This window comes from Lissotriton helveticus, chromosome 7, assembly GCF_964261635.1.
Source record: "Lissotriton helveticus chromosome 7, aLisHel1.1, whole genome shotgun sequence".
In the NCBI taxonomy this organism is placed as follows: Eukaryota; Metazoa; Chordata; class Amphibia; order Caudata; family Salamandridae; genus Lissotriton; species Lissotriton helveticus.
This window is the reverse complement of record NC_136068.1, coordinates 20,619,699-20,763,877: the sequence shown is the minus strand read 5'-3', so window position 1 is coordinate 20,763,877 and position 144,179 is coordinate 20,619,699. Positions and strand designations below refer to the sequence as shown.

The window sequence follows — 144,179 nt, the reverse complement described above, 5'->3', positions numbered from 1 at the left end:
TCGATGCATACAAAGTACTGTCAACTGGTCTGTGTGACTCCTGTCTCCGGCCCACGCTCCATCGCAGTCGAAGAGAATGTTTGCTTTTGTACCAGCCAAGAGTGACTTGATAGCCTCAGTTGGAGTTGCCCCGGTTACTTACCGGTAATTTTCATTACTCCGAGTATAGTCTTTCTCGCCACATGAGTTAGAAAGTGAGTTTCAGCTCCACAGCAGAAACCTCCAAGTAATTTTACTTTCCAATCCTCTCATTCCTCCCCAACATGGATGACCATCTTCACCCTTGACCCAGTACAAGAGGAGGCACGACTCACCCCTTTTCCTGTACAACTACCATGAAGCTGATAGTCAAATAGGGAGGGAGGGACAGGAACTCATGTGGCGAGGAAGACTATACTCAGAGTAATAAAGATTACTGGTAACGGGGGCATTACCGCCTCGTTAGTCTTCCTAGCCGCCTGAGTTACACAGTGAGCATATACCAAAGCCAAGCAGCTTCATGGTCACCAACAAGAAACCGCATACCAAAGGTTAAGGCAAACATCAAGTTTTTAATCCAAACAACAAAACAGAGGGAAAAAACCAAACAGACACCCAACAGAAGGAGCTCCAATCAAGAGCAAAGCAAAGCCAGCCTATAGAACCGCCTCAGCAAAACCCCAAGTAGCAGGACCACCCAACACCAGACAATAGTGGTCCATGAACATGTGTGGAGAGGCCCATGTAGAGGCCCTACATATATCCCTAATCAAGACTCCCTAGAAAGAGGCCCAGGATACAGAAATACCCTGGGTAGGCCGACCATGGATCCGAGCCGACACCTCAGACCTCTGGGAACCATAGATCAGAAGGATTTTCTGCTTAATCCACCAACTCATGGTAGAAAGAGAAGGCCTATGACCCGATCTTACTGGGCCAGGCACCGGGGAGAATGTCGGCAGAACGATCTCCCTGGAATGGTAGCAACTAAGGGGACCTTGTGCAAGAACTTAGTATCGGAGCAAAGGACAACATGATGTGGCAAGACACGCAAAAAAGGAGGAGAACCTAAAAACGACCTCAATTTTCCAATCCAACCAGTGGATACAATGGCCCTTAGAGGATAAGGAAGATTGGGAATCGCCCAACACTCCTAAATGGCCAGCTAGCTCAGAAGAGGATACCATGGGCAGTGAGGCCAGGTCAACACAATCAACAGAACAAATGCCTTGTCCAGGCAAATCTTGCACAGAACCCGGGCAATTAAAGGGATCGGAGGAAATGGTAAAGCAGAGTGTCCGGCCCCCTGATTGACATTGCATCTACCCTCCATGCCTCCGGACAGGGAATAATTATTCAGAAGCAGGACAGCTGAGTAATGTCCTTGACCGCAAGCAAGCCCACTGTCCGGCACTTAAACTTCGTTTTCAACACATGGAACACCTCCCCCGACATTGAAATCGAACACTTGGGGGAAAATCCCTGCCCAGTTGATGGGCCGTCCAATTTTCTCTCCCTTGGAGATACACCACCTGCAAAGACAACACAGTGCCTTCCCAGGTCAGAATCTCCTGAGCCATGAGCCACAGGGAAAGAACTGTGCAGCCACCATGGGGATTGAGGTAACCCATCACCACCTGAGTGTCCTTCCGGACCAGAACATGATGCCCCCAAAGGTCTGATGCAAACTCCAGACAAGCCATCTGAACAGCCTTCAGCTCCCGAGAGTTGGACGAGCAACCAGCCTGCAGGCGATCCTAGAGACCCTGCATAGACCAGGAATCTAACATCACCCCCCAGCACATCCGGCTGGCATATGTTGTCACCACCGGGAAGGGGACACCTGAAAAGGAAGACCCCATGATCGGATTAGGCTCCACCAACCACCAACCCAGAGCGATCCGAATCTGAGGGGACACTACCACTGGCAGATCGTCAGCAGTGGAACAAGGAGACGAATGGGACAGTAGATGGTTTACCAATCGGTACAAATGCAAATGAGCCCATCAAGCCCTGCAACCTCAACCACTGATGCACCAGGGGAGAATGCAAGGCCAGCAGGCAACCCAGGTCCCTCCTCAAGATTGCCCTCCTCACGGCCAGCAAAAACCACAGTCCCTTGACCATGTCCAGGTGGCCCCCAATAAACACTAGCTCCTAGGTGGGAACCAGATGCAACTCTTTGTGGTTGATCAGGAAGCTGTGCCTCTCCAGAATCTCACAGACCCTCTGGACGTGAAGAGTCCCCTTAGAAAAAAAAGAGGCAGAAATCAGCCAGTCATCAAGGTACATGAACATCCGAAATCCGTCCCTATGGATGAGCCCAACGAAGGGAGCCAGGACCTTAGTGAAGACCCTCAGGGCTTAATACAAACCAAATGGCAGTACCTACAAATGTTTGGGTCCCACACAAAACCTGAGGAACCGCTGGGACACAGGATGAATGGGCACATGGAGGTAGGCATCAAGCAGATCTAAGGAAGCTACTACATCCCCCTGGACCAGTAAGGGAAGAATCTACTGCAAAGACAGCATTCTAAACTTAACATGAGGGACAAAAAAAGTTCCCCCTTTTCAAATCCAGTACAGGATGGAAGTCCCTGGAAACCTTCCCTACCAGAAAAAGAATGGAATAAACCCCTTAACCCCTTTGGCAGGCCAAAACAGGATGAATGGCCCCTTTCTCAAGTAGATCCTGATCCAGCTGAAAAATTCTGGGGGTTGGTGAGTTGAAGAAAATCGAGTAACCCTCGCTTGCAATTCACAGAACCCACTGTTTCGATATCAACCTTTCCAAAGACTCCATGAAAGTCAACAATCAACGACCCATATGGGGCCGACCCGCAGGGCCCCACAGATAGTCCGTACTTTCCGTGAAAAAAAGGGGGAGGCATAGGGGCAGAGCTGCAACTAGCACCCGTGATGCACGGCCCTCATGTCCCACAATGTTCCCACTGAAGCAGGGCTTCCAACCTCCACAAGGAGCTCGCTCTGCCTCGGCTGACCCAAAAGCCCCGTAGAATAAGTAAAAAATTGCTTAGAGGGTTCTGTTGTGAGGCTGAATCTCACTGTGTAACTCAGGTGGCGAGGAAGGCATATGAGGAGTAAATGACTTCTAAGCACTGCATTTTGAGTTAATCTTGAAAAATTCATATTTTGACTTGTGAATGTTGGATGTTTGTTGTTTTGGTCTTGTTTTACTCAGAGAAATGTTGGCTATTCGTCTAAAGTGGCGCGGAGGACTATTGCAATGTTTTCGCTGTGTTACTGTGTGTATGCACGAATACTTTACACATTGCCTCTTTAGTTTTGCCTGACTGCTCTGTGCCAAGCTTCCAGAGGGTGAGCAATGGTAAAATTTAAGTATGTACTACCCTTACCCTGCCTGGGACAGTGTTTCCTGCTTGGACAGGGTGCATACCCATGCCAACCAGAAAACCCATTTATAACAGACTGAAAGAAGCATGTTGGCTTCAAGCTGTAATGAAGAACATTTTTAGTGTAAGAATATGGATTGGTCATCGCCCTGCTTCTTTAGAAGCAGCAGTAGAATGTCGTTTTAAAATACTGAGACATTGTACTGTAAGAAATAGGGTTATTGTTTGAGTGGGATGAAATGCTCCTCAAGCAACGACCAGAATCCTTGTCAGCATGAACCACAAATGTCACTGAAATAACATGTGCATAGCCGTCTGGTAACTTGGCACAAAAGCTTTCAGGCTTAACTTAGAGTCACTGTGTACATTTTTTATGCAGCGAACAGTAATAAAGTTGGTGAAAACACAACACAATAAAAATCCCAACCCAATTTTGAAAAATAAGATACATTTTAATAAATAAAATAACACCAAAACAAAATTAAATCCTATCAGTACAACCAGATTCTTTTAAAGTTTTCAGTGAAATCTAGTACCTAAAAGACAAACATGCCAACCGCACGTATCTGGTTGTGTGAGATCGAGACAAAGTCCAAGGTTAAGATTGACCACGATGGAGCACAAGTCAGATACACAGGTGGATTGGGCCTGGTCTTGGCTGAACTTCGGACTGAGATTACATTTTGAAGAAAAAGTCCAGGAGATGGTAGAGTATACCAGGGTAAGGAAGGAGGCTGCATCCAAGGAGGAGTCGTCATCACCCGGGAGCGCTGCACGAAGTCTCGGGGAAGCCAATCACAATGGCAGGAAAAAGCCATGAGCAGAAGAGGCAGAATGTTCAGACTGAGGAGTTTGTCGTCATCAATGGGGAGCGGGTCACTATCCAGCAATGCAAAAATTTTATCCTTTGGACTTGGACAACATTTTGTAACCCAGAAACCTCCAGTGTGACAGAGCTACAATCTGTAGCAGAAGAGGGCTCCATGAGGCCAGACACTGTCACTGAGACGTCCTGGTAAACAGTATTTCGTCCTGTGTGGGATAACCTAGCAGGAGCTACTGCAAAGGCGGACCAATTGGCAATTCTCCTTGGGCAGATCAACTGTCAGGTAGCTCCTTGTCTTCTGTTAGTTCTTCTAGTACTTTTGGTGAAACTTTTTCAAAGTCCCACCTTTTAGAGCTAGGCAGGTGCAGGACCTTTAACACCACTTCCTAGAGTGCAAAGCCTGGGAGGCACCATTTAGTGGGTAGGAGGATTAACACTCACTCCAGCAAAGATGAGGTGTAGATTGCAAGGTCTCTGGAGCTGGTTATGCTCCCAACTATTCCTTAGACTCATGTCTGGTGGTCCTGCTTTCATGGAGATGGCCCAGCTCTCCTTCAAGCATCGAGACAGGCCTCAGGCAGCAGGGAAGTCCTCTGGGAAGCAAGGCATTCCTCAAGCATCAGATCAGTCCTTTGGTAGTAGCAGGGCAGTGCAGACCTCCGGGAACCAAGGCAGGCCTCAAGCAGCAGGGTGGTCCTCTAGGGCACCAGGAAGTCATTCTGAAGAAGTCCACAAGTTCAGAAATGTACTGCAGAGGTTTTCTTGGTTGCAATATTTGTACCTTGTGCCAGCCTTTGAATTGGGGGACTTCCCATGCTACCCCCACATCTGTTCTGGAATTGTCTTCTCTTGGCCTACAAATACTCCAATAAGTCTGGGGTGAAAAAGGAACAGTGCCAGGTTCCTTAGTGTGTGTTCTGGAGACAGCCCTTTCAACTGTAGTTGGGCAGGGAACAGCTCTGCCCCAGCCATCCTGGCAGGGTGGCCAAGTCTGCCAACACCTAATCCCCTGTTGTGTCACTGGGAGGAATACACAAACGCCAACAGCTAAGTAAATCACAGTAATGTGACCAGCCAGCCAAGTACCACGTATCGGGCATTAGACTAAAGCATGTCAACGTGGCGGTCCGCATCTCTGCACTGAAATGCATTGTCATGCATTTACAGTGCCTCCTTAGGAAACTAGAGCTGAACGCTGCAAATTAAACCATACTGACAGAATAAAGCCTGTCCGCTGGCAGCAGCGCATCTGTACTGCTTGGGGCAGGCTTGGGGGATGAGTCAACTTACTCAGCTGCCTGCAAAGTATAACATGATATTCACCAGACACTTTGGCGCAGGATTCATGAGCGCCATTGCCCAATTGCTGCTGCAGAGAAAGCCTTGAAGGACATACTGTGTGAGGCCCACACCTGTAGGCTGCAGGCGCAGCATAGTTTAACTTTGGAAGACTGCCATCGCAGCTGGGAGCCTGCTGCCAGTGCTGCAACTCCCAACGCATTGTACCTCTGGAGCCGGACCGGATTCAGCAGCGTAATGATCACCCGTACAGAGTCCCAGCTTACTCGTGGCCATCGCCGACGGAGTGGTGGTCTGGTGCCTTAGCACTGCAACCTGGCCCCCAGGTATGTGATTTTCACAGCTTCAGAGCCTGGCAGCTTTCTGTAATGTAATTCCTTTTGTAAATCACATATTAGGTCCTGTGTCTTTCATAAAGCTGCCTATTCCTTTGGGCAAGACTTCCTTTTTTTTTTTTTTTTTATAATTTTGTATCCGTTTTATTTTTTACATCAAAACCAGTCCACCCCAGCCCACCACCCCCTGCCTCAGATAGGTAAAAAGTTCAATACATCAAACAAAATTGATCAAGTGTAGTGCATTACATCAGTAAGAATAATATCTCCCAGAGAAAATATCAAATCAAAACAACCCCATTAAAACACAGCCTATGGGACGTTGCTAACATCTTAACCGCATCGCTGCGGCGGCTTTCCCGCTGTACGCGATGGTTTTAAAAAACCCGCGGTTCATGACGAGCTCAGCTCGTCATGAGCGCACGGCAGGTAACGCTCATGACGAGCTGAGCTCGTCATCAGCCTGGAAGGGGTTAAAGTGACATGTGCAAACTCCCTCTAACAAAATAACGCCATTTTTGACTACCAACCACAAAGGAGAATACAAAAATATGTACCCTACTTTGACCTTGACTCCATATACACAGGGGATCCCAAATGTTCATGCCTTTATGGCTTAAGTGGTTCTCTTTCCGCTAATATATCGCTGATTCCAGATTATACATTCCTAGTAACCTGGCTAACCATTGCTGAAATACGAGTGATCGAGAGTCCAGCCAGGCGCAGACGATACACAGCCTTAAAAACGTCATAGAAATCCCTAACAAAATTACATCATTTGCCAATATTATTTAAGATTTTAAAACCTCTGATAACATTTTTTATATATCCTTAATTGCATTTTGCGAAACATTACATGACGCAGAGATGTGAATGATATCTGCATTATAGAGAGCACAGCGTGGGCATGGAGCTCCCTTTCCAGCCCCCCATTTTGCTATCTTGTTGGGCGTATAATACAGGAAAAAACAGGTCTTATAAAACTGTGCTTGTAACCTAGAGGACATTAAAGTAGATTGTGACATCTCATACGCATACCTAAAGGTCTCTGCTGAAATCCTCACTTTAAACTGCCATCTTTAAAAACATTTATCCAAATCATCCGGCATCTCAGCATTTATAAGGCCATAGATCTCCCCGATAGAACTTACTTTAGCTTTTACTATTCTGTCAATGGTTTCGAATCTCTCAAACTTGGCCCATCCACCTCCTTTTTGTAAGAGAAAATCTCTGATCTGGAGAAACTTTTAAAAAAAACTATAATTGAGAGTATATTCCTTTTACATCAAAGGACCAAAGTCCTGAGGGAGAGAAAATAACAGTCAATCTGATCCATGCCCGCCCAATCCACTTTCCCAAACAGAAATCTCCAAAAACCTCCGGAAGATTGTGATTATTAAATATGGGTGTATAAAAAGATAAGGCTTCCTGGTGTGATTTTGGTCACTCTGGTGCCCCAGTACACTGCAGAGGCCTCAGGGTGAGCCCAGAAGAAGAAGGAGCCAGTGACAGGTGAACCTTGGGAGGGGACGCAGTGCATGCAGCCTCTGCTTCCACTGCAGTGGTTAATTTGTCAAATAAAAAGTGCCGGGCTCTCCTCAGGAGGCACCGCTAACAGGAGAAATATGCTGGTGCAAACTGCCTCCTGACTAGAGCCCCGGGACTTATTATTCCGGCGAGAACGTGGCCTAATGGCTAGAGCTGCCGATTTCGGCGCTGGGGAATGGGGTTTAAGTTTCGGCATGGCTCAACATCCTGTGATTCCGTGGAAAATCATGTGCCTTCCAAATGAGTGTGTCCTTAACTGGTGCGATAAGCACCGGTGCTGAGGATTATGTGCCCGTGCTGAGCACCAGAAAGCACCTGCTCAAATTAAGCACTGTTCCACTGTCAGCCATTTTGTCAAAGTAGGTGCTGCGGGAGCAGAGTGCATGATCCTGTGATCTAGGTCGGTGCTATTCGATGGTCTAGAGGAGCCCTTGCTCACCTCTGAGTGGCGAGAACCTCCACTGTGGAGGACAGGGTCTCCCGCAACCTAGCTCCACCTGACTAAAGCGGTCAGTAGAACTCTGGGCCAGTCCGTATGCATGTGTAGCCCCCCAACAGCAGGATTCCTCTTCAACCCCCAGAAAGGTGAGAGATGGCACAGATGTAGCAAGGGTTGCAAGCAGTAGCACTTGTATATAAGGGCACTGACCGGTCTGTGATGTTATATGTGCAAGAAGGGAGAACGGCGTACTCCAATTAATAACACAGAGACCTAGCGGGAGATAATTGGGTAATAAGGGTCTTTGCATGAGCAATAAGAACATGCTGGGTAAATTCTTCCTCAGAATTAGGGATACGCATGCTTTAAAGAACCGTAGATTTAGCTACAATGCACGGTGGCAGCAACATGTACAAATAGGCTCTCTCGTGAGTACACAACGTGCGGAGCATCAGGATTCAAATAACGGAATACATTACACGTCTTCTTGTCTTTAAAGCAACTTTTATTTATCATTGCGTAATGTGTCATTTTAAACATCTTCAGTAAGGTCTGGCTTTTTAGTCAACAGTACAAAGAAAAGTTAAACTATATGTCTCAGAATGCAACTTTATATTGGATAAGAAATGTCGTACATGCCGAACATGTAACACATTATAAGGGCAACATTTGGAAAGTAGTTTACCTGCCTTGGCACAACTTAATGTTGCTCTATAGCCATAAGCTCTTTGCCCTTCACATGTGTGCACCCGAACGTATTCAAAATCAGCAATGCAGCTTTTGTACTTTATGCGACAGTTCATATTTGCATTTTTTAGAAGATTTTTTTTCTTTCTGCTTGCACTCACATCACCAATCCTGCAGTCTATTAATATCATGGTAATACATTTGTTTAACTACAATGAAGTTGCAAGGTCACTCATTTCTGGTACTTTAAAGCAGTTTTAAAATCTTTTTAGAGTTTCTTTTGCTCAAATGGCCCATGGGTGTAATTTTCTGATATGTATATATGTTTCCCTAGTTTTCATTGTTTCATTGTGCTTGCAAAAAACTGACACTCATAGTCATCGAATGTCATTCATAATTACACTGAAATTATGAAAATGCCACAGATGAGTTATCTGAAACTTTGGCAGCTATGTATGACCCAGGACACAGGCAGCAGGCACCAAATGTTCTACCCTTCTGCTCATCTCTGCTCTTCCCTTCTGCTTGTCTCTGCTCTCCCCTTCTGCTCATCTCTGCTCTTCCCTTCTGCTCGTCTCTGCTCTCCCCTTCTGCTCGTCTCTGCTATCCCCTTCTGCTCGTCTCTGCTCTCCTCTTCTGCTCATCTCTGCTCTCCCCTTCTGCTCGTCTCTGCTCTCCCCTTCTGCTCGTCTATGCTCTCCCCTTCTGCTTGTCTCTGCTCTCCCCTTCTGCTCATCTCTGCTTTCCCCTTCTGCTCGTCTCTGCTCTCCCCTTCTGCTCGTCTATGCTCTCCCCTTCTGCTCGTCTCTGCTATCCCCTTCTGCTCGTCTATGCTCTCCCCTTCTGCTCGTCTCTGCTCTCCCCTTCTGCTCGTCTCTGCTCTACCCTTCTGCTCATCTCTGCTCTACCCTTCTGCTCATCTCTGCTCTTCCCTTCTGCTTGTCTCTGCTCTCCCCTTCTGCTCATCTCTGCTCTTCCCTTCTGCTCGTCTCTGCTCTCCCCTTCTGCTCATCTCTGCTCTTCCCTTCTGCTTGTCTCTGCTCTCCCCTTCTGCTCATCTCTGCTCTTCCCTTCTGCTCGTCTCTGCTCTCCCCTTCTGCTTGTCTCTGCTATCCCCTTCTGCTCGTCTCTGCTCTCCTCTTCTGCTCATCTCTGCTCTCCCCTTCTGCTCGTCTCTGCTCTCCCCTTCTGCTCGTCTATGCTCTCCCCTTCTGCTTGTCTCTGCTCTCCCCTTCTGCTCATCTCTGCTCTTCCCTTCTGCTCGTCTATGCTCTCCCCTTCTGCTCGTCTCTGCTCTCCCCTTCTGCTTGTCTCTGCTCTCCCCTTCTGCTCATCTCTGCTCTTCCCTTCTGCTCGTCTCTGCTCTCCCCTTCTGCTTGTCTCTGCTCTTCCCTTCTGCTTGTCTATGCTCTCCCCTTCTGCTCGTCTCTGCTCTCCCCTTCTGCTTGTCTCTGCTCTCCCCTTCTGCTCATCTCTGCTCTTCCCTTCTGCTCGTCTCTGCTCTCCCCTTCTGCTTGTCTCTGCTCTCCCCTTCTGCTCATCTCTGCTCTTCCCTTCTGCTCGTCTATGCTCTCCCCTTCTGCTCGTCTCTGCTCTCCCCTTCTGCTTGTCTCTGCTCTACCCTTCTGCTCATCTCTGCTCTTCCCTTCTGCTCGTCTCTGCTCTCCCCTACTGCTTGTCTCTGCTCTCCCCTTCTGCTCATCTCTGCTCTTCCCTTCTGCTCGTCTCTGCTATCCCCTTCTGCTTGTCTCTGCTCTCCCCTTCTGCTCATCTCTGCTCTTCCCTTCTGCTCGTCTATGCTCTCCCCTTCTGCTCGTCTCTGCTCTCCTCTTCTGCTCATCTCTGCTCTTCCCTTCTGCTCGTCTCTGCTCTCCCCTTCTGCTCGTCTCTGCTCTCCCCTTCTGCTCGTCTCTGCTCTCCCCTTCTGCTTCTTTCTGGTCTACCCTTCTACTCGTCTCTGCTCTCTCCTTCTGCTCGTCTCTGCTCTCCCCTTCTACTCGTCTCTGCTCTCACCTTCTGCTCGTCTCTGCTCTCCCCTTTTGCTCGCCTCTACTCTACCCTTCTGCTCGTCTCTGCTCTACCCTTCTGCTCGTCTCTGCTCTACCCTTCTGCACCTCTCTGCTCTACCCTTCTGCTCGTCTCTGCTCTACCCTTCTGCTCCTCTCTGCTCTACCCTTCTGCTCGTCTCTGCTCTACCCTTCTGCACCTCTCTGCTCTACCCTTCTGCTCGTCTCTGCTCTCCTCTTCTGCTCATCTCTGCTCTCCCCTTCTGCTCGTCTCTGCTCTCCCCTTCTGCTCGTCTCTGCTCTCCCCTTCTGCTCGTCTCTGCTCTCCCCTTCTGTTTCTTTCTGGTCTACCCTTCTACTCGTCTCTGCTCTCTCCTTCTGCTCGTCTCTGCTCTCCCCTTCTACTCGTCTCTGCTCTCACCTTCTGCTCGTCTCTGCTCTACCCTTCTGCTCGTCTCTGCTCTACCCTTCTGCTCGTCTCTGCTCTACCCTTCTGCACCTCTCTGCTCTACCCTTCTGCTCGTCTCTGCTCTACCCTTCTGCTCCTCTCTGCTCTACCCTTCTGCTCGTCTCTGCTCTACCCTTCTGCACCTCTCTGCTCTACCCTTCTGCTCGTCTCAGCTCTACCCTTCTGCTCATCTCTGCTCTACCCTTCTGCTCGTCTCTGCTCTACCCTTCTGCTCTTCTCTGTTCTATCCTTCTGCTCGTCTCTGCTCTACCCTTCTGCACCTCTCTGCTCTACCCTTCTGCTCGTCTCAGCTCTACCCTTCTGCTCATCTCTGCTCTACCCTTCTGCTCGTCTCTGCTCTACCCTTCTGCTCTTCTCTGTTCTACCCTTCTGCTTGTCTCTGCCCTACCCTTCAGCTTGTCTCTGCTCTCCCCTTCTGCTCGTCTCTGTTCTACCCTTCTGCTTATCTCTGCTCTACCCTTCTGCTCGTCGGTGCTCTCCGCTTCTGCTCGTCTCTGCTCAACCCTCCTGCTCGTATCTGCTCTACCCTTCTGCTCGTCCCAGCTCTCCCCTTCTGCTCGTCTCTGCTCTCACCTTCTGCTCGTCTCTGCTCTACCCTTCTGCTCCTCTCTGCTCTACCCTTCTGCTCGTCTCTGCTCTACCCTTCTGCACCTCTCTGCTCTACCCTTCTGCTCGTCTCTGCTCTCCTCTTCTGCTCATCTCTGCTCTCCCCTTCTGCTCGTCTCTGCTCTCCCCTTCTGCTCGTCTCTGCTCTCCCCTTCTGCTCGTCTCTGCTCTCCCCTTCTGCTTCTTTCTGGTCTACCCTTCTACTCGTCTCTGCTCTCTCCTTCTGCTCGTCTCTGCTCTCCCCTTCTACTCGTCTCTGCTCTCACCTTCTGCTCGTCTCTGCTCTACCCTTCTGCTCGTCTCTGCTCTACCCTTCTGCTCGTCTCTGCTCTACCCTTCTGCACCTCTCTGCTCTACCCTTCTGCTCGTCTCTGCTCTACCCTTCTGCTCCTCTCTGCTCTACCCTTCTGCTCGTCTCTGCTCTACCCTTCTGCACCTCTCTGCTCTACCCTTCTGCTCGTCTCAGCTCTACCCTTCTGCTCATCTCTGCTCTACCCTTCTGCTCGTCTCTGCTCTACCCTTCTGCTCTTCTCTGTTCTATCCTTCTGCTCGTCTCTGCTCTACCCTTCTGCACCTCTCTGCTCTACCCTTCTGCTCGTCTCAGCTCTACCCTTCTGCTCATCTCTGCTCTACCCTTCTGCTCGTCTCTGCTCTACCCTTCTGCTCTTCTCTGTTCTACCCTTCTGCTTGTCTCTGCCCTACCCTTCAGCTTGTCTCTGCTCTCCCCTTCTGCTCGTCTCTGTTCTACCCTTCTGCTTATCTCTGCTCTACCCTTCTGCTCGTCGGTGCTCTCCGCTTCTGCTCGTCTCTGCTCAACCCTCCTGCTCGTATCTGCTCTACCCTTCTGCTCGTCCCAGCTCTCCCCTTCTGCTTGTCTCTGCTCTACCCTTCTGCTCGTCTCTGATCTACCCTTCTGCTTGTGTCTGATCTATCCTTCTGCTCGTCTCTGCTCTAACCTTCTGCTCGTCTCTGCCCTATCCTTCTGCTCTTCTCTGCTCTACCCTTCAACTCGTCTCTGCTCTACCCTTCTGCACCTCTCTGCTCTACCCTTCTGCTCGTCTCTGCTCTACCCTTCTGCTCCTCTCTGCTCTACCCTTCTGCTCGTCTCTGCTCTACCCTTCTGCACCTCTCTGCTCTACCCTTCTGCTCGTCTCAGCTCTACCCTTCTGCTCATCTCTGCTCTACCCTTCTGCTCGTCTCTGCTCTACCCTTCTGCTCTTCTCTGTTCTATCCTTCTGCTCGTCTCTGCTCTACCCTTCTGCACCTCTCTGCTCTACCCTTCTGCTCGTCTCAGCTCTACCCTTCTGCTCATCTCTGCTCTACCCTTCTGCTCGTCTCTGCTCTACCCTTCTGCTCTTCTCTGTTCTACCCTTCTGCTTGTCTCTGCCCTACCCTTCAGCTTGTCTCTGCTCTCCCCTTCTGCTCGTCTCTGTTCTACCCTTCTGCTTATCTCTGCTCTACCCTTCTGCTCGTCGGTGCTCTCCGCTTCTGCTCGTCTCTGCTCAACCCTCCTGCTCGTATCTGCTCTACCCTTCTGCTCGTCCCAGCTCTCCCCTTCTGCTCGTCTCTGCTCTCACCTTCTGCTCGTCTCTGCTCTACCCTTCTGCTCCTCTCTGCTCTACCCTTCTGCTCGTCTCTGCTCTACCCTTCTGCACCTCTCTGCTCTACCCTTCTGCTCGTCTCTGCTCTCCTCTTCTGCTCATCTCTGCTCTCCCCTTCTGCTCGTCTCTGCTCTCCCCTTCTGCTCGTCTCTGCTCTCCCCTTCTGCTCGTCTCTGCTCTCCCCTTCTGCTTCTTTCTGGTCTACCCTTCTACTCGTCTCTGCTCTCTCCTTCTGCTCGTCTCTGCTCTCCCCTTCTACTCGTCTCTGCTCTCACCTTCTGCTCGTCTCTGCTCTACCCTTCTGCTCGTCTCTGCTCTACCCTTCTGCTCGTCTCTGCTCTACCCTTCTGCACCTCTCTGCTCTACCCTTCTGCTCGTCTCTGCTCTACCCTTCTCCTCCTCTCTGCTCTACCCTTCTGCTCGTCTCTGCTCTACCCTTCTGCACCTCTCTGCTCTACCCTTCTGCTCGTCTCAGCTCTACCCTTCTGCTCATCTCTGCTCTACCCTTCTGCTTGTCTCTGCTCTACCCTTCTGCTCTTCTCTGTTCTATCCTTCTGCTCGTCTCTGCTCTACCCTTCTGCACCTCTCTGCTCTACCCTTCTGCTCGTCTCAGCTCTACCCTTCTGCTCATCTCTGCTCTACCCTTCTGCTCGTCTCTGCTCTACCCTTCTGCTCTTCTCTGTTCTACCCTTCTGCTTGTCTCTGCCCTACCCTTCAGCTTGTCTCTGCTCTCCCCTTCTGCTCGTCTCTGTTCTACCCTTCTGCTTATCTCTGCTCTACCCTTCTGCTCGTCGGTGCTCTCCGCTTCTGCTCGTCTCTGCTCAACCCTCCTGCTCGTATCTGCTCTACCCTTCTGCTCGTCCCAGCTCTCCCCTTCTGCTTGTCTCTGCTCTACCCTTCTGCTCGTCTCTGATCTACCCTTCTGCTTGTGTCTGATCTATCCTTCTGCTCGTCTCTGCTCTAACCTTCTGCTCGTCTCTGCCCTATCCTTCTGCTCTTCTCTGCTCTACCCTTCAACTCGTCTCTGCTCTACCCTTCTGCTCGTATCTGCTCTCCTTTTCTGATAGTCTCTGCTCTACCCTTCTGCTCGTTTGTGCTCTCCTCTTCTGCTCGTCTCTTCTCTCCACTTCTGCTGTTCCTGCTCTCCCCTTCTGCTCGTCTCTGCTCTCCACTTCTGCTCGTCCCTGCTCTCCCCTTCTGCTCGTCTCTGCTCTCACCTTCTGCTCGTCTCTGCTCTCACCTTCTGCTCGTCACTGATCTCCCCTTCTGCTCGTGTCTGCTCTCCTCTTCTGCTCGTCTCTGCTCTCACCTTCTGCTCGTCTCTGCTCTCACCTTCTGCTTGTCTCTGCTCTCAACTTCTGCTCGTATCTGCTCTCACCTTCTGTTTGTCTCTGCTCGTCCCTTCTGCTCATCTCTGTTCTTCTCTGCTCTCACCTTCTGCTCATCTGTGCTTTGCCCTACTGCTCGTCTGTGCTCTCCCCTTCTGCTTGTTTCTGCTCTCCCCTTCTGCTCGTCTGTGCTCTCCCCTTCTGCTTGTCTCTGCTTTCACCTTCTGCTCATCTCTGCTCTTCCCTTCTGCTCGTCTCTGTTCTTCCCTTCTGCTCGTCTCTGCTCTCACCTTCTGCTTGTCTCTGCTCTCCCCTTCTGCTTGTTTCTTCTCTACCCTTCGCCTCGTCTCTGCTCTCCCCTTACTGCTCGTCTCTGCTCTCACCTTCTGCTCGTCTCTGCTCTCACCTTCTGCTCGTCTCTGCTGTTCCCTTCTGCTCTTCTCTGCTCTCACCTTCTGCTCATCTGTGCTCTCCCCTTCTGCTCGTCTCTGCTCTACCCTTCTGCTTGTTTCTGCTCTCCCCTTCTGCTCGTCTGTGCTCTCACCTTCTGCTCATCTCTGCTCTCACCTTCTGCTCGTCTCTGCTGTTCCCTTCTGCTCTTCTCTGCTCTCACCTTCTGCTCATCTGTGCTCTCCCCTCCTGCTCGTCTCTGTTCTTCCCTTCTGCTCGTCTCTGCTCTCACCTTCTGCTTGTCTCTGCTCTCCCCTTCTGCTTGTTTCTTCTCTACCCTTCGCCTCGTCTCTGCTCTCCCCTTACTGCTCGTCTCTGCTCTCACCTTCTGCTCGTCTCTGCTCTCACCTTCTGCTCGTCTCTGCTGTTCCCTTCTGCTCTTCTCTGCTCTCACCTTCTGCTCATCTGTGCTCTCCCCTTCTGCTCGTCTCTGCTCTACCCTTCTGCTTGTTTCTGCTCTCACCTTCTGCTCATCTGTGCTCTCCCCTTCTGCTCGTCTGTGCTCTCCCCTTCTGCTTGTTTCTGCTGTCCCCTTCTGCTCGTCTGTGCTCTCCCCTTCTGCTTGTCTCTGCTTTCACCTTCTGCTCATCTCTGCTCTTCCCTTCTGCTCGTCTCTGTTCTTCCCTTCTGCTCCTCTCTTCTCTACCCTTCTGCTCCTCTCTGCTCTCCCCTTCTGCTCGTCTCTGCTCTACCCTTCTGCTGGTCTCTGCTCTACCCTTCTGCTCGTCTCTGCTCTACCCTTCTGCTCGTCTCTGCTCTACCCTTCCGCTCGTCTCTTCTCTACCCTTCTGCTCGTCTCTGCTCTACCCTTCTGCTCCTCTCTTCTCTACCCTTCTGCTCGTCTCTGCTCTACCCTTCTGCTCGTCTCTGCTCTACCCTTCTGCTCGTCTCTGCTCTACCCTTCTGCTCGTCTATGCTCTACCCTTCTGCTCGTCTCTGCTCTACCCTACTGCTCGTCTCTGCTCTCCCCTTCTGCTCGTCTCTGCTCTACCCTTCCGCTCGTCTCTTCTCTACCCTTGTGCTCCTCTCTTCTCTACCCTTCTGCTCGTCTCTGCTCTACCCTTCTGCTCGTCTCTGCTCTACCCTTCTGCTCGTCTCTTCTCTACCCTTCTGCTCGTCTCTGCTCTACCCTACTGCTCATCTCTGCTCTACCCTTCTGCTCGTCTCTGCTCGACCCTTCTGCTCCTCTCTGCTCTACCCTTCTGCTCGTCTCTGCTCTACCCTTCTGCACCTCTCTGCTCTACCCTTCTGCTTGTCTCTTCTCTACCCTTCTGCTCATCTCTGCTCTACCCTTCTGCTCGTCTCTGCTCTACCCTTCTGCTCCTCTCTTCTCTACCCTTCTGCTCGTCTCAGCTCTACCCTTCTGCTCGTCTCTGCTCTACCCTTCTGCTCGTCTCTGCTCTACCCTTCTGCTCGTCTATGCTCTACCCTTCTGCTCGTCTCTGCTCTCCCCTTCCGCTCGTCTCTGCTCTACCCTTCTGCTCGTCTCTGCTCTCCCCTTCTGCTCGTCTCTGCTCTACCCTTCTGCTCGTCTCTGCTCTACCCTTCTGCACCTCTCTGCTCTACCCTTCTGCTCGTCTCAGCTCTACCCTTCTGCTCATCTCTGCTCTCCCCTTCTGCTCGTCTCTGCTCTACCCTTCTGCTCGTCTCTGCTCTACCCTTCTGCTCGTCTCTGCTCTACCCTTCTGCACCTCTCTGCTCTCCCCTTCTGCTCGTCTCTGCTCTACCCTTCTGCTCGTCTCTGCTCTACCCTTCTGCACCTCTCTGCTCTACCCTTCTGCTCGTCTCAGCTCTACCCTTCTGCTCGTCTCTGCTCTACCCTTCTGCTCGTCTCTGCTCTCCCCTTCTGCTCGTCTCTGCTCTACCCTTCTGCTCGTCTCTGCTCTACCCTTCTGCACCTCTCTGCTCTCCCCTTCTGCTCGTCTCTGCTCTACCCTTCTGCTCGTCTCTGCTCTACCCTTCTGCACCTCTCTGCTCTACCCTTCTGCTCGTCTCTGCTCTACCCTTCTGCTCGTCTCTGCTCTCCCCTTCTGCTCGTCTCTGCTCTACCCTTCTGCTCGTCTCAGCTCTACCCTTCTGCACCTTTCTGCTCTACCCTTTCTGCTCGTCTCAGCTCTACCCTTCTGCTCGTCTCTGCTCTACCCTTCTGCTCCTCTCTTCTCTACCCTTCTGCTCGTCTCAGCTCTACCCTTCTGCTCGTCTCTGCTCTACCCTTCTGCTCGTCTCTGCTCTACCCTTCTGCTCGTCTATGCTCTACCCTTCTGCTCGTCTCTGCTCTCCCCTTCTGCTCGTCTCTGCTCTACCCTTCTGCTCGTCTCTGCTCTACCCTTCTGCTCCTCTCTTCTCTACCCTTCTGCTCGTCTCTGCTCTACCCTTCTGCACCTCTCTGCTCTACCCTTCTGCTCGTCTCTGCTCTACCCTTCTGCTCGTCTCTGCTCTCCCCTTCTGCTCGTCTCTGCTCTCCCCTTCTGCTCGTCTCTGCTCTACCCTTCTGCTCGTCTCTGCTCTACCCTTCTGCACCTCTCTGCTCTACCCTTCTGCTCGTCTCTGCTCTACCCTTCTGCTCCTCTCTGCTCTACCCTTCTGCTCGTCTCTGCTCTACCCTTCTGCACCTCTCTGCTCTACCCTTCTGCTTGTCTCTTCTCTACCCTTCTGCTCGTCTCAGCTCTACCCTTCTGCACCTCTCTTCTCTACCCTTCTGCTCGTCTCTGCTCTACCCTTCTGCTCCTCTCTTCTCTACCCTTCTGCTCGTCTCTGCTCTACCCTTCTGCTCGTCTCTGCTCTACCCTTCTGCTCGTCTCTGCTCTACCCTTCTGCTCATCTCTGCTCTCCCCTTCCGCTCGTCTCTGCTCTACCCTTCTGCTCCTCTCTTCTCTACCCTTCTGCTCCTCTCTTCTCTACCCTTCTGCTCGTCTCTGCTCTACCCTTCTGCTCGTCTCTGCTCTCCCCTTCTGCTCGTCTCTGCTCTACCCTTCTGCTCGTCTCTGCTCTACCCTTCTGCACCTCTCTGCTCTCCCCTTCTGCTCGTCTCTGCTCTACCCTTCTGCTCGTCTCTGCTCTACCCTTCTGCACCTCTCTGCTCTACCCTTCTGTTCGTCTCTGCTCTACCCTTCTGCTCGTCTCTGCTCTCCCCTTCTGCTCGTCTCTGCTCTACCCTTCTGCTCGTCTCAGCTCTACCCTTCTGCACCTTTCTGCTCTACCCTTTCTGCTCGTCTCAGCTCTACCCTTCTGCTCATCTCTGCTCTACCCTTCTGCTCCTCTCTTCTCTACCCTTCTGCTCGTCTCAGCTCTACCCTTCTGCTCGTCTCTGCTCTACCCTTCTGCTCGTCTATGCTCTACCCTTCTGCTCGTCTATGCTCTACCCTTCTGCTCGTCTCTGCTCTCCCCTTCTGCTCGTCTCTGCTCTACCCTTCTGCTCGTCTCTGCTCTACCCTTCTGCTCCTCTCTTCTCTACCCTTCTGCTCGTCTCTGCTCTACCCTTCTGCACCTCTCTGCTCTACCCTTCTGCTCGTCTCTGCTCTACCCTTCTGCTCGTCTCTGCTCTCCCCTTCTGCTCGTCTCTGCTCTCCCCTTCTGCTCGTCTCTGCTCTACCCTTCTGCTCGTCTCTGCTCTACCCTTCTGCACCTCTCTGCTCTACCCTTCTGCTCGTCTCTGCTCTACCCTTCTGCTCCTCTCTGCTCTACCCTTCTGCTCGTCTCTGCTCTACCCTTCTGCACCTCTCTGCTCTACCCTTCTGCTTGTCTCTTCTCTACCCTTCTGCTCGTCTCAGCTCTACCCTTCTGCACCTCTCTTCTCTACCCTTCTGCTCGTCTCTGCTCTACCCTTCTGCTCCTCTCTTCTCTACCCTTCTGCTCGTCTCTGCTCTACCCTTCTGCTCGTCTCTGCTCTACCCTTCTGCTCGTCTCTGCTCTACCCTTCTGCTCATCTCTGCTCTCCCCTTCCGCTCGTCTCTGCTCTACCCTTCTGCTCCTCTCTTCTCTACCCTTCTGCTCCTCTCTTCTCTACCCTTCTGCTCGTCTCTGCTCTACCCTTCTGCTCGTCTCTGCTCTCCCCTTCTGCTCGTCTCTGCTCTACCCTTCTGCTCGTCTCTGCTCTACCCTTCTGCACCTCTCTGCTCTACCCTTCTGCTCGTCTCTGCTCTACCCTTCTGCTCGTCTCTGCTCTCCCCTTCTGCTCGTCTCTGCTCTACCCTTCTGCTCGTCTCAGCTCTACCCTTCTGCACCTTTCTGCTCTACCCTTTCTGCTCGTCTCAGCTCTACCCTTCTGCACCTCTCTGCTCTACCCTTCTGCTCGTCTCAGATCTACCCTTCTGCTCATCTCTGCTCTCCCCTTCTGCTCGTCTCTGCTCTACCATTCTGCTCGTCTCTGCTCTACCCTTCTGCTCGTCTCTGCTCTACCCTTCTGCACCTCTCTGCTCTCCCCTTCTGCTCGTCTCTGCTCTACCCTTCTGCTCGTCTCTGCTCTACCCTTCTGCACCTCTCTGCTCTACCCTTCTGCTCGTCTCAGCTCTACCCTTCTGCTCGTCTCTGCTCTACCCTTCTGCTCGTCTCTGCTCTCCCCTTCTGCTCGTCTCTGCTCTACCCTTCTGCTCGTCTCTGCTCTACCCTTCTGCACCTCTCTGCTCTCCCCTTCTGCTCGTCTCTGCTCTACCCTTCTGCTCGTCTCTGCTCTACCCTTCTGCACCTCTCTGCTCTACCCTTCTGCTCGTCTCTGCTCTACCCTTCTGCTCGTCTCTGCTCTCCCCTTCTGCTCGTCTCTGCTCTACCCTTCTGCTCGTCTCAGCTCTACCCTTCTGCACCTTTCTGCTCTTCCCTTTCTGCTCGTCTCAGCTCTACCCTTCTGCTCGTCTCTGCTCTACCCTTCTGCTCCTCTCTTCTCTACCCTTCTGCTCGTCTCAGCTCTACCCTTCTGCTCGTCTCAACTCTACCCTTCTGCTCGTCTCTGCTCTACCCTACTGCTCATCTATGCTCTACCCTTCTGCTCGTCTCTGCTCTCCCCTTCTGCTCGTCTCTGCTCTACCCTTCTGCTCGTCTCTGCTCTACCCTTCTGCTCCTCTCTTCTCTACCCTTCTGCTCGTCTCTGCTCTACCCTTCTGCACCTCTCTGCTCTACCCTTCTGCTCATCTCTGCTCTACCCTTCTGCTCGTCTCTGCTCTCCCCTTCTGCTCGTCTCTGCTCTCCCCTTCTGCTCGTCTCTGCTCTACCCTTCTGCTCGTCTCTGCTCTACCCTTCTGCACCTCTCTGCTCTACCCTTCTGCTCGTCTCTGCTCTACCCTTCTGCTCCTCTCTGCTCTACCCTTCTGCTCGTCTCTGCTCTACCCTTCTGCACCTCTCTGCTCTACCCTTCTGCTTGTCTCTTCTCTACCCTTCTGCTCGTCTCAGCTCTACCCTTCTGCACCTCTCTTCTCTACCCTTCTGCTCGTCTCTGCTCTACCCTTCTGCTCCTCTCTTCTCTACCCTTCTGCTCGTCTCTGCTCTACCCTTCTGCTCGTCTCTGCTCTACCCTTCTGCTCGTCTCTGCTCTACCCTTCTGCTCATCTCTGCTCTCCCCTTCCGCTCGTCTCTGCTCTACCCTTCTGCTCCTCTCTTCTCTACCCTTCTGCTCCTCTCTTCTCTACCCTTCTGCTCGTCTCTGCTCTACCCTTCTGCTCGTCTCTGCTCTACCCTTCTGCTCATCTCTGCTCTCCCCTTCCGCTCGTCTCTGCTCTACCCTTCTGCTCCTCTCTTCTCTACCCTTCTGCTCGTCTCTGCTCTACCCTTCTGCTCGTCTCTGCTCTACCCTTCTGCTCGTCTCTGCTCTACCCTTCTGCTCATCTCTGCTCTCCCCTTCCGCTCGTCTCTGCTCTACCCTTCTGCTCCTCTCTTCTCTACCCTTCTGCTCGTCTCTGCTCTACCCTACTGCTCATCTCTGCTCTACCCTTCTGCTCGTCTCTGCTCTACCCTTCTACTCGTCTCTGCCCTACCCTTCTGCTCATCTCTGCTCTCCCCTTCTGCTCGTCTCTGTTCTACCCTTCTGCTCGTCTCTGCTCTCTCCTTCTGCTCGTCTCTGCTCTACCCTTCTGCTCGTCTCTGCTCTAGCCTTCTGCTCGTCTCTGCTCTACCCTCCTGCTCGTCTCTGCTCTCCCCTTCTGCTCGTCTCTGCTCTACCCTTCTGCACGTCTCTGCTCTACCCTTCTTCTCGTCTCTGCTCTACCCTTCTGCTCGTCTCTGCTCTCCCCTCTGCTCGTCTCTGCTCTACCCTTCTGCTCGTCTCTGCTCTACCCTTCTGCTCGTCTCTGCTCTACCCTTCTGCTCCTCTCTGCTCTACCCTTCTGCTCATCTCTGCTCTCCCCTTCCGCTCGTCTCTGCTCTACCCTTCTGCTCCTCTCTTCTCTACCCTTCTGCTCGTCTCTGCTCTACCCTACTGCTCATCTCTGCTCTACCCTTCTGCTCGTCTCTGCTCTACCCTTCTACTCGTCTCTGCCCTACCCTTCTGCTCATCTCTGCTCTCCCCTTCTGCTCGTCTCTGTTCTACCCTTCTGCTCGTCTCTGCTCTCCCCTTCTGCTCGTCTCTGCTCTACCCTTCTGCTCGTCTCTGCTCTAGCCTTCTGCTCGTCTCTGCTCTACCCTCCTGCTCGTCTCTGCTCTCCCCTTCTGCTCGTCTCTGCTCTACCCTTCTGCACGTCTCTGCTCTACCCTTCTTCTCGTCTCTGCTCTACCCTTCTGCTCGTCTCTGCTCTCCCCTCTGCTCGTCTCTGCTCTACCCTTCTGCTCGTCTCTGCTCTACCCTTCTGCTCGTCTCTGCTCTACCCTTCTGCTCCTCTCTGCTCTACACTTTTGCTCATCTCTGCTCTACCCTTCTGCTCCTCTCTGCTCTACACTTTTGCTCATCTCTGCTCTACCCTGACATTTGCTGCCAGAGCTGTTGACATTGGAACTGAGTATCCAGGTTCAAGCCTCAACATCTGCTCAACATTGTGGGATTCTGGGCAGATCCCTTAACGTCCCCATGCCAAAGGAAATGTGACCATGTTTAATGTAAATATTGCTGATATAAACCACCCCAAGGTCTTAGTGTTAATTTTGCGAGATATATAGAAATTGCAGAAAAAATGCACAAGGAGGAACAAACAAAACCATAACATAATAAGGAGACAAAATCATACCCATTTACTGACTGATTTTCACGAAGTGAAACCAAAAAGCCTGGCTAAATCATGGCTCCCCTGCTTAAATTGTGTGATCCCAGGCATATATTTTATTTCTCGAGTACTTTCAAATAAGTGAATTCAGAATACCAGCTGCACAAAAGCCTTCTGTGTTTGATTTAATAGACCATAATGTTGCTTGATAGCGATCTGCGACGCAGACAGGGTTCACATACAAACTGTCCTGCCTCTTATTTTACTGATGGGACCGTCACCAGTGTAGGGGCAGCCAGGGAGAAATGGTTTTAAATCCATGTTTAAGAAACTATCACTTTTAATAAGCACTTTTACGTGCAGCGCTATCACGAGACCTATTAATATCAAAGCTTCCAAATGGTAATACAAACAATTTCATGGTCTGACTAAGTGCCAAGGCTGACCCTCGGCCCGGCTGTCCATGTTAATTGGTTTTATACTCAATTCTGGGTTGATTAGAGAGTCAGAGATGTGTCATATGAGATATCACCACCAGACACATGTCTACACGCAAATAAGGAAGGCTTTCGCTGTTTCTGTCCATGTACTATCTTTACCCCCTTACATGCGGGGCTAATTCCCCCGCGGTGGGGGAGGGGGGGTGCTGCGCGCTGCGGTGCTTGTGACGAGTCCAGCTCGTCACGACTCCGCCCACTCCTGTAGAATGCCCGCACATTAGCAGCGCGTGGGCCGGCCGCGGCGGTTATGACGAGCTCAGCACGTCACGAGCACAGCTCCACTGTTCCTCACGACGAGCTGAGCTCGTCATAAGCATGCAAGGGCTTTAAACGTGTTTTTTTTTGTTCCAAAAAGCCAAATTATTTTCTTTCTGAATTTTGCTGTCAGGCACTCTCTCGTCCTTTTGTGGTCCTGAAATTATTCATTGTTCCCTCTTTAATGTTTGCATTATTCTCTTGCTTTTTCCATTACTGTGATACTTTCACCTCCCTTTTAATTATATTTAGCTCGTGGTGATTTCATTCCAATGTTTTCGTTCCGTTTTGTGTTCCAGCTATCCCTTTATTGTTCTCTTTTCTTTTACATGAGGTTGATATCTCGAGGCTGTCCCTTCTGATGGTCAAGGTCAGGGCAAAGTAAACAAATGAGGAGTAAAGGTAGTTGTTGAGCCTCTTTCTGTAAAGCAGACAGATGCGCGCATCAGTGACAGCTGCTGCTCGTGTCTGCTAGGGCGCGGCTCGCCTCTGCTCCCCGGGGTGGGCGGGGCTGCCGTGGGCTCCTCCCAGGTGTCCAATAGGCGGATGTCCGGAGTCTGCCGAAGACCGGGGGGTACACGATCCCGAGGGGATACAACAGCGGCATAGGACCACTGCCCCTCGCCAGGCGCGCAACGTCCATTGGCCTCAAAGGGCTTCAGCCCCCCCCACCCCCTTCGTGCGTGGCAGCCCGCTCACAGCCGCCCGAGCACTTCACAGGTCTTTAAAAGACCTTGTGCATGTTGATGGCGATGTGTTGTTGTTTCACCCCTTCTAAGAGCCCCCCGAAATTTTTTCTTAGCCCCCCCCCCCCCCCCGAAATTCGACTACTTGCGCCTCTGCCCCTCGCTGCTAACATGCAGCAGAGAAGTCCGGCCTGCTCTACCGCAGCGCGCTAGTCGTTTAAAGCGCTGCGACGCCCTCGGGCCAAGTTGGCGCTACATTTAAATGATGTCTCCCCCCCAGGAGGGCGAGAGGGCGCACCCCGGCCTCGAGGCGCTGTGGACCAGCAGGGTACCCGAGCTCGGTGATGGATGGACGGGCCTCACCCCACGGCTCGGTGCACCCCGGGCGAGATGCCGTTTCTAGGAGCTCTGAGCTTTCAAAGGGTCCCGGGGGGGCAGTATGCTTCGTGTGCAGCCCAGTCGAGGCTTGTGGTGTCATCACATGCGTTAGGGGCGGAGCGCATCACTGTAGGAGGGGGAGGCTGCTTTGTTCAGGCAGGAAAGGCGGCGGATTCTCTCTGTCATGGCGGTCCTGGGCCCCCGCAGGGAGCGGGGGGCCCCCTCCGTGCTGCTGCTGCTCACAGGTGAGGCTGGTCAGGGGGCGGTGATAACCTGTGCCGCCCCGGGTCCTCGCCCAGGGCGCCCCCTTCTCTCGAGAGCGGGCAGGAAGGGGCCTGTAACACTGCAAGACCAGGTCACCCCGGAGGCCCCCGCCCTGCTCCGGGGCAGGGACAGGGTGTGCCACCCCGTGCCCCCGCCCAGGGCGCCCACGGCAGCTGTGCACGGCGCGCCCCTCCCCCGGGGGCAGGGCAGGGAGGGGCTCTATTGAAACACTGCAAGATCCGGACACCCCCAGAGACCCCTGCCCTGCGCCTCACTCCCCGCAGTCTGCAGGGGTGGGGGTCACAGGAGAGGCAGGGTCGCCCCCGTCCAAGTGGTGGCGCTGTCACGGAGCGCTGGAGGAGGTCTGTGCATCAAAGAAATGCCACCGGCGGCGCCCTTCATCCTTGCTTCAGCCTCGTGCTGGTCTCTGTCCTTCATTATCATGTGGCCGGTGATGTTCTGAACACCACATTGACCCTCTCCGTTGCCTCCCTTTGCCCTCTGACCCCTGCTGACATCACCATCATCAGCGCGAGGCAGCTCAGCTCTGGGGGCTTGAGGTCAGCTGGGTGGGGGGGTCCGGGATGCTGGTGTCCAGGGGCCGCCCCTGCCTGTATCCAAACCTCTCCACATGCTGAGTCTGCAATGATGGCTTGAAGTGGGATGAACAAGCTAGGCGTGGTCTGTGGAATTAAAGGCTTGACGTAAAGGATGTAAAGTAAACCCCTGCTCTTTCCACAGTGTGCACCGGCCAGTGCCCTGGCACCCCTCTGTGGTGATTGCATCCACAGAGCGCACAGTAACGCGCATGCACCTAATGAAAGCCTGACCTATTGGCTTTGCCAATGCTTTGTTAGGAGTATCAGATAAATTAGAAACCAAAAATATCTTGTTGTTAATAATTATCTTTGAAAATCTTTCAATGCTGACGATATGATGTCATTTAGTTGCTACTAATCCGTAGGACCTGCGAGTTCGTTGAACAACATAAACTGGGTGTGGCGCCTAGACTGATTCGGGGCACCCCTGTAGTATATGGTGGCCAGGGGGCCAGCAAGCTCACAGTGCCACCATAAACCCCCTAACCATAGGAGAAAGCACTTGGTTTCTAGCAACCACTGAACATGACACCCCGACCCCTCCGGGATCATGGAAACACATCAGGACCTTTCGCTCAGGCACCCGGGCTTAGTTGAGCTCAGAGAAATATGCGGAGAACACACAGTGGGACCTTTTCAATATATGAATTGAACCCACGTTATTCTTGTATTGAATACATGTGCTGTGATAATCAGCAGCCAGATGCAGACGAAAGTGATTACAAGCGCCAAAAGAGTAAACAGTCGACACAGTTCTACCAGGGCCGTTTCTAGGTGTTTTGCTGCCCTAGGCGAGAATTGAAAAATGCCACCCCCTCCCTTTTACTACCATCACTCTCAGGTCTGATCACTCTCTCCCCCTGTCATCCAAGCTAGAAGAATTAATGTATTCAGCCCTGTCAAGAATCACGCATCAGGCGTTCGACGAATGCATTTCAGTGCAATGTCACGCCTTATAGTGCCTCAGCTGTCAAGCAAAGCTGCCTAGGTTTCAGATTGCCATGTGTGACATTTTCATAATTTCTGGCTAATTATGAGTGACATTTTAACGACTGTGTGTGACACATTCTCGCGAGCAAAATCAAGCAATAAAGACGAGTGAAACATAAATATCAGAAATGAAACCCATATGAGCAACGAGAAACTCTAAGAGGATCTTAAAACTGTTGCAAAGTACCCGAAATTTAAGGGCATTGACGTAGCGCCCTTGTAACTTGATCATACTGTTTAGCTGGGCAGGATGGCCCAGTGCTGGAGATATGGTTGTTTTGCCTAGCGTGTGGCGCCTCCCGCGGCGCTATAACTAGGCGAATTGCAAGCAGCACTAGTCAACCTGCACAGGCACCCTACAGAGGCTCAGCAGGCAGCTCAGAACGTACTCCATTTTATAGCACCCATTACAAGTAGCAAGTGTAACTAGATACTGGCTCTGAGGGCACACTTACTTCTTTCTGAAGCAAAGCAAAGCAAACCTGCACCACGGCAATTAGCGGGCCTCGTGGTGCAACTAGAGCCAAATTTCGGGATGGGGGGCTAAGAAAACATTTGGGGGAAGGGGGCTAATTCTTCCAGCAATAGGGAAAGTGGAGCTGCAGGGGCTCTAAGAAGGGGTGAATAAACAACAAAGCCTTGTTAGCCAGCAAATGGTCTTTTAAAGACCTGTGAAGTGCTCGGGTGCGCCTCTTGTGTGTGCCCAGGAAGCTGTCTCAGCCCTGGCTGCCACACACAATGGGGGGGCTGAGCTCTTTGAGCCCAATGGGCGTTGCGCACCGGAGTCACAGCGTGGCAATTCTGGCTCGGCACTGAGCTCTCGGCTGGGCAGCACACTACTAGACACACTGTTTCAGCCAGGTCCTTCCGTGGTAGTATATCGGATGTTGGCATTCGGTGCTCCCAGTGCCATATTCATTGCCAGGCAGCAGGCTAGTGTGCGCTGCCAGTAGCATTGAGCCAGGTGGGTTGAAGTAGGTCGAGTCCATCACAGGAATTATTATTATTATTATTATTATATTTAAGTTTATAGAGCGCACAGCTACCCGGAGGTTTCCCGGCGCTAAACCAAATAAGGAGAAAAGAGACTGAGGAATAATGAGGTTGACTATTGGTTAAATAACCAGGTTTTTATCTCTTTGCGGAACTTAAGATAACAAGATTCAGTACGCAGGGCCAGGGCCAGGGGAAGAGAGTTCCAGAGGGAGGGGGCCAGATAGAAAAACGAGCGGCCACTCATTCTTGCTCTTTTTTCTCTGGGGACCTGAAACCTATTCTGGTTGGAAGAACGAAGGGTACGGGCAGGGCAATAGTGATGAACCAACGCACTGAGATTAGGTGGGGCCCGTCCTGCATTGATTCTGTGCATAAGGCAAAGTGCCTTGAATTTCGTTCGGCTTTCAATGCGGAGCCAGTGCAAGTTACGAAGGGAGTTAGAAGTGGGGGATTTATTGGGAAGATTACAGAGCAGCCGAACCGCCATATTCTGCACTGTCTGAAGTTTCCGGGTTACCTCTTTACTTGCCCCCAGGAGAAGAATATTCCCGTAGTCCAGTCTAGAGGTAATTAAAGCATGGACTACGGTTTTCTGTGTCTCTAGGGGAAGCATCCAGATGATCTTTCGGAGCCATTTGATGATAGTGATGCAAGTGGAGGAGGTTTTGACCACGTGATGTCTCATAGAGAGCTGGTCATCAAAGGTGATGCCAAGGTTACAAGCTGTTTTTGAGGGAACAGAGGGGGTGCCCAATCACCAGTATTGGACCCTGATATCGCGGAGGGGCAAGGTGCGTTGCATTGCTCACTCTCTCGACTTTGCAATCCAGGCACGCAGGTTATCGGTCCCGAGACCAAGCAGTGTGTGGCCGCCACTCTCCACCTTATCCCCGTGGACCAGTTGCTTTGCCCCTTAGTCCCCCTCACAGTCAGGGCAGCAGCACCTTCTCCAGTCCAGGCGTCGATGAGCGTCTCAGCCAATCCTTGCAAGCGCAGTGCAATATAATCAACCCGCTGCCCTAGTCGCCACCACCCGGGCCTTCTCCCGGCCATCTCACCTCCTATGCAGCGCAGGGATGCGATCTGGGGCCGCTGGCAGCGATATCATCTGCTTCCCCGCGGGTATCCGTTCTGGGGAGTGACGGCCGGGCTGGGTGGGTGCCTTTACGGTCTTGCGGCCTTTGTTCCGATCGTAGTGTGGGACAGGCTCTGGCTGGTACTCTCCGTTTGGGAGGCCTGAGATCTGCCCCTGAGCTGCACTACGCAGCAGCCCAGAACTTCTGAAGAACTGCCACGGCGACCCGCCTATTGTTTCTGAAACAACACTGACTGTGACATCTAGTAATTACTTTGTACCACTTTGCAGGCCGAGCTCTAGCAGCTGAGCCAGAGTCCCCAAGCCTGGCGGGAGGACCGCACTGCCACTGGTGCATGATAGCAGCCCCTCTTTAGATATAAAATAACTTGTATTTTGCCGCCCTGGGCGGCCGCCTAGTCCTGCCTAATGGCAGAAATGGCTCTGATGGTGATAACAGTGTATATATGCAGGCAAATAAAACCAGGCAGTAATCAGGCATACTCCTACTATGTAAACCCTACTCTGTGTGTTCCTAAAGTATCTTTAGGTGGAAAGCCAAGAATTCCCCCCCCCCCCGCCCCCCCCCAGGGATGTTCCAACCTCATTACCTGGTGGGAGAGAATGTAGGACCCCGCCTTGGTCACAAACTGGACACCCCTCACCGAGATGTCAGACCACAGGGACCCTTTGTGTCCGCTGAAGAGCCTCCTCTGCTAATCTTTCGGGACGCTCATGAATTAAAATAGAATCATCCTTGTGATGTACGTATAGATTAGCGAGGTTATGGGTATGTAGATAGCCCTGGCGCCCGTGGATGAAGATAGAACGACATTTGTACATTGTCTATATGTTCGAGGCATCACGATAATATTATGCGAAGGTAGATGTGTAAACAGAAGTAGTTTCAGAGAAAAGAATACACATTGTCACGCACGCTAAAATGTGCAAACGGACACCGCAGAAATGTTATGGTGCAAAATTAGGACAATGTAAGAAAAATGGCCTGCGTCGTTACTCGGACTAACGTAACATAACACTTGTATTTGTAAAGCGCACTTATCACCCTTGGGTCGCAAGGCACGGAATAACAGATGTTTATTGTTACCCAACTCAATGGTACTCATTTTATCGACCTCAGATGGATGAAAGGCTGAATGGACCCACTGGGATTTGAAACTGTGACCATGAGGTCGAACACAGGCCACTGAGCCACCAGACCCGGCACCTGGACGCATAACACTGAGACCGTGAATTCAACACCACTAAAGTCTGTGGAAGGGGTTCTGATCTTCCGAGTGTCTCAGTCACTTCCGTTCTTCTCCGACACCAATTCCTGTGCCGACTCCTCACTCTGCTAAGCAGTTCACACTCCATTTCACCCACACAGGTTTCTGAAATCCTCTCTCTGTATAACTCACACCTCCTCTCTTTCCTGTTCAGCAGCCTCAGTTCACCTTCTCCTGCATGTACTGCGTTTTTTCCCCTTCAGTTCACCACCCCCTCACTCAACACACACACTCGCCTTTAAGCACAGTTGCCATTGACTGATGACTTGTATTATTGCACAAAGAACAGATGATGGGCGTAATGCTCCCATCACAGATATGGGTTAAATCCATAGTTTTTTGCTCACCACGCCACTCTATTTTGGTCACATCCATATGCAAATCAGTCTTGACCCTGCTCCTATAAGTGGGCCGGGTATGCCCAGACGTGTGTCCCTTGTTCACTCTGCCACTGGAGTCAAGCTATCCAGGCTGATGACGACTGATAGCCAGAAATCGGTCCTAGGATGCTTGATTCCGGTCCAGGGAAGACATGACTTGGCAGTTCGGGCTGGACTGTTCCCATGAGGCACAGGGTCGAGGCTGATTTGCATATGGCCATGTCTGACCTGGGGTGGTGTGGAGTGCAAACAAACGATGAATTTAGGCCAAGATCTCTGTACTGGGGTGAATGTATGACATTGGTCTGCATTCTGTCCATCAATTGTTGTTTTTACATTTGTCACCCCGAGTGGGATGGGTATGCTCAGACGTGAGTCCCTTGCTCACTTTGCCACTGGAGTCAAGCTATCCTGGCTGAAGACGGCTGAGAGCCAGAAACCGGTCCTCAGAAGCTTGTTTCCGGTCCAGGGAAGGCATGGCTTGGCAGTTCGGGCTGGACTGTTCCCATGAGGCACAGGGTCAAGACTGATTTGCATATGGCTGGGTTCAAACTAGGGTGACGTGTTTTACATGGATTTAAACCCAGATCTATGACGGGTGTGAATGTTTGATTTGTTTTGCATTCCGTCCAGCATCTGTCTTTGCTTCTGTACAGTATTGCAGTATTTATATAGCACCTACTACCCCTATGTGGGGAACCGCGAACTTGCCTGCATGAGCAGCAAACTATGCCATGAAGGGTGTGTGGTTGGAGGGATATTTTCTGTTTTTTGATCCTATCTGGGAAGAGTTTCCATGTCTTCAGTGATGGCCACCGAGGTGCAGTTAGCATGTTGTGGGATGTAGCGCTTCGCAGGATGGTGGATGAGCAGGTGTCAGAAGGAGGCACTCGGTTTAGGGTTGTCAGTGAGCCAGCCGCTCTGCAGGTCCCATTATGGTATTTCTCATGATCTGATTGGCTGGTTACTGCACTGGATTGTCCACCCTGATATTTTGTTTCAAGCTGATGGTCCTGAGCAGGGATTGGTTGGAGGAAGGAGCGGCGCGGAGTTCTGCTGGGTTGGGTTTGTTACGCTCATCCCATGTGTGATTGTCATTGTGAGATGTATAGAAGCGGTCATGGTGTGTGGCTTGTTCAGACCTATAGAGGTGATGAAGATTACAGCCCTCTGATTGGCCAGTAGGATGCAGGATCTCTTTAGTCACTCTTTGGCTGCTCCGTTAGTGACGGCTGGCACAGTCCTGGGTGATGGGCAAGGCCCGTCGCAGCTGTCACACGCGACTGTAAGAGGATTAAGCTACAGTTGGCTGCTTACTACTGAGTATTATGGTATTAGCATTAATGTCGGCCAGGAGGGTTATATATAATTTGAATGACTGAATAATGCCCAAGCTGACCATAGGTGAGCCCTTCTTAGCTTGTCATTATTGTGACAACTCTGTATTTGCTTCACACACCATCGCATAGAATCACAATTCTAATTGCCGCTCGTGACAATTGCTATGTGCACTCTGCAAAGAGGCCAATGATGGGATGAGCATTTATTCTGAACACCTTTATCACCCAGTGACAGGCACTTTGAGAAACTTGTACAACCTTCGGCCCCAAGGCCTGAGATCTGTTGTGACCCTTTGTAAACAGCTGCTCACACCTGAACTCAGCTGGAGGGACTCGGTGGACAGGGCTAGTGCACAAGAGCAACGGTGCACGAGAAACATGAGGAGTGTTCACAGGAGCTACATTTCGGACAGATTAACTAACTACTTTGTTGAGACATTGATCAGTGTTTTCGTGTAAAGCTCTGGACTTGTCTACGAGGGTTGATACACACTTGAGATCCGGAGGGACCCGCACCACTTAAAGCCCCACATGAGTGTGAAAAGGAGCACTTTTGAGGGTGAGTCTGTCAATGGGTACAATGGACGTGGAGGAAGGGTTTCAAGGCGGGTCATCCATCCTAGTGAAGGCTCTCCCTTCTTAGGAAGGTGAGTCCAAGGAGGGGTCACCCCCAGAATGAGGGTGAGTTGGGAGGTGTGTGCTGAAGAGGGTCCTTTGAGGAGGGGGAGGGGAGGGCTGTAGGGTGAATGCCGCATGGGGGGTACACACAGGCCCAGACTGGCCGTTGCGGGTACCGAGCAATCCCCCGGTGCGCTGCAAGGGTGGGGGCCGGTTTTGGGACCCTGGGGGCCGGCTTTGTTACAGGGCTGTTTATGCAGCATAGCTGCAAAATTGGCCGAAAACCGGCCAGGGCAAAGAGCTCAGATCTCCCCCCCCCCCCCCCCCCCCCCGGGCCGGCCGAGCACTTTGCCGGGGCCGGTTTTGGTTCCCAGTCCGGCCCTGGGTACATACACACATCATTGAAGGCAGACTATAAAGCCTGCCCGCGTGACGTGTTGCTGACAGTTCTTAACATCACACCCAGAGTGTGCTTTGGCTCCGCCCACCAGCATTGCCCTCTCACCCTGTCCCACTGGCCCCCTGGTGTATCACTCCGCCTTCCAGACAGAGCTTCCTTTGGAGGCAGGTTATGTGTGTAGCGCTCTAATCACCGAGAGGGTATCCAGGCGCAGGTGTGGAGGTGTCTGGTCCTAAGGCGCTTATCATCATTATCATCACTTTATTTCGATCTCCATGAATGGGCCGTCTCCTTTCAGCGACAGGCTCTCGTTCGTAGGATTTGAAAAGCCCTACCCCTTCCTAGACTGCTTGTATATGCACCCTGTGCCAAATCCAAACTGATTTGAATGATTTGATTTGATTTATATACAGGGGCGGCTGGTGACATTTGACAGTGGTAGGGCGTAAGCTAATTTGCCATTACAACGCATGCCAACTTTCGAAAGTGCAGGAAAGAAAGAGGAATAACATAACGCATACTTGGAAGTGCTGTACCAGAGCAAATCCCGGTATTAATTGGTATGGGTGAAACTGCACTTTTAAAGTTATCTTGTAGAGCACGATGATGTGTTCCATTCCTGCCGGCACCGCCTCTCATCAGAGGTAGAGGCTGACTTTTTATCGACCGACTGGGTACACTCAGATCTTTGCAGCAGGCACTCGGCCCACTGATGTAGCCCACAGAATTGCCAACAGAAAAAGGAAAATAATAACGTACGATTATGTTGAACATTTGCTTCAACCATAGGGTTCCAATGTCCTGCAGAACACGGTTTGCTGTCAAGTAAGCAGACGTAGTGTTTCTGCATTGAACCCTGTCTTGTATGTTCTAACGAATAACTCAACATTTACTGCAGATGTATGAAGACAGAGTATCAAGAGCGAATACCTCTCATTCCTAATTTGAAGAGTTCTGCGTTTTTAAAGTAAAGATGTTTCTAACACAAAAGACACCGAAAATAAATAAAACATAGAAAGCAACATATGCTCTTGTGACAGTTTCAGAAAAGAATGCGCCTGCAATGATACTAATTTTGACTGTGTTGGGGTCGACGGGCTAATAGATAAGATAGTTACAACATTAATTTTATCACGCATCAAAAGTTGAAGTCCAGGCCCAGCTCTGCAGCCAAACATCTCTGCAGCAGGAGCTCAACCCGGCGATCTACCTCACTGGAACCACAAGTCTTCAGTTCACCATTCATTGATCGCTACAGAAAGCAGTCCATTGAGCAGCCCTCGTAGGCTACGCACATTTCACTGGAAGAGGAGGCTGCGCCGACTGAGGTAAAGCCGCAATGTATATTTTAAACCAGGCAATTGCATTGAAAAAAATACACTCACGCGTTATCATCATTTTGCTCCGTCCTCAGCCGCTTGGAGAAACTCTCAGAAGAATCATTTATTTCGAACAAGATCCTTGCAGGATTGGCTTGGGGGGCACCATGACTACTCACCCAGTTGCCCTGTGCAACCCCGGGGGCTGCGGCCCGCCCCCTGGTCCTCTCTCTAAGGGGAAATTAACAGGGAAACAATCTGCGCATGCGCGGGCTTGTTTCTGCCCAAAAATCCACTTGCGCACCTGCAGCAGGCCCATCCGGCCCATCCGACCCCCCCCCTGCGCACTCCGGAAAAGTCGGGTGTCTCCCAGATTCCCGGCCGGCATATATTTGTATTTGTATTTTAGTGACGACGCGGTGGGTCCATGGGGCTTAGTGGGGCTACGCCCCTACGCCCCAATGGACGCACCGCGCCTGATATTTATAAAGCGTGCGAATGCCCGGAGGCGCCTTGGCGCTAGAGTCAGATGGGCAGAGGATTAGTGGTAGGGTGGTATGCTGACTTTATAGGTGAAGAGCCAAGTTTTTAAGGCTTTTCCAAAAGACCGTAGCGAAGTGCTGCTGTTTATCGTGATAGGGAGAAGGTTCCAGGTTTTGGCTGTCCAAAACAGAAAGCTTCCCCCCCACCTAACCTGCTTAAGCCTAGGAACTTGTAAAAGTTTTGAGTGAGCTGATCTCAAGCTTCTTGCCGAAAACTGCGGTCCTGTACCATGACAAGCTTTAAAGGCTAAACCTAATGATTTGAACATGATTCTTTTTTCCATCGGTAACCAATAGAGGGCTCTCAATCTCTGGCCGACTGGCTCAGATCTCGGATTATCCAGCACTAACCTTGCTGCTTCATTCTGCAGACGCTGGAGTTTTGTTAAATGCTGAGCTTGGATCCCCGCAGACAGAGTGTTAGATTTGGGGGTCTCTGGTTGGCAGAGGTAGATACTTCCACCTGTGACCCACCTCCTCTAGGGTGGGTAGATAGTTAGCACTTAGACTGTACCTCGGATAAGAGGGTCACGCATTTATGGCTATGCACAGTAAGATCTCACCACACTACAAACGGACACCACAGCAGATGTATATAAAAATAGGGGGTCCTTTATATAGTATTTATCAGAAGGCCAATAAGGGGAAGGGAAACACTCAACAATAAGGCTGGGGACAGAGGCGACCCGATGCGCGTTGTCGCGAGGAACAGTTCGGTCTGGTTTCGAGTCGTAGTAGGCGACTCAGGTACTCACAGTCAACCAGGGGATGGGATCGAATCCACTGGTACGAGGCGTACGGCAGTCCGGGTCGGTTCTGGGGAACCGCGATGAGTACCTGCTGGACAGTGGAGGGAGGTACGAGGCCTACCTGACGTCCGGCTCGCTGTTCACGAGCCGCGTTGTGATTCTGCTGGGATGTTGGCTACGAGGCGTACCTGACATCCGGCTTGCTGTCCACGAGCCGCATTGCAATTCTGCTGGGGTGTTGGGTACGAGGCGTACCAGACGTCCGGCTCACTGTCCACGAGCCGTGTTGCAATTCTGCTGGGCTGTTGGGTACCTGGCCTACCTGACGTCCGGCTCACTCTCCACGAGCCGCATTGAAATTCTGCTGGGCGGTTTGGTACGAGGCTTACCTGACGTCCGGCTCGCTGTCCACGAGCGCTTTGCAATTCTGCTGGGCTGTTGGGTACGAGGCGTACCTGACGTCCGGCTCGCCCTCCAAGAGCCGCGTTGCAATTCTGCTGGGCTGTTGGGTACAAGGCGTACCTGGCGTCCGGCTCGCTCTCCACGAGCCGCGTTTCAATTCTGCTGGGATGTTGGGGACAAGGCGTACCTGACGTCTGGCTCGCTCTCCACGAGCCGCGTTGGTCTCAGCTGGGCTCACGATGCAGGATACGATGCGTACTTGCGTACGGGTCGAGCCGTGACAGTCAGCTGGGCTCGAGATGCAGGATACGTTGCGTACTGGAGGTACGGGTCGAACGAGCCGCGACAAAGTCAGCTGGGCTCGAGGTGCATGATACGTTGCGTGCTGGAGGTATGGGTCGAACGAGCCGCGACAAAGTCAGCTGGGCTCGAGATGCAGGATTCGTTGCGTACTGAAGGTACGGGTCGAAGGAGCCGCGACAAAGTCAGCAGGGCTCTCGGGTTCCAAAAGTCATCTAATCTGTAGCAGAAAAGGGACCTCTAGTAATAGTGCCTTATGTCTTTGATCCGGCAGGGGGTTCCCTGGTGCCCCTGTCCTGATTGTGGGGGCTTCCTGCCAGATGGCACCTTGTTCCTTTGAAAGTTGGCGCCAGGGTCGTCAGACGGCCAGCGGGGAGTGGGGCCGGCGCCGTGGGAGGCAGGATGCTCGACAGAAACTACTCCCCCCCTCTCACTTAGAAGCTGCCGGCTAACACGAGGCTGGGGAGACAACCTGGCATGGTGTTTTAGGCCACAAAGTTTCTCATGGCCCGAAGGACGGTTTGAGGATAAGGAGTCAGTGGTCTTAAAAAGGGCTATTTCTAAACTGGGGATTTCTACAGTTCTTCTCCACAAGGATGTCTCATGAACCCTGGAGATCGGGGGCGCTACTCTGGAGTTTCTACTACTTCCCCGGGGTCATATATGATTCTGCGAAGTCAGAGGTTAGCTTATTATTAGGAAGCCTCACACGGGGTTACTGCTTTGAGCATAAACGAGTCCAGCCTGAAGAATGGGTCATACACGTGGGATGCTTAAGGAAGAGATGGCCGGGAGACCCACGCCAAAGGTGCCAGGTCTAACACAGAGCATTGCCATAATCCAATCTGGACATGGCCAATGCCGTAACTTGTATTTTACGTGAGTCAAGGGGGATAAAAGGGCGTTGTAGGAGAGTAGGATCTGCCTAGTATGGTTACCCCCACTTTTTGCTGGTGTTTCACTGTTTTGCGACATTAGTCTGGTTGGGGCACTGATATCCAGGACCCCAGCCCAGCTTCTTCCTCTTTAAAATGATTCCATGTACTTTAGGTACACTCCAGATTGGTTACTAGGTTACCATTATGAGTCCCTAGTATATGGTACCCCAGAGGCCTACCAGGAGCTAAAGCATGTTATGCCACCCCTGGGAAGCCTTCCAAAATGACACCACAGGTCTGCAATTGAAGGCCTGGGTAAGGTGGTGAATGCACCCCTTACTTAGATATAGGTTCCCTATATCTACCTTCTAACACTACACATATAAACCTATCGGTCACCCCTTTGGCAGGCCTTACCAATCCTGAAGGCAGGGTGCTGGGTCTTGTGTGAGAGGGTGCCCATGCATGAGCAGGACCCCTCTGTAGCCTTTGGAATCTATTCTCCGGTGTTGTTCTGTGATGCAGCCAGACCATATTGTCTTTAGTGCATTATAACCTCGTGATAAATGCTAACTTTGGAATGACTGCAAGGATACATGTTGTGTTTGGTGTCAAACAATTTAGAATCATACCCCCGCCAGTACTGGCGGCGGGGGTATGATTCCACCCATCTAGAGGAAGAGACATGTACATACAGGTACACCTGGAACCAGTTTTAAAGAACCCTGGCATCACAAAATGGATGCCACGGACACGAGTCTGGCCTCCTGCTGCTGGATTAAAATCCGGCAGGAGAGGACTGGACAATAGGTTTCCTGTCACAGGGAGGTGTCACCACCTCGCAGACAGGCTCTAGTGCATTGGGGCTGGGTGGGTGCAGTCCAAGAGTGCTTTTGAAGTCAGCACTGGGGGCACATTTGGTGTCCCTGTGCATAGCACCATTCAAACCGGTTGCAGGGGCTACCAGCCCCTTCTCTGGCACGAAACTGGACAAAGGAAATGGGTGTAGCCACCCCTCTTTCCAAACCCTCCCATAGGTGGGTCCCTAGAGTAAGTCCAACCCCTTCCTTGGGTATAAGAAAGGAACCCCTGGCAAAAGGACTTTAGATTACACCTGGATGAAACCCTGATACTGAATCCTGGAACTTCGACAATCTGCACAACACTGGATGACTGAAGAATCTCCCTTGGAGTTAAGGAGTTACTCCCCTGCATGGCAGGCACCAAAGACGCATCTGACTGGTTTGCATCTCCAAAGCTTCCGCCGGACTCTGAAGTATTTGGAACACAGGAAGTGGATTTCCAGACTTCCCAGAGGCCGACCTGAGTCCCCAGCAAAGCTGAGACCTGCAGCCCTCGTGGGTACCATGGAACCGGAATCCCTGTACACCGTGCACATTTGCAAGTGCATCAGCTTCTCAATGTTCCTTGAGGCTGTGCATTGGGTTTCTTGTAGCCAGACCCGAGCCCCTTTTCGACTGGCCTACACTCCACGAGTGTTCCGTGAGCCGGCCCTTTGTGTTTTCGCTCGAGGTACCTTTGCGATCCCTGGTCCATCGACTGGTAGGTCCCTGAGAAGGAAACTTTGACTTTCCTTGGGCTTCCCTGGTTGCTCCAGATGTGCCCTGACTCTTCGCCACTTGGTGAGTCCCCCGGACTTTGCTGGTCCGCACCAGAGCATCTTTTCTCTTCCTGCGTGGGTTGATGTTGCCCGGATTGGACCCAACAAGTCTTGGCAATGACACTGCAGTGCTCGATGTCCTTCATGGGACAGCCTGAATCCAGCTCCTCGTAGTTGTTGTTGCCTCGATTCCTCGTGGCTGCAGAGTCAAGCTTCACCTCATCGCACCTGAATCACCCGACATCGGTGGGCATTCGTCTATCGTGCTCCTGGTCACTGACCAGTGACCCAGACTCGGTCCCCTCTGCTTTCAGGTTCCTCACATCTTCGATTCAGGTTTGGATGACACCGGACACTTTCCTTCTCGACGGCAGCAGCCCTTTGCAGCAGATCGCCATTGAAATCAACGAGGATTCCCGACACCAAAAGACACGTATGCACCCAGCTTCCCTGGGTGAGGTAACGAGTACTATGGTGCTCCCCGTGGGTATTTGCCCTAGAACCCCTTAAGTTTAAGGGGGTTTGCTCAAAGTCCTCTCCTAAGTGTCCTTAATCTTTAAATTTCCAACCACAACTTGCCCCATAGAAGATAACAGCAATTTGCTGCTGTGTTCTCACACTGCACGCATCCCTTGTGGGTCCCCAGTTTCATTACCTTGGGTGGTTCCTTGTGGTCCCAGCAATTCTACAGGCTCTAGTCCTTTTTTCTAGTCAAGTGGTGTTTCCTATACCACTTTCTTAATATATGGTTTGGTCCCATCCTGGGGCCCAGTGTATATTGTGCTATTTACTGAAGTTCTATTGCATTTAAAGTGTGTACTTTGCTCTGTAATCTCAAAAAGAGATTACTAGAGAGTGTTTAGAAATAAATACATATATATTTTATATGAACCTTGTGTGGTTCTCTTTTCATTTAGACATTCAAGAGGTTGTAATCTGGTAAACCAAGCTGCTTGACACTCCTCCAAGACTTAGCTTGAAGGCTGCTCTCAACAGCTACCACTAGGATAGCTTTCAATAAAGGTTGTCTTAAACCTATCTTCAATAAGGGTCGTTTGGACTGGTGCAAGGTGCCCACTAGAATAGTGGACAGCATATGCCAAGCCAACTTCTCACATTGGTGTGCAGCGGTTGGATTCAAGCTTGCTATTGCTTTACCAGATAATCTCTTTGAGTGACTAAATGAAAACCACTAAAGGTACATATAAATCAAGTTTAGAATTAAGTAAGTTCTACTGAACGTAGAGTTTTGTGTCAAGGATCTAGCACACCCTTTCCACAACTCAAGAGTGAGTTTAGTAGTCCCACTAGAGTAGGTAGGTGCAGACCCCACACCACACGAGTATGTCTTCAAGGGCTGAAGCCAGTGGCTCCAGATTAACTAAGTATGACCATGTCCCCTTTCCAGAGTTGAGGACCCTGTGTACAGCTAGGAAACTGAAGACAGGAAGACACCCAGATACCCAAAGCCTCATGGATGTATTACTTTTAGATGATCTTATAAAGACCCCTGGGTCTGATGAGGCAGGCAGGTTGGGTGGGGAAGCAGAAGAGGAAAGATCAGGAGGTGAAAACCGCCAAGAGCTAGACTCTGCAGCTGGCCAGGGGGATCAGGATGATTCTAACCCGGACAACAAAGTTCTTCCTGTGGATGAAGAAGGGATCCCCAGGGGTTCCCTATTCCCCCTTCCTCAGTGGAATCTAATCATTCTCGTTCATCTGTAAGGACCTCTGTTTCTCATAGGACCTCATCCTCCTACAAGAGAGAGCCCTCCGCACAGTTGGATCTAGACAGGGAAGCCCTGGAGCTCCAGAGAGCGTTTTAAAAGTTGGAGTCCCATAGCGGCAGCATCAGTGTCCCTAGAGTTAGAGAACATACTCGTGACCATAGAAACCTGAACAAGATTGTCCCTCCCTATCAGAGTGGGGATGACATCCACAAATGGATAACTGTGCTTGAGAGGGCCTGAAAGTTCAGAGGGTCCCCCAGGAGAAGTGGGCAGGAATATTGTGGCTCTCCTTTGCAGACAAAGGTAGGGACAAGCTCCTCACTGTCAGAGAAGAGGATGCTGATGATTACACTGTCCTGAAGAGTGCTCTGATTGAAGGGTTTGGCCTAAACACTGAACAATACAGGATAAAGTTCAGAGATACCCAAAAGGCACAGACTCAGGACTGGGCTGACTTTGTTGATTGTGCTACTAAGGCTCGGGAGGGCTGGTTACTTGGCAGTAAGGTGTGTGATTTTAAAGGATTGTACAACTTAATTATGAGGGAGCAGATCCTTAATAATTGTCAAAATCCGCTTTTGCATCAGCACCTGGTTGACTCTGAGCTGACCTCTCCCCAAGAATTGGGAAAGAAGGCAGACAAATTGGACGGAACCAGGGTGAAGCAGAAAGTTCAGAATCAAGGTGGTGACCAGAAGAAACTCTGATAAGGGTGGGGAAAAGGGTAAAGACCAGAAGTCTTCTCAAGGTCCCCAAACATCTGCATCTGGTGGGGAGTCTCAAGCTAATAAATGAAAAGGCCAAAAGAAACCATGGTGTAAAATCTGTAAACAGAAAACCCATTGGACTAGTGATTGTAATAAGCCCGAAGACTCCACTCCAGTCACCATTGCCTTTAAGGCAACTGTTCCCCCTAGTTCAGTACTCAGAATAAGGGGAGAGGAGTTGGCCTAACTGCTCGGGCGCTCGAGCTCGGACCTGGGATCTGGGTTCGAGTTTCGGTAACGACGCTAAACATCCTGTGATTCTGGGCAAGTCACTTAATCTCCCCGTGCCTAAAAAAATTAATGTGTGTCCTCATGTAACATAACTGGTGCTATGTAAAGCGCTCTGATACCCGATTCGGGTCCAGTTCGCGCCATATAAAACTCTGTAAAAAAAGGGTGTGGTAGGGTTAACCCTGGGTTCTGAGATGGACTCTGGCCTAGTCAGAGTTCCAACTCAAGCTGTTCTGATCTCTAATGGAGGCATGGGTATGTCCTCCTTTGTGAGTCCCAGTAATCTGGGCAAATACAGACAGCAGCCTTTGATTAATGGAAAAGAGCCCTTGGCATTCAGGGATAAAGGGGCATTTGTCACAATGGTGACACAAGACCTTGTGACACCTGAGAAGATCATACTTGGTGAAATGTACCAACTGACCAATGCTAGCAATGCCAGGACTGACCATGCCCTGGCAGTTGTTAATTTCTCCTGGGGAGGGGTAACTGGCCTGAAGAAGGTTGTGGTAAGTGCAGACCTCCCTGTTGAATGCTTGTTGGGCAATGATTTAGAGACTTCAGCCTGGTCTGAAGTGGAGCTCAGGACCCATGCAGAAATGATAGGAATCCCTGCACATGTATTTGCTGTGACTAGGTCACAGGCCAAAATGTCTAAAACTTAACAGGCCGTGGATTCTGGAAGAATGAACCAGGTGCCTTCCAAGAAGAGGAGCAGTAGGGGCAAGGCAGTGCCTCCCCCCGGACTCGGAATACAGATCAGTCTCTTGAGGGAGATGATCCTAGTCCTGAAGAAGGAACTGTCCCAGAGGAGCTTGAGCCTGATCAGGTTGAGTTCTTGGGGGCAGGGGGCCCTTCCAGGGCAGATCTGAGCCAGGAGCAATTGAGCTGCCCCTCTTGAACCCCTCATACAGCAAGCTGCTGCTGAGGCTGCTGGGAATGCTAGTGGTACCCATAGGATCCATTGGGATGATGGACTCCTATCCTCAGAGAGTAGAGACCCCAAGCCTGGTGCAGCCAGGAGGTTGGTTATACCTCTGAAGTTCAGGGGCTTCCTACTGGCACTAGCCCGTGATATTCCTTTAGCAGGTCACCTGGGCCACAACAAGACTTGGGACAGGCTTGTCCCTCGCTTTTATTGGCCCCATATGTCTGAAGACACCAAAGAGTTTTGTCGCTCCTGTGTCACCTGTCGAGCCAGTGGTAAGGCAGGTGGCACCACAAATGCCCACCCTTATACCACTACCTGTGGTGGGAGTTCTCTTTGAGAGGGTTGGATTGATATAGTTGGTCCCATGGATCCTCAGACAGCACCTGGGCACAGATTTATCCTGGTGGTGGTGGGCCATGCTACTAGGTACCCAGAAGCTATTCCGCTTAGGACCAGCACAGCTCCTGTGGTGGCAAGAGCCCTCCTGGGAGTATTTTCTAGAGTGTGTTTCCCTAAGGATGTTGTATCAGACAGAGATGCAAACTTCATGTCTAGTTACTTGACTGCTCTGTGGAAGGAGTGTGGAGTAAATTACAAATTCACCACACCCTATCACCCACAATGCAATGGTTTAGCTGAGAGATTCAACAAAACCCTAAAGGGCTAGATCAAGGGTCTCCCAGAAAAGCGTAGGCGGAGATTGGACATCCCACTGCCCTGCCTTCTATTTACATAGGGAGGTTCCTCAGATGCGCCGGGCACAACCAGGGAAAGTGCACCCTGTTACATAGAATGTGCTGCACCCAGGGCAGCCGCCAACTCTTGTTGTCCTAGGGGCAGCGCATTCAACTGAAACACGGAGCAGCTTTATAGCAGCCGATGTGTGGTATACTGTGCAGGTGGCAGCCCGCTTACACTTTTAACCCCTTCCATGCTTGTGATGGAACCATTCTGTCATGAGTCATGGTTTGGCTATGCTGATGACGGAATGGTTCTGTCACGACCACACCCGCAATTAGAACTTCCAGCACAGGGCTGGAGTTCCTGCCGCACGTAAGCGGTTAAAGGGGATTGGAGTGACTGCACCCGCCTGCCCGGGGATGTCTGGGGGCATAGGACCTCCTTTTACCACTCCTGAGGGCTGCTCTCACCTTTTAGGTGACGCATTGTCAGTGCACCTTCTGAGGGCTTCCTTGTCTCTGTCCCCGCATGTGTAATACGGTGCTGGCACAGACGCAAAGGGATTGCCTCGTTTGCATGGGAGCGCCCCCATGCAAATGAGAGAACGCCCCCTGCAGGTAGTGCTGGTGCTTTGTGTGCCCCAGCGCTACCTGTATTACAGAAGGGGCTGCACAAGCGTCTGCAGCCCCGTCTCCAATATCAAAGTGCCCCGGGGGCATGCAAAGCATGCAATAATGCCTGTTGCACCCCCGGGGCACTTTATGTAATATGACCCCAGATGCTGGGGCCCTGGTTGGCAGGACCCCAGCACACTGGAAGTCACATCAACATCTGGCAGAAGGTGCGGGCTAACCATGCAAAAAGCTGCCCTTTCCTACACAGCAGTCATGTAAAAAAGGTTTTGTCAGTTTGCAGTGCATTTACATAAAGAATCCATAATAGCCATAGCTTGAATGTCCCTGGCACCCAGGTCATGCTAGTGACTTTAAAGATATTTAGGGAAGTCAACCATTTGTCACCAAACATCAGCTCATGAGTTCTGAAAATCCATTTTTTGTCTTGAATGCACACTTTTCAATGCTGATATAAATATATTAATTCAGCCAGTCAAAAGCTTCTATTTTAGTAGATTGGGCTGGACACAGGAGAGCTACTTGCAGGTACCTGGAGCTGCCAGTGGGTTCGGAGCTGCTCGTTGGAGACGCCTGGTTGCATTAGAACTCAAGGTGCAGTATGTAGACTCTTATAGGGGTCACCGTCTTTAATGTGCTTTGATCCCAGCGCACAAGTCCTAAAAAAAGAAGTTGGGGGACGCTGTCACCTTTCGTGACGTCACGACAGGAAATGACGTCACGAAAGGTGGCTTGCACCAGCGGGCTCATTGCCTCCCCTCGCTCACCCCTTAGATGCGATTGTTCCACGCTCGGTGGCTCATGCTGCCTCTCAGCCCCAGGGTCACAGGGTCAGATTCCACTGCCTGTTTTCTGTTGCGTTAGCTTACTCTGAAATCACTTTTAAAGCGCTTGGCCTCTGTGGGACGAGATCCGATCTCGTCCCAGAGAGGCCAAAGAGTGAAGTCCAGCTGTTTGGCAGGGAGGACGGCGTCCACCCGGTAAAATAAGTGGGGGGACGCCGTCCACCCCCGTGGTACCCAGACTCGAGCCCTGTTTGGTCCATCAACAAACACTGGGCAGAGCGTGGAGTGGAGTGGAGTGGAGTGGAGTGGAGTGGAGTGGAGTGGAGTGGAGTGGAGTGGAGTCAGTGCTTTAAATGGAAGAAAAATAGTGCAGGTACTCATTTAAATGGGGTGAGTGGGCGGGGCTTGGGGCGGGGCTTAGGAAAAGTCATGCCGATACTTATTGACTTCTATACTACTTGCCAGCACATACCAAAACACAAGAAATGTCTTTCAATAAACAAAGAAGGTTTGTTTACTCCTTACACAACGTAGCCAAACGCGGTGATATTTTAACAATTCCTTGTTTTTTAATATTTGCAACGTCTATATTGTTAATTGCTGTTGCTTGGCACAATACTACATATTCTCGAGGGACACAGAAAAAAGCAGACCTGCACACACAACCATTCAACGCATTTCCTTTAAGATACCTTCCAAGATGTGTCTCTACTCTCTCCCCCTTTCTCTCGTATTTATCTCACACAAATCAATCACAGGCAAGCAGACAATCAAAAGCAGACACTTACACAAAAGAATGAGGTGGGATTAAAGCCATTTGAACTTGGTTACCTCCCACGGCTTTCTTAATAGCACTGTCACTGGGTTGCCTCAATTTCTTTGTTTTCAACACAGCATGATGGTGAACACCCCAACGGTGTGCAGATGAGCCCAAGCTGAATAGTTCAGCAGGGGCTCGGTTTAGGTCTACAGAAATGCCGTGGCCGTCAGAGACAGGCCGCCGGCACCAGCGTTTAATGAGTACCGGTACTCTCCTCGGCAGTAAGAGAAGTTCCGGTACTCTGAGAGATAAAACGAAGAAGTGCCGGTACTCAGTACTTGTGAGTACCGGCCCATTTAAAGCATGGAGTGGAGTGGAGTGGAGTGGAGTGGAGTGGAAACCAGCATTGAATCACACCCATGAATAGTTGTATCTTGCTCCGTACACTTTAGGTTTTGTACATCTTCATTTGCGAAATCTAAACCTGGAAATAATGATAACGAGTGGGCCGTACCCTTTTTCCTGCATTAACAAATCTTTAATGTCCGCCACAGCTGCTGGAACGTCGGACCGAGCGTGGACACCCAGCTACAGGAGGGGCCCCCCCTAATACAGTATGATCTGTGTTTATCATGAAGGATGAGCCTCCAGCCCTGCCCTGCCCCTCAGGGGCTGAGCACTGCACAGCTGTGTGCTCGGCTCTGATGGGCGTGCCCCCCCCCCACCCCCCCGGATCCAGTCCAGGAGATGGCGGGTGCAGAGAGCCCCCCTTCCCTATGCGGCTCGCCCTGCTGGTGCTTTGCATCCTATTAACAAGGAGTAGAGTAAACAGGCTCTTGAATAAACAGACACGCGCAGAGCCAGACTCCCTGGCACGGTGAGCGCGCGCTGCACCCTGGGCGGGAGCTGAGGCGCGAGGGGTGCTGAGTTGTACACTTGCCACCAGTTGTGAGCTCTTGTAATCCAAAGTGAGTGGCGTGGTGAGTATTTATCTCACGTGACTGTGGAGCAACCACAAGCATGCAGACATGCACAATATCCCACTGCCTTTGCCAGAATAAAGGGCGGGGGGGTGTTGGCCCTTCCAGGCCCTGACTTGTCCAAACACAGAAACAACTGTGAGCTAGTTACGCCCATAAACATTGCCAGGTGCACATGTCCAATAATGTGACACTGTTGCTAGCACCCCAAAACAACAAGCAGTGGCAAACAAGCACTGGCACCAACAAATACAATAAAAAGAAATAAACATTGGCAGTGGCAAGAAAAGGAAAAAAGCAAACAACTTAGTGGACATAAACATGAGAAAGCAGGGACCCCTGAGGGTGCCGACATAACAGACAGGATGGGAGCTCCTGACACCCACGTATACACACAACACACATCCACCTACGCATGCATACAACCCAGAAGCATCCACACATATACAAATCACACATACACACACGCATGCACACAACACAGGCACAAATGCATACACTCAACACACATACACCTACGCATACACACAACACGTACACCAATGCATAAACACAACACACATACACCCATGCATACACACAACACATACACCAATGCATACACACAACACACATACACCCACGCATACACACAACACATACACCAATGCATACACACAACACACATACACCCACGCATACACACAACACATACACCTATGCATACACACAACACAGAAGCACCCACACATATACAGATCACACATACACACATGCATGCACACAACATAGACACCAATGCATACACACAACACACATACACCCACGCATACACACAACACATACACCTACGCATGCATACAACACAGACACCTATGCATGCACACTTACACCCACTCATACATGCACACAACACACAGGCGGAAAAACAACAATGGGGGGGAGAGAGAGAGAAGTGGATTCAGTCTCCCTAGGCGTCATGAATAAACAAAATAGAATCCACAGAGTGGTTGTTCAGTGGTCCCTAAGGGATGGGGAGCACACCGTGTTTTTTAAATGCCCCTCACACACCAACAGGCCCCTTGGTGTCATGCTTCATCATTGGGGCCTTCGCACCCCTCTACGGGATGCGGCGTGCTACGACAGAACGACTACGCAGGAGCACTTGGCAGTGAACTATGTGAGGGAGTGTATTTACGTGATGTGAGTGAGGTGAGGTGAAAGAGTGATTAAAAAATACCTGGCACTAAGGAAAAGAGAAAATTTTATTCAGTCCCTGGCTGGTATTAGTAAAAAGTGCAAAGACTGGTTGAAAAAATACGTGCTAGGGTATATCAACCAACAACAGTGTCAACATGTTTCGGAGTGCAAGACTCCTTCTTCAGGACGAGGATATGCACTATGATCCCCACCTTACTCACATGGAATGTGAAAGTGTTCAAAATTTTTTTTATAAAAACAATGTGTAATGTACCTATCAATGTTTTAAGTGATGGTATGCTCGTTGCGCCCAATTGGCGTTTGAAATATCTGAAAAGGAAAGACAAAGTAAATATACTAGTCGGATGTCCAGGAACATAATAGACTTGCTAGTCGGATGTCCAGGAAACAAGAAAAAAGAAAAAAGGGGGGATTCCTTTTATAACAATGGTAAGTATGCAGAACTCCACTGTGGATCTGGTACCTTGCGAGAGAAAGACATTTAAGGGGGACATACAATTCTAAACACAATCATACATACATACACGCAATCTCCCTGGTATACATGGGAATGAAAAGATGGTATTTTGTAGTGGTACAAGCTTACTTAAGTTCAAAATGCGGATGGCCCCATGAGCCTTAGCGTGGTATTGGGGGTATCACTCCTCATTGCCCAGTCAGCAACCTATAAGATAGTAAATAGCGGTATTCAGGGAGGTGAAAATGGAGATTAAAAAAGCCAGGTTACTAGTGAGTGAAAATACACCCTCAGTCTCAACCGGCTTTTACTCACGATGACTGCCAGGACCGAATGCCTGCCTTCCCCTCAACGCTGCTCCGCTGGAAGTGAGCTGTGAAGGCGGAGGTTCGTATTTTATACCCTCAGGTGCTGTTAATTGGTTAGGGAAAATTGGATAATTGTAAGCGGAAGAGGCCCATATACGGGTAAATGCATCGTCTCTGTATAGAGGAGTCCCGGAGCTGCGCAGAGCTTGGACGCGCTGGCTCAAAAGTAAACAAATGCCAAGCGCGCATGCGCAGGGCAGCGCCAGTGTAGTGGTAGTGGTGCGCTTACCGCGCATGCGCAGACCCTGTTATGGAAACTAGCGGTCTGTGAAGCGCCGCGCATGCGCGAACTGATTAAATAGCGGAGTTAAAGCATATTTAGTCATGGCAATTTACCTCAGAAAGTGCAAATTCACTGGCTACCTCAATCATTCGCTTTTGGGGGGAGAGAAGCAGGGTGCAGATCAAATGGCCAGGTATACACTGTAGTAGGGTGTTTTAAATACATACAATGGAGATTGTCAAGTGGCCCTAAACAACCCCCTCCATGGTGGGGGGGTGTACCGCTAGGGTTGAGCGAGTACTATAAGGGTCAAAGATGTAAACATAATGGCACGGGCGCTCCCTATGACATAATAACCCCAAAGACGCTGGTTTTACAGAAAAGGGTTACAGTATTGTGTCACTCATCATATCATTCATGCAGTGTTTTAGAAGCTAACGTAATTGGCTCCAGGGAATGGAGTCATTAAGCCCTGTGACATCGGTGCCCAGCCGGAACACCCAACGTTGCTCCTTTTCCAACAGACCAACGTCTGAGGGAAGTTGTTCAATCACTGTCCAATGTACATCGTTGACACAGTGCTGAAGTTCCAGGAAATGTGCTGACATTTTTGTGGTTACCTTTTTGCATCTAATGTTGCTCTTATGCTCATTTATCCTGACTTTAACTTGTCTGGTGGTCATGCCCACGTACTCCTTGCCGCAGGGACAGGTGATCAGATAGACCACGTTTTTACTATTGCAATTCGTGAACATTCGTTGTTCCCAGCTTGTCCCATTGGCGAAGGAGAGGGTCTGGCTTTTCTTAGTCAGGTGGCAGCAGTTGCAGTTGCCACATTGATGGTGGCCCTGTACTCCTTTTAGTCTGGTCTGCTCTGCCTTTGGTGATTTCGGCCTTGTGTGGACTAAGATGTCCTTCAGGTTCCTGCCTCGTCTGTGGGCGAACATCGGTTTTTCCAGAGATAATGTGCCACAGTGGAGTTCTGCATACTTACCATTGTTATAAAAGGAATCCCCCCTTTTTTCTTTTTTCTTGTTTCCTGGACATCCGACTAGCAAGTCTATTATGTTCCTGGACATCCGACTAGTATATTTACTTTGTCTTTCCTTTTCAGATATTTCAAACGCCAATTGGGCGCAACGAGCATACCATCACTTAAAACATTGATAGGTACATTACACATTGTTTTTATAAAAAAAATTTTGAACACTTTCACATTCCATGTGAGTAAGGTGGGGATCATAGTGCATATCCTCGTCCTGAAGAAGGAGTCTTGCACTCCGAAACATGTTGACACTGTTGTTGGTTGATATACCCTAGCACGTATTTTTTCAACCAGTCTTTGCACTTTTTACTAATACCAGCCAGGGACTGAATAAAATTTTCTCTTTTCCTTAGTGCCAGGTATTTTTTAATCACTCTTTCACCTCACCTCACTCACATCACGTAAATACACTCCCTCACATAGTTCACTGCCAAGTGCTCCTGCGTAGTCGTTCTGTCGTAGCACGCCGCATCCCGTAGAGGGGTGCGAAGGCCCCAATGATGAAGCATGACACCAAGGGGCCTGTTGGTGTGTGAGGGGCATTTAAAAAACACGGTGTGCTCCCCATCCCTTAGGGACCACTGAACAACCACTCTGTGGATTCTATTTTGTTTATTCACAACACACAGGCACCCACTCATGCACACAGGCACCCACACATGCATAAAAGACACATACATGCACGCAAACAACACACAGACACCAAAGCTTGCTCACAACACACATAGATCCATGCATGGACACAACACACAGAAACCCGCACATACACACAACACGCAGACGCCTATGCATACACACTGATCTGATGATCCTGATCTGAAAACCCTGTATTTTGCCAAACTTAAGTTCTATCATAGGGCAATCTGCAGAACACGGGCCGCATTCTATGCTCAGGAATTTCATGCCAGCACTAACCCTTCTAAATTAATATTCAAGGTCCTGAAAGACCTTATGAATAAAAGAGCTACTTCGGCAGAGATCTGCACTGACTCCCATTGTGAGAATCTGGCGACCTTTTTTCTGGAGAAAGTGCAGAAAATATACCGAGGGTTTGACTTGTATCGGTTGAATCCAGAGCCAGCTGATCCTAATTCCTTGGGATATGAGACTTTGTCTCTTTTACCTGATATGTCTACCGAGACCTTTGACAAATTTAGCCTCAGAGTTAAATCAGGTTCTCCCCTGGATCCGCTGAAGCCTGCTCTTTTTAATACGCTTTCCCCGCTGTGTCGCGCCCCAATACTTATTTTAATTAATATGTCGTTGTCAACTGGGACGGCCCCTTCCTCTTGGAAACAGGCGGTAGTTACTCCTATTTTAAAAAAGGCAAACTCTGACCCCTTATTACCTGAGAACTACCGCCCTATATCTCTGCTGCCTTGGACTGCTAAGGTTACAGAAGCTTACGTCAACTCGATCTTGTCTGATCATCTTGCCCGAAACCAGATACTGTACTCCAGCCAAAATGGCTTTCGGCCGGGACACAGTACCGAGACAGCCTTGCTTTACATCATCGAACATCTTCGCCAGGTGCTTGACTCTGGTCGCACGGCAGCGCTCCTGCTATTAGATCTGAGCGCTGCTTTCGATACTGTGTCCCATCACATATTGATTCAACGCCTAGAGGAAGCTGGAGTAGCAGGCACCGCCCTTCAGTGGTTTCGATCTTTTCTATCTGATCGAACCTTCAAAGTGGCAATACCACCCTGCCAATCTGCCATTCATCCCTTGGGCCTGGGGGTCCCACAGGGCTCCTCGTTAAGCCCCACCTTGTTTAACCTCTATGTGAAACCGCTAGCTGCTGTCGCCAAACAGTGGGGTCTAATGATGACCTCATATGCGGACGACACGCAGCTGGCGGTGACACTTAGTGGAGACCCAGAAGTGGAGGCCCCCAGATTCCGAGCTGGACTTGTGGCAGTTGCAGGTTGGCTCCGGACCAACTGCTTACAGTTGAATGCCACCAAAACTGAGGTGTTGGTCCTGGGGAAACATGCTGAGCTATGGGGAGATCAATGGTGGCCGCCTGAGCTGGGTATTATACCTATCCCAGCATCCGAAGTGAAAAATCTAGGAATCTGGCTGGATCCTGCGCTAACCTTCACAGGACACATGAAGAAGGTTGCAGCCACCTGCTACGGTATCTTACGTGGCATGAGACCGATTTTGAAATACTTTGACCCTCCCACTCGGCAGCTCGTGGTCCAAGCCTCGATTTTATCCCGGCTGGACTACGGAAGCGCGCTGATGTTGGGGGTAAACCAGGCTGAGGCATCTAGGCTTCAAAGGGTTCAGAATGCCGCAGCACGGGCCATCGTGGGTCTTCCCAGACACTGCTCGGTCTCGGGCACCATCCTGGCCCTACATTGGCTACCGGTCAGACAGAGGATTAAGTTTAAAGCGCTCTGTCTGGCTTTTAAAATCCTAAAAATGTCATCGCCGCCGGCTCTTGCCAATTTGATTACCCCCTACATCCATTGAGATCTTTAAGATCAGAGGCTTCTTATCTGGCGGTCTGCCCTCGTTTTAAACTCAGTAGAATGGGTGGCCGCTCTTACCGGGTTCTTGCTGCGGGGCTGTGGAACTCCCTCCCTGTACACATTCGAGCTCTGAACGATCTGTCCCTTTTTAGGCGGGCCATTAAAACTTTCCTGTTCCCTCTTTCCCAATAGCCGCCTTCCCTTTTTTTCTTGCATTTCGTGTGTTATGTTAAGGTACCTGTCTAAGCGCCAGGACGCCCCTTTGCTGGGGCAGCTGAGCGCTATAAAAATATCATTAACATAACATAACTGACACTTGCTCAAGCACACACAGCACAGCATTACAGTGCACAAGGCAAGAAAATATACCAAACTCACCAAAAGGCATTCCACACTGTAATTAAACAGCAGAGAACCAAGTGCCAGCAGTTCACTACCAAACAGCACTACACACATCCAGGGCACTGACCGAGCTGCACCCCCTCGTCGAGTTGGTTACCAGTGCACACTCAGAGATACTTAACATAAAACACACCCCGGACAGGCCAGTGCACATAGAACCAAGCACTGACTGGCAGTCCTCCAGCCTCAAGAGGCCACACCAATGGTAGATATCAGTAAAGAACAGAAAACACCATGTGGGTCCCAGCAGTAGAGTATTGGCAGCTCTCCATGGCCGTGCACTTCTCACTCAGATGTTGGGAGGGGGAGGGGTGGACCCACGTTTTGCCTGTCCTTGGAATTTAGTTTTGGTCACAAAACTCAGGATGGAGTCATGGGCAATGGGGGTGAGTTGTAGTGCTTAATTTGTAAAAAAGTAAAGTTTAGGGCCCTTCTTAGGAGGCCACTGCAGCTGACCTCACCCAGCACCCTTATCACCCTACCAATGCCAGTACCAACACTTCTACACAACTACTAACCATCGCACTCGTAGAGCTGTGACAATTAGGACTATTCTAGTCCATCCAAAGCTAGGAGAGAGGTGTGGGAAGAAGGAAGTATTCATTTTTAATGCTCATTTCAATATTAGGCTGACAGCGCCATCATGTGTGGGACTGTCATTAGTGCTGGTGTTGAGAACTAAGTGTCGGTGCCGAGCACCAGAAACAACTGTCTCAAATTAAGCACTGGGAGATGGCTCAAACTGCAATATCTTTGTTAAAATAACTTTTGTTCTTTTTGATTTGCAGCCCTCTTGACTTTGTGGATATCACAAACGTCGTCTCAGATCATTTTCAACCCACCAACAGTACGCGTCAAAAATGGATCCACCGCAAAGCTGACCCCTTCCGGGATCACCCAGGAGATCAAGTATTACAACTGGTTTCGAGGGAGCGACACCTCCTCCTCCAACCTCATACTTGGATTTGTCTCTGATATCAAACCAATCATCAACAATGGCCTTAAATACACTGGAAGAGAAACTGGGCTTCCAGGAGGCGAGCTGCAGATATCAAATGTGAGGATGAATGACACTGGGAACTACACCATCCAGATGCAGCTGGGAGCCCAACGCATCCAGCAGGGCACCGTCCAGCTACAGGTCTACAGTAAGTGTTTGTTTATTTGACAGTTTTATTTAGCGTATGCGTGACTTGAGGTATCAGAGCGCTGCACTGTAAAAAAACTATTTTCCACCTGTAAGAGTGGTTACATGGTCCCAAAGTTTACATAGCAAGTTAAGCACATGTTCCTTCGTCTGGGGTCTACCTGGTCCATTCTCTGTATAAGTCGCATTGTTTGCCAAGTTCAAGTTCAAGTTCAAAAGACCTTTATTCGAATTTCATAAAATTCATAAAAGTACCACATAAAAACAACATTTCATTTGCGTAACACATTATTACAAAATTACAAAATTATCGAGTTAAAAAATATATATGATACAGTACGATACAGTTCTAGTGAGGCATTGTTTGCCATAAATCTGATATTCCCAGCCAGTAGTTGTAAGACCTGTCAGATTTAGAGAAGTTTCCGCCCAATCTTTTTGCCTTCACCCTCCTTCTTTTCCCTTTGTTTTTGCTACCCTGAGGACTCTGTGCACTTTCTACGTCCTAACCAGTGCTACCGTGCTTGTGCTCACTCCATAAAACATGGTAAAATTGTCTTACACCTGATTGGCATATTTTTTCACCACCATTTGAATATTTTTATTTGTCATATTTAACCATAAGAAATAGCACTTTACAAACAATTAATATGATTTATCCCAACGGTTTCACCATAAGACAATAAAATACACAGTAAAAACCTACTAAAATATACAATAGGGGACTCACGTATAAGAACTCTTAGTTCTTCACCAAAGCAGCAAGGAGTTGCTTATACATTAGCTATACATTTGTGCACAATCTCGAATAGTCCACAGATCATAGATGAGATTGAATTTCTACCATGTATTAGTTTCAACCTATGCCATTTCCTTCAAAAACTCCTGTATTGCAATTCAAAATCTTCCCATTGCACACGTCACATTTAAAAATCTCATATTTGTCAATAAGCTAAGTGCTTGGTCCCTACTGAAACTTTTATAGACAACAAAAATAGGTGTTTACATTTTTTTTCCGTTCTTTTAAAAACCACAAACAATCCAACAAAATATGTTGACTACTACACTTTACTTGTAGGCCACAGGAGCACAAGCCTTGGTCATTCGACATACGTGATTTTATCTTCCTATAGATGTTACGTGGGTTCCGGCCGACTCTAAATTTCAATATTGCATTTCTGAGCTTTGGGTTAGGCATAGCTTCTATATAGGGGAAGACATGATCATTGACCCATCCTTTATCAGAAACCGGGCCGAAGATTTGCTCTTCAAGTAATATAAATCTTCTTCTTGGGCCTTCGCATTAACACTGGCCCGTAACTCCCGCTTAGGGATTTGCTGCCCTGATTTCCATTGGTCTCGCTCTAGGGTAAGTTTAACAGATAACTTATCTAGTTTATTCCTTGCTTGGACCGCCCAGATAAGATCACTGGTCTCTATTTCTTTCTTACAAAGATTTTCTATTTTGGGGGGGGCATCTCCATTAATTCTTTTCCAGAAGTTGAATGTCGCTTGCATTCCCCGATAGTTCCAGGCTGTGAGGTGTCATTCTACTCGCACAGCCTGTACCATAGTTGTCGATGGGAGAGCGAGAAGCTTCTTCACACATTTCCCCTCCTCTAAGTTCCAATCTGATTTACCCCCCATGAATAAAACATCGACACCATGCAGAAATTGTGGTCGGACCGATGCATTAAATTGTTTAAGGCCCCAGACTGTAGAAAGGGACCTCCCTTTTAATGCCTGTATGTGGTCTTTCCAATTCAGTTTACTATCAAACCACATGCCCAAATATTTATATTTATCTACTACTTCAAGTCTAACATCCCCAAGTTTCCAGTAGAAGGAGCTTTTTCTTTCTACAAATACCATTATTTTGGTATTTTCTAAATTAACCATGAGGCTTTTCTTTTTACAGTATTCAAAAAAGGTATCCAGTTTTTTTTGTAAGCCTAACTCTGTCATATCTGCTATCACTAAATCATCCGTGTATAGCAGACCTGATATATGGCTTCCCCCCATATTAGGGCTTAAACCTCCACCTTTGCTCAATGCAGGTCAGATAAAAACAGAGAAAATAATAAAGGGGCTAAAACACAGCCCTGCCTCAGGCCATTCATTATCTCAATCTTCTTAGGTAATGTCCCAAGATCATCCAGGATTACTCTAGCCCAATTATTTGAATGCATTTCCTGGATTAGTGAAAGAACTGCTTTGTTGATTCTGAGGTTTACCAACATACTCCACAAAGTACTAAGGTCTATCAAATCAAATGCGGCTCGGAAATCAACAAAACATCAAAACAAGCTGCCGCGCACTTCTATTGCCTTTCTTGCCAATGCCCATGAACGAAGGCAGTGATCAGCAGTTGAGTGCCTTTCTTTAAACCCCCATTGTTCTATGGGTATCAAGTCATGCTGTTCTGCCCAGGATTTCACTAGCCCTAGCAATATTTTGGAGAAGACCTTCTCCCCCACATCCAGTAAGCTTATGAGGCGATAATTCTGGGGCAACATAGCATCCTCCTTTTTATAAACTGGTCTCATAATTGCCCCCTTCCAACTTTCTGGGACAAAAACCTGCAACAAGTTGGAAGGTTGTTTTTAAGAAGCGTGCCCACCAATCTGTACTATTTTTCAAAATAATTGCAGGTAGATTGTCTGGGCCTGCAGCTTTAGTTAGCTTTAAAGATTGAATCGTTATTTTTATATTTTGAAAAGAAAAGTGCCGCTTTAATTGTTCTAGCTCCTCAGGTCTTAATTCCAGGGTCTTCTTTGAATCTTTACCCCTATATAAGTTACTCAAATGAATAACCCAATCATGCTCGCCCACCAGGCATCGCATTTCCCCTTGTACTTTACCTTCTTTTACCAATTGCCAGAACGACCTTATATTATTTGTGTTGATCACTACTAACAATATTTGCCAATTTTTGGATTCATATTCTAATTTCCTTTCTCTTGTTTTATTTTTGTATTTCAATTTCGCCACTCGAAGGCTCTCCATTGTCTCCTTGTCTGTTTTTTTTCTTAATTGTCTTTCTCAGTTCTGTACCCTAAGTTTCAAATTTCTACCCTCATTGTTAAACCAACCCTGTATACTTCCTTTTGTGTTATGGACGGGCTCGTTTCTTAATTTTATTTTTAGGCAATTTACCACCTGCTTGATCGCCTGCTCATACCATGTTAACATTTTTCCTTTTTACGGTAAGTTACCAACAACCGTATAATCAATAAACAAATTATTAAAAAATTGCAGGCTTTCCTCGGTTATACGGGTGGTTCTACGTCCAGGGCAGTTGTTCCCAAACTGTGTGCCGTGGCTCCCTGGGGAGCCATCAAATCTAGCCAGGGGAGCTGCGCACCAAGCACTTTAATGTATTTAATGTTGATGGGTCAGTTGGATTCAGTTAAACTAATTCGACTTGAGCGCGTGATGTCGATGATTTATAAGTGGCATGCCTAAAGCGGTAAACGTAGTGCTTAATTGATGACATGTCGAGGGAGATGACCTCCATATTTCACTGGCTCTCCACTTCCAATGGAAAAAAGAATAACATTTAAGTCTGTGTGTCTGGCTTATAAAGCCCTCCATGGGATGGGATCTCTGTTTTTAAAAACACATCTGAAACTTTGAGCCATCCAGGAATCTGAGATCCAGCCAAGCAAAACTGATTCAGGTGCCGAAATACAGGCAAGCCAGGTTGGGGGGGGGGGGAAGCTTTCTGCTGCATGCAGCTAAGGCTTGGAATCTTCTCCCTATTGCAATAAAAAAAAGCACATGTCTGCTTTCATTCAGGGAAGAGGTAAAAACCTGGCTGTTTACCTCCTGTTAGAACTTAGTCTCTGCAGAATCCCGGTCTTTCTTCATCTACCCAGCGCCAAGACGCCCATGGGCCATCGCGCGCTTTATAAATCCATAAATCAAATCAACACTTCCCAAGTAAGCAGAAGATGCCTGAATTATTTTGTTAGACTCGTTCATTGTTTTGTTTTTTTCCAAATGCATTTTACACCAATACAAGTGATCAGGAAAGTACAGTTGTCCTGTCTATTAAACACACCAAGTATTATTACGTATTGACATTTGTACTTGAATCTTAGGTACTTCCAGTACACATTTCTTTCAGCACATGCACATTTCCAGACAGGCCTGCTCTCTCCTTGAGCACAGGGAAGTAAATCACCATATACAGCATAATGCCAACATTTGGAAGCAAGAAAGAGGCACGTCCGAGGAATGTATTTTACTTGCATTGATTTGAAGGCATTTTTAGGGAGGAGACAGCAAAAATAAAGCTGTATGTGGTTTAAAAAATCATGAGTCGCCCTGCTGAGACGGGCGTGTTGGCACATGGGTAGAAATGGAATGCATGCAAATTTTCTTAAAGCACAGAAACACTTTGGCAATGGGGCCTACATGCATAGGATGATATCTAGCACTGTAAGTGGGATTAAAAAACTGTTTTTGAGAGGGTACTTTAAAAAAGGCATAGGCAAAAAAGTGTAACTAGGGATATTTTATTAGCGGCGCCACCTTAGTAATACGAAACACCCTGCATATATGATTGTAATACCTTCATCAGCTTCATCCCAATTATTTTCAGGGAGAAAATTGCAAGTACTCTCAAAGCCGGGCTTACGTCTGCCCCACCCTCCCAAAAAAGTAACAGTGGGGAGCCACGGGCAACAGCCATTGGGTCAGGGGAGCCGTGGGTCGAAAATGTTTGGGAATCACTGGTCTAGGGTATTCAATCTGTAAGGGGATCACTCTTTCTCTTTTTCTTTCCGATTCCTGTTCCAATGGTCAGTGCCCTCACTCTGCAATACCTCAAATTGTTTGACATCCTTAAAATGCCATGCATTAATGAAAGCATAATCAATTGGGCAATTCGGATTCCCTATACAAAAAGTCTTCTTTGCTGGACGATCCAACTTCATCCGCCCATTGGCCCAGAATAATCCTATTGATCCAAGGAACTGTACCAAATATTTGTCTCGTGCGGCACTCCCTACTTCATCAAATTTTGCATGAGGAATATGTAAGATAGCTAAAATCTCCTTAAGCAGTTTATCACTAAGGGAGGGTTCTAGTTTATGGTTAAAATCTCCTAAGATCATTACCCAGTATGCTGCTTTTGTAATACAAATAGATTCCAAATCTTTCTCTAACAAGCGCATTGTACTTCATAATCTGTTATTACTCCTGGCTGAATATATACATGTATCACAATATTTAGTTTTTTTGCCCGGATCCCACTATAGCGTTCTACCTGACAAGCCAGTAACCACCTACATTTCACATTTAACGTGATTATTTTATTAGCTTTTTTACTGATACCAGTGTAATTAAGCCCCCGACAGTCGGCCTAAGTTCATTTGTACTGCCTCATTGGTTACCATTAAAAACAAATCTATTGGAACGGGTACCTCACACAACCAGGACTCCTGTAGACACAATATGTCGTAATTACTCAACATTTATCTAAAAGTATCTTGTGCTAGCTGTCTCTTATATCCCCCAATATTCCAAGACAGAGTCCGTAGGCTGTGCGAGTACCCAGAGTCCTAGTCCAATTCACTCAACACATCGGACATATTGTCCTCCCAACTATTTGAGTATTCGGCAAGGAGGTCATATCGGTTAGTCAACATTGGCGCATATGCGGTATTTGCTATTATTACTTTTAGCCCTCCTTGATCTTTATCTGTGCAGATTCTTCTATTGTGGGCACCTACTGCTTCATACTGTACTTGCTCCGGGCATAGTTCTGCATGATGAATAAGTATCACAGAGCTACCGGAGATGTTCCCTTCTTTGTCAAGTTCATTGACCTGCACAAATCTTATACCCTCCTTTTCCTTTACCTTTGCCTTTACTACCGACTGTTTTACAAATTCAGAATAGAAAAGCACCTTAGTTACCTCGTTTCCTTCTAAACTCGCTACAAAGCCTATTTGCCTTATATCTTCAGATGTGACCTCCCCCAGTGTAGGGCTTTTAACCAGAATTTACAATAGATTTGCACGATTTAGGGGTTATATTGTCCTTTGTCACTTTTCCCCCACCCTTTGTCCCATGGTTCCATAAATACCCATAGGTCGTCACTATTATCAGATATCCTCGTGTATCTCCTAACTATAGGAGTGGGTTCAGGCTGTGGGCCGGCTCTTAACCATCCTGTTTGGTCTAAGGGGGACTCTCCCTTTATTCTTGAACTCACTGGTACACCCCCACCCTACTCCCCATTCTTTCTATTTTTTCTGTTTTACAAGACCTTGCATTTGCGTGCTTTGGCACAGGGTATTCATCCTTTTTGATGTACTTGTAACTTTCCTATTCTTCCCCGATTCCTTTTTATTTATGATCTCATCTATCAGTGGTCTCCCTTGTCCTAATATTACTACACCCTGTTTTATACTCTGGCTTTGATATACCTCCCTGGTCTTTCTCAGCATTTTCTGCCCTTATGCTGGGGCCTATACCTTTTAGATCTTTTGTATACACTCCTCTTTATTACCCGCGTAGGACACTTTGAGATATATATACTGTCAAGGGGTTTTCAACCTGTATAACTTCATTCACCTGTGTAGCTTTATTCTCATCGATGTACAGAGGTACATTTACCTCCTGCTCCCTTGTCTCCACTTCTGGGCGTACTATATTTGGCATGCAATTATTAATTTGTTTTAACTCCTCTGCAATCAGTTGTAGTTGGGTGTTATGGGATTTCCCTTGTCCGTTATTCTCGACTAAAGCTTCTGATATTGCTTGGAGAGTTTTTTTGCATTAAAAGCATCACCTCTAATTGTGATGATTCCGAAGAAGCTATCATGCCGAGCACCAGGGATGATTGTAGAGTATCTGGGGAGTCATAGCTTTGCCGGGGAGTTACGATTCCCCTCTTCTCCTGACTATTAGATACCTGTTGTGGTGCTTTATATACTCTAGGTCTCTCCCCTTCTGTTCCACTACAGGATAGATGAGGTAATGATGATAATCTGGGGTTCAACCCAGACATTTCCCCATTCATTCATCCCCCCTTGGTCCAATTTTAGTGGCTGGAAGGAGTCATTTGTTACACCCGTTGTTACACCTGGTACAGTCCTTTGGCTGCTCATAGTATCTCTATCTGGAGTTCCCCCCAACTGCGGGGAATATTCGAATACATCAAGATTCCTTTTAAAATATTTCCCCTCAAATGTCTTTATAGATTGCCCTAAGGAAGTCCCGCTCACTTCGTCTACTGGGGGTAATGGAATATCATGTCTATTTGGTGTCAATGTTTCCTCCAAGGGGTCCATACTGATGCTCAACAATGTCTTTTGTTGCGGGCTCTTTTTATTAACCTTACTTGGTACAACAGCTTTCGGAGCCTTTTTAACCCCACGTGGTTTCACTTTTGGGGGCATTTCCCTTAAATGTCATGGTTATTGCTCTCTGCAACCACTTCCTTCACTTCCTTGGTGACGTTTGTCCTCAAAGTCAGCAAGGGCCGCAAGGGCGTTATAGTCCTCAAATTTTGCAAGGGTCTTATAGGATGTTGGACTCTTGCTGGTCTCTCTACTATTTGATATTTTCCACACCTGCCCGCTATATGTTAAGTCTACCAGGTTACCGGGACTCACTAGAGCAACACTTCACCATGTGGTCCTCACCCCGTGCTGGTTGATCCGGATGCAGGTGTAGGTCCAGGGACTTGAAGTATTAGGGTAACACAAAGCCTCTCTGTGACCGTTATGGAGGAAGACCCCGCTCTATGGGGAGCAAAAAACACTTTATCCCGCCGTCTGACCACCAGTATATATAGTAACAACGGGAGCCTCCGGCTAAAGGTCGACGAGGGTCAGGAGCGCAGTGTTGCAGCTCGGCGTCTTCCACATTCTCTCAGCAGGCGGGTGAACTTGGCATACTGGAGAACACGGAAAAACTGCCGCATTAAACAAGCTTTTCTAACATATATCCAATATGTGTCCAATATGTATGTATCTACTGCAGTGTTAAACCAACTTGCTGGTATGCGGTGGCTTTCAGGAGCGTTTTTGTTGCATTCCACAGCCCGCTCTGCACGCTGACCGGCACCACATCAACTGGATCACCAGCTGAGCCAAACTGCCTTCAAGCTCAGTGTGAGTCAAGCAAGTGCTTAACCAGTGCTTAACTGGCTTTTCCGATATGCGCTGGTATGCGTAAACTTTATAAATATGCAGCTCCTGCTGCGTTAAACACCGCTGCAGCACAGAGGATCCGGTGGCTTTGCCACTGCCACTGGCGAGGGGGGCCCAGTCCCCAGCTCCCCTCTGCGGCTTGGCAGCTTCTGTGTCTGCGTCTCGGTGGCTTCCACGGTTTTTTCAACATTCACGGCCGGCCTGCTCACAACCGCTCACAACCCTCTCTGCTCCACTCTGCTCCTCTGCTGCTTGCAAAACCTCCGCTCCTTGCAAAAAGCATTTGCATATTTAATTTACTTAAAAGTCCCTAGTTAAGTGGTATACCACATACTCCAGGCCTGTAAATTCAATTCTACTAGTCGGCCTGCAGCGCCTATTGTGCCACCCCCTTAAGTACCCCCTTAAAACATGTTACAGGCTTGCCATTACAGCTGTGTTTGCAATTTTAAATTTCCAATTTGACTTGGCAAAATAGCCCCTTTGCCAAGCCTAAAACTCCCTTCTTACTACATATTAGTCTCTCATAAGATAGGCTCTAAACAGGACAGGGTACAGTGATTTCTGTTTTACATGTCCTGATGGCGAAAAAGTCACAAATTTGTCTTTCAATATTGTGAGGCCTACCTTTCCATTAGGATAACTATATGTTACCCTATTACATTTGATGAGTGCTAACGTTTGAATGGGAGCAGGTGGAAAAGTTGTATTTGGTATCTGAGGAATTGTAATTTAAAATCCTCTTTAACGTTAAAGTCAGATTTTTGCCCTAACCATTAGATGCCTTCAGCAAATCGCATGTATAATAAAAAAAAGTTTGTAGTAGAATTTTCAATTAAAGTCTCAATGTAGTGTGAGGTGTAGGCAGTCTGAGATTGTGTATTTTTCTACACAGTTTAGTAATATTGTATCTAGTTTTACAATTACTTGTTTGTGCATGGTCAGTTAAAGTTAATTACAGTGATAGGAGAACATATGGCTCCTCCTCTATATCTCAGTGCAAATCACTGATAGAGACGAGTGTTGTATTGACACATTTATTGGCCCAATTAGCCATGTCTTGTGAGCAGTTGAATTTTTCCTGGAGTGTTCCACTCCAAGGTTGGAATGTGTTTTTTAACAGGGTCAGGTCTCTTGGTCAATAGTCCATTTGCAACCAGATGGCCAATGGCCAAACACATTATTTTGGTTTTATCATAGTTTATTTTCAAATAGTTGGAATGAGTATTGGTTTCCAATCAAAGGGAAATTACATATTGTCTACAGGAAGAAATCACCCCATCGTATTGACCGAGAACTTCTGCACCATTACAAAATCGACTAAAGCAATTCTCACAAAGACTTCTGGTCCTTCATGTAGTAAAAAGAAGGGGTGGTTCGACGGTGCCTGCACTGAAGCCTTAAGGGGCTTGAAACACGCCCTGTCTAGACATATGTTTGAAAACGTTCCACATTTTAACAGAATGCCTTTCTCCTTCCAGGTGGGGCTTCATGGCATCCTCCCCTGGCACTACTACTTGGAGTAATCCTGCTTCCAATCAGCAGATGCCTGTAATGGAAGGAGAGGTGCAGCCGAAAGGGGACCTGTGGTGAGTAACGTGAGAGTGGGGCACTGTAGGTTCTGTGAGCTATGTGTTACTTGTGGTAACATGTGTGCTAAAAGTGGTGCACTGTGGGTGCTCTACGATCTATATGTGACTTGTGATGAGTAACATGAGAGTTGTGAAAGTGGTGCATGGTGGGCTGTGTGAGCTATATAATATGACTTGTACTGAGCAACGTGAGAGTGGTGAAAGTGGTGCACGGTAGGTTCTGCGAGGTATATGTGGCTCGTGGTAACATGAGGGGTAAAGTGGTGCGCGTTGGGCTTCGGAAGGGATGTATGACATTACAACGCATGCTTTTACCACGCATGCTTTTACATCGCAAGTTTTACAACGCATGCCTTTACAACGCATAGCGCTTTGGGGTACTGGATAGTGAATAGTATAATTTACTATTCCAACTCCAGTCCCCGTGGATAGTAGGGAAGGTGTTGGATAGTAAATTAAATCTATTCCCTATCCTAGAGCGCCCCCAGCGCAATGCGTTGTAATGGTTTGCGTTGTAAAAGTTGCGATGTAAAAGCATTGCGTGGTAAAAGTTGTGTTGTAAGTGATGTTTCCCTTCGGAAGCTATATGTGACTTGTGGCGTGTAACATGTGAGTGGTGAAAGTGGTGCACTGTGGGCTCTGCAAGCTATTCCCTGTCATCTTCTAGATCTGCCACTTCAAAACCTCGGACTCCCCCCTTGAGCCACCATCTTACTATAGGATTTGGTCTACCACTTTTCCATCGATTGGGAGACAATCAAAATCAATCGCTGGGTCATTCAGCAAATCCGCAGGGTCTGTGCCCTACCCTTGCTGTTTTCCCCATTGGGCTGCCCTCCCTACACTAGAATATGCTCTCTGGCAAACAACTCAATTGTGGAGGCAGAAGTTCTTGTCCCGCTGAACAAAAGATCCATTGAGCTCGCATCTCTGGCAGGAAGGGTGTGGCATGTTTTCCCTCTCTCGAAGAAGATCTGAGATCCATTTTTGACCCTTACTACTTGATCTTTTTCATTCGGCATGTTAGAAATGGGGTCTCTAGTTCACCATGGTTTGCACCCTGTCAAGTAGGGACCCTCGTGATAATCACGGTAAGGGAGTCACACAGCTAAGATAACCTCTGCCCACCCACTTGGCAGCTTGGCACGAGCAGGCTTATCTCAGAGGCAATGTATAAAGCATTTGTACACACTCACAGTAACACAGTTAAAACACTGCAAAATGAGTCCACACCAGTTTAGAAAAATAGTCCATATTGATCTGAATAAAACAAGACCAAAACAACAATAATCCAACATAAATAAGTAAAAGTATCACTTTTATAAGATTAAGCAAGTTAAGTCCATAGGAATCAATGGATGCATTTGTTTGAAGCACAGAGTACCTTAGATGCGCCAAAAATCAAAGATAGTGCAAGGCGCAGGGGAGGTGAGATGCCGGAAATGCAAATCGATGCATTGGTTTCTTACTACAAAGGGAAGGTGATGTGTCAGTTCCTTACTGCTAGTCATGGGAGGTGGTTCGTTGGTTCCCTACTAGAAGGGGAGGTGATGCTTAGATTTCCGGACACATGGCCATGGTTCCTTACTGCAGTGTCGTGTCGATGAAGTATCGGCGTGGAGGGGCGATGCGTCAAAAATCTAAACATACTGTGTGTTTGCAATACCAAGAGTATTTACAACAAGGGGTGGTGATGGACAGAATCTCTGAATTAAGCAGAGTACTCTCACCCAGTCAAGAGATCGGGTCTAGATCCAACACCGTTTTTTAGCTCATTGCACCATCCCAGTTTCAGAACCTGGCTGTATACAAATTAGTCTGTCCCTGGCCCAGTGCATCATGGGAACAGGGCAGACCAGACTACAAAAGCCAATTCTTACACTGGGAAGGAAACAAGCTTCCGGGGACCGGTTTCTGCCATTTCAGGCGTCTTCGGCCCGGCTTGCTTGAATCCTGATGGTGCAATGAGCAAGGGACTCACATCTGAGTATACCCTTCCACGCTTAGGGTGGACAAAATTATTTACAACAAGGGGTGGTGATGGACAGAATCTCTGAATTAAGCAGAGTACTCTCACCCAGTCAAGAGATCAGGGCTAGATCCAACACCGTTTTTTAGCTCATTGCACCATTCCAGTTTCAGAACCTGGCTGTATGCAAATTAGTCTGTCCCTGGCCCAGTGCATCGTGGGAACAGGGCAGACCAGACTACAAAAGCCAATTCTTACACTGGGAAGGAAACAAGCTTCCGGGGACCGGTTTCTGCCATTTCAGGCGTCTTCGGCCCGGCTTGCTTGAATCCTGATGGTGCAATGAGCAAGGGACTCACATCTGAGTATACCCTTCCACGCTTAGGGTGGACAAAATTATTTACAACAAGGGGTGGTGATGGACAGAATCTCTGAATTAAGCAGAGTACTCTCACCCAGTCAAGAGATCAGGGCTAGATCCAACACCGTTTTTTAGCTCATTGCACCATTCCAGTTTCAGAACCTGGCTGTATGCAAATTAGTCTGTCCCTGGCCCAGTGCATCGTGGGAACAGGGCAGACCAGACTACAAAAGCCAATTCTTACACTGGGAAGGAAACAAGCTTCCGGGGACCGGTTTCTGCCATTTCAGGCGTCTTCGGCCCGGCTTGCTTGAATCCTGATGGTGCAATGAGCAAGGGACTCACATCTGAGTATACCCTTCCACGCTTAGGGGGAACAAAATTATTTACAACAAGGGGTGGTGATGGACAGAGTCTCTGAATTAAGCAGAGTACTCTCACCCAGTCAAGAGATCAGGGCTAGATCCAACACCGTTTTTTAGCTCATTGCACCATCCCAGTTTCAGAACCTGGCTGTATGCAAATTAGTCTGTCCCTGGCCCAGTGCATCATGGGAACAGGGCAGACCAGACTACAAAAGCCAATTCTTACACTGGGAAGGAAACAAGCTTCCGGGGACCGGTTTCTGCCATTTCAGGCGTCTTCGGCCCGGCTTGCTTGAATCCTGATGGTGCAATGAGCAAGGGACTCACATCTGAGTATACCCTTCCACGCTTAGGGTGGACAAAATTATTTACAACAAGGGGTGGTGATGGACAGAATCTCTGAATTAAGCAGAGTACTCTCACCCAGTCAGGATTCAAGCAAGCCGGGCCGAAGACGGCTGTAATGCCAGAAACCGGTCCCCGGAAGCTTGTTTCCTTCCCAGTGTAAGAATTGGCTTTTGTAGTCTGGTCTGCCCTGTTCCCATGATGCACTGGGCCAGGGACAGACTAATTTGCATACAGCCAGGTTCTGAAACTGGGATGGTGCAATGAGCTAAAAAACGGTGTTGGATCTAGCCCTGATCTCTTGACTGGGTGAGAGTATGTATATTGAAGGCAAGTATGTTTTCATTTGGACCAGATACATCCCTGGGTGTGCTCATATGATGGATGGAGCTCGCCTAGGGTGCAAGTCTTGCTTCTTGGTCTTGAGCTGACAGTGACTCACTGGGGGCAAGTATCACATTGGATGTGACAGTCACTCCTGGGGTTCAGGCCTTGCCACTTGGTCTTGGAGCTGGCAGTCACTCCCTTGGGGCACGTGGGAGTCTTTGGAGTAGAAGCTCAATCTGAAGCTGCCCAACACTCCTCAGCATTCAAGGGAGTCTCCCAATAGAACTCATGTTGTTTCTGATAAAACATTCTTGGCCTGAACCACAAAAGGTAAACTTAAACTTTAGAGTAAGTATTGTGTCGTTCCCACTAATCCATAGGATCTGCACGTTTGTTGGACAACAGAAGGTTTGAGTGAGGTGCCCAGACTGATTCCAAGCACCCCCTCTGGATATGTTGGCCTAGATAGGCTAGCTCACAGTCCCACCATAAGTCCCCTAACCTTACCTGGCAGGGAATGGTTCCTGGCAACCACTGATCATGACAACCCCGATGCCTCAGGGATCGTGGTAACCAATCAGAATCTTTCGTTCAGTCACTCATGCTTACTTGCTGTCAGAGAAGTATGCAGAGAATACACACTGGGACATTTTCAATTTATTTATTCAACCAACGTTATTCTTGTTTAGAATCCATGTGCTGCGATAATCAGCAGCCAGAAGCAGACGAAAGTAATTACAAGCGCCAAAATAATAAATAGTAGATCCAGTTCTACCATGGTGCTAAAACAGTGTATATATGCAGGCATATGATACAAGGCAGTAATGAAGCGTACTCCTACTATGCAAGCCGTATTCTGTGCGTACCTAGAGTGTGTGTAGGTGTGAAGCCAAGAATCCCCCCAAGGTGCGATCCATCCCCATTACGTGGTAAGAGAGAATGTAGGGCCCCGTCTTGGTCACAAACTGGACACCCCTCACAAGTTGTCAGTCCTCAGAATCATCGAATATCTTGAGTTTACCGCGCCCTCTGCGGAGGACATTACTATTTTATCCACATGACCCTTGCCCCCCTTGTGCAGCTAAACTCACAGCGTAGGCCCCCTGTTAAAGAAGAGTCCGCTTCAAGGCACTCTGCTTAGCCTGTAAGGTTCTTCATGATCTTGGCCCTGATATTCTTAATCAGATCTTCAAATGGTCCCGCCCCGACATAAGTCTACCTTCTGCTAACGTCAAACTCTCTGTACTTCCCAGGTTTAAACGAGCCGGGTGAGGTGGCGAGAGCTGTGTGCTGGGACCCTCCGAGGGCTGGAATCAGGGCACAAGTCCTAAAAAAAGAAGTGGGGGGGACGCAGTCACCGGAAGTGATGTCACAACAGGAAGTGGCGTCACGAAAGGTGGCTTGCACCATCGGGCTCATTGCCTCCCCTCGCTCACCCCTTAGATGCGATTGCATCTGAGAAGTCAGCGCGTGAGCAGCGTGCGGTGAGCTCCGAGCTCCTCGCCCCAGAGAGGCCAAAGAGTGAAGTCCAGCTGTTTGGCCAGGGGGACGGCGTCCACCTGGTAAAATAAGTGGGGTAACACCGTCCACCCTCGTGGTACCCCGCTCGAGCCCTGGCTGGAACGCCCGACCTCTTTTCATCAAAGCCAACATAAAACCCCGCCCAGTCTGGCCCATCACACTCGGAACAGTAGGGGTGTAGCTTCTGATGGGGTGTTTGGGGGGGTCCACCCTCCTAGTGGCTGAAGTGGGCCTTTGCTGGGACGGTTATTTCTGAGAGTTGAAATGCTTCAGCCGAAGTGAGGCCGGGAGCCTCCTGTGGTGTGAAACCGAGGGAGGGCAGACAGGAGCCCTCCTGCCAGGGTGCTGCTGCCCTGAAAGAAATGTATCCGTGCGCAACGAGTTCATCTGCAAATGTAAAGGGATCTCGGAAGCCGGTATTAGCCTTAATTCATGGATTCATTTGCAGTGGTGGCTGTGCTAAAGGGCTACGGGTCTTCGTCCCTCCCCTATTCTGGCCTCTCTAATACAGCAGTTTGTTATTTAAATACATTTGAAAAGTAAAAGTTTTTGTTTACTGCATTTTCCTTGACCTGTGCTCCAAGTGGAAGTCCCAACTTAGGACAGTGGAACCCTACTCACAAGGAACCAGGGTGCTAGTTTTATACAAGGAAACAACGGTTCCATTGGACAGAAAAGGAACAAATTATTCAGGCAATGTCTATGCACAATCGAGATAGGTTCGTGAAGGATCTGATAATATCCGAGAACAAAGTAAACTTTCAACACAGTTTGCTCTATAATATTTATATAAACACGCAGTAAATTATATAAACACTTTCTTAGATTCAAAAAGCGGAACACTTTGTGCATTATGTCCCCAAGTGAACTGGATCCAAAAAAGTGACCATGTACAATAAACAGTTTATAAGAGGTTTCCATAAACTCCAAGAAACGAACCATCAGTATACATTTTTACAGCTTGATGTACAGTGACACTCGCTGTTGATGGTCTGTTCTATAAACTTTTCGAATATCGCGATTGTGCATAGCCTTGCCTGAATCATGTTTTTCCTTTACTGTCCACTGGAACCGTTGTTTCCAAGTGGAAGTCCAGCATGTCCATAAACCCCTCTGCCCTTGTGTGCGTGTCTGAAGCTGCCCCCACCGCAGTGACGTCACTGTCTTATCTCCTCCACCACCAGCTCTGATGGAAGCAGCCTCGAGCGTTCCTCTCCCCAGCCGGGCTCCAGAGCCTGCCTGACACTCAGCGGCCATCACCCCACCCTGCCCTATCTCTGCAGGGCGGGGTGTGATCAGCAGGCCTCACTGACCACGCCCCACCCTATGAGGAACCGATAAAGGGCGGGTAGGAAGCAGGTCGCCGGAGGCCACATTTCAGTAGGATCAGTGACATCACTTGAAATCCCCTCTCCCAATGTCCCAGGGGCAGGACAAGTCCTGGCAGAGGAATATATGTCAATAAACAACGTCACCCAGTGGGGGGAGACGAGCATGTGTGTCCCCACGTGACCTCCAGCCATTAATATGCATACAAAGTGCGCATGTGTGCACTGCTTACAGGCTTTCAAAACACGTCAGTAAAATGCATTGTTATTTACAATGTCAACAGCTCAAACTCGCGTGAATGCGAGACCTATGGCATTGCAAATGCTTGTTAATAATTGATTCTGTGATAAGGTTTTGGACAGGTTATTGCATCGTTTTTTCCGTTCTTGTTATAGTAATATGTGAACATTTGTAACATGACTCTGCATGTTTCAATTGGGAAACTTTTACAAGCATGTACTAACGCACACCTGAGTGAAATCATTCGAACTTGTTAAACAAGAAAACGATAACCAACCCGCTTTCATCTTCAGTCGACTTATTTTAAGAGCTTGATGAGTAGAGTCTGCATGTCTGTGAGTCTGGAGATACAAACTGAGTTTGACTTTTCTTGCTTCTTTTTTCCAAATGTTAGGCAGGCTGCGACCTGCTGCACGCTGGCGGTTCTGTGAACCTACATCTCAGCCAGAGAGGGGTCGTTTCCTTCAGTGCTACTCAGCCATCACATAATGTAAAGCAAACTTAGGGGCATATTTACAAGGGCTTTATCTCGCTTTTTTGGCTTAAAAAGACAAAAAAGCAGAGATAAAACCAGCGCCCTATTTACAAGAGGGTGCTGTAGCGTACGTGGTGTGCCTAGCGCTAGATTAGCGGCCGCGCTACGCTAATGATCACAGGAGCCGAAGTTATGGTCTACGCGTGGCTCCGACTGCCGGTCGTGGCCACGCCCCTTTATTTGTATATCCCTCGCGTCTGATGTCACGCGTCAACGCAGGGATGGTACGGCGGCGCGGGGCGGCGGTGACGCTGCCTCGCGCCTTCAAACATCACATTCCTTTCAACCTTTATCAAAACAGTAAAACTTCAGAAATCACAAGATGCAAAAACTTCAGAAATCACAAGATGCATATAATCGATGGATCTGTTACCAGTCTGCCAGTGTTCATTTGGGACGTCACTCCACCAGGTAATCAGCCAGCTGGGATGAGGGCGCTGGATTCCGCAATAGTCCATACCTGGATTGGCCCCCCCGGTGCATTGTCACTCTTGGTGTCCCCGGGATTGGGGTGCTGTTTCCTCCGGCCGGAGAAAACGGGCTGGACTCTCTGCTCACTGGGGTAGCCGGAGGCCGGGGACTGTTTTGAACTCTCAGGCCTTCCTCTTCCAAGATATACGGGTCAGTCTCTGGTTCTTCCTCTCGTTGCGGACCCAAGCTGGATTGCGTTGGGCTGAGTGAGGCATCCTGGTGTGCTCTCTTGAAAAATGAGATGTCTCGTGTCACGGTTTCGGCTCCTCTCTGGGCAGTCACCTTGGTGCCGGTTCGGCGAGTGACAGTCCATGGTCGATGTTCGAATGGGAGTCTGAACTTGCTCCCTGGGTAGCGATCTTTGACGTAGACTTGGTCACTTAGTTGTATTGGGGATTCACAAGCTCCTCGTCGTTTGCTGGCTTGCTCATTGGAGCGAGTCCGGTTTGCTAATGTCTTCTCCTGGCTGGCCTGCTGAGGGACCCACCTGGGGTGGCTCGGGAGTGTGTCTTGCACTATCCTGCCCATGGTCGATGCACTGAGTGCTGCCTCTGTTGTAGCGTGTGGGGTCATGCGGTATTCTCTTAGGAAACTGTAAATGGCCTTCTCTAGAGGTGACCCATCGGCGAGGGCTATGCGGATGGTCTTGTTGGAGAGTGCGCATGAACCTCTCTACCTCCCCATTGGCTTGGGGCCAGCGCAGGGTTATTTTCCGGTGGTGGATACCCCAGCTCCTTAGGTACTCGGCAAACTCCTGGCTTTGGAAGGGTGGTCCATTATCAGTCTTTACCACTCCAAAGATGCCATGAGTGGCGATGGTCTTCTCGAATTTGGCAATGACTTCCGTGGCCGTTTGGCTGCCCACTATTTCGACTTCCGGATATTTGGTGAAGTCATCAATTATCACTAGTGCGTACCGCCCATCCGGGAGGGGTCCAAAGTCCGCACTCACATGTTCCCACGGCTTTTGAGGGTTGTCTTCGGTTGCCACTGGGTGGGGCCGATCTGGTTGTCCTGCGGCCTGGCACCAGTTGCAGGTTTTGACAGTTTGTTCGACCATGGGGTCCATGCCGGGGAACCATACCTTGGCTCTCAGTCTGCTTTTTGTTTTCACCATCCCTTGGTGACCTCTGTGTGCTAGTGCCACTACCTGATGGGTGAGGCTGGCCGGCAGGACTAGACGGGGACCTCGTAGAAGGCATCCTTGGCTGTCAAGGGACAGTTCTTCTCTGATCCTCAGGAGGGATTCTAGGGTTGCCTTGGCTTGAGGTGTTCTCTTACTTAGAGAGTCTTGGATGGGGCGGACTGCGTCGGCGACCAGCTGAAGGCATTCATCGTCCTGCGACGCTTCCACGATGGAGTCAAGGCTCATGGGCAGTGGTCGGGATCTTTCTGTCACCAGTCGGACGTATTCTTCCGTGTCTTCCGCCTCCTCCTTCTCCGTTAACGTGGCCTCTCGGGGGTGCCTTGACAAGTAGTCCGCAGGGTTTGTCGATCCGGGCTTGTATTCCACGCGGTAGTCGTAACCCTGTAGCTGAAGGATCCACTTCTCTATTCTCGGAGGTGGTTTTGATGCTGATCCATGGAATAGGGGTAAAAGAGGTTTGTGGTCCGTAGTCACGGTGAAGGGGTGACCATACACATAGACATGAAAGTGTCGGCAGGCCCATGGATGGCTATGGCTTCTTTCTCAATCTGCGAATACCTCTGCTCGGTGTCGGTCAGTGAGAGGCTGGCATAGGCGATGGGTGCCCACTCTCCGTTGTTTTGAAGTTGCGTTAGCACTGCCCCTAAGCCAAAAGGACTGGCATCTACGGCTACGTTGGTGGACTTTGAGGGATCAAAGTATGCGAGGGTAGTGTCCGCAGAAAGGGCTGCCTTTGTGTCATGGAATGCTTTTTCTTGTTCTGGGCCCCATTGCCACGTGGTGGCTGATTTGGTCAGTTCTCGAAGCGGTTTGGTGAGGTTGGAGAGATCAGGGATAAAGCGTCCACAGAAGTTCACCATGCCCAAAAAACTCCTTGCTTCCGAGACGTTGGTTGGGGCTGGGGCCGTCTGGAGATCCTTCACCTTGTCGGGGTCTGGTGCTACTCCCTGGTCCGATAATGTGTACCCGAAGAAACTGATTTTGCTCTGCAGGAATTGGCACTTTTCTCGGTGTAGGGTTAAGCCTGACTCTTTGATTCTTTGGAGGACGCCTTGTAGCCTCTGGTGGTGCTCCTCGATGGACGTCGCGTAGATGAGTAGGTCGTCACTCACGTTTAGAACTCCTGGGAGTCCACTCAGAACCTCGCGGATGGTGTTCTGGAACACTTCTGCTGCTCTCGAGATCCCGAAGTTGAGGCGTCGGTATCGTCTTAGCCCTACATGCGTGGAGAAGGTGGTTATATACCTTGAGTCGGGGTGGAGCGGTAGCTGGTGATATCCCGATCGAAGATCTACTTTGGAGAACCATTTAGCGCCATTAAGCTCCCGTAGGATGTCGTCGATCGTGGGGGTCAGGTGTCGTTCTCTCTTCACCGCTGCGTTTGATAGATGCATGTCCACGCAGATGCGGACTTGCCCAGGCTGCTTTGGTTTTCGGGCCACCACGATTGGGGATACCCAGGGGGTGGGTCCACTGACCTTCTTTATGATCCCTTGTCTTTCTAGTGTTTCGAGTTCCTCTTCGACTTTCTTCCTTAGATGAAATGCAATGCGCCGATGCCTTAGCGCGACAGGCTGGACCGAAGGGTCGATGTGGAGAGACACTTTCTTCCCTTTTAGGCATCCAATACCTTTGAACACCCCCTCAAACTCCTCCAAAATGGTGTCTAGCTCTTCCTCCAGCACTGCCATGGCGTAGGAAATGAGTTTGAGGTCTTCTGCCGATTGTCCGCTCGGCAGCATGCCGCTACCTTCTTCAGTGACGTAGATCGTCGTGTGCACTTTTTCCTCTTGATGTTGCAGTTCAGTTCTGAAACACCCGATCAGGGGGATGGGCGTCTTCTGGCCGTATGCGAATACCCGGATCTTGGCTTCTCGCAGAGGAGGCTTTGCCTGTAATTGGTTGTACACGTTCGCCGCCATTAGCTCGATGGACGCCCCTGTGTCGATGGTTGCTCTCACCTCCTGCTGGTGAATCTTGATGCGGCACTTCGGGAGGCGGCGTTTCTTTCTTGTTGGCTGGTCGATGGCATATACGTAGTGAATTGGATAGTCCTCTGTATCGTCATCCATGTCTTCACTGTCCCCTTCTTCTCTCACTGCATGTGCGGCCTCCTTCTTGGCTCTCGTAGACCTGCATACTGCTGCAAAATGGTTCATCCACCCGCATGCGCTGCATTTCTTCCTTCTCGCTGGGCAGTCTTGCATGCGGTGGGGCTGGCCTCCACAATATCCACACTCCTTCTTTTTGTCTGGTTGCCTTCTTGCGCCTGTTTGTCTTCCTTTCGGCCGTACCACGTTCACCTTTTCTGCCGTGTTTACTTGTTCCGTCTTGACAGGTCGATGGAGGTCTGACTCCATGTGGGAGGCTCTCGCCTGAGACAGTTCTTTAGAGCGGCCGAGTTTGAGTATGTCGGCGAAGGGTTTGTCATCTTCCTGGAGGATTGCGACCCGGAGTTTCGATGAGAAGCAGCCTTGGATGATCTGTCCCCGGATCTCCTCCTGTACGTCCCGAAACCTGCACGAGCTGGTTAGTTCTTTGAGCCTGCCGTGGAATGCGTCCAACGATTCGTCAGCTTCTTGTTTCGCTTGGCGGAAGAGGAACCGCTCATAATCTTTGCTCGCCATAGGCTCAAAGTAGGCGTTAAGCGACGCAAGGAGTGTTTGATAGGTCTTCGGTGTGGCCTCTGTTAGCGACTTGTAGATGCGATGTATGTCTTTACCTCCTAAGTGTAGCAGTAGAGCTCTGCCTCTTTCTCTGGAGATTCCCGCACCCTCAAAATAGATTTGGAGGCGGTCTGTCCAATCCCTCCAGCGTGGTGCAAGGGATGATGGAGCACCGTCAACCGCGAAAGGTTCATGGGCGGGAATAGACGCCATTTTGGCACGTGCGCGATGCGCTGTAGTGGTTCCTCGACGTGTGGGTGATGTGGCGCTGGACTGGGGACTAACAGCTGTCCTGCTTGTGCGCCCGTTGTGTGTTCCCTCCCTGCTCTGGGCGTGCTCACACGACCTGGCTGCAGGGGCCTCGGTGGCGATGCGTGGATAGCTTCTGGGGTGGCTTCAGGCACAGGGTGGTGGCGTGAGGTGTTGGCCTTACCCTCCTCGCCGTCGTAGGTGCTGTATCCGCTCCTCGGGCGGTGTATTTCGCCTCCTACCCCCGTGTGTAGGGTGCCTGACGAGCGAGGCCTCTGAACACGTGGTCCCAGGCTTTTCACTTTCTGCCCCTGAAGCTGCCTAACAATGACCTCTGCCACATACAGGTGAGGGAGTGGGTTCAGTGGGACCCTCGTCGACAGTGTAGCGTACGTGGTGTGGCTAGCGCTAGATTAGTGGCAGCGCTACGCTAATGATCACAGGAGCCGAAGTTATGGTCTATGCGTGGCTCCGACTGCCGGTCGTGGCCACGCCCCTTTATTTTTATATCCCCCGCGTCTGACGTCTCGCCTTCAAACATTACAGATGCTAATATGCATAATCGCATGTTAGCACCCTTTTTCCCAATGCCTAGCTTTGCATCTCCAATGAGATGCAAAGTGGACGTTACTGGGCGTACCCCAGATAGACTACCTTGCAAATATCGCTGATGTTCACATCGCGATATTTACAAGGCAACCCACAGGATTTTAGCACATGTTAGATTTTGGCAAAAACATCAGTTTTCGCCAAAAACTAACGTCTGCTAAAATGTAGATTTACCTATGCTTAACATAGAGAGTGGATTACGCTGATACAACCACAGGGTCGTATCAGCAAGGTTATCGCCGTTTTGCAGGGGACATCGCTGGAAAACCAGCGATGTTCCCTCCAAAACGGCGATTTCCTTGCTATTGCTGGTAATTATATCGCCCTGGGGAGACGCATTGTAAATGACGCGCTAACAGGGCAATATAATACTGCAATAGACGGCGTTAAATAAAAAAGAGTAAAGCGCGCTATCCGTTTATTTTTCGCAGTCCTTGCTAATATGCCCCTTACTTCCTTATTAGTGGATTTCCAGCTTCTTCTCCTCCAACCAGGACGAGCGTTATTTTTTTTTTCTCTTCATTGAATGAGCTAAAAGCCAAAATGGAGCCAATAACCTGAACATAACCAGCTGGACTCCACCTCCAGGCCAGACACCCTTTCCATGCGCGGTTCCTCGAACTCCACCCTGCAATGCTGAGCTTGATTTGATGAATGATACAGGTCAATTGCCCCTGATTAACGAGATCGATATTCGCAGCCCTGCCTCGCATTCCAGTCGCAGCACCCTTAAATCCCTGCAAGCCACAGTACACCCCAGTTAACCATCCCAGGGGGCTCCGAGGAGTGGTCGTTCGCCTTCTGTTTGGCCGACTCCGGACGTGCCTCGAAGCCCAGAACCGTGCACTTCTCGTTCTAGCACACTTATAAAAGCTCCCGCCCACCAGCTGCCACCGCCACTCCCGAAGCAATTAAAGCAGCATTTCTTTGAACACAACGCTGGCCTTTGGAGTACGTGACTCCTGTTTACTTTCTTGTATACCACTGGATCAAAACACACAGAAAATGTATTTATGGCACTTGAACTTTCAGGAATTGTTTAGAGCAAATCTCTTGAGGCCTCCCTATTAAGTGGGTTCATAATACATTCTGAGGTCGGCCCTTAGGGATAATAATTAGAAAATGCTGGGCTGTGCGAATAAACGCTGTTGGTAGGTTCGGGGCAGAGCTAGCTCGCAACTGTGATGGCCGCTTGAGGGGAAACATCCTTTACAACGCAACTTTTACCACGCAGTGCCTTTACGACGCAACTTTTACAACACAAACCATTACAACGCATTGAGCTGGGGGGCGCTCTAGGATAGGGAATACGTTTAATTTACTGTCCAACACCTTCCCTAGTGTCCACGGGGACTGGAGTTGGAATAGTAAATTAAACTATTCACTATCCAGCACCCCAAAGCGCTATGCGTTGTAAAGGTATGCGATGTAAAAACCGCGTTGTAAAGGCATGTGATGTAAAAGTATGCGTTGTAATGTCATACATCCCCGCTTGAGCTCAGCTCTCCGCAACGCCGTTAAGGAATCCTTCATTTATCCTACTGTTCCCCTTGGAATATATACCCCAAAATTTAGGTGACACCGCCGGAAAATGCCGAGTCTCTGCAGGGCCGCTTGTTTTGAAGATCTGACGCCGGCAACCACAGCGGCAAAGCGGTGAGGCAAAGAGAGTGGTGGGCTGCGAAGCAACGGACCCCAGTGCTGCCTGCGGCGGGACGGCATAGCGAGACGTGCGGCTTCACGGACGTCGGCCAAGGCGGTAGTGGGTCGCACCCCGGGAAGATCTAGTGCGGCGTATAGGGAGGCCAGCTGGAGTGATTGGCGCCGCCGCTTGTACGTGTCCGGGGAAGACCAGACATGCTGCGGCGGCTTGGAGAGTGCCCTGAGAGGCACCTCGAGAACGCCTGCATCCCCCGGCGGTTAGACCGTCTGCGCTGGGAGCCGCATGAGGACTGGGAGTGGGAGAGTGGTGCCATGGTGAAGGGTGAGGAATCGCTTGGCAAATCGGGAGACCTGTGGTGCCCTGAGGACAACGGGCTGTAAGGCAGAGTCCTCGGACTTTGTGCGCACCCTTCCCGGGGGACCCCTGCCTGCCGCCCTGAGATCTGCACACAAGGAGAGAAGGTTGTGCCCTGCTGATCCCTAATAAGGCACTGGGACCAGGAGTGACAAACAGAAACTGGCAGGGGCAAGAGGTACATAGTGCCCAGACACTGCTTCGGGGTGCCTCCCCCACCCCCTCCCTCTCTTGCAGGCTGGAGCACAGCAACTGGGAACAGACACAGACGAGAGTAGCTGAGGGCCAGGTGCAGAGGCAAGACTGTACGGCTGCGATCCACATTTGTGAAGAGCTAGGGGGGCAGTGAAGGCTACTGACTCACCAGGCGCCACCCGCTCGAGAACCAGCACCTGCACGGCACGCCAACCGCCCTAGAGGAACATTTGGGAGGCGAGAGATGGCGGAGGAACTGACTGCGTGTGCGGACGTTGCTGCGGGGACATGAGCCATCGCATACAGACTACGCAAGTCCTGCGGGGCTTGAAGAAGGACCTTCGGGGAACCCGCTATGCATTGTGCCACAACCTAGCGACAATGGGCAGAGGGGACAATACCCAGTCCAAACTCTCATTTGACCAGAAGTGGTCGAAACCGCATGATGCTGCATCGGGCTCGGACACCAGACCGCCTCCTCCTATGGGGATAGACTCGGACGCGGACATACAAACTATACTTAAGGCAATGTAGAAATCGCTGCAGAGCGGTATTGCGTAACTGGGCACCAAAATGGACACTCTAACATACAGAATGGACAGAATGGCGGAGCATCTCGATAAACACGTCGAACGGCTTGATATGTCAGAGAGACGCCTCACGGAGGTGGATCAAGCGCATACTTCCCTCGACTCGGAACACAAACAGCTTGGGAAGGCGCTGCGTGTACTGCAAGATAAGACAGGACCTTGAAACGCGCTCACGTAGATGCAACCTACGAATCACGGGATTGCCGGAAACAACCTCCACGGGCAACATGTAGCAGTTTGTGGAGAAGCTGTTGGTAACCTTACTGGACGAGGGCGTCTTCTCCACGATGTACGTGGTGGAGAGGGAGCACTGATCCCTGGGACCCCGGCTGCCGGTAGGTGCACCGCCGAGACCGATCATCGCTAAGCTTCTGAACTATCGCGACAGAGATGCGGCACTCCGCATTGCCCGAGAAAAGTAGGTCCTGAGATACGAGGGCTCTGAACTGTTGCTGTACCCGGACTTCACGGCTCGAGTTCAGGAGTCACGCAGGCCCTTTGTACCCCTGAAGAAAAAACTTCGTGACCTGGGTGTGGATTACGCCATGCTTTATCCTGCCAATTTGAGGATTAATAGATAGTGCCGTTCACACATCTTTACTGAGCCCAAAGCGTTGCAGCAGGCGATCAAGAACTGGGCGAAGGAGCACTGCAGCTGCCCGGAGAGGAATCAGATGGAGGAGGCGGCTGGTGGCATGCTGGATGACCAGGACTGACTCGGACAAATATGAGTATACAATGAGTATGAGGGGTTTGGTTGGTTGGGGTGGGGGGGCTGTGGTTGGGGGTCCTTGTGCGCAGCTCCCTGGTCATTACTATGGGACTGGGGATCCTGGGGGCTATCGAGGGACTGCTATGCCTGAAGAACCGAAAACCGAAATCGAAAACGGGACATGTATTTGACATGTCTGAGTATATGCACAGCAACGCTGGGGACTAGGGTTGTGAACATTCAGGTTTCACTGTTCTGGGACGAATTCTCCCGAGTTCTCTGGGGATCTGGGCAGCCGTGGGGTACAATCCGCAGGGGGGACACACAGTACACTATGAGAGACGGTGTTTGCTGGTGCTGGCTGGGTGATGTATACAGAGCTTAGCGATAGAGTACGAAAGATGGAGCTACCTCTGCTCACGAGTGCCTGGCACATTGGTGCTTGTTGGGGTTGGTTTGGGGAGGAGACGGGGTAACATGCGACCGAGTTGGGTGAGGTCTGCTGTGGGTGGAGGGGGAGGTTAGTTTGGGGGGACTGTTAAGGGAATGGGTTGTTGGGGGGCAGAGGGGGGGTTCCTTTGGGTTCATTATCTTTGGCGCACCACTCACACACTTGCAAAGTAACACAATACATATCTCGGATGGGCAACACTAGTAATTCGACAGACTCACTGAGAATCATGACTTGGAATGTCAGGGGTCTCAACGACCACCGCAAAACTGCGAAAGGTACTAAGCTACCTGCACAGGCAGAATGTGGATGTGGCCTTGCTACAAGAGACCCACCTCCCACCATTGAGCCCAATGCTTCGTAGTAGAGGTCTGCAGGGAATACTAACTCAGCTGGCTTTACTTCTCGCGCTAGGGGGGTGCTGACGTGGGTGAACCCCAGATCGCCTTTTAAGTTGGTGCTACTACATGAAGACACAGGGGGGCGCTACGTGATTTCCATTTGTCAGGGAAGGGGCCTCAACTTAACCATAGTGAATTTATATGGCCCCAACTATGATAGTCCTGTGTTCTTCTTGGAACTGGCAGAAATCACTAAGCAGTAGCACAACATGTAGTTTTTATGGGGCGGCGACTTTAACTTGACACAAAATCCAGAGCTAGACAGGTCAGCGGGCCCCCCCAAGAAGGCCGGTGGCAGCGGCGCGAATGCTGGACAACATCATGGTTTGTATGGCCCTCGGTGATGTTTGGCGAGTCCGTAATGGCGATAAGGGAGGCTTTACACACTATTCAGCATTCCATAATATCCATACATGAATCGACTACTGGCTTGCATCTTCTCCCCTGCTGGATAAGATCCAACATTGCGTTGTGCTCCCGCGTAGGCTCTCCGACCACTCCCCACTGTTAATGGTGCTAACTACCCCGAAGATCACTATTCCGCAATTCACGTGGCGTTTCCCCCCCCCTACTCTCTGCTTGATCCAGTATTCAAGGAGGAACTTGCAGATGCCATAGAATCATTCTTTACCATAAATGTTGGGTCCGTGGATAGCTTCCAGACCATCTGGGAGACATTTAAAGTTTATATCAGGTGCATTGCCATGTCCAAGCACTCAGGGGTTCGCAGAGCCATTAGGAAGAGGTTATCAGACCTAGAGCAACGGCTGAAAGAGCTGGAGCGACGAGAGTTTGAGGGAGGGAGCAAAGATTTGGATACAGAGATTAAGAACTTGCTAGACGAATATCATGATGCAGCTGACAGTGAAGTGAAACATTTGGGCAAGTATGCGTTAGCACGTACGTCCGGTGAGAAAGACAGGCTGGGTTCGGTGCAAGCCCGGGTTATGAGACCGAGGCGTGGTAAGACGCAGATCTCGGAGATTAGATCCGCAGAGGGCACAGCTTTAACGGACGAAGCAGATATAGCATAACTCTTCAAACTATTTTACTCTGAGTTGTACACCTCCCGACTTGGAGGTGCGGATGAGCAGATACTTGATTATCTGGAGCATATCAAGTTGCCGGTCCTCTCCGATACACATAGGGCGTTCTTAATGCACCCTATAGAAAAGGATGAGATTTTGGAAACTCTGGCTGGTATGAGGACCACGAGAGCCCCGGGTACCGATGGTCTGACTGTCACCTTAGAGGTTGGCACAGGGACGGAAGGGCCCCCGCTAGCATTGTTGTAGTGCTGACTGTGCACTGCATGCTGGGCTGGAGACAGTCACTGCTCCAAGGCTTCTATAACCCCTTCACGGGGCAGGACATTGTTCGTTCCAGTGCCCGGGGGGCTCACTTTTGCCCCAGCTTCCAGTGCTACAGCGCCGCTGTAGAGCTGTTACTCGAGCACAGTAAGATGTGCCTCTGCTTAGCATTAAAACATACCAGTCACCTAAACATACACATGTGGGGCACCTGGCACTGTGCCCTTGAGACAAACATGCTTAATCTTTGCATTTCTAATCAAGCAGGGATCAGTGGTTTTTCCTCTTCCCTCGCTCTTGCTCTCCAGTTGATGCTGTGTTGCCAAGGGGGTGGATGAAGCATTGGATTTAAGACACTGCACTTGAGGATGGGAATATAGAAGAAGAGAATGACCTTAAAAGGGCCCTGATGGGCTTCAGAAAAATGGCTCCACTTCTGGTTAGACTAATCATGGTTTTGGACCTTCTTTTCCACTCCAACGCAAACCCACTTGGTACACATATGAATCCTATCGTGGGCATAGGCCATTAACCCTTAGATGAGAATATACTCCGGAAGGGCATTAACTTGTAGTAAGTACCATATTAGAAGATCTTACAGTTTTCTAATGAGTATTATATTTTAAAATGCAATTACCAGTAGCAGCTGGGGAAAAAATCGCATTGCTCCAAAAATTCAGTACTTTCGTAGGCAATCTGATTTTTTTTTCCAGTGTAGATAGCATTGAGCCTGCAAGTCTTGCAAGTTGTAGTGAACGCTGTTTGGCATTCATGTACAAATGAAATATTGAATTTAGAGCCGGATGTATCCGAGGGTTTTACACTTTCTGTGTCTATGGGGAACTGTGATAGTACATATTGGCCTTATTTTCTTAAAATAGAAATTTGTCCCATTTTAATCCCAAACACTATTGTTGGTCTTGAATTTACCCCGTAGGTCCCCGAATATTCCCCCGCATACATTCAAAGTGCCTGTGTCTTCCCTGGGCAGACCTATAACTGATACAACCTTAATGCAACTCTCACTAGAGCTTAGTTGATCAACAGAAAAAGAGCTTTAAGAATCAGAACTGAGGGAGGGTATTAGGCTTTGTCTATGTGCTGACTTTTCATAAGCTGTTGATCGGGTGGAAGGCGTATGCTTCCACTGAAAGAGTGCTTTCTTTTGCCTTTTGCTAAAGCTTACAATCAGTGCAGTAGACCTGCAATGGTTAGGTTGTCAGACCAGAGACGGAGAGCATGCCCCGCCTACAGGTTAGGCACTGGGTCACCCACCCACTAATTAATATTAATGCCAAATGCCACTTACACCACTTGATACATTGATTATCACAAAGCACAATGATAAACATCTCCCTGCAGACACCTATGAGTTCTTATGGAAAACCTACCCCACCCCCACCTCCCAAGGCCCCCCCCCAAACAAAAAGGTGTCCAGCACATAAGGGCTGGAAGGTAGATTTGTAATTGTATGTTATAGTGCTTACTACCTCTGACGAGGCATTGAAGCGTTTTTCGAGGAGTAGCACGCTACTCCGGATACCCAAAAGTATTATTGATGGACTATTATAGAGAAATAAAAATTGTTAATTTGTGCAGTGGACATGTGAGTCTGTTAGTTTGATTGAATAGGATACTGGAGGAATAGAGGTGGGAAGAGTCTGGAAGGGGATTGGGAGATCATAGTAGTAGAATGAGGTTTGGGATGAGTCAAAGGAGGGCTGGAGGAGGGAAGAATCTAGAAAGGGTTTTTTTTTTCTTTTTTTACATTTTTCTGGCAACAGCCTCTATTTAACTTTCTTGATAGAAAACGACCATCAGATGTCACTATAAATACCAGAATCTCTTTAGCTTTCTCTAGATTTCAGTCATAGAAATTGTCTTCCACGAGCACCCGTAGATAATATTTTTTTCAAATCTTGTATTTTCAGTGATATGACCACTGAAGGCCCTGATTTTATATTAAAAAGAGAGCTTTGGACTATACCATTTCCAGCTGAAAGGCAATATTTCTCTCCATGTGTTCCCATACCTGGCGTTTCACGCAGTTTGGTGTTTACTTTCCCTCCATGTTAAGAACAGTAGATGTTTCAGCGCCCAGGCTAATGTGCTGCATAGCTAAATACATATAAGGTCTCAAAGGCGAGACCGATTGCATTGCAAAAGCTTGTTTAGAAACACTTCGACTGCTGCATCTCTCTAAAAAATTGTACTTTCTTGTTAATAGTTGGGTACAGTTGCTTTCAGTCTGGTATTGTGAGGTGTCTGTCGGATTTCATCAGAAATTTGTACATACAAACAGAAAAAGCACATAACACTCTCTCTTCCTGTGTTTTAAATTTCCCCTAAAATGTTGGTTATTTTATCAAATAGTGTGTTTTCTCTCACTAAGTGCCACTACCGATCACATTCCTATCCCTTTCCACTGCCCCCCTAGGCCCCTCTCATGCGTCCTGCTTGTCGTATCATGTATTTTAACATTCTATGCCAGCGTGATTGTTGGAAAATCTGAAGCTGACCCCACCTCCCCCTCTCCTCCACCCTGTCTTACTGATCAGGCCACGCCCCTTCTGATCAGCTCCCTCAGGGGCATGCCTCTTGCTTCTAGCCCTTCTATTTTAAAGGAGACATTCACAGTGCTGGCCACAAGAGGGCTTGTGAAAGAACAACAGGAGATAAAACCCATAGACCACGTCGGGATGAGTATAGAATGTATATAAGAAACAATTCCCAACTGGTTTCAATTTAAGGCAGTTCAAAAGATGTATGCCTGCAGCATTACATAAGAAAGAGACAAGGAGACTCGTACAAGTTAAGAGCTTAAAATTTACCAATTCAAAAGAAGGGGCGTTTCACATTGAAATACAGTTAGGCAGCACTGTACAGAGGGAATCATGTGACAACCCGAGAGCACTTGGTGAATAGTGATATATACAGTTGGTGAAGAATAATGGTGCAAGTGCTGAACGTGAACAGCGTGAACGGCGCAAAGTGACAAAGAAATATACAGTGATGGCTCAACAAGACTTAGTTTTAGTCACTTTAGTCATGGTTACAACATTTTACAGGAGCCAAAATGTTAGATGTGCCCTAAAGTTGAGCTGCGATGTCGACGGCGTTTCGATCCCCGTGAGTCGGGATCGTCTTCAGGACAGGGTTGTCAGGATCAGGAAGTGCTTGTATATGGATACATACATGAGTAGGGCTGCTGGGTGGTAGTGAAGGGTGAACCTAATTACAGCGAGTCCCGTCGGAGTTGAGGGCTCGCTAATGGCCACCACGATCCTGGGTCCAGAGGCAGGGGCAGTTGGTGTACAATCTGGAACGAGTGGAAGGCGGGGGCTGATGGTAGATTACAGCGCCTGATTAAATCTAGGCGGCTGAAGCATCAAGGGCTCGGAGTGTTCAGGCGACTCGCAGAGAAGGCGAGCACAAGAGGGCAGTAGAGGTAAAGTAATGCGGCAGAAAGAACAGCGAGGACCAAAGTACTGAGGCTGGTACACATGGTTCCTGCATCCTTCCTGGTACAGGATGCCACAGGCTGCCCCGGAGCACTTAGGGCTGCAGCCTTTCCCGAAGTAAAATACCAGCCATTTTTTCATGTTTAATATCTGCAAAGACCTGAACTGATTCGGAAGTAGAACTTTATATGAAATTGTCTGTATTCATTTTTGGTTCAATACATTTTTATTGGTCGTTCAAAGGAAAAGAAAACAAAAAAGGATGATAAAATACAGTAATATTCCACCTAGCATACATCATACAGATACATCAGAAACCTAAAATGTAAAAACAGAACGAAGCATAGTCTGAATGCAACATCTGTGGCGTAAATGGCGGAATGTATAATGGAAAGACATAGTGTTACATACATCATATAATAATCAAAGAAATCGAACAAGACAAAAATCAGATGTAATGAATAAAGTAAATAAAGAAAATAAAACAAATACCGTGTGTCTTAGAAACTAAATATGTGTCGTTTTAGTTAAAAGTTATTTAAGTACAGAGTAATTGGCGAAAGCAGAGCCTGTAGTGGAGAAGAAATGGTGGTTGTGCATTTATACATCAGACAGCTATTATACTGATTAATGCTAGCAACATCATTATGTATATCCCCTCCGTCGGGCCCGTGGAGGAGTCAAGGTGGTCGGTGAGTGTCAAAGTATATGTCAAGAGAGAGCCATATATCTCTAATTCGAGAGTTCCAGGGTGAATTCTGGAGCACAATGTTGTCGGCACCCCTTAGATTAGCAATCCAGTTTAACCAGTGAGGAAAGGACATTTTACTGGTGTCCTTCCAGTTATTCAGTATGATTTTAATTGCCGACATAAGGAGAAGGTCCAGGAGAGCTCTGTCCTGTATACTTAAAGAGTCAGGGATGGTGGGAGCGAACAGCAGCGATGGTAGGTCCTTGCAGTCAGCTATCGGGAACAGTTTGGAAATAAACGTAAAGATCCTCCTCCAGTATGGTATAACCTGAGGGCAAAGCAAAAGTAAGTGTTCTAAGTCTCCTCCCTCCTCATTACAATTCCAACATGTATCATCGTCTCTGAGTTTATGTTTGTTGACTGGGTGTGAGTGTTTGATTGGTTCAGATGCTCCGTCCATCACCACCCCCTTTTGTACCGCTTTTGACCGCCATAAGTGTGGCAGGGTATGCTCAGACGTGAGTCCCTTGCTCACTTTGCCACTGGATTCAAGCAAGACGGCTGAAGACGGCTGAAATGCCAGAAACCGGTCCTCGGAAGCTTGTTTCCAGTCCAGGGAAGGCATGGCTTGGCAGTTCGGGCTGGACTGTTCCCATGAGGCACAGGGTCAGACTGATTTGCATATGGCCATGTCTGAACTGGGGTTTCAGAGTATGCTAAAGAACGGTGATGAATTAAACCCAGATCTTTTGACTGGGTGTGAGTGTTTGATTGGTTCAGATGCTCCGTCCATAGGCGTGAATGTGTCCAGAATACTTTATGTATCAGCCAGTATTTTGTCTGGGACAAAACCGGGGTAATTTTATTTTTAAATATAGAATCCCATGCCGAAGACTAGTCAGCGTCCGATGGAGGGACTGGGAGGTTAGAAGACCAAAATTGTACGACCTTCTTGTTAAGCTTGGTGTGTTTGGGGCTTAGTGCTTTATGAAGCCAGGAAACTTGATGGCCTAAGGTGTTCAGTTTTAACAAATGTTGGGGGAGGGATGGAGGTAGGGCAGAAATTTTCGTTTTGGAAAGTGCCGCTTTTACCTTCAAAAAGTTATAAAATTCTAAAGGGTCAAGGTGATAGGATGTTTGAAGTTCTTTAAAGGACAGAGGACGGTTACCCTCAAACAGTTGGTGTGTAAAAGAGAGCCCCTCTTTGATCCAGCGATCATTTTGTAAAGTACGGCCTTTATATTGTACACCACGGTTGTCCCATATGCTCTCAAGATTGGAGTTCTTATTTCTGACGTCCATATGTTTATCTATTTTTAAAAGAGATAGCTTAGTTTGTTTAAAGAGTGCCTTACCGGAGCATGTTAGGCGATTAAGGTTAGTAGTAAGGAGAACTACTGGGTGGAGATTGTCGAGAAGTGATTTCTCAACTGCCAGCCACACCGGGGAGTAGTCTCTCAAAGGCGAGAGCCAATAGGACCCTTGTTTCGCTTGGAACGCCACTTGGTAGCGTTCGAAATCAGGGAAATTAACCCCGCCCAGTGATTTGGGGAGCCGCAGTTTCTTCATACTAATTCTGGCTTTCTTCCCTTTCCATAAAAGTTAGAAAGAGTAGTTTCTAGCTTGTTGTGGAAATCGTCTGACAGGGCCAATGGCAACATTCTGATTAAATAATTCACCTGGGCGGGATCATCATTTTTATCATCTCGACCCTCCCCCACCATGTCAAAAAATGAGGTGACCATGAAGTTAATTGAGTTTTAATCCTTTCCAACGTCTTGGATTCGTTGTGCTGAAGAGTCTCAAGAGTGGTAGAGCCAAATTCAATTCCTAAGTATTTAATATGTTTAGGTTGCCAGGAGAGGCCTTAAGTCTACTTAAATTATCAGTTTGAGGTCATCACGGCATTTACTGTTTAACATATATAATGATAAGGTAAAAAAATACCATCTTTAGATGACTTTTCTCATTTATGTACTGTAGGGACCTTAAAAATCACCCATGCCGGTGTAAAACCAGCCAGTTGGGGTCCCCAGGTGCAGCCCCATCTTCAGAGAGTCCCAAAGCCGCGCTGCTTTTCCACGTCTCCGTGCAGGCCTTTGCTTGCTCAGTGAGATGAAGGTGAGACATGGGAAGGGTGTTCTGGTCAGTTCCAGAGAAACAAAATTCATTCTCTACCAGCGCGGGAGATGAGGGAATCCACTTGGGTCCATCGGCTACAATTGGGTCGGCCTTGGGCTGGCCGCAGTCATATGCTGAATTTGTCCTGGTGTAATTTGCCGACACTTGTACACATTCTGTGGCGCTGGTGAGTTGTCTTCTCACCATTCAAAGCAGCAATCAGTCAGGGATGAGGCAGATTGCTTAGTTTCACTTCCAGCTAGGCCCAACTCAAAGGCCTCACTTAATGGACCATCAGCCCTCCTTTTGTCAGAGTCTCATCTGAGAGTTCTATGGAACATAACACTCAGACCAAGATTTACTTAGATTTTGCATCAGCGTTTTGTCCCTTTTTTGACACAGCCCCATCACAAAATCTATTTTGGTATTTACTAAGCCATGCAAAGCCAGAAGTAACCCTGTGCATAGCGCTGCCTTGCGTTACTTTATGTAAAGTACGCATTACAGGGTGGAGCCGGGGCGTTCCTGTGCACCCATCAATGGATTTTGACACAAACCCATATTTACAAAGACTTGTGAACCCGATTTTCTCCAAAACTCTGAGCCTAGCTGAAAGAGACGAAGCGAGGACAAATATCGGCATTTCTTCTCTATACTTGCTCTTATTTTTCATTCTGCCGCCCACATACAAAGAGGAACACGCCTCAAAGGATACTTTTTGTGGCCTTAAGGTCAGCACATTTGGAGAATGAAGGAAGGCATCCTACCTTGGTGCCAGGCAGCCTTGAGTGCGCTGGCGCAAAGAGGCTGAAGAACTGCACAGTATCTTTGTAAATATGGTGCAGTTCTGCTCACTCGCGTTCACGCAGTGCAGTAAAGCAACTTTACTTGCTGTGCTGTGTTGCGTAAACTGTTTGCAAATACGCCCCCTATGTTAAGGCCAGTGCCAGACTGGCCGTAGCGGGCACCGGCCAATCCCCCGGTGCGCCGCACGGGTGGGGGCCATTTTTGTTACATGGCCATTAATACAGTATAGCTGCAAAATCGGCCCTGTAACAAAATCGGACGAAAACCGGCCCTGGCAAAAAGCTCGGCGGCACCCACAACCTCCCCCCAGGGGGGCCGGCCGAGCACTTTGCCGGGGCCGGTTTGGGTTCCCAGTCCGGCCCTGGTTAAGACAGTGGAAGGAAACAAAACCACCAAGCACTTGAGAAAACTAGGGTTTGGAGGGAGGTTTTTGACTTTGTTGAGAGTCTATGTGCAAGAGAGACACATGGATTGTAAGAATGTCAGACGTGTATTGATTTGAACAGCACTTACTAATACTTTTTTATTGAAGTTCTTTCGTGAAACTACTCAGTCAGTCAAAATCTTTATTCGGTCAGAATAGGACCATAAAAGCACATGATAAAGCAAAATTATCAATCAAACATAGCAAAATAACCATCAGACATAAAATGAACTATAAAAATAACAGAAAAACAAGTTAGCATTCCAGCCTTGCCTTAGTAGTAAAAACAAGATGGCGCTGAGCAATAGACCGTCCTAATGGAAACCATAAGACAAAGCTTTAAATTTGAATACATGGGATCTGGATGGTTAAATACAAAAAATATTACAGTACAAACAAGCCGTCTTTCGCATGGTGGAAAAAAATTGTGGTGAAAATATGTACATTACCACCAGGCAAGAGTCTATTGATAGCTGTGGTCACGAGGCATAGTTCCTTCTCAGTTTGAAAGCAGAAGAGATAAAGTTTATGACCGAGAAAAAAGTTGTGAAGAATTTAAACATTGTGAAAAGTGCAACCCTTCTTGATGTGTGTTAAAGTTCATATGTCGTAACATCAGGGATAAAAAACTATCTTTGAGTCTAACGCCCCTCCATAGTTGTGTTCCAATGGAGGCCCCTTAGGAGGTCAAGAAGGGGGTGGGGGCTCAATACCTGCTTGTTCCATCAACTCCCATAATTTCCTCCTACCAACTAGATCAAAAGCTCAGGATAGGTCCATAAAGGCCCCATGTGTGACCCCACTCCTGTAATTGACATATTGTCCTAGGATTAGAGAGTGATTAGGCGCTTGTTCGACAGTGCAAGGGCCATAAAGGAACCCAGAAGGAACTTCAGAGAAAAACGAGTTCGCCTCAGCCTAATCTTCTAGTTTGGCCAAAATGACCCACCCTAGGATTTGAACAAAGGAGTCGAGCAATGAAATAGGGTGATAGCAAGCTGGAAGATTCCTATTGCCTTTCCTGAAAATCAAAATAGTGAAAGCTTGCCTCTAGGAGTAAATGGGACCCACCCTTATAACCGCTCTAAGAGCATTGCTGTTAGGGGGGCCCTGAAAATGAACAGGGACCCCATCAGAGCCTGGTGCCTTCCCAGCCGCTGAACGAAGAATGCCTTTAGACACATCTGCCACAGCAATAGAGGCGCATACATAAAGCTTGGCGACGAGGGGAGCACCGGGCAGCCTGTCAAGGAAAAGCGATCCGATGCTGTTGCAAAGTCATCCCTGTGCCCTGTGCACCAACATTACTTTGCTGACTGGTGCTGGTGGTAACCGACTCTGACTGTCCCTGGGCTCTGCCTAACCAGGCCCTGGGCCAGTGCTATCTTGAAAACACAGCGAAAACACACACACGCATTAGGGTACACTACAATTGGCATGACCTCCCCTATAAGGCCCTAGTATATAAATGGGTAGGCGGATTGAAATTGCCTATAAGTCCCTAGTATACAATAGGGCATGGGAGTTTAGAGGCCGGTAGCCCTTTCTGCACTTGCATCTGTGCACCGCTGGAGCCTGAGGTCACTTTAAAAGCAGCCCTGTGTTGCAGGACCACGTTTAAATGTAAATTGTGCCCAAACTCAATCTTGTTGGTTAGGGCATTTTTTGGTACCGTACAAACAACAATTGATGGACAGAATGCAGAACAATGTCATACATTCACCCCAGTACAGAGATCTGGGCCTAAATCCATCGTTTTTTTGCACTCCACACCACCCCAGACATGGCCATATGCAAATCAGCCTTGACCCTGTGCCTCATGGGAATGGTCCAGCCCGAACTGCCAAGCCATGTCTTTCCTGGACCGGAATCAAGCATCCAAGGACTGGTTTCTGGCTATCAGCCATCATCAGCCTGGATAGCTTGACTCCAGTGGTGTGGAGAGCCTGGGACTCTCGTCTGAGCATACCCATCCCACTCGGGGTGACAAATGCAAAAACAACAATTGATGGACAGAATGCAGAACAATGTCATACATTCACCCCAGTACAGAGATCTGGGCCTAAATCCATCGTTTTTTTGCACTCCACACCACCCCAGGTCAGACATCGCCATATGCAAATCAGCCGTGACCCTGTGCCTCATTGGAATCAAGCATCCAAGGACCGGTTTCTGGCTATCAGCCTTCATCAGTCTGACCTGGGATGGTGTGGAGTGCAAAAAAACGAAGGATTTAGGCCCAGATCTCTGTACTGGGGTGAATGTATGACAATGTTCTGCATTCTGTCCATCATCTGTTGTTTTTGCCATTTTTTTGGTACCACCAGGGTCTCTCCTAGATATCCCAGGGGTGGTGGATCAGGTCATTTTAAGGAGGGCCCTTATATACGCTGTTTTACATGCTCTGAGGATAGAGAAATTGCACATTCCACTTACCGCATTGTAGTAAAGTGCCTCCCAAAATTCACTTTGGTGCTAGGAGCACTGTGGAGTGAGGATCTACACTATTTCGGCATATTCGGGACACCTATAGTGTCCTCTAGGTATTCCAGGGGTGGCGGTGACGTAACTAAAAGAAAAAGGCGTTATAAAAGATGTTTTATATGCCCTGATGATGGAGAAATTGCACATTGCATTTTCCCCATTGTAGATGCCTAGCCCCAGATGATAACTTGGCAATTGTTTATGAATTCATAAATATTGCTGGGAACTGACAAAATACTGTTCATGGACTTAATAGAATGGTATTGAGAGTGAAGTATACAGAAAAGAAGTTATGACTTACTTGCTTGAAACTAAGAGAAGAGGGATTGCCCAGCTGGAAACTTGATTTGCACGATCAGGCCCTGCGCTCTGACTGACTGCACCCGCTGCATTATCTGAACTACAGCCCTTTGGCTGTACCTTGCTTCAAGAGGAATAAAGAGTGGGTTCCCTGCAAGCTGCAGGTTAATAGAGCTCACCTACGTCAACTCATATAAGAGTCCCTGCTTGGTGTGCATCCACTGGACTTTTAAGGGTTTTGGCAAGGTGCATTATGGGAATTGTGGTTCCAAATTTGCGAAGACCATCTTGGAGCTTCCAGACCATTGGATTGTGTTTTGGGCACTTTGGACCCTTGAGAAGAACTTCAGGAAGAGGTTTCACAAGTTTGGAGCAACTTTGGAAAAATAAATGTAATAAGGTGATTAGAACGAGTTTATTCTCTAAAAATTTACATCTTCGGTTCCCGTTTTTTGAATTTTGGTCGTATTGGGGTCATTTTAAAGATCAATATATTTCCTGTATTTATGAATTTGTATTTGTATTTGTGTTTATATAGCGCATAAATCACCCGTAGGTCTCAGGGTGCTTGCAGATGTTAGAAAGGAGTGACCGGTAAACCAGATAGCTAAAAGAGCCATGTTTTTAATTGGTGTGGGATTTTAATTAGGTGTTGTGTCTTAATTATTTACAGAATTGCTGCTTTTGAATGCTTTACATACCGGTCTCCTCCGTTAAGCCTGCCGCTCGCAGCCAAGCTACCCAGGGTTGAGCATAGGAATATTTTACTGAGACCTGTGCTGAGCCCAAGACTGGTTAGTGGCCTTATGGCCAGAGGTAGGTCCATATTTACCACTACTAATAACTCACTTTCCAACAGATGCCAAATTACAAGAATCAAAAATCTGGGAGAAATGCTGGACCCGGTCGTGTTCTAGGATGTGACGTTCTATGCCAGAGGCTGCGCCTTCAGAGAAAAAAGGGGCGGTTTGTGACCTCTTATGAGCTGCTCCTTCCAAGTCCTCTCAGGCTTTACGTCTAACTTCCTGCGTTCGAGTTTCTATGTCCCGTTTGTATTCTTTCCTGGCGGCCTCAAAACATCTGGATAATGCAGAATCATATTGGCAATCTGACCTAAACCATGACGGACTTGTTCGATCTCTTGGAGGTTTATCCTTTGTAAGCTTGCGGGGAGCAGATTTACAAAGGGCTGTAAAACGGTCTAGAATTTAAAGGCGTCAGCATCTGCAGAGAGGCAAGTTATATCCTCTGGGTGATCAGTAATCAGATCTATAACAACATTTATTTGGGTTAATGTATTCCTACTTCATGCTAACCCCCCTGATAGCAGTTAGAGAGGGGTTTACTCCTGCTGCTAAAACTGGGTAGCAAAGAGAAGGAAAAAACGATAACGATCAGATTATTTATTTATTTATATACTTTAAAGGTTTTATATAGCGCTGTCTAGACCCGGAGGTATCAGAGCGCTTAACATGAGTATCAGACCACAATTGCAGGTTACATCGTTACAAAGATTACAGTTATTTGAGCCTGGCAACATAGTGCCAAGTAAGGTCGCGACAAACCAAAAGGACATGTACCTAAGGGAAAAAGAAGGCCAGGGGAGAGATTCAGGGGAGGGGGGTGGATGAGAGCAGGGGAAGTAGACAGAGAATGAAGGAGGGAAAGAGGAGGAGAGGGTGTGATCCCTAAAGGTAAAGGGAGCCCCTCCTAAGGCCTTAGTTTAGAGACCAGGTCCACCGAGAGTAAAATGAAATCGATTGCACGCCTTTGCCTCTGCCAAAAATTGTAGGGGAATTAATAGAACTTAAACCCTGTCAGTCCAATGAGAAAGACAAGTTATGGGTAAGTAGTATCCGATTCAGGGCGTCAACATATGCTGAATGTATGAAGTGGCTGATATTTTCGCCCCGCCCCTCCGTGATTCTTCAATTATGATGACCACTGTGAATGCATTTCACCATACTTAAATTTTTGCCATGGGCGGAGGAGGGTCGCCCCAGTGCTCTGAGAGCAGGAGAAAGGAAAAATAAAATGATGAAAACCCTGTAAATTTTTCTCTACATGCTAAGTTAGGGTGAGACTGGAGTCACAGGGAGAGGAGTGGTATGCCGAAGCTGAGAAGGTGGCGTGGGAAGGGACCGAAGCAAAGGACAGACTGGCAAAAGATAAGGGTTTTCTTTTTGTCCGTCCCCTCCCACCCGTCCACCCCCATTCCCTGCCAGCCGCCACTGTGGTGTGCTCACATAAGTGAGACATGATTTCTTTCACTCCGCTTTAATTTTGCTAAAACACCCTCCAGTTTTCCTTTAATGCCAACTGGTTGTACTGTAAAAAGATGTAGTAAAAACGAATTCATGATATGATAACTGAATATACCTGAGACAGCTTAAAAATCTGATAATAAGGTTTAGAAACCAAGACCATGACATTGAAATGCCTAAAAGAAATGGAAAGGAGAACAGTCCGGCCCCGTTCCCCCCTTCTTTGCTGGTGAGAACAAAAAGATGTAAACCTCTCTATATGAATAGAGTGAAAGGCCCAAGTCTCTTGACAACAAATTATGTCAAAGTGTTGGATGAAGGACATCCAGTCCTTCTGACTCACTCAATTTCTGGTGTTTCCCTGATAAAAGCTGAAAATCCAAGGGTGACTTGGCTGAGTTCTGATCCGTACTGGACTTTGGCACCAACTGAGTGGTGACTGGATGGATCAAGAACAGTTTCTGAGTGACCAATGGGGCTTTTGGACTGGAAGATGTCCACCATCCCTCAAAGACTGTTGAACGTGATAATGGTTCATAGCGGGTGCTGGGAGCGATGGGAGCCGAAGAGACAGAATGTGAGGATTATTACCACCAGGTCTGAATCAAATATTGTCACCGACTTCAACGGGAGGTGGACGATCAAAAAACCCTAATGGAAGGGCGCTCCTCTTTGATTGCTGATTTGAGAGGCCGAGCGTCACAGCAAGAAACGAACAAGACCAGGATCTTTCAAATTCATGGCCACGCAATATCCCCTTGAACTTTTGGGCGCAGAGACCCCCCATCTCACTCTGCCAGCCTTGAGGATTTTTTCCACTACGTCAATTTGGCGCCCTACACTTAGGATCATCACATACGGCGTGCAGGGGGGGGGCAGATGTAGATGGGCTGGTTGAACCCTTGATTCTTATAATGAAGCCTGCTGAGTCTGGGTATGTGTGTGAAGGGTCTGAAGGGGGGCAAGTGGGGGGACAATCGGGTTCCTGCGAGTGGGCTATAGGAATGTTTGTAGTTGATCCTCAGTCGCTTTCGTTTGGCCCTGGGGGGCATCGCCAGTGTTGCTTTGAATGTCTTGAGACTGTTGGGTGGCTACGCAATGGTCCTCTGTGTCCCCTTATTGAGCACCTCGATCAGGGATAGGATTTTGACAGAGATTTACTTTGAGCGACCATGGCCTGCTGAAAGAATTTCAAGAAGGCCCCCACTCTTGCAAGTAGAGGCTGGCAGCAAGCTTGAAAAGCTGCGAGTATCTTGGCCATGGCTGTTAAATTTGTAGGATTATTTGCTGGTTGTTGAGTTTGTAGGATTATTTGCTGGTTGTTGAGTTTGTTGGATTATTTGCTGGTTGTTGAGATTGTAGGATTATTTGCTGGTTGTTGAGTTTGTAGGATTATTTGCTGGTTGTTGAGTTTGTTGGATTATTTGCTGGTTGTTGAGTTTGTTGGATTATTTGCTGGTTGTTGAGTTTGTAGGATTATTTGCTGGTTGTTGAGTTTGTAGGATTATTTGCTGGTTGTTGAGTTTGTTGGATTATTTGCTGGTTGTTGAGTTTGTTGGATTATTTGCTGGTTGTTGAGTTTGTTGGATTATTTGCTGGTTGTTGAGTTTGTTGGATTATTTGCTGGTTGTTGAGTTTGTAGGATTATTTGCTGGTTGTTGAGTTTGGAGGATTATTTGCTGGTTGTTGTGTTTGAGGATTATTTGCTGGTTGATGTGTTTGAGGATTATTTGCTGGTTGTTGAGTTTGTAGGATTCTTTGCTGGTTGTTGAGTTTGTAGGATTCTTTGCTGCTTGCTGAGTGGAGCTGAGAGTTGAGGAAGCCACATCCTGCTCTGTGTGAAGAGAGTCCAATATAGGGTGACCTGTTTGAGGAGGCCTCTCGGGTCTCCCTTTTCCCCACTTCCTTTTGTGGGAGGTGGATTGTTCTCAATAAGAAGAGGTGAACTCGGTCAACCAAGGTCACCGGCGGCCATCTTGCCATACACTATACAAGGATTGTTGGATTTGCCCCTATTCTGCTTCTGCGCTTTAGATGGGGGGGGGGTCATCTTTTTGGGAATTGGTGCCAGGGTCAAGTTAGGGTCTACGGGAGGCACCCTGAGTTGAGCTTCAGGCAACGAGGGAGGATCTGTAGCACCTTCTGCACTGCCTCCATGAGATCTTCCACCGTGTTGAGTTCAGAGGAAATGGCACCCGTTGGCGTGGTGAGATGAGCGGTGATAGAGGGGTGGAACATGGACCCCTTTCCTCTCTTTTATTCTCAGGTAAACTCTTCTTCCCCATGCCCCAAAATATCCTGCCAAGGTTGTGGGAGAATAAATCCCTTCTAAATTCTGCGCCTCATGCGTGAGGAGCAAAGTGAGGAGGAGAAAGTGCAAGAGGTGGACAAATGCTAACCCCAGCCTTGCTGAGTATCAAGGGCCCTCCCTTTAGAGTCCACAGAGAGACAACTACTAGCCACAGTCAAACACCCAAAGAAAGAGCTGTGGCCCAGTCCAGTCTCATGCGGACGCGGAGGGGCGTAGCCTGGCCCGCCCTTGAGGTTGACTCTGCCCCCGCAGTGGGACAGCAGGATGAGCTTTGTAGTGATTGGAGAGGTGTGGCGCAGTGGCCGGGGCAGCTGACTTCGGAGCACAGGGTTCACGGTTCGATCCCAGCTCTGGCGACAGCTCAGCTCAGCACCATGAGACTCGGGACCAGAGGTCACTTAATTTCCACGACGGCCCCCAGCGCCTTGAGACCCGAAGGGTGAGTAGTTTGTGCTTTACAAATACAAATGTAATATTTTTTTACATTGCAGGAGGCCACAACCTTTTCCACCTGAACCTGCAATGACGCCTCGTGGCGCTAGAGGAGCTGGGACATGGAGTCCGTGCTGTGGGTGAGGTCCGTGGAGGCCTGATCCCCCCCCCCCCTCGCCCGCGCTACTCATTCCAATGCAAGCTTCACATGACTATGAATAGAGGGATCATGTGAAAGAAACAGAAAGTCTGGATTAGAAACGTAGCAGGGATTGTGGCTGCCTGGACTTATAATGCCACCCAAGGAAGCCCTTGTCGCCATCTTAGAATAACGAAAGATTGAGGAAAATAAAAATATGTTACTAAACCTGTGCCTCGCATTTGGGATGCAGCTCCTGCATTCTGGTTCATGCCTCACAGCGCTATATTAGAATGATACTAATTTGTACTCTGCAAGTAAAAAAGGATTTCTGAGACAAAAGCATTAAGTCACTGAGCTATCGACCTAAAACGCAAATCTGTGATCAGCATGTGACTCAGTCAGCCTTTTTTACACATTAACCAGTAATGTACGTTATGAGGAGTCAAAACTGTGACTAGATAAAACACAGGTCTGACCAACAATCGCACTAACACCCAGAGTTATCTCTCACTACTATGATGCCCTGAAAACTCCTGGGTGCACAAGTGTCTCTGCAGTAGATGACTTTTTTTAACACAAACTTTATTGCATCTTTCTTAAAGACATTGACATGACCGTCCTTTAGCCCATGGCCTTCACCTATAGGAGTTTACCTAGAGCCACAGGCAACAAACCATTGTACTGCTGAAGTTTGTAGGAAGGAATAATGCAACAGATTCTCAGCATGAACATTAACCCAGTTCCACCCAGCGTAAACAGGATAGCATCACTTAGAAAACAAGCGTGTTGCGTATCTTATATTTGTCTCCCACGTATCATTGTACTGGCACCAACCCAAGTAAAGCGGAGGTCAGAAGAGGTCTCGGCAATATTATGTCATAGGGACCCTGGTTACCCAGGCGCTATGTGATGCATGCGTGCCTATGCATGATGTAAGGCATGCGTGCCTTTGCATGGTGTGAGGCCTGCGTGCCTATGCATGATGTGATGCATGCAGGCCTATGCATGATGTGATGCATGCGTGCCTATGCATGATGTGATGCATGCATGCCTATGCATGATGTGATGCATGCATGCCTATGCATGATGTGATGCATGAGTGCCTATGCATGATGTGAGGCATGCGTGCCTATGCATGATGTGATGCATGCGTGCCTATGCATGATGTGATGCATGCATGCCTATGCATGATGTGAGGCATGCGTGCCTATGCATGATGTGATGCATGCGTGCCTATGCATGATGTGATGCATGCGTGCCTATGCATGATGTGATGCATGAGTGCCTATGCATGATGTGAGGCATGCGTGCCTATGCATGATGTGAGGCATGAGTGCCTATGCATGATGTGAGGCATGCGTGCCTATGCATGATGTGAGGCATGCGTGCCTATGCATGATGTGATGCATGAGTGCCTATGCATGATGTGAGGCATGCGTGCCTATGCATGATGTGATGCATGCGTGCCTATGCATGATGTGATGCATGAGTGCCTATGCATGATGTGAGGCATGCGTGCCTAGGCATGATGTGAGGCATGCGTGCCTATGCATGATGTGATGCATGCGTGCCTATGCATGATGTGATGCATGCATGCCTATGCATGATGTGAGGCATGCGTGCCTATGCATGATGTGATGCATGCGTGCCTATGCATGATGTGATGCATGCGTGCCTATGCATGATGTGATGCATGAGTGCCTATGCATGATGTGAGGCATGCGTGCCTATGCATGATGTGATGCATGAGTGCCTATGCATGATGTGAGGCATGCGTGCCTATGCATGATGTGAGGCATGCGTGCCTATGCATGATGTGATGCATGAGTGCCTATGCATGATGTGAGGCATGCGTGCCTATGCATGATGTGATGCATGCGTGCCTATGCATGATGTGATGCATGAGTGCCTATGCATGATGTGAGGCATGCGTGCCTATGCATGATGTGATGCATGAGTGCCTATGCATGATGTAAGGCATGCGTGCCTTTGCATGATGTGAGGCATGCATGCCTATGCATGATGTGAGGCATGCGTGCCTATGCATGATGTGATGCATGCGTGCCTATGCATGATGTGATGCATGCATGCCTATGCATGATGTGATGCATGCGTGCCTATGCATGATGTGATGCATGCATGCCTATGCATGATGTGATGCATGCGTGCCTATGCATGATGTAAGGCATGCGTGCCTTTGCATGGTGTGAGGCCTGCGTGCCTATGCATGATGTGATGCATGCATGCCTATGCATGATGTGAGGCCTGCGTGCCTATGCATGATGTGATGCATGCGTGCCTAAGCATGATGTGAGGCATGTGTGCCTATGCATGATGTGAGGCATGCGTGCCTACGCATGATGTGATGCATGCATGTGCATGATGTGAGGCATGCATGCCTATGCATGATGTGATGCATGCGTGCCTATGCATGATGTAAGGCATGCGTGCCTTTGCATGGTGTGAGGCCTGCGTGCCTATGCATGATGTGATGCATGCATGCCTATGCATGATGTGAGGCCTGCGTGCCTATGCATGATGTGATGCATGCGTGCCTAAGCATGATGTGAGGCATGTGTGCCTATGCATGATGTGAGGCATGCGTGCCTACGCATGATGTGATGCATGCATGTGCATGATGTGAGGCATGCGTGCCTATGCATGATGTGAGGCCTGCGTGCCTATGCATGATGTGATGCATGCATGCCTATGCATGATGTGATGCATGCGTGCCTATGCCTGATATGATGTATGCGTGCCTATGCATGATGTGAGGCATGCGTGCCTATGCATGATGTAAGGCATGCGTGCCTTTGCCTGATGTGATGCATGTGTGTCTATGCCTGATATGATGCATGCATGCCTATGCATGATGTGATGCATGCATGCCTATGCATGATGTGAGGCATGAGTGCCTATGCATGATCTGATGCATGCAGGCCTATGCATGATGTGATGCATGCGTGCCTATGCATGATGTGATGCATGCGTGCCTATGCATGATGTGAGGCATGCGTGCCTATGCATGATGTGAGGCATCCGTGCCTATGCATGATGTGAGGCATGCGTGCCTATGCATGATGTGAGGCATGCGTGCCTATGCATGATGTGAGGCATGCGTGCCTATGCCTGATGTGAGGCCTGCGTGCCTATGCATGATGTGAGGCATGCATGCCTATGCATGATGTGAGGCATGAGTGCCTATGCATGATGTGAGGCATGCGTGCCTATGCCTGATATGAAGCATGCGTGCCTATGCATGATGTGAGGCATGCGTGCCTATGCATGATGTGAGGCATGCGTGCCTATGCCTGATGTGAGGCCTGCGTGCCTATGCATGATGTGAGGCATGCATGCCTATGCATGATGTGAGGCATGAGTGCCTATGCATGATGTGAGGCATGCGTGCCTATGCATGATGTGAGGCCTGCGTGCCTATGCATGATGTGATGCATGCATGCCTATGCATGATGTGATGCATGCGTTCCTATGCATGATGTGAGGCATGGGTGCCTATGCATGGTGTGAGGCCTGCGTGCCTATGCATGATGCGATGCATGCATGCCTATGCATGATGTGAGGCATGCGTGCCTATGTCTGATATGATGCATGCATGCCTATGGATCATGTGAGGCATGCGTGCCTATGAATGATGTGAGGCCTGCGTGCCTATGCATGATGTGATGCATGCATGCCTATGCATGATGTGAGGCATGCGTGCCTATGCATTGGCGAGGGAGCTTCCAGCAATGGGCGAGCAGTGAAGGGACACTCAGATTGCAATTAGCCAGACGCACCTCCAATGACAAGGCGATGGATGCGGCCAGGGCATGGGGCATGCTAGTAATAGACCTGCAGTCAACAGCAGAGGTGGTAGAGGGGGATGGGACGGATGCACCAGCGAGTCCGGCTTCAGGGACTGGAGGGGGGAACGCCGGGGAATGCGCAGGAGAAGGGGCCAACTAGACCCTGGAGCCTCACCGCATGTGATGACTACCGCATGTCAGGCCAGGGGGGAGGCGTACACGATATGGAGATAGGGAGTGCGTATGGCCACTTAATTGGGGTCACCGGACCTCTGATTGGATGTAGCTGTACATTACCTCGGGAAGGAGTTGGGTGCTGGAGCACAATGGGTTTCTGTCGGCCCGCAGGAGGGATACAGACAGGCACACTGACAAGGGGGGGGGGGGTAGAGGGGGAGGCGGGAGGGGGACCCGGATAGGGATTTGGGGAATAACTTACTGTTGATTCACATTCTGAAAATAGACCTAGTGCAATGATGTCCCAACGACAATGTATGATGTGAGATGTTTGAAGAAAAGTTAATAAAAATATATTTAAAAAAAAAATGCGTGCCTATGCATGATGTGAGTGTAAAGGATACACGATGATTCTGCAGGAGCGTCAGGAATCCGAAGTATAGTCCACAGCCTTCCCCTGCAGCCTTCCGACTCTATCAAGCACTAGAGCACAGGAGGCGGAACAGGGGAAAACAGGGAGACAAAACAAGGAAAGGTTGGGGATAACAAGTGGGTGTTGAGGGTCTTCAGACTGGTCGTCTCAACCTTCTTGTGGGCTTGGCAACAAGAGAGACTGTAATGCAAAAGAGTAATATTCTTGAGTCTGAATAGGACAATCACATTCGCAATTATTCAACATAACCTTTCATACCTAGCTGGATGTATGTTAATGTCCCTGAATGGATATGGGAGAACCTCTGGAAATGGATATATCTGGAGCTGCAGTGAAGAAGGCAAAACACTCATAAGTCTAATGACTCTATATATTCTAGTGTTATGAGCGACTAAACAATATCATGCTCACTCTGGTTTTTGTCTTAACTGCCACGAAGCACACCCCAAAGGTTTGATTGAATACAAGAACTCAGTTGCCAATATCCTTGATAGTGGGAACAACATCTACAATAAACAAAACAGGAAATCAAACACTACAATACAATCTTCCTTATACCAATACAATGTGCAGCGCAATAATGCGCTGTTACCGTGATTCTGGAACGTGTAGCTGTAGCCCAATCCTCACTGGTCCACGCAAGATACCAAGTCCAAATAAGTGATATATCACAAGAGCTGAATGACCCCAAGGAAATGATGTCAGAAGGGACGGGCAGGGAAAACATAAGGTAAAGAAAGACCCTAACTGACTAATGTTAGAGCACCGGTAACAACCCGGCCGCCAGCGGAGAAGAACCCGGCTGACAGCGGAGCACCCTGGTATTGGAGAGAATGAAAGGGGAAGGTTTGCCCGGCCTGTCAGCGGAGCACAAACCCGGCTGACAAGCGGAGCAGAAATGAGGCCAACAGAAGGGAGAGGATGCCCGGCTCGTCAGCGGAGCACAAGCCCGGCTGACCAGCGGAGCAGAACTGAGGCCAACAGAAGGGAGAGGAATCCCGCCGGATGGCGGAGATAAACCCGGCCGCCGGGCGGGACACCAAAACACTGGGAAGGCAATAAAAAACGGGAAACGACACGGAACGTGTCAAAATGCAAAAGCGCAATGGCAAGGCGCTTGGAAAACACGAGAGAAAGGCTGCGGAGGCTCAAAAAAGAACCAACGGAGCTGAGGACACTCTCGAGCAGGAAGAACGCCAGGACGTAGAAACGGAAGTCAGGCACAGGAAGTCAGGCAGCAAACGGACCCAACGGAGCTAGACGCAAGAACGTGAAGCGTCGCTCCATGGGTCAAAGAATCCTAAATAGTGCACAGTTAAAGGGACAGCGCACTGGGAGGGGGCTTGAGGCATGACAGTGAGGCATGCGTGCCTATGCCTGATGTGAGGCATGTGTGCCTATGCCTGATATGATGCATGCGTGCCTATGCCTGATATGATGCATGTGTGCCTATGCATGGTTTGGTTACTCTTTAAGACCTGCTGTAAAGATTATCCGCAGCGGGGAGGGGTAAGCCAGTTTAGGAATCTGTAGTGTTTAAGGTTTTAAAGGACTCCAACCTGGCATCCCATACCACTGCTAAGGTCCTTTTCTCTAAGCCCCGGTATTCCTCGCGGCGCAGTGCACCACTCTAAGCTAGGCCCCATTTCTCCACTTCTTCCTACCATTGAAAACTAAAGGCTCCAAGTGGGGTTTCCAATGTTTTGTCAGAAGGCGTTCCGCCAGTAATAGTGTTAAATCAACAACACGCGATGTCACGCTAGCGTTTTTGCATCTAGGGAAGTGACCACGTGTACAGCCTTCCAGTGGGTACCAATGGTTCACCTCTGTGAGGTCTGAAAGGAGAGCAGTGATTCGCGCCCAGTAGCGGGTCAAAATGGGGCAGTCCCATAACATGTTAAACCTGGAGTTTCGCAAAATCTTCCCGGGACGCTCTATCAGGAATTCCCACGCATTGTCATGTTGATTCTGTGCTAGGTCCTCTTCTCATTTAGCCCTTAAGAAGGTCAAAGGAACCCTTAGATGCACTCGAATGCCCCGATAGAGGCAACAACCTAAGTGACGCCCATGTCCCGTCGTGTGTATTGCTTGGAGTAGTTCATGTGGGGCTGGTTTGGCTCCTTCAGGTGCCCAGTGGTGTCGGATATACTGAGTAATGTTGGCGTGAGTTAAAAATAGAGTGTCTGGCAGGCCGTGCGTGTGTGAGAAATCTACGTGATTCAATAAGGTACCCTCAGCGAAAAGGTTGCCAACTGTTTCTACTCCGCTTTGTGTCCAAGGCAGCAGTCTGTGTGCCGTAGTGAGTCCCAGAGGCCGTTGGGAGGCCGATCAGTGGTATATTCGGAGCATAGGGCAGTTGTGGGGAGGTGTAGTGTAAGGCCATTTTCCTGCAGCAAAGGGTGACACAGAATGTGTGCAGATGTCCGACATTTCAATCCGAGGCCACCGAAGTCATCTGCGGCGTACCGCAAGGATCATCACTCAGCCCCATCCTCTTCAACGTCTACATGAGACCTCTTGCAGCCATCGCACGCCAACACAACCTCAACATCATCTCCTACGCCGACGACACCCAACTGATCCTCTCCCTCACCAGAGACCCCGCCACCGCCAGAACTAGCCTACACGAAGGGATGAAAGACGTCGCCGAGTGGATGAAGAACAGCCGCCTGAAACTGAACTCAGACAAGAAGGAAGTCCTCATCCTGGGACCATCGCCCTCCGCCTGGGACGACTCCTGGTGACCCCCCGCCCTGGGCACCACTCCCAAGCCAACAGACCACGCACGCAACCAGTGCTTCATCCTGGACTCCTCCCTCTCGATGACCAGACAAGTCAACGCCGTCTCCTCATCATGCTTCAACGCTCCGCAAGATCTTCCGGTGGATCCCGACCGAAACCAGGAAGACGGTCACCCAGGCACTCGTCACCAGCCGACTGGACTACGGAAACACCCTCTACGCCGGAACCACAGCCAAGCTACAGAAAAGACTCTAACGCATCCAGAACGCCTCCGCCCGACTCATCCAGGACATCCCCCGACGCAGCCACATCTCCGGCCACCTGAGGGACCTGCATTGGCTCCCCGTCAGAAAGAGGATCACGTTCAGGCTCCTCACCCACGCACACAAGTCTCTCCACGACCTAGGCCCCAAGTACCTCAACGACCGCCTGACCTTCTACACGCCCACCCGCCAGCTACGTTCTACAAACCTCGCCCTCGCCGCCGTACCACGCATCCGAAGAGCCACCGCCGGAGGAAGATCCTTCTCCTACCTGGCGGCCAAGACCTGGAACTCCCTCCCCATCCACCTTCGGCTGACCCAGGACCATCTCGCCTTCAGGAGACAACTCAAGACCTGGCTGTTCGAGCAATAGTGGACCCCCTCCCCCAAGCGCCTTGAGACCCTCCCGGTTGAGTAGTGCGCTATACAAATGTTATGATTGATTGATTGATTGATTGACATGGGGAGCGCATGATCACGGCGTGATCACGGCGTGCGTAATGAGTGCTGTGTCCTGATTGGCAGAGTGTTCCTAGCTTCATGTGGCATCTATCTTTATAGTAGTACTATGAGCTTTATTTGATACTTAAAATATCATAAAAGCATGTACATATTTTTTTCAAAAGTTAAAATATTAAAAAGAATATACAACAATTTAAGGTACGACTTGCATCATACTATACTATACACTTGTAATTTACATATTAAAAACCATTCATTTAAAAAGTGCAAGCAATCAGACCATTTTATAAGCTGGAACACTATAGCAGAAACATAGCAGTAGTTAGGTTAAACATATGACACTCTAAGCCCAAACTCTATTCTCATGGCGTGACGGAACTGGTAGGGCATATTGTCTTTTTTGCCAAGATCTTATTTCTTATCCGCCATGCACAGCCTAAATACTTAGCCACCCCGCAAATCGGTGTCAATGAAGATGTATTTGTACACAGGCTGCGGAGTGCGGCACGATGGTTCATTGGGCCAATCAATTGACAGACCGGTTTGAGCCACTTGGCTCTGGCCAATCTGTAGGCTGGACAGGCAAATAAAAGGTGCACAGTTGACTCACTATGGTAGGCGCAACCTGGACAGGGCATAGGTGTCAAATTTGGCCCTTTCCAAGAGACAGTCACACTGTTGGTGGGAAGAGTCCCTAATCTCCGCTTTACATACAGGGCCCTATCCCTAGGGGCCTGTATGAAATCCAGGTAGGGTACCAGTCTACAGATAGATTTATGTTCGAAGAACCCCTCAGTGAGTTTCCCTATTTTGGGGTTCAAAATCTCAAGTGTCTGGACCCAATCCCAGTAGGCCCGCTTCAAATCCTTCTTTGTGGGGGGTACCTGGCTGGCCCAGGCCTCCCGAAGACCTATATCTGTTAAGAGCTGTCGGAGGTCAGATATCCATTTAATCCTACTCCCCGTGTCAGCTAATATCAGTTCATCAAGGGCTGCCGCATAGTTGGACAATTCAGCGGTCCTTCTTATACGTGCCCAGAGAAGGAGGGGACGCAGTCGTACAATGTCCTGGATGGAACGCCTTCCCATATCATAAAATAAAGGTTTCAAGTGGGTCGAGACAGGGAGGGAAATGAGATCTCTCATGAACTTATTTTCAGATTTGGCAAGCTCACTGATGTTCACGAAGCCCCAGAGTTCGGACCCATATAGGGCCGAAGGAAGTGCTTTGCCGTCATAGACTGCAAGCGCAGGGGCTATTGGCCTACTCCTAGATAGATGTTGCTCTCTAACGATGGCCCCAGAGACCCGCTTGTGGCTTAAGAGCATCTTGGCTAGATGGGAGCCCCACCTCATATTCTTAGAGATGCGGATTCCCAAATAGTCAAAAGACTCAAGAGTGTCCAAAGGGGAATCGTTCAGGGTAATGCTGTTTCTAAAACGTTTAGATGGGTTGATACTCATAAGTTTTGTTTTAGTCGTATTAATCAACCCCCGGGAATTACAGAAGGTGCCAAACCCGTTCAAAAGTTTCTGGAGCCCCCCCCGGTGATTTAGAGATCAAAAAAGTATCGTCGGCGGACAGGAGGGTCGGTGACTTCTCCCCCGCCAAGATGGGAGCGTCAGCTGGTTCTTGCCTTAAAAAATCAACCACCCCGTTGATGTATAAAGAAAACAGGGTGGTTGCCAGCACGCATCCCTGGCGGACCCCCTGTTCACCGCGATCCTCTCTGTCAATTGTCCCTGTGATACCCACCTGATTTTTGCATAGTTGTCGTTATGCAAGCGTTGTATAGTATCAAGAATCACGGGCGAAATACCTAGTTGTTGAAGGACATGCCTATCTTTATAGTGTTTTGGGAACCATCCAGCCGTGTGTGTTTTATTGGGACCAATCTCCTGGGACCATTGTGGTGTCGCTGCCTATCTGTGGGATTAGTCTGGGTTTTTCCTGTTCGTGGGTTTGTCCTGCTGGTTACGTACTACCCCACCTGTGATCTGTCAATCAGTCGCCCTAGGGCGCAGGGCCTGACTGACCACATATTTCTGACTCGGGGTTGATGGAGAGGTCATATCGGGAGATTTTGACAACAGTGATTCGATTTTGTTTTGGTAGATATGCGTATCATTGTTTATATCAACATCAATATTAACAAGTTTGCAACCGGAACTGTGAGGTATCCATGTTAATAGAGACACCGGGGCGCTAAACCAGTGATCTACTTAGACCACTTTTTCAAAGTATGACTACTGTCCACAGAGAAGCAAAAGAAAATAGTTCCCCCTGAGCCGTGGCGCCCCTGTATGGTGGCTCCCCTCGTTACATGGGATTAATCTCAGAACAGCATTTAGTTCCTGGGAATAACACTGAAAATGTAAATTTTTGAAAACATTTTTATCTGGTTTTGAAAATCATTACAAAAAAAGCATGAGCAAGTGTCTAATACAAATAAAAATATGTTTTAAAAAGCAGCAGGGCATCTGTAGATCAGGTGTTTCCACATGATTAACGCCTTCAGAAGAGCAGCCAACATCTGCGTGAGCACCGAGCTTCACTGAAGAGGGGGGAGCAGAGAGTCAAGAGATTGGTGGCCACCCGAATTGGGACTTGCCCCTTCCCCAAAACAAGTAAGTAAAACTTTGATGTCCAGCCAGATTCCTCTCTGTCCAGGAAAGAGCATGGCTCAACTCTATGAGCATTTCCTTGTATAACCTCCCTACAGCTGGATAAAACCCCTACTTCTAGCTTTAATTTCTAGCAGGCTTGACTGTGGAAATGCTGTACTCCTGTACTCCTAGGTGCTAATGAGACCTTGCTCTCTAAAGTGCACATGTCCCACTGCCAGTGTCTTGTCTGAGCGCAAGCTTCCTGCAGCCACCTTGAAGCTCATTTCATCTTCTAAGAGCTGCAGCCTGGCTGCCCTCAGTGGCGTGCACTTTCCTCGTGACTCTAAAAATCAACTGTCTGGTAGTGCGAAAACCCCAAGGGAGTCTGCTTGGTTTCCGCAGAGGACATTCGCACGTTTTCTGGCCCTGGGCCATGGTCTTCCCGCTCAGGGGGGAAGTGGTCACAGACCCTCTCTGTGTCTTGACAGTATCGCTCTTACCACTTCACAGACGCTTCTTCAGAGCTTCACCGCCCGCCCTCAGCCTGGCGGTGGTGCTAGGGTGTAGAGCAGAGGTCGGAGATGAGGGGGAGGGTCTTTGTGAAGGCGCTACTGGTGAGCAGTAAAGATCGCGCTCTTCTTCGCCCTACATGTCTTCTGTAAATGTTCTTGTATGTAGGTTTGCACATTAAGTTCTGCGTTGCAAATCATTTCATAATAAAGCCTGGCTTCTTGACCAAAGTTCTCATCATTGTACCTAGTCCAGCGTTTTGAAGGAAAGTCCACGATGCTGTGTTCCTTCTCGAGCCCTGTCCCCTGTCCATCAATGCCCGGCTCACCCCTGAGTCCAGGAGGGGCAAACTCTGATCTCGTCACTCAGGCCTGGCAGCCTCGGCCCCTCCTCCCAGTGATGGGGGGGGACTCTTGATGCTTGAGATATGTTGGTCGATTCTCTGTTTGAATTTCCTCATGCACTAAAAAACTGAGTAGTATCACACTTGTCATCTGCACTTTGCCTGCGCTGAGACCCCCGTGAAGAACTTTAGCAGCCGGTACCCAGTTTCCTTACTCCAAAGACCAGACTTTCAGGACCTCGCGTGCCAAGGTCTCCATAAGGACAGATGACCACTACGAACATAACGTTTCTGCTCAGCGGTACAAGGCGCTTCTGACCACGACAGACGTTTTAAGGCTCTCTCTCTCCCTCTCTCTGGCCCCCTTTCTTTCTCTTTCCCTCTCCCTCTCTCCCTTTTGTCTCTCCCTCTTTTTCTCTCTCCCCCTCTCTCTCTCTCTCTCTATCCTTCTCTTCTCTATCTCTCACTGTCTCTCTCTCTCTCTCTCTCTCTCTCTTTCTCTCTCTTTCTCTCTCTCTCTCTCTCCCTCTCTCTCTCTCTTTCTCTCCATCGTTCTCTCTTTCTCTCTCTCTCTCTTTCTCTCCCTCTCTCTCTCTTTCTCTCTCTCTCTCTTTCTCTCCCTCTCTCTCTCTTTCTCCCTCCCTCTCTCTTTCTCTTCATCTTTCTCTCTCTGCCCCTCCTCTCTCTTTCTTTCCATATTTCTCTCTTTCTCTCTCTGTCTCTCTCTCTATTTCTCTTCATCTTTCCCTTTCTCTCTTCCTCTCCCTCCACCTTTTTCTTTGTCTGTCTCTCTCTCTCTCTCTCTCTCTCTCTCTCCCCCTCTCTCTCTCTCATGTCTTCTCCAGGGCCCCCCTAATCCTTCAGCTGATGCTGGATGATGGGGCGCTGCCGAAGCTCAAGCACGGGTGGGATAGCCGAAGGGCAGGGCCCAGCACTGGTGAAGACTCTTCTCTGTAAAGCTGACCACCTTCGTTTCTGAGAGGGAATAGTCACACGTGTGTGCCCCCACGAGGGCACCTGTGAGCCGGGGGCAGCGAGAGGACGAGGGTATTAGGGCAGGGGCAGGTCCCTCGTTTTTCTCCAGGGCTGCAGATGTGCACACACGTGTTGACGCAGGAGCTGCAGCCAGGGAGTCTGGGAGGAGCTCAGACTAAGGATGCTGACCTTGTACCATGACCACTGCTACAACTTCAGCTGAACCCCCATGCTGGGCTTACAGCTGCCCCTGCTTCAGATAATGCGATATCTGAACATTTTCAGACACGGAAGTTGACCTCCAGTCCCAGATTACAAAGAGTCTTTGGACTTTAGTGATTTGGAGAACGGCAATAAAATGGAAGAGTCCAAAATGGCTGCAGGGAGAGCAAGAAGTGGGCAAAAATCACTCTGAGCTCGGGTTTCCATTAGGGGTGGGCAGAATTTGCGTAATCCCGTTACGCAAATCTCCGCGAAATGGTAAAAAATCTCAGCGAACACGCAAAAATTCCGAGAACATGTGAAGTTTCGTGTTCGCAATGCTTTTTCCCTGTTCGCAATTGCTGTTTGCGCGCTCGAGGGGAAATATCTCGTGAACACGCATTTTGAGAACGCGAACAAGCAAAACATTTCGTGAAGTTGCGTAACGCAGAATTTCGGGCAATTTTGCGTCCTCCGCGGAACGAGAAATTACCCAAATTCCGCGAGCAGAACGGAATTTACCGCCCAAGCCTAGTTTCCATGATTCGGAAGGGAAGGGCGGTGGCCTGGGTTGCTCTCAGCTTGACCAGTGCCAAGAATCCCCGTCAGGTGCTGTGCGCTGTATGAATGATGTCTATAGCTCCTTCTCTAGCGTCAGATTCACCCACTGACTGAACTCCTGCCAGATCACTCTTGGAAAGCACACCCTCAGGAGCCGGCATCCAAGCCCTGAAGGAGGGAGCCATGTTTGTTATTTTTATTACCAAAGAATGACAAGATCCCCTCTTGAAGACACCATTGTTAAGTGAGGTGTGTTTAAGGTCTGCAGAAGTGTATGCCGGTTTACTTCTGCAACAAACACACACATGCGAGAACACACTCGCACCAAAGCTGACCCCTGCCTTGTCCACCCAACCAACCAGCTTCACTAATTCACCCAAAACAAGAGCAGCCTCAACCTCTGTCCCAGTCACAAGAACAGGGATTTATATAAAACTGTAACTCTCCTAGCGCAGACTTCCACCAGAGGGGCCTCAAGGCGCTGCATCACACCTCTTGTAAGTACCTCATCGGCTCTTATGTCCCTGCATTCTGGAACTTGACTTTTCATTTTTCCATAAATGCATCCGCCCAGGACCCAAATGAAAGGAATAAATCAAATGACGTAGAAGTTTGAGAATGCTAAAACTCACATTTTCAACAGCCTTTTCAGTACAGATGTTTAACCCTTCTTTGAAGCGCCTCACATCGGGGCTTGGCGCTGCCTTGTCTACAATACAAGCTTTGCTTTGTTTCTACTGAACTCTGCTGACATTGTTGAGTTTTGACCTTTGGTTTATGAAGATTCAGAATAAAAATAAAAGTAGTAAATGCATTTGTGCTGTATTTTATTTTGCTTCACCCTACTGCATATTTATTACAATAGTGTTATATTCACCCTGTGCCTCAGCTTTTGTCTCGCGCTGAGCTCGTGCTGTCTGATCCTGATATGTGTCCAGTGTTCGGTCCTAACGGCAGTTAGTTGCCCGTTTGGTCCCGGTCTGGCTGGTTGGGTTTTCTACGCTTCTTCTTGATTAAAGTACCTAACCAACGCGACACTGGTGTGCAGCCTCCTTCTTCATTTATAACATTTTGGCGACATCGGATCTCAGACGAAGGCGGAGGTTAACGGAAGAAGGCGAAGGCGGAAATTGACGAAGGAACGACGTGTCAAAAAGGAAAAAAAGAAGAAAACCCGACCAAAGGAAAGCACCTGCGATCTCGTGAAGAAGGATCGCTTTGTTAAGACAAGTAATGTAAGCCTCGTTGAAGGTATGTTTTGAAATTACTCACCGGGAAAAGAACTAACTTTGTGTGAAGCGTGTCGGAGCCATAACTGTAAATCCTCAGCCCGTCAACGCAGGCAACAGCGCCCCCGGCGTCATCACACTTAAAGGGGAATTAACTGTTAAAACGGAAGGCGATATCAGTGAGCCCCACCACTAGGAGAAACAAATTAAAAGGGAAACGCACTTGAGGAAGTGAAGTACATTTAAAACTAATACCAGCGTTATTTAAAAACGGCTACTATTGGAAATAAACTCCGACTACAGTGACACACTCACTTTAAAATAATTTCGTTACACAGTGTGTCACGCAATTATAACTATAGACAATCTAACAACAGTGACACACACACTTAAAATTGGTGTATTACGAGTATTATCAATCTACAACAGTGATACATTCACTTGTAAAGAAGTTTTCGTCCTGATTTGTGTTTTCTCTTAATTTTGTTGAATAAGCTGTTTATATTCCTGTAAGGATTAATCTAAGGTGTTCACAATGAATGTCAATAATACTATCCAAGCTCCTGTCCCTTTCCTAAGTGCCCCGGGTGAACCATCCATGGAATGGGATGATTGGTGTGAGGCATTCGAGAACTACATTATAGCCTTGGATGGCACAAAGTTTTCTGCTGTCAGGAAGAAGGCTCTGCTACTGGGTGCTTTAGGGAAGGAGGGACAGAGAATCTTTAAGTATTTACCGAATCCGCCTTTAGACATTGATGATGTTTATAAAGACGCTTTATTCAGATTGTATACGAGGTTTGCTAAGCAGGAAAATGTAGTAATGCGCAAACATAAATTTTACACTGCTCCTCAAAGGGAAAATGAAACAATTGATGAGTTTGTCTCTAGGCTAAGAGAACTTTCTGTGAAATGTCAGTTTGGCAACATACAGGATGAAATGATCCGTGATCAACTAATTGTGCAATGCCTTAGCAAAAAAACACAAGAAAAGTTGTGGGCAGCCAAAAACCCCACCCTCACAGAGGCTATTACTATTGCTAAAGTTGCAGAAGAGAGTGACAGATGTATGAAAGAACTTAAGAGAATACAACATGGACACACAAATAGTCAAGAAGTTGCAACTTTGCAAGCAGGTGTTTCAGAAGGCATTGGTTTAATACAAGGGAGACAAACAAATAAAGGGGGGAAAGCCACAACCTCGTTTAATAAAAGTGGGCAAATAAACAAGTTTAAACAGACCACACGTTCCTGTAACAGATGCGGTAGCCCTTTTCACCTAGCTGATTCAAAGAATTGTACGGCTTTGTCTAGGGATTGCTTAAAATGTGGGAAAAAAGGGCATTATGCACGTATGTGTAGAACCAATAGTTCAAAAAAGATTGCTATGGTTGAGAGTGAATCCACAGATGATGAAGCGGAGGTAATGATGATTACATCTGCTGGGAGCCAACAGATAACAGAAGGTGTTTTTCTGTCTCGGCCTAAAGCGGATTTTGACCTGAATGGGAGTGTAGTAAACCTAATGGTGGATACTGGGTCGCTCTATACAATTATTCCAAAGAGATTATATAATTCTTCATGCACTGAGTCGAATCTAATTAAATCTGACATCACTCTGAGAGGTTATCAAGGGGTGAGCATTGGTGTCCTTGGGTTCTTTGAGGCCAATATTAAGTTTCAGGGGAGAACTACTCAAGGGAAGGTTTATGTATCCCCACACGGTCCTGCAATATTGGGATGGTTACACCAATATGAGTTAAACATAAGAGTGAACCCGAGAGCAGATCCACCTGTAATGTGTGTAGATGGTGAAAACGAATGAAATAGTGTTCATGAAGACTTAGAAACCATTCTCAAAAAGCATGAGAACATCTTCAGTGAGAAATTGGGGGAGGCTGTTGGTTACCAACATATTATAAAAACAAAGAAGAGTGTTGCACCTGTAAAACACACTGTGAGGAAAATATCTTTATCCGCTAGGGATGAAGTCAGAAAGATTATCAAACAGTTATTGGATGATAACATAATTGAACCTGTAGAAGCCACACAGTGGTTGAGTCCAGTCGTTATCACACAAAAACCGGACAAATCTTTGCGCTTCTGTGTGGACATGCGAAGTCTTAATAAAGCTGTGATAATGGATAACTTTCCACTTCCCAATATAAACAAAATTGTCCTGAGTTTGGGTGGAGGAAAGATCTTTTCTAAGTTGGATCTTCGCAGCGCATACCACCAGGTAAAGCTTCATCCGGACTCAAAGCAATTTACATCGTTCATCACTCCGGAAGGAACATACCAATTCAAAACACTTCCTTTTGGCCTTTGCTCAGCGGCGAGTGCATTCCAAAGAATTATCACTGATGTCCTCAAAGACATTGAAAGAGTAGTATTTTTCCAAGACGATATCCTGATTCATGGTTTGAACATTGATGATCATAATGTAATTTTGGATAAAGTTCTTACCGCTCTTGCAAGGGCTGGTTTGACGTTGCGAAAGGAAAAATGTGTATTTGCTGTTGGGGAAGTAGATTATTTGGGGTATCACGTGTCTGGCCTTGGGATACAACCAAAAAAAGATCTTGTAAGCGCAATATGTAATGTGTCTGAACCTGATGATAAAGACAAACTAAGATCTTTTATGGGCATGGTAGAGTACTATGCAAAGTTTGTTAAAAATTTTGCGGAGAAAGTAGAACCCTTGCGAATCATCATGAGGAAAGGGAAAGGTTTTACTTGGGGTGCAGACCAGAGAAATGCCTTTTTATTGATCAAACAAAATATCTTGGATGCTAATATTCTTTCAAGTTTTGTACAGTCATTTCACACCATTCTCACTGTGGACGCTAGCTCTGTTGGGATCGGAGCGGTTCTGACACAAAAAGGGGATAGTAAACAGAACACTGTTGCGTTTGCTTCACGTTCCCTGACTGAGACCGAAAGGAATTACTCGGTCATAGAGCGTAAAGCATTGGCGGCTGCATGGGCAACCCGATATTTCCGTGTGTATTTATGGGGAATCACATTCACGCTCAGAACTGACCAGAAGCCACTGTTGAAGGTTCTAGCCCCCGGGGGTATTAGAAATTGCTCAGGGAGGTTAGCGAGACTTGCAGTCAGTGTCCAAGAGTTTACGTGCAATGTGAAATACTTACCTGGTTGGTGCAACAGTGTTGCGGACTGCTTATCAAGATTGCCTGACACTAAAGTGCAGCCTAAAGAGATGGTGACCGAGAGTGTGGTCGCGTTTCTAGATGACCTGGAAAGTGATTTGCCCAGTTCCATATCTAAAAAGGAGTGGATGGAAGAAATGAAGAAGGATCTTGTTATGGAAGGTTTAATTAAGATGTGCAAGGAAGGGGTGTCAAGGCAAAGTACGGTCTCACCTGCTCTTAGGCCTTATGTTCAGTTACAGGATGAAATTTCTTTACAGAGCGAGTTTATTCTTGTGCGGGGTGAAAAATATATACCACCTGTATCCCTTAGACCCCGTATCATTGCCTTGGCGCATGAGGGCCATCTAGGGCAAACCCTTACTGGCAAACGCATCTGTGAGAAGTTGGCCTGATAGGTGATGTTTCCAATTCTGGAACCACCTATTATCAGACCAAACAATCCCTTATGGTGTCTGGTTGTAAGTCAACCTTATTAGACAAGCTATCCTAGGGGTAGCATGGACTAAGCAGCCTAAAGGCTTAACTTAAGAGGTCGTGTTAAGCGAGCTGTTTTACCACATACAATCCTGCAATATCAAATGAAAGGACACCACACAAGTATATATTATAAAAATATATGTGTTTATTACTAAAAACAATCCCCAGTATTCTTTATGAATAAAAGGGCACAAGCGTTAAATCAAAAGCACTGTTTAAACATACAAGTTGCACAATTATGGATGAGGGCGGGTGGCCACTCAAACCATATACTAAACAAGTGGTATAAGAGATGCCACTCGAGCAGTGGTTAGGCCTAGGGCCTAGGGAATCGCTGGGAGCAGTCAGGACAAGCAATGCTGAAGTCGGGAATGGCCCTCGGGATTCGGGAGATGTGCGGAAAGCGCACGCATGCACCAATGTTAACCAATGGTGCGTAAAAGTCATAGAGTTAAAGTTTAAGGACACTTCCGCTGGACCTAGAGGAACAAAACTTAACACACAGACCCTAGAGATGTGCACCAGTGTGGGAACACCAGCGGAGCAAAGTTACCTCACCCACAGGAAGTGGGTGCACAGGGTCGAAGTGGCGTCGGGTTTTGACACGCAGGCTCTTGGTGCTTGAAGCTGAAAGGGCTGCAGGCAGGTTGAAGATGAAGTGTCCGGTGGAGTCCAAGGGTGGACTCAAGTCGAAGGGTACCTGAAAGCAGAGGGGACAGAGTCTGGGTCACTCAGCAGTGACCAGGGTGGAACCAGGACGGAACCAGGCAATGTCGGGCGCAATCAGGTGGTCGTCGAGGAGCTTCTCTCCGCTGTCACATGGGCTCTGGGGCATCTGCGAAGTCCAGGAGCAGGTCACGATCTGTCCCACGCAGGCTCTCACCGTCGGCGCTGTCGGCTTCAAGTTTGGAGCAAACAACACTTGGCAAGAGCAATCCACGCGGGATCGGAAGATTGCTTCTCACTCGGACCAGGAAGGTCAGAGTCGGGGCTCCTTTTCAGGGGAGCTGGTGTGGATCTGGAGCAACCAGATTCACGAGTCTTCTTTGTAGTTTCGTCGGCACAGGGACCACTAGCCAGCTGGCAAGTGACCGGGCCAACGCGTTGAGCCAAATGGAGCAGAAGGGCCCCACGCAGCACTCGTCGAGTGTGGAGGGCTGAACTTCGGCTCAGGAGTAGCTCAGGGTGGGGGCTTCTCAAACCCCGGTGCACAGCTTCGAGGGTCACTCGTGGGCTGCACGGTCAGCATCTCGTGGTCAATTCAAGATGGCGTGCCCCACGCTTCCGGTCGCGTCCACGGGTCTCAGCTCTGCAGGGACTGTGGATCGGGCTGTTGGAAAGCAGGCAAGCTTGATCTCGTCGATCTCAGTCGCTCGAGTTCCGGCGGGAACTGCAACTAAGTAGATGTCGAGGGCTGGATGGTGCCTGCTGCTGCAGGGTGGTCACTCCTTGACCACAAGGGAGATTCTTCGGGCTTCCACGTTGAGATGGAGGTCCAAGGGTCCAGAGTTTCGTTTCTAATGTTTCTTCCAGGAAAAATCTGATGTGCATTGGCACTGCTCCCACTCTTATTCGAATCTGGGGGGCGTGATTACCTGCTAGGTCCCCCCCTATGGGTGGGACCCAGGAAGGGGGTGGATACACCCCTTTCCTTTGATCCAGGCCGCCCTGGCACGAGGGCTGGAGTGCCCCAGAACCGGTTTGGCCGGATTATGCAAGGGGCAGCCTTGTGCGCCCCAGGCAGTGTCTGGTTTCTTTCAGACCTCCCTGCTACAATCCACTATCTCCTGTCTGGAGGGCGGTGACACCCTCCTGTGACAGGAAACCCTTTGTCCAGGACCCATTTGGCCGAGTTTCGGTCAGCTGCAGGGGTCCAGACATTTGTCTGTGGCAGAGGCATCCATTTTGTGGATCTAAGGTCTTTGGAGAAATTAACCGCATTACAGTAAAGGAACATGTCTTACCCCTCTAGAGGGGTGGAATGCTATCCCCGTCGCCAGAACTGGCGAGGGGATAGTATTCCAAATCGTATGACACCTTACACGACATGTTTTGATAAAGCCAAACCAGAGTTGCTATATAACCGCGAGGATTATAAGGCACTTAAGAGTATATGGTATGGCATTATCCTGAAACAGCTTAGGGAGTTGTTCCCGACAGCTGCAGACAGGCTCAGCTCATGCCAGAGCTCCATCTCACATTAAACCACGCACTCTGCCTCCGGGATTGATGAGGCCTTCCATAGGAGTGGCTCACAGGTTTATATGTGTCCAGATATAGGGTTAGATATAGGTATACTATACCTAAGTAAGGGGTGTTTACACCACCTTACCCCAGCTGAGTGATCAGCCAGTTGTGTCAATTTAAGAACCAGCCAGGGGTGGCAAAAGATATGCTGCAGCCCCTGGTAGGCCTTGGTGGCCCCTATGCCCTGGGCACCTATAGTGCACTATACAGGGACTGACAAGGAGTCCATTTCCAATTGTGGTATGTGCCTATAGCACATGTGTCATTAATTTAGTGAGAGAACAGCAGGCTGGGGGTCTGATCAGCAGGCCCACAGCCTCAGTAGTCGAAAACCAGTGAAGCAAAAAGCAAAAATTTGGGGTGACCATAGGATAGCAGACCCTACTCTCCTACACAACCCCCCCCCAAACGCAGGGACATTAAACTAACCTTGACCAGATAAGTCTTCATGTTCTAAGTGGAAGTACCTGGAGAGACCATCTGCATTACCATGGTCAGTCCCTGGGCGGTGCTCCACTGTAAAGTCCATCCCCTGTAGGGAAATGGACCACCTGAGCAGTTTGGGATTTTCACCCTTCATCTGATTGAGCCACAAGAGGGGCTTGTGATCTGTCTGCACTAGGAAGTGAGTTCCAAACAAGTAGGACCTCAGCTTCTTTAGTGCCCAAACCACAGCAAAGGCCTCCCTCTCTATGGCTGACCAACGTTTCTCTCTAGGGGTCAGCCTCCTGCTAATGAAAGCAATAGGCTGGTCTTGACCATCTTGATTAAGTTGTGAGAGCACAGCTCCCACCCCCAACTCAGAAGCATCTGTCTGTACAATGAACTGTTTGGAGTAGTCAGGACTCTTTAGGATAGGTGCAGAGCACATGGCCTTCTTCAGGTCATCAAATGCCTTTTGACAGCTAACTGTCCACTGAACCTTTTTTGGCATCTTCTTGGATGTCAAGTCATTTAATGGTGTCACTATAGACCCATAGTTTTTCACAAACTTTCTGTAATACCCAGTCAGGCCCAAGAAGGCTCTGACTTGTGTCTGGGTAACTGGAGGAGCCCAGTCCTGTATGGCCTGGATTTTGCTCTCCAGTGGCTGAACCTGACCTCCACCTACTAGGTGGCCCAGGTATACAACCTTACTCTGCCCTATCTGGCACTTGGTGGCCTTGATAGTCAGGCCTGCCTTTTGCAGGGCCTCCAGAACTTTCTTCAGGTGGATCAGGTGATCCTCCCAGGTGGAGCTAAAGACAGCAATATCATCTAGATATGCTGCACAAATGTCATCCAACCCAGTAAGGACTTGGTTCACCAACCTTTGGAAAGTGGCAGGTGCATTCTTCAAACCAAAGGGCATTACCACAAACTGATAATGTCCACTAGGGGTAGAGAATGCTGTTTTGGCTTTAGACTCCTCAGCTAATCTGATTTGCCAGTAGCCAACTGTCAGATCAAATGTGCTCAGAAACTTGGCAGAAGCCAATCTGTCAATGAGCTCATCTGCTCTTGGAATGGGGTGAGCATCTGTCCTAGTGACAGCATTGAGACCCCTGTAGTCCACACAAAATCTCATTTCTCTCTTTCCATCTTGGGTATGAGGTTTTGGTACAAGGACTACTGGGCTGGCCCATGGGCTCTCTGATGGCTCAATCACTCCAAGCTCTAACATCTTTTGCACCTCAGCCTTGATGCAATCCCTGACATGGTCAGGTTGCCTGTAGATCTTATTCTTCACAGGCAGACTGTCACCAGTGTCCACCACATGGGTACACCAGTCAGTCTGGCTGGGTGTGAGTGAAAACAAATGCCTGTGGGCCTGCAAAACTTGTCTGCAGTCCATCTGTTGCTGGTCAGTGAGGCTGCCTGCCAAGGCTACTCCATCAACTGAACCATCATCAGGGTTCTGAGAAAGCAGGTCTGGGAGAGGGTCACTCTCTTCCTCCTGATCCCCATCTGTGGCCATGAGCAAGCTCATGTCCTCCCTGTCCACAAATGCTTTCAAGCGATTCACATGGATTACCCTGTGAGGGCTCCTGGGTGTTCCAAAGTCCACCAAGTAGGTGACTTCTCCCTTCTTTTCAATGACAGGATAGGGTCCACTCCATTTGTCCTGGAGTGCTGCTGGAGCCTCTGGCTCCAGTACCCACACCTTCTGTCCTGGTTGGAACTCTACCAGTACAGCCTTTTGGTCATGCCAAGCTTTCTGCAATTCTTGGCTGGCCTCCAGGTTTTTGGATGCTCTTTCCATGTATTCAGCCATCCTGGAGCGGAGACCAAGTACATAGTCCACTATGTCTAGTTTGGGTTTTTTGAGAGGTAACTCCCATCCTTCCTTCACCAAACACAATGGACCCCTCACAGGGTGGCCAAACAAAAGTTCAAAAGGGCTGTAGCCAACCCCCTTCTGTGGGACCTCTCTGTAAGCAAAGAGCAGGCAGGGTAAAAGAATGTCCCATTTCCGCCTGAGCTTCTCTGGTAATCCTTTTATCATGCCTTTAAGGGTCTTGTTAAATCTCTCCACAAGCCCATTGCATTGTGGATGGTAGGGGGTGGTAAACTTGTAGTTTACTCCACACTCCTTCCACATTGCTTTCAGATAGCTGGACATAAAATTGGTGCCCCTATCTGATAATACCTCCTTTGGAAAGCCCACTCTTGAGAAAACTGCAATGAGGGCTTTTGCCACCACAGGTGCTGTGGTGGTCCTTAGGGGAATAGCCTCTGGATACCTGGTGGCATGATCCACTACCACCAGTATGAATCTGTTCCCAGATGCTGTTTGGGGGTCCATTGGACCCACAATATCAATTCCAACTCTTTCAAAGGGAACCCCCACCACAGGTAGTGGTATTAGGGGGGCCTTTGTTGTGCCACCTAACTTACCACTGGCTTGGCAAGTGACACAGGAGCGACAAAACTCCTTGACATCCTCTGACATGTGAGGCCAGTGAAAGTGTGAAACAAGCCTGTCCCACGTCTTGTTCTGGCCTAAGTGTCCTGCAAGGGGAATATCATGGGCCAAGGTAAGGAGGAACCCCCTAAACTTCAGAGGTATAACCAACCTCCTGGTCATGCCAGGCTTGGAGTCTCTAGCCTCTGAGTAAAGGAGTCCATCATCCCAATACACAGTATGGGTACCTTGGGCATCCCCAGCAGCCTCAGCAGCAGCCTGCTGTCTGAGGGGTTCAAGGGAAGGGCAATCTAATTGAGCTTGCCTCAGGTCTGCCCTTGAGGGTCCCCCTGTCCCCAGAAACTCAACCTGGTCAGGTTCAAGTTCCTCAGAGACAGTCTCCTCTTGGACTGCAGAATCAGTTTCCTCTGAAACTTGATCCTCAACCTGGGGCAAGGTGGAAGGCTCAGCCTTTCCTCTCTTGCTCCTTCTCTTGGGTTGTGGTTGGTCTATTGTTCCAAGATCCACCACTGGTTCAGGAAGGCACTTCTTAGCCTGAGCCCTTGTCATGGCAAGGACATGCTCTGAAATCCCTAGCATTTCTGCATGAGTCCTGTACTCCACTTCTGACCATGCTGAGCTTTCAAGATCATTGCCTAACAGACAGTCTACTGGTAGATCTGCACTCACCACAACTTTCTTTAGGCCATCTACCCCTCCCCAGGAGAAGTTCACAACTGCCACACTATGGGAAGTAGTGGAGTTGCTTGCATTGGTCACTAGGTAGCTCTCACCTAGTACAATCTGTCCAGGGTCCACAAAGTCAGGTGTCACCATGGTGACACTGGCACAGGTGTCCCTGTAGGCTTGAGCCAGTTTCTCATTAATTAAGGGAGTCTGCCTGTATTTGCCCAGGTTACTGGGGCTTACTGCAGTGGGCAACTCAATGTCCACATCATACAGGAGAACTGCCTGTGTAGGGATTCTGACTAGGCCAGATCCTACTTCAATACCCAGGGTCAACCCAGCTACACCCTTGGACTGTGTTCCACCACTGCTTACTGTACTTGGGGTTGCAGTTGCTTTAGGAGCTGGAGTGGTGGAGACTGGATTTGCCTTGGTGCATTCACTGCCCCAGTGTGAAACTGATTTGCAGGTATTACACCAAGGTGTCTTTGGACCTTTGTTCTTCTTCTTCTTGTTTCCATTTTGGGAACCACCCTCCTTACTATAAGTTTGGGGGCCTGAAGACTTCTGGTCTTTTTCTTTATCTTTCTGATTACCACCCTTCTGGTCTGTTTTCTTCTGGTCACCACCTTGGTTCTGGGGTTTCTGCTTAATCCTTGTTCTGACCCATTTGTCTGCCTTCTTTCCCAATTCTTGGGGAGAGGTCAGATCAGAGTCAATAAGGTATTGATGCAACAGCTGGTTTGTGCAGTTATTAAGGATCTGTTCTCTCATCATAAGATTGTACAATCCTGTATAGTCTGAAACTTTACTTCCCTGCAACCAACCCTCCAAAGCCTTAGTGGCACACTCAACGAAATCAGTCCAGTCTTGAGTCTGTGCTTTTTGGGTGTCTCTGAACAACAACCTGTATTGCTCAGTGGTTAGGCCAAACCCTTCAATAAGAGCACTCTTCAAGACAGTGTAGTTTTTGGCATCCTCAGGTCTAACTGTGAGGAGCCTGTCCCTCCCTTTCTCAGAAAAGGAGTACCATAAAATTGCAGCCCACTGATCCTCAGGAACCTGCTGTACCATGCAGGCTCTCTCAAGAGCAGTCATCCATTTGTGGATGTCATCCCCTTCTTTAAAGGGGGGCACACTTTTTGTCAGGTTTCTATTGTCATAGCCCCTGTCTTTTTCTCTTGGAAATTTGCTGCCACCAGTGGCATCTAAGCCACTTAATTTCTGCTCTCTTGCCAAGGCAAGTCTAGCTTGAGCCAAGGCTACCTCCTCCCTCTCTATCTGGAGTTTGACAGCCCTCATTCTGGCCCTATGCTCTAGCTTTTGAGAAGCAGTCATGCCTCTCTGTGATTCTCTGGAGGCACTAGAAATATGAGAGTCCCCTGAGGGAGATCTCACTCTTCTGTTGCCTGGGAGAATAACATGGTGGGATCTGGGGAGGTGCTGGCCCTCTCCATTCCCCAGTAGGTCTAAGTTGGCCTGGCTAAGCCTGGCAACTGGGACCTGGCTACCCCTCTGATCCTGATCTTCTAAGTCCTCAACTTCTGAGTCCTCCTCCTCCTCTTCTTCTTCCTCATCTTCCTCCTGAGGGGGATCAGTTACAGGGGGGTTCCCTCCATTTCCTGTTTCTAGGGAAGCTTCCTTTGCCCTTTCTAAGTCATCCTGCTCTAGGATGGCTACCAGGATTTGGCAGGTGGGGCTTCTGCCCCTTTTTAACCCTCTTGATATGCACAAGGCAACCAAGTCTTTTCGGGTTAGCTTGTCATAACTGAAAGTTGCCTGGATAAGGTCAACTGTCACAGGAGTAGACCCTGAGGCTTTTCCTGTGTCAGACATGGCTCTAGTGTGGTGTAAGGGATGCACCTACCTACATTAAGTGTTTCCCTACTGTACCTTACTAGTGAGTTGTAGTCAGGGTGTGCTAATCCCTTTAATCTACAACTACTAAGTTCAGTAGAACTTAATATGCTAAGCTTTTGATTTATATGTACCTAGGTACTTGATGTGATCTTTCAATTTGATACAAAGATTGCAATGGTAAAACAACAGCAAGCTCAAATCCGCACCGCTGCTCACCAATGTGAGAAGTTGGCCTGATAGGTGATGTTTCCAATTCTGGAACCACCTATTATCAGACCAAACAATCCCTTATGGTGTCTGGTTGTAAGTCAACCTTATTAGACAAGCTATCCTAGGGGTAGCATGGACTAAGCAGCCTAAAGGCTTAACTTAAGAGGTCGTGTTAAGCGAGCTGTTTTACCACATACAATCCTGCAATATCAAATGAAAGGACACCACACAAGTATATATTATAAAAATATATGTGTTTATTACTAAAAACAATCCCCAGTATTCTTTATGAATAAAAGGGCACAAGCGTTAAATCAAAAGCACTGTTTAAACATACAAGTTGCACAATTATGGATGAGGGCGGGTGGCCACTCAAACCATATACTAAACAAGTGGTATAAGAGATGCCACTCGAGCAGTGGTTAGGCCTAGGGCCTAGGGAATCGCTGGGAGCAGTCAGGACAAGCAATGCTGAAGTCGGGAATGGCCCTCGGGATTCGGGAGATGTGCGGAAAGCGCACGCATGCACCAATGTTAACCAATGGTGCGTAAAAGTCATAGAGTTAAAGTTTAAGGACACTTCCGCTGGACCTAGAGGAACAAAACTTAACACACAGACCCTAGAGATGTGCACCAGTGTGGGAACACCGGCGGAGCAAAGTTACCTCACCCACAGGAAGTGGGTGCACAGGGTCGAAGTGGCGTCGGGTTTTGACACGCAGGCTCTTGGTGCTTGAAGCTGAAAGGGCTGCAGGCAGGTTGAAGATGAAGTGTCCGGTGGAGTCCAAGGGTGGACTCAAGTCGAAGGGTACCTGAAAGCAGAGGGGACAGAGTCTGGGTCACTCAGCAGTGACCAGGGTGGAACCAGGACGGAACCAGGCAATGTCGGGCGCAATCAGGTGGTCGTTGAGGAGCTTCTCTCCGCTGTCACGTGGGCTCTGGGGCATCTGCGACGTCCAGGAGCAGGTCACGATCTGTCCCATGCAGGCTCTCACCGTCGGCGCTGTCGGCTTCAAGTTTGGAGCAAACAACACTTGGCAAGAGCAATCCACGCGGGATCGGAAGATTGCTTCTCACTCGGACCAGGAAGGTCAGAGTCGGGGCTCCTTTTCAGGGGAGCTGGTGTGGATCTGGAGCAACCAGATTCACGAGTCTTCTTTGTAGTTTCGTCGGCACAGGGACCACTAGCCAGCTGGCAAGTGACCGGGCCAACGCGTTGAGCCAAATGGAGCAGAAGGGCCCCACGCAGCACTCGTCAAGTGTGGAGGGCTGAACTTCGGCTCAGGAGTAGCTCAGGGTGGGGGCTTCTCAAACCCCGGTGCACAGCTTCGAGGGTCACTCGTGGGCTGCACGGTCAGCGTCTCGTGGTCAATTCAAGATGGCGTGCCCCACGCTTCCGGTCACCTCCACGGGTCTCAGCTCTGCAGGGACTGTGGATCGGGCTGTTGGAAGGCAGGCAAGCTTGATCTCGTCGATCTCAGTCGCTCGAGTTCCGGCGAGAACTGCAACTAAGTAGACGTCGAGGGCTGGATGGTGCCTGCTGCTGCAGTGTGGTCACTCCTTGACCACAAGGGAGATTCTTCGGGCTTCCACGTTGAGATGGAGGTCCAAGGGTCCAGAGTTTCGTTTCTAATGTTTCTTCCAGGAAAAATCTGATGTGCATTGGCACTGCTCCCACTCTTATTCGAATCTGGGGGGCGTGATTACCTGCTAGGTCCCCCCCTATGGGTGGGACCCAGGAAGGGGGTGGATACACCCCTTTCCTTTGATCCAGGCCGCCCTGGCACGAGGGCTGGAGTGCCCCAGAACCGGTTTGGCCGGATTATGCAAGGGGCAGCCTTGTGCGCCCCAGGCAGTGTCTGGTTTCTTTCAGACCTCCCTGCTACAATCCACTATCTCCTGTCTGGAGGGCGTTGACACCCTCCTGTGACAGGAAACCCTTTGTCCAGGACCCATTTGGCCGAGTTTCGGTCAGCTGCAGGGGTCCAGACATTTGTCTGTGGCAGAGGCATCCATTTTGTGGATCTAAGGTCTTTGGAGAAATTAACCGCATTACAGTAAAGGAACATGTCTTACCCCTCTAGAGGGGTGGAATGCTATCCCCGTCGCCAGAACTGGCGAGGGGATAGTATTCCAAATCGTATGACACCTTACACGACATGTTTTGATAAAGCCAAACCAGAGTTGCTATATAACCGCGAGGATTATAAGCCACTTAAGAGTATATGGTATGGCATTATCCTGAAACAGCTTAGGGAGTTGTTCCCGACAGCTGCAGACAGGCTCAGCTCATGCCAGAGCTCCATCTCACATTAAACCACGCACTCTGCCTCCAGGATTGATGAGGCCTTCCATAGGAGTGGCTCACAGGTTTATATGTGTCCAGATATAGGGTTAGATATAGGTATACTATACCTAAGTAAGGGGTGTTTACACCACCTTACCCCAGCTGAGTGATCAGCCAGTTGTGTCAATTTAAGAACCAGCCAGGGGTGGCAAAATATATGCTGCAGCCCCTGGTAGGCCTTGGTGGCCCCTATGCCCTGGGCACCTATAGTGCACTATACAGGGGCTGACAAGGAGTCCATTTCCAATTGTGGTATGTGCCTATAGCACATGTGTCATTAATTTAGTGAGAGAACAGCAGGCTGGGGGTCTGATCAGCAGGCCCACAGCCTCAGTAGTCGAAAACCAGTGAAGCAAAAAGCAAAAATTTGGGGTGACCATAGGATAGCAGACCCTACTCTCCTACAGCATCAAAGCTGACTTTTGGTGGCCGGGAGTAGATGCACAGGTAAAGAGTTGGGTTGAACAGTGTCAGTTGTGCAAAGAGTCTGAAAAAAGGTTACAGGTTCGTGCAAGTAAGGGTGCTGTGGGACAGATTGGTCCTGACGATGTTGCGTGGCAGAAGGTTTGTATTGACTTCATAGGTCCTTTTCATGACCTGTTGGATTCAGAGAAGTTTGCTTTGGTGTTAGTGGATTCGGCTTCAAGGTGGTTAGAGGTTGCTTTTATGAAGAGCATCACTGCTGAATCCACTGTCAAAGTACTGGATGAGATTTTTAGACGTGAAGGGGTTCCTTCCATGGTGTTGACAGATAATGGCACACAACTTACCTCTGCCATTATGGAGGATTATTTTGTGTTTTTGGGCTTAAAGCATTTACGTACTTCGCTTTACAACCCACAAGGGAATGGACTATGCGAGAGGGTAAACAGACTTGTTAAGGGCACTATGCAGCTTGCATTAGCCTCAGGTCGTTCAGTGCAGAAGGAAATTAAAGAAATGTTGTGGGCATACCGCACAACAGTTCATAGCAACATGTCCGTGACACCTTTTGAACTCATGAGGGGGAGGTCAGCGGGTACGAAGCTGATTCCTACTTGGCTACATGGGAAAGTAGAGAAGATGGGTCACAACGTCCCGGAAAATTGTGCTTCCACTAACATAGCTGAAGGGGACTTGGTAAAAGTGAAACCTGGCGGAAATCAGAGGATGTTCAACAAATTTAGAGGGCCTTACCAAGTGAAGTCGGTGGTTGGTAACTACATAAAGTTGCAGAATGGACAAACTTGGAATCTCCGCAGGGTAGCACTTTACCAGAAAAAGGTCAAGCCAATAACTTCAGTGCCGGTCACTAAAAATGTTGTTGTTGAAGAGATTTGCAGACCTCTTCGCAAAAGGGTTGCTCCTGCCTATTTAAAAGATTTTGTGTAATTTTGCTGGTTTAAGGAAGGGTGTGGGGTTACATGGTCCTGTGTTACATAGTCCTGTGTTCTCAAGGGAAAACTGTGTGTTTAATGCAGTATCGTTATTTTTATGTGTTGGTGTAAACTCTTGCCTAATTTGTTTTATTACATTTTCTTTATCCAGTGTTTAAGGAAAGGAGATGTGTTATATTCACCCTGTGCCTCAGCTTTTGTCTCGTGCTGAGCTCGTGCTGTCTGATCCTGTTACGTGTCCAGTGTTCGGTCCTAACGGCAGTTAGTTGCCCTTTTGGTCCCGGTCTGGCTGGTTGGGTTTTCTACGCTTCTTCTTGATTAAAGTACCTAACCAACGCGACACTGGTGTGCAGCCTCCTTCTTCATTTATAACAAATAGTAAAGCCATTCAATACATTTTCTGCAATGCTCTGGAATTGTTATCATGCACTAATCTCGAAATAATAAATTAACATTGAGTAGGGAAATCCATCTTTGTGAGACCGGTGCCGGGCTCTTCCGTTCAATATGACTAATGTAATCCATTTAATACAGCTTTAAAGTAAATAGACTTATCTCATTTGAGTATTTATCTTTTTATTCATGTTACTGATATCCACAGTAGGTCTCTTCAGCGATGCCAAAGAACATTAATAGTCCTGTGATGTCACTTCCTGTGATATCACATCTTGTGATGTCACGTCTAATGAGGTCACATGCACATTAAAGGGTCCTCGCATCTGTCCTTTAACCGGGGCCCCCAACAGTCTGCGACTGGCCCTGCTGACCGTCTCATGCGTTGCCCATTGGGCGTCTGGCAGTCGTGTGCCGCTGCAGCAGATGTGGAGGGGCGGCGCGGGCGAAGGGAACGGGCGCCCGTACTCACCCGCTCCAGCTGGAGGGAGGAAAGGCTCTCCTGTAGGATCTTCCTCAATCCCAAAGCTCAAGCCAACCCGTGAAATGAATTAAAAAGCCCCCCACCCCCCAGTTTTCAGCGGTGGTCTTGCTAAGGTGAAGAACCGCTGAAGGCTGCTCCAAGCCCTCACTGGCACTTCTTGTTCTTGTAGTGTCCAGGCCGTTGATTGCTGTTACGGGGTGTCCTCATCTGTGTAGTGTCTGATCAATTTAGCTGTAAATTTCCCTGGGCGAATGTTTCTCCGGTGTTTGGTGATTTACGTCTATGATGTCTTCACCATATATCAGGGAGATCAGCCGGTGATCTTATAATCAACAGACCTGGTGTTAAAGTCGGTGTGTGAGTTCTGTCTCCGTCGGTAAGTCCTTGTCCAGCTCCGTACTGTGGGCCGATTCACAGAACTAACTTAAGACAAAATCCTAAACTTACTACCATTTTGGGATTCACAGAAGGCGTTTACTCATGTTGGTATTCACAGAAGGCACTTACTCATTTTGGTATTCACAGAAGGCACTTTTACTCATTTTGGTATTCACAAAAGGCACTTACTCATTTTGGTATTCACAGAGGCACTTACTCAATTTGGTATTCACAGAAGGCACTTACTCATTTTGGTATTCACAGAAGGCACTTACTCATTTTGGTCTTCACAAAAGGCACTTACTCATTTTGGTATTCACAGAAGGCACTTACTCATTTTGGTCTTCACAAAAGGCACTTACTCATTTTGGTATTCACAGAAGGCACTTTTACTCATTTTGGTATTCACAGAAGGCACTTTTACTCATTTTGGTATTCACAGAAGGCACTTTTACTCATTTTGTTATTCACAGAAGGCACTTACTCATTTTGGTATTCACAGAAGGCACTTTTACTCATTTTGGTATTCACAGAAGGCACTTTCACTCATTTTGGTATTCACAGAAGGCACTTTTACTCATTTTAGTCTTCACAAAAAGCACTTACTCATTTTGGTATTCACAGAAGGCACGTACTCAATTTGGTATTCACAGAAGGCACTTTTACTCATTTTGGTATTCACAGAAGGCACTTTTACTCATTTTGGTATTCACAGAAGGCACTTACTCATTTTGGTACTCACAGAAGGCACTTTTACTCATTTTGGTATTCACAGAAGGCACTTTCACTCATTTTGGTATTCACAGAAGGCACTTACTCATCAATGAGTAAGTGCCTTCTGTGAATACCAAAATGAGTAAATGGTAGTAAGCTCAGGATTTTGTCTGAAGTTCTTTCAATGAATCTGGCCCTGTGTGTGGTGAACCTGCGGACTGTGGCGCTCCGGTGCCCGGTGCTCTCAGCGGTGCCCACACGGTCCGTTCGGGATTTGTTTCTTGGATACCGTGGATCTTCTCTGAACTAGATGGCCTCCTGTCCGTTTCCCCTTTTGACGAGATCAGTGTTTTCCCAGCGTGAGGCCACTCACTTTTAGTTCTTCTTTACTCCATTGCAGAGTGGAGACCACGCTGTCACCATGGAAGACTCTCCGATGTCGCGCCCTGCAGGGCGTGAGTCCACCACAAAGCACCTGAAGAAGGCTACGCAGAATCCTCGCCATTGACTGTGCTGAGCGGCTCTCGCCTCCCACCCTTCATCTTCGAACCACTAATGCACAGGAGGACAGACTGCATCTTGGGGATGCACATTCAAGCACCGCACATGTGCTCCAGGCTTATTCTAACACACATTCATACGTGTGTCATCCATGAGCAATATGGATATGGAAGGACCTGCTTGGATGACCCTGACAGACAAAGGGATCAGGAGCCCAGAGAGCAACTCTCTCTCTTCACTGTTCTGCAGGGAACTTTGCAGTCCCCCACAGCACGGCGAGCTCATGGGAGAGCACATGTTTTCCTACCCCAGTCCACAGATCCCAGCTCAGGGTTGCAGTCTGTGTCCTAGAGCGCCCACTGAGCGCATGCATGAGAGTCATGCATGATGAGACCAAAACCTCAATCCTCACCAGAATACGACTACGGGCAACTACGGTCATACACTCTCCGAAGTCAAACAAGGGGCCTTTTGCATCCACGTATGGGTGTTTGGGTACAAATCGACAGACAATGCAACGCAATTCTGGGTTAGTCCCTTAATCAAATGTTAGTCATATTCTTTTTGTTTATGTTCCAAATGGTCTCTTGTGCTAATGAGTTGCTTATTGTTACCATAATATTCTTTTCTGGTGGGCACCCGCGCCTAAGCCATGTGCCCTGCTAGGTACTCTGGCTGGACTGGGGCAGTCGCTCTACTGACCTGTTGCTGTGATTGGTTCTATGGCCGGGTCTTTGGTGGCCCCGCCCATTGACAAGGCCTCTTGATCAAGTAGAATATGTCAAAATAGAGTCCAAAGTAGACCTGATGGTATCAAGATGAGTTTGAGATCGGCTCGGTGACTGTCTGTGATGAGGTCAAAACTTTGGAACTTTAATCTGATGATATTCACTTTCATGGAACGTTGGTCTTGTGGAAAAGTAAATTTTGCCATGTTCTGTGTCCCTACGTGTCATCCATCATATGTTATGTGTGCATGATTAAATATGCATATGTATTCCCTATGTTCGATTCAAGACGCAATTATAGTTGTGTCCACCTCTAGTATGCCAGTTTCCAGTTCTCGTGAATACTACGAATATCAGGTCTATGTAAAGCTACGTTGCCACGTTTCTCAGTGTGCACGTTATTCCATTATAAAGTCCCCGTTTCTAGGCCTCAAAAGGGCCTGGACACCAGATTCAGCTCCTGTCTCCTGAAACCTCGCTGAGGAGCGATACAGCCCCCACCTGTATCCTCGACCCTTCACTTACTTCCTGCCTCACAGTGCCCGGTTCAGGCTGGCTCTGCCTCTGAGTCTGCCAAGAATATGTTATGATTCCAGTTATCAGTTCAGTCCTCCTTCTCTGCATTCCTAAACTACTGAATCGCATCAATAGTTTCCGTCATTGTCTAGCCTTCACGTCTCCACGTTAGAGAAATACTGTATTAATGGTCATTTAATATTCTTCATCACGCACTACATGTAGAATAATGCATGCTCCAGTCTTAGAATCAAGTTAGCCTTTCCCCTCCTGACTTCTAGTTTATATCAACATGTTCTCTAAACATCAGATACTAGATACTGCTTAGGTACATGTCGCCCTGACTCTCCAGACTTCAGTCTCTGCTCCTAGCACAGAGTTCGAAGCCCCCAGCTTCTCCTAGTGATACGTCATTGCCAGTTTGCGCGCACCATCAGGTTAGAGGTCCCGGCTCCTTAGGTAGCCCCCTCCATGGTTTCCGCCCCATTCATGACATATTCTGTTACGTTTGCATCACATGTCTATGTATACGCCCTGTTACACCTCTTTTCACCCTTATCTTTCGCGACTGCTACGCGTCACACCTTCTGCTCCACCCACTGCTACGCCTATTGCAATGTAATGCTATGTGTTTGCGTTATGTATATATGCTCATGCACTGTTATCAAAAAGTTGTTCCCCTTGTCCCGATCCTGCCCCCAGCAGCGCTGCTGGGCCTTACCATCCTGTTCCTGCCCTTTATGCTGTAATAAACCTGCAAACTCCTACTACCTCGAATCTTGACTCTTATTTATTGAGCTATCTGTTATTCATTTATACATTCAAAAATAGGGTATTATTTATTTATTTACCACATAATGGCGCCCGAACAGGGACTTGCCCTTTCCCCACGCGTCGGTGAAGCCACGCCGACCCCCTGACCCTCTGCAGTCGTGACGGAACTCTTCTGCGCACCGGCAGATATTTCTGCTTCAAGTATCCCTCAGGCCCACGGAGGAGACGGAGGAGGCGGTCCAGCATCCAGACGAGACGGTGGAGGAACGCGGCGAGTCCCGACCAGAGCCCAAGCCAAGAGTTCAAGGTCCGAGGTATCCGGAGGTCCACCCGTAACTGAAGTCCGAAGTTCGTCCGTCCGGTATCGAAGCAGTCCAGTCCAGTCCGAGGCTTTCCGTTCTTGCTGCCCGGTGAGTACCATTACTGGGGTAGTATCTAGACAGGGTCAATCTAATTGACTCTGGTCCGTGGGTTGGTGGTACCCAGTCCCACAAACGAAGTGTCCACTTCGGTGGATGCGGGTCCTGACGTGTCTCTTTATGAGACCGGTAAGTTTCGTACTGTTTCAGCAGTGCATCTAGTTCCTGTTCTAGTCAGTTCTGTTCTCGAGAAAATTCATGTATTCTGTGTTCCGTATTCCAGGTAGTATTCTGTTCGAACTGTTATTTTTAAATGTTCTTCATGTATTTTAATGTCGTGGTATGAATGGGGAATAAGTATCGTGTTTATTGTGTATTGTATTGTGTCTAGATTATAGTTCAGTCATGCCGCTCTTTTCGAAATTACGTCAGTTAAAAACTAGAAAGGGTCTGCTGGAAGCAGCAGTTCCAGTTCCGCCTAGGGACAGTCCAGGTCATTTTATGTATCAGAAGCATGGCATAAGCGCCGTACTGTATCTAGATTTATGGGTAGAGTATACCAAACAGTTAGAAGAAAAGTATAGATGGCCCGTATCGGGTACATGGGATGCCGAATGCATCATGCGAGTAGAAGAAGCATTATGGAAAAAGAAAGCCAGACAGTCACAGAAAGATGCCATCGAGTTATGGCGCAAAGAAGCTCATAAAAGAACTGAAAAGGAAATCAGAAAGTCAGAATTAAGTAGAGAATCCTTAGAACGAGCACAAGAAAAAGAACTAATCGAGATAGGTGAACAAGTCAAAGCCGAACAGTCAGACAGACAGAGGCATGCCCTTATTAGGGGTATGTATCCTCTCCTTGCCGAGGGCTTGCCAAAAGCGACCCCAGAGGCATCCAGTAATTTCCCGCCACCATTAGTCCCGACCAAGCTACGTCACAAACAGACCGCAGCTGATATTTTTATTTCGTCCTATTTGGACGACACAGTCCCAGAATATGCAAATCCTGTTCGCGCTCCGCCAGTCCCTGTAAATCAGGCACTTCCCGCTCCTCCAGACACCGGAGTACCTGTTACGGTACCCCCGGTCCAGCCCGCCATACAAGTCCAGCCTACATTTCCATTTCCCACTCTGCCAGGACGAAGAGCCTCAGTAGACGACTCTAGTTTAGGGGCCGCAGGGGGAGGTACTCCTCAAACCCCGCCGCCACACAAGCGTTTAACGACAGCCGAATTACATATACAAGCATCACAGCGTACGCCCAGACATCAGACTGTAGCAGAAATAAGAAAATCCCTTGCCGAATGCGGCTATGATCCAGTCCCAGGCGAGGATAATATGGTTTTATATTCATTCCGCGTAAGAAAGGTGACCGAGTATCTAGTCACCCTACCGAATATGAAAGAAGATCTAGACAGAATATATCGTTTCATCCGTACAGGGGATGATCCAGAAAGCATTAGCGAGGCCATGTCTCAAAGGAAAGCCGAGATCCAGCTCATGATATTAAAGTTTCTGATCAATTGTCTAATAAGAGAACAAGATTACCCGTCTAAAGATCCGGCGGAAATGAAAACCCTGACAAGGTGGAGTGATAATATAGCCGAGGGTAAGCACAAGACTGTCGGTGCTATGGAGAGTATGTACAAGAAAATCCGTAAAGAAATAATAAAATTACACGAACAGCGTAAAGCAGCACAAGTAAGCGAGAAAGAAAGTAACTCTGATCCTGAAGAGTTAGACGACGAGAATCCTGACAGAATAGCGTATGTAGGAAAATCTAGATTTCCAGATCGCCATTTACGCCTAGAACACAAGTCTATTTTTCATTCTCCAGCACCAGAACAAGGTTCACTAGAACAAGTGTTTCAAGCTACCGATCACATTCTGAAATCACGAATCGGTTACAGTGAGTTAAGTACCATGCATGAACAAGAACTAGCCCGATCAGCAGTCCGATGGATTACTGATTCTACCACTTTTCCAGACGAAATAGTGGCACAAATGTTTCTAAAAATGCCCCCAGCCGAGCAACGACTGGTGGGTATGTATATGATCCAGTACCTCATTACATTGTATGAGGGTCAACACTCTGATCCAGGCCCGTTACATGATATCCTGAACGAGTTACTCCAGTATAGATGGAAAGGTCTAGGTACCGATTTAATTAGTGTCATTCTAGAACAGCGTCACAAATATAGAACGTTTCTGAACCCGCATTTTGTTCATGTCTCACCCCCAGAAGGTAAACCATTTTACATGGAGAGACAGAATCCGTTACGAGAAGTCCACCCAGTTAGAGGAACGGGTGGCGAACTAGAACGAGTGTTTGTTTACACTCCGATTACAAAGATGGAACTCCTAGAGATGAAGAAATTAATTCCCTGTCATGATAAAGATCCAGCAGGGTTCCATAGAGAATTAAAAGACATGCTCCGTATGGGAGAATACACGTATCCAGATATAATTAAAATGTTAAAGGTTCTGCTGCCCGCAGGGGTGTATGAAAAGCTCAAGGAAAAAGAATGGGAGGTGGGAGAGAAAAAGATCGATTGGGCAGTTCTAGAAGCTGAAGATAAGGCACGAGTACCAGGTACCGGTCTCGGGGATAAATGTAAAGAATTACCAGAATTATTAATACAAGTTTTACCTAGATTATTGACAACTAGAAAAGAAGACTGGGATGCAATCTCAGCCTGTAAACAGAAACAAGACGAAGATATTAGTGATTTTTATTCTAGATTTGAAAAATGTTTTAGCATCAACAGTGGCCTCAAGACAAGTAGTGAGTCATACCCTCACCTTTTTGTTACTAAATTAGTCGAGAATTCAAGTTCACCAATTAAAAATCGAGTTCTGAAAGTCGAAAGTACCTGGCAAGCTAATACCCCGTCCCAGATGTTGCAGATGCTCCAATACCACCAGAATAGAATCAGGGAAGAACAAGAACACGAGAGAAAACGTATGAAAGACACGAAAATGAAAGTACTAGTTGCACAATCTGTTCCTCAAGACAGTCAGAAGAGGGGTCCAAATCAAGCCAGTCATCCTGCAGCTCCCGTTAAAGGGAACTGCAATTATTGTAAACAGCCAGGTCATTTTATAAATGAGTGTGCAGTTCTGAAACACAACATAGCTACTGGTAAGACTAAAGAAAGACCACGTCCGCCTAGACAAGAACAAGTTTCACAGATTCCTCAGCCACAGAATGCACCACAGACAGTTACCGCACCGCAGCCTATTGCTGCAACACAGCACGTTACACAGCAGATGTACCAGTATGCACAGTCTGAGTATCCAGAGTACCAGCAGTATTCATGAAACAGCCTAGAGAGGGAGGTAGGCTTGCCTCTCATCGAGATACCTGTAGATCAAGAAGGTCCCTATGTTCACAGTCAAGTATTAGGGAAAGACAGAAAGTTTTTGATCGATACAGGGGCAAGTAGGACCACAATTAGTCACGCCGAAGTTCCAGGGGCTCCGCTCTCAGGCTCAAGAAATGTTTCCCTTGGATTTTCAGGAAAGCCTATCGTAAATGAGATCTCAAAGCCAGTTACTCTAGAAGTAGGTCCATTGTCCCGCACTACTGATCTGTTACTTACTAAGTCATGTCCAGAAAACCTATTAGGCATTAAAACACTGAAAGAGTTAGGTGCAGTTATATGCTGTTCCCCAGAGGGAATACGATTGTTCCTACGTGACTTTAAGGGTCACTATGTATTACGAGATTTTGATTCAAGACTGTCTAATGTTCCACAGCACTTATGGGCGCAAGGTCCAACTGATGTAGGTTACATGCAAATCACACCCTATCGTGTGACTCTCAAGCCAGGTGTAGTGTTACCACGAATCAGACAGTACAGATTGCCACCTGAGGCTGTAGCAGCCTTATCCAAAATTATTGACGAGCTCATGGCTCAAGGAGTGGTTGTAGAAACTGACTCCAACGTATGTAATTCTCCGATCATTCCAGTCATGAAACGTACTGATCCAAATGCACCCCCAGTATATCGATTAGTGATTGACCTACGAGAGCTTAATAAGTGTATTATTCCTCAGTACCCAGTTGTCCCAGATATCTCTTCCCTATTGACAGCCATTGATTCCGAAGCCACGTTCTTCACTGTCATAGACCTCAAGAACGCATTTTTCAGTGTCCCTATTCATCCAGACAGCCAGTTCCTTTTCGGATTTTGTTTAAATGGAAGGAGCTATATGTTCACACGCGCTCCTCAAGGTTTCACAGAAAGCCCTAGCATTTACAGTCAAGCACTTAAAAGACAACTAGATAACATTCACATGCCAACTGACACTGCCCTGCTCCAGTATGTCGATGATCTCCTGATCACAGCCCGTTCTGAACGTGCTTGCGAGCGAGCATCCCTTACAGTCTTGTATTTCCTAGCCGAGATGGGGCACAAGGTGTCCCCTTCTAAGCTTCAATTCTGTGTCCAGCAAGTGATCTACTTAGGCCACTTACTGTCCAAGAGGGGTAGGCAGTTGACACCAGACCGTATCCAGTTAATAGCGAGTCTTCCTCAGCCCAAGACCCAGAAGGAGGTACGTGCTTTTATCGGCCTTACTTCTTACTGCAGACAATGGATTCCTCAGTATGCATTTCTAGCCAAGCCACTGATACAGTTAACGACACAGGAGGCAGCCGTATCGACTGTCCTCCCTTGGACATCTGAACATACACTTAGTTTCAATGAGTTAAAGAAAGCTTTATGCCAAGCTCCAGTTCTAGCGACACCGAACTACAGTAAGCCTTTTACTCTTTTCGTCACAGAACGTGAAGGTACAGCATTATCTGTTCTCACACAAGATCAAGCAGGACAATACAAGCCCTGTGCTTATTTTTCGAGCACATTAGATCCTGTAGCCCAGGCTCTGCCTGCGTGCCTCAAGTCAGTTGCAGCCACAGCCCTAGCTATCAGACAAAGTGATTCCATAGTCTTAGGACACTCCCTGACAGTACAAGTTCCACATTCCGTGGAAGTTCTTTTAAACCGAACACAAACTCAGCACTTGACAATTGCACGTTTAACAGGCTATGAATTGACACTGTTCCAGCCACACATAGAAATCCGACGCTGCAACATCCTGAACCCTGCTACACTGTTACCATCAGTTACTTCGAATTCTGCCACACATGACTGTGTGGAAGTAGTTAACATTACGACAAAACCAAGACAAGATCTGACAGATATTCCGTTACCAGACCCCGACCTGACACTTTATGTGGATGGTTCATGTATGAGAACAAGTACAGGAGAACTAGTCGCCGCGTATGCAGTGACTACTGACACCGAAGTTATTGAAACACACCGTATTGACACCCTGTCCGCTCAAGCAGTAGAGCTAGTTGCTCTGACACAAGCCTGCATACACGCCAAGAACTTGAAAGTTAATGTTTACACAGATTCACGCTACGCATTTGGAGTTGTACACGACTTCGGAGTGCTCTGGCAGGAGAGAGGTTTCATGACTTCTCATGGAACCAAGATTCAGCATGGTCTCCTTATTCAAGCTCTGTTAGATGCCATACATTTACCGACATCTATCGCTATCATGAAGTGCAAAGCACATACGAAAGTTACTGACATTATTTCTCAAGGTAACGATTTAGCAGATCGCACAGCCAAGCTCACAGCACAGACTCTAGACATTCCAGTTAACATGACACACACTCCAGATCCGATTACATGCATGACAGTTAAGGACCCTACTCAAGATGTCATAGACATACAGTTACATGCTACTCCCGAAGAAATCAAGAAATGGTCCGAACAAGGAGGGGTCCAGACAGATCAAGGATGGTTAACGAAGGGTAGAGCCACCTGGTTTCTCCCCGACTCAATGGTTCAAGTCATTATTAATACCGCACATAGTCCAGCACATTTAGGAGAAAAAGCTATGTTAGACAGTATCCAGAACATTTGGTTCAACAAGCATTTACGAGCTGCAGCCAAGCAAAAAGTCCGTACCTGTATGATATGTTGTCAGTTTAATCCAGGTAAAAAGTGTCCCGGTGGAACAAGGTGGATTCCAGCCCCCTGACCACCCTTTTGTAGTCCTCCAGATGGATTATATTCAGATGGAGCGATGTCGAGGTTTCAAGTATGTCCTTGTAGTTGTATGCGCTTTGTCCAGGTGGACAGAAGCATATCCAGTCCCAGATTACACAGCCGCGACCACTGCTAAGCAGTTGGTTCGTGAGTTCTTCCCCCGTTATGGACTCCCTAGAGTCGTATATTCTGACAACGGCCAGCCATTCTCATCTGAGTTGATGAAACATGTTTCCCTTTTGTTGGGGTACCAGTGGAAGTTCCATTGTGTACGCCATCCTGAAGCAGCCGGTCTCGTAGAGAGACATAACCAGACCCTGAAAATCCGAATTGCAAAAGTGTGTAAAGAGAAAGGTGTGGACTGGCTGGTAGCTCTACCAGTCGCTTTATTTTATATGCGCATGGTCGCACATTCCAGATCAGGTCTGTCCCCGTATGAGGTCGTTTTCGGCCGCCCCCCTAACATGTGGGGTACTCCTAGACCCCGAAGTATTACCGATGTTTCAAGTAATATGCTGACAGATTACCTAGCTTCCTTGATGTCTGCCCTCAACTCATGTCGTTCACAGGTTGCCGCCGCATTTCCAGACAATACCGAGGTGGCACCGCATGAAATCGTTCCAGGATCCATGGTGTTGGTGAGAAATTTTGACAGATCAAGTCCGCTGGAGCCTCGCTGGAAAGAGCCCCGACAGGTCCTCCTCACCACCCGTACAGCCGTGAAGTTGGAAGGTCGCAAAGGCTGGGTGCACCTTTCTCATATAAAAAAGTTTTATGGACTGAAACCCGTCTTAAAGAACATTTCCCAGGATTTGAAGGATTGCCAAAATATTGTTCTCAAGGACTGTCCCGCAAAAGACATTGCTACAAACCCTCCCCTGTTAGAGAAAACTCCGCAACAGGAGTATAAACTCAAGTTAAGGTCTAGTAAAATAAGTCAGCCAGTTTGATTGTCTAAGTCCTCCCCTAGGTGAAACGGTTAGACTGTTTCTGACATGTATAAAATAGACCCCCATAGTGAGAGAGTTAGTCAAAACTCAATCCGATGTATCATTTTTCTAAGTTTCATATTATTTCTCAGCATTATGATTTCCTGCACCAGTTATGCATTTTACCTGTATCTTCCAATTTCTCATGTAAATAAGTCTTCTAATGCTACTGTAGAGCACATGTTTAGTGACCTACCTCCTCATGAACTCTCTTACCGCCTCGCTATGCGAAATAATTCTTTTATCCGCATGTTACATTACTCACACCAGACCAGCAATGCCACTAATTGTTGGGTGTGTGGTCGACTCCCCCCTTCCAGACACCGAAGGGAGTTCTGCCACTTTTTCCTTATCCTTTTTCACATAATGGTTCGTGTGGAGCATGGTCCACGTTAACGTCATCCTCAACAGATATGTCTTTTTTTAACAGTACATGTTTTCCAGACAAGCAAGGTCTTCCCCACAGAACCGGGTTAGATCTAGAAAATGAAGTGTATAATTTAGGTAATTATTCGTCGAATTTCATGGTCCTGAATGTTCAGTCTGATTCCACTCCAGACTTACCTGCTATTTCAGTACTGCCAGTCAGAGGTGAATTATGTGTCCGAAATTATGGTTCCGTACATGTAGGACATAGTGATTGTACTACTATTGTCAAGTATAGTGACAGTGGGAAATCCATTTTCAAAGCTTCACGTCATTCTTATTTTATTTGTAGTCAAACTGCATATGTTCGTCTGCCCCTCGATTGGGAGGGAACCTGTTACATTGCCTTCCTACTGCCACCAGTTTTCCTAGCCCCATCTGATTATCACAGAAACACACATCTAGTACACATTAGACATAGAAGGGAGTCCCCAATTGTCGATTATACTGAAACTGCTCTAGAACAGTATACAGATTTCAACAGAGGTTTCTTTTTCTTTATAGGACCTATCCAGAATAGTAAACTGATCCGTAGGTTAACCAGAACCCTCGAAGTTGTAGTAAATGAGACTGCCTCTGCTCTAGGTAATTTAACTGAAGAGCAATCTGCTATGAGATTTGTCGTTTTACAGAATCGTCTCGTCCTTGACGTCATACTGGCCGATAGGGGCGGGGCCTGTAGAGTCATCGGATCTAGTTGCTGCATTTTTATTCCAAATAACGCGCCGTCTGTTTATTCAGCTATAACCAGACTCCATAAAATTGCCCATCTGTTACACCAAGATCCAGGCACCTGGACATGGTCCGGTTGGTTCTGGAATATAATTTCCGCCTGGGGATGGAAAATATTGTCCTTCCTAGGTATTGCAGTAGCGATCATATTCAGCTGCTGTCTCTGTATACAATGTGGCCCTGCGATTTGCGGCATTTGTGCTACCTCTTGTATTCCTAGTCCCAAGCCCCGTTCTAAATCCCGTTCCAAGAAAATTCGAGATGAGCAAATGATACTGTATGAAATGATAGATGGTATCATGAATATTGATGTTTCCTGATGGAAACGTAGTGACAAGGAGGGAATGTGGAAAAGTAAATTTTGCCATGTTCTGTGTCCCTACGTGTCATCCATCATATGTTATGTGTGCATGATTAAATATGCATATGTATTCCCTATGTTCGATTCAAGACGCAATTATAGTTGTGTCCACCTCTAGTATGCCAGTTTCCAGTTCTCGTGAATACTACGAATATCAGGTCTATGTAAAGCTACGTTGCCACGTTTCTCAGTGTGCACGTTATTCCATTATAAAGTCCCCGTTTCTAGGCCTCAAAAGGGCCTGGACACCAGATTCAGCTCCTGTCTCCTGAAACCTCGCTGAGGAGCGATACAGCCCCCACCTGTATCCTCGACCCTTCACTTACTTCCTGCCTCACAGTGCCCGGTTCAGGCTGGCTCTGCCTCTGAGTCTGCCAAGAATATGTTATGATTCCAGTTATCAGTTCAGTCCTCCTTCTCTGCATTCCTAAACTACTGAATCGCATCAATAGTTTCCGTCATTGTCTAGCCTTCACGTCTCCACGTTAGAGAAATACTGTATTAATGGTCATTTAATATTCTTCATCACGCACTACATGTAGAATAATGCATGCTCCAGTCTTAGAATCAAGTTAGCCTTTCCCCTCCTGACTTCTAGTTTATATCAACATGTTCTCTAAACATCAGATACTAGATACTGCTTAGGTACATGTCGCCCTGACTCTCCAGACTTCAGTCTCTGCTCCTAGCACAGAGTTCGAAGCCCCCAGCTTCTCCTAGTGATACGTCATTGCCAGTTTGCGCGCACCATCAGGTTAGAGGTCCCGGCTCCTTAGGTAGCCCCCTCCATGGTTTCCGCCCCATTCATGACATATTCTGTTACGTTTGCATCACATGTCTATGTATACGCCCTGTTACACCTCTTTTCACCCTTATCTTTCGCGACTGCTACGCGTCACACCTTCTGCTCCACCCACTGCTACGCCTATTGCAATGTAATGCTATGTGTTTGCGTTATGTATATATGCTCATGCACTGTTATCAAAAAGTTGTTCCCCTTGTCCCGATCCTGCCCCCAGCAGCGCTGCTGGGCCTTACCATCCTGTTCCTGCCCTTTATGCTGTAATAAACCTGCAAACTCCTACTACCTCGAATCTTGACTCTTATTTATTGAGCTATCTGTTATTCATTTATACATTCAAAAATAGGGTATTATTTATTTATTTACCACAGTCTAACCTTTGCTGTTTTTCTCTTTCCTGATTTCCAGGTTTGCAGCAAATTGTGAAACACCCTGGAGCTTGACCAAGTGCTTTGGAAGGATGACGGGACCACCATATCTCTATATTTACCCTTTATTTTCTGAACGGTGCATGAGCTTGCTTTTTCCTTCTCTGCTGGTTGCGGTGAAGACCAACGCTTGAAGATGGTGTCGGTGGCTTGCGATTTGGTAACATTGACTGCACGAGCCCGCCCGACTGTCTTGGATTTGTCTCTGTTTGTTGAAGAGAGATGCATTGCCATTCATTATCATTTCATTCAGTGTTAACTTTAGGTTTGAGGTGGTTTAATGCATTGTGTGTACTTAAGTTTGTGCTCACTTAACCTTGCAGAGATGATCCTGGTGTGGGACTGGAGAAGCTTGAAGCACCCCCCACCTCCAGCTGCCAACCGTACCATCAGGTTTATTTACTAAACACACACGACAAGTTCTTATACAACTGATTTCCTGCCGCAGACTCATGACAAGTGTCTCTGTAGGGAGCCTTGTGTTGCCCAAATCCCTCGGAGTGTCCACTCCTGCCAGACCTCAAACCGGCCGCCCGGCCTTCTGAACCTGTTCTGTCTTTGCAAAATCGACCTGGATAGGGCAGGAGGTATTTCTCTGATTTTGTATTGGTATTGGTATTGGTATTGCCTGAAACGCAGAAGGTACGAGCCGTGTCTGGCTGCTTAGGCTTTTATGTTCCATTAGTGTCAAAAGTCCCACGTGGCCTGTCCTACGTGACCACCTGTTAATCACATTAGTGCTTCCCCACACTGTATAAAACTAGAAAAAGCGTCAACATCTCAACATTTCACCAGTGTCCACTCATTTCAGACGGCAGCCTCCGACAGTATTTTTCAGTTTGTTATTCTGTTCTGAACAGACTTAATTATAGAAATGCATAAAATACATGTATTTCACCAGTTTGTGTTACTTTTAGGTTGAGTCTAGGCAGCACGTTTGCAGCTTCTTTGGGACATGCTGTATGCACTCTGTGGGCTAACAACCCTCCCATTGCCTTTCTATTTGTCACTTCAATTGTCCAACAAAACGCCTTGCTTGCTAGTGGTTAATCCTACTTCTTTGTCCCCTCTTGTTGACATTTGCATACCTCCCACAGAGCAGTCCCTCACTACTGTATCATTACGCTTTTGTTTTCATGTGTTGTTCTTATGGAACTCTTTTTTCCCTTTCACTCCGCTCTCAACTCCTTTGCGGTCTACAGTCGGGCAGGGCTCTGGGTACGGACATGGTGGTCAGGTAGAGCGGCAGCATTTCCCTTGATCAGGCGGCGTCATGCCAGCAGCTTCAGGAGTCTGCACGGCTGTCTTTTAGCAGCATGGCGCCTGCTTCACATCAACTGTACGTTAGCATGGTGGCAGTGCGCCGTTCTTTTATCAGTAATGAGGCTCTGCGCCTTATTATATGCCACCACGGACTCCCACATCCCTATGTCCGTTCACTCCACACGGCCCTGCCTGTCTGGAAGAGGCTGTTGCAGCTTAAAGATGTCGTTATCGCTTTCTTGTTGCCACTGCTTCTGCTCCCCTTGCCATTACTCACACATAGCAAGGTGGGGATTTTAATAACAAAATTGTCAAAATGGGATCACTGAAAGTCACAACTTAGCACAATAGTCTAAACTTAAATAAATGTGCACAACCATCTTATTTCCATGTAGTAAATAAATTACTCCAGTTCACTCTTTACTCCACCCTCGTGCTGCCTCCCTCCCCCTGTTAAACACATTATTCTCCACCCCACCCCCCTCCCGCTCTGTTGCTTGTTTGAGTTCCCATTATCTAGCGGTCTCTTCAAAAGTGTCCGATGTCTGCACACAGTGCCATGGGAGACCGTGTTGGTTCTAATGTTTTGATTAATTTCTGTAGCGCTTCATATCCATTTGTAAAAAGAATAATTGATGGACAGAATGCAGAAAAATGTCATACATTGCCCCCAGTACAGAAATCTGGGCCTAAATCCATTGTTATTTTGCTCACCATGCCATTCCAGTTATGACCCAGCCATATGCAAATCAGTCTTGACCCTGCTCCCAATGGGAACGGTCTAGTCCGAACTGCCATGCCAGGTCTTCCCTGGACTGGAGACAAGCATCCTTGGACCGGTTTCGGGCTTTCAGCCCTCAACAGCCAGGATAGCTTGATTCCAGTGGCATGGAGAGCACGGGACTCACGTCTGAGCCTACCCGTCCCACTCGGGGTGACAAATGTAAAACCGGTCCTAGGATGCTTGATTCTGATCCAGGGAGGACCTGGCTTGGCAGTTTGGGCTGGACTGTTCCCATGAGGCACAGGGTCAAGACTGATTTGCAATGGCCAGGTCAAAACTGGGATGACATGGTGAGCAAAGGAATGATGAATTTAACCCAGATCTCTTGACTGGGGGTGATTTGTTCTGCATTCCGTCCATCAATTGTTTGTCTTTTGCTTTCTTGCCTTAAGTTCACCAGGTAGGCCCAGACGTGGGTCCTGGGCTCACTGTGCCACTGGAATCAAGCTATCCAGGCTGAAGAGGGGTGAAACTCAGAAACCGGTCCTAGGATGCTTGTTTCCGGTCGAGGGAGAACCAGGCTTAGACGTTCGGGCTGGACTGTTCCCATGAGGCACAGGGTCAAGGCTGATTTGCAAATGGCCAGGTCTAAACTGGGGTGGCTTGGTGAGAAAAAGAATGATGGATTTAACCCAGATTTCTTGACTGGGGGTGAGTGTTTTGATTTGTGCTGCATTCTGTCCATCAATTGTGTGTCTTTTGCTCATATCCATTTGTGGCAGTCTGGGCACTTCATGCAGAGTCATTTCTTTAGAGCACGCAGCATTTTCTTGGTTTCACAAGCTTATGTTTGGAGATTCTTAGCAGACAAGATCCATTCGTGGTTTTATAGCCTCACTAGTGTGTTTGCAAGAACCTCAGAAGTCCTTGTTACCCGGTTATGTGGAAGGGCCATCTAGGGCACTAGCGGGCTGCCCTCTCTTCAGTTGCTTGGGTGGTGATGTACTTACTCAAAGACCCCTTCACCTCCCACCCAAAATTCCAGACGCCACTCCTTCAAGACCTAGCTCATCTCACATAGTAAAATATATCCAAAGGTGGCAATTTTGTGCTCAAAATAGCATCCTTTACACATCTTAAAGTGGGTGTTCAAGGATCTATAGTATCCGCGCCAAGCCTTCAGTGTGTGTCGGTAATTAAATACGGGGAGAAGGGCAACAAGATGATTATTCTTTTATTTCAGCAGAAAAGTAGAACTTGAGTGAACTAAATGTCTCCGAACCTTCAAGATGATTATGTCTCATCGTACGCGAGTCACAAACCATGCAATTCCTCAATTGCGACAAGTCACAGTGTACATTCCTGGAATATGGATTTATTAAATGTAAATATTAATAATGTATGTTTAGCCAGAGATTTAGTTTTATTAAATTGCACCATGTTTAAGCGGGGAGCGACGAGGACGAAGACCTTTTAGAGGACGGCAGGAGGCGACAGCTGGGAGACCTTGGCTGAGGCCATTGTGAGACGACTGCTGGTTTGTAAGTCATCCTGCAAAAGGGTGTTGGAGCTACTCAGCATTTTATCCTACATGTGTTCCTCATTGTGTGAGACTAGGGGCCATATGTATCAAGCTAATTAGCATTCGCAAAGGCCGAAATTCAGCGAATTTCGGCCTTTGCGAATGCTAATTTGATAAATGGTATGTATCAAACATTTTTGCATCAAAATAAGGAATCGCAATATTTGCAATTCCTCATTTTGCGATTGCACTTAAGGAATCGCAAATTTTGCGATTCCTTAAATGCAATGTATCAAAGAAAAAATATGCTAAAAATGCCCATAAGGATTCGCAAATTACCACCAACTTCTAGTTGGTGGTAAGTTGCGAATTCTTTTAAAAAAGCTTTTTAAAAAAAAAAACAAAGGTGCCAAATGACGCTCATACATGCCCTTAGGGCATGTATGTGCGCCATATGCCCCTAAATGTCATTTTCAGGGGTGCAGCAGGGTGTTCTTGAGACACCCCTGCACCCTTGAAATAATTCCTAATTTGCGAATCGCAAATTCCCCCTTCATTCCTATGGGCCTCCTGGCCCATAGAAATGAAAAATTAGAAATGGTAAGGAATCGCTATAAAAAAGCGATTTTGTACATACATACCGTTTTGCGAATTCTAAATAGCGATTCCTTAAAAATCGCTATTTAGGAATCGCTAAATGGTATGATGATACATATGGCCCTAGGTGCTTAGCATTTATAACTTTTCTGGTTGTATTGTAACACTCATTGGCTGTGTCTCGTGTTAACACGTCTCTAATCCCTTCTGTTAACAGTCGTTTTGCTGGATTAGTTTATATACTGTTGTCATAGGCTGGTGCTCTGCATTTTCTCATGCACTTCCTGTTGTCTCCTGCGTCTCCTGTCTTTCTTGCCCATGGGCGGTTAGGATCACATACATACTTAGCCCGAGTAGTGGTTCTCTGCAA

General features: G+C 48.4%; 1 protein-coding gene across 1 annotated transcript; it reads left to right on the top strand.

Annotated features, from left to right (window-relative positions):
* Positions 1-24,063: 24,063 nt before the first annotated feature.
* Positions 24,064-141,447, top strand: LOC144767948 (cell adhesion molecule CEACAM21-like). The gene is made up of 4 exons (XM_078651300.1): positions 24,064-24,135; positions 52,113-52,472; positions 62,121-62,228; positions 139,684-141,447. The coding sequence occupies exons 1-3, from the start codon at positions 24,075-24,077 to the stop codon at positions 62,192-62,194; spliced, it is 495 nt and encodes a 164-aa protein (XP_078507426.1). The 5' UTR covers positions 24,064-24,074; the 3' UTR covers positions 62,195-62,228; positions 139,684-141,447.
* The last annotated feature ends 2,732 nt before the right edge of the window (positions 141,448-144,179 follow it).

What these genes read in the sequence shown, in the direction of transcription:
- LOC144767948 (XM_078651300.1), top strand. Translation starts at nt 24,075, where the DNA reads ATGGCGGTCCTGGGCCCCCGCAGGGAGCGGGGGGCCCCCTCCGTGCTG. An exon ending in CGTGCTGCTGCTGCTCACAG is followed by an intron (nt 24,136 to 52,112) that starts GTGAGGCTGGTC and finishes TTTGATTTGCAG; the next exon opens with CCCTCTTGACTTTGTGGATA. An exon ending in CGTCCAGCTACAGGTCTACA is followed by an intron (nt 52,473 to 62,120) that starts GTAAGTGTTTGT and finishes TTCTCCTTCCAG; the next exon opens with GTGGGGCTTCATGGCATCCT.